Source organism: Rattus norvegicus, chromosome 9, assembly GCF_036323735.1.
Source record: "Rattus norvegicus strain BN/NHsdMcwi chromosome 9, GRCr8, whole genome shotgun sequence".
Classification (NCBI taxonomy): domain Eukaryota; kingdom Metazoa; phylum Chordata; class Mammalia; order Rodentia; family Muridae; genus Rattus; species Rattus norvegicus.
In genome coordinates, this window is record NC_086027.1 from 59,108,836 (window position 1) to 59,253,014 (window position 144,179).

Below are 144,179 nucleotides of genomic sequence, written 5' to 3' on the forward strand. Positions count from 1 at the left end.
AGGAGTCAGCACATGTTGGCAAAAATGTGGAAAAAGAGAATCACTCCTCCATTGCCGCTGGAATTGTAAACTGGGAAAACCACCTTGGAAATCAATCTGGAAGTTTCTCAGAAAATAGGAAATATATCTACCTGAACACTCCACTCTACCACCCAAAAGATGCCCCACTATGCTATAAGGACAAATGTTCCACTATGTTCATAGAAGCCTTATTTGTGATTGCCACTTTCATGAGGCCCTTGTATCAACTGATCCTTTGGATTTCTGTTCAGGGAATTCTCCTCTGTGCCAGTAAAGTTCAAGGCTCTTTCCTACTTTATTTTATATTCAAATCAGTGTATCTGGTTTTATGTTGAGGTCCTTGATACACTTGAACTTCAGCTTTGTGCAAGATGATAACTATGGATCCATTTTGACTTTTCTACATACAAACTGACAGACCAGCATTATTTTTGAAGATAATTTCTTTTATCCATGTATGATTTTTGGCTTCTTTATCAATGATCAAGGATCCATAAGTGTGTGGATTTAATTCTCGGTCTTCAACTCTATATTCCATTGATTGACCCATCTGTCTTTGTACTAATACCAGGTGATTTTTATCACTATTGCTCTGTAGTATACTTTGAGGTCAGGGAGGGTGCTTTCAATAGAAGTTATTTTATTTTTGAGAATTGTTTTCACTATCCTGAGCTTTGGTTTTCCCATATGAAATTGAAAATTGCTCTTTCCATGTTTGTGAAGAGTTGAGTTGTAATTTTGAAGGAGATTGCATTGAATCTGTAGATTGCTTTTGATAAGATTTCCTTTTTACTGTGTTAATCCTAGCAATTCGGGAGTATGGGGAATCTTTCCATATTTTCCAGTCTTCTCTAATTTCTTTCTTTAGAGTCTAGAAGTTCTTGTCATACAGATCGCTTGCTTTTTTGGTTAGAGCTACACCAAGATATATTATTTGTGTCTATTGGGAAGGGTGTTTTTTCCTTATTTTCTTTCTCAGGCCATTTAACATTTATAAAAAAGAAAGCTATTTTTTTGACTTAATTCTATATTCAGCCACTTTGTAGTTGTTTATAAGCTGTAGAAGTTCTCTCATAGAATTATTTGGGTTCACTTAGGTATATAATCATATTATTCACAAATAGTGATATCTTGATTTCTTCCTTGCCAATTTGTAAACCCCTAATCTCCTTTTGTTGTCTTATTTTTCTAGCTAGAACATCAAGGACTATATTGAGTAGTTCTTAACAGAGTGGACAGCCTTCTCTTGTTCCTATTGTTTCACAGAGCTCTCTATTTAATTTGGTATTTGCTACTGGTTTGCTGTATATTGCTTTTATTGCATTTAGGTATGGGGCTGATTTACTCAATAATTTAACATGAAGGGGTCTTTTATTTAGTCAAATGCATTTTCAGTATCTAATGTGATCATTATGTGATTTTTTTTTAGTTTGTCTATGTAGTGTGTTTGGAAGAATTTTCTTGTGTAGTTTTGCATTGATATTTATAAACAAAACTGTCCTCTTTCTTTTTGGGGGCTCTGTGTGATTTAAGTATCACAGTAACAGTGACTTCATACAATCAATTAGGTAGTGCTCTTTCTATTTGTATTTTATGGAATAGTTTGAGGAGTATTGGTTTTATCTCTTCATTGATTGTCTGGTAGAATTCAACACTAAAGCCATCTGACCCTTGGTCTATTTTAGAAGGATTTTAAAGGCTGATTCTATTTCCTTAGGAGTTATGGGACTGTTTAGATAGTTTACCTGCTCTTGACTTAATGTTGGTACCTGGTATCTGTCAAGAAAATCAACCATTTCATCTAGAGTTTCCAGTTTTGTTAGTAAAATCTGATTTTTTTAATTTTCTCAATTCCTGTTATGTCTCTGTTTTCGTTTCTGATTTTGTTAATTTGGATGCTATCTCCATGTATTTCAGTTAGTTTTCTTAAGGGATTATCTATACTGTTGATTTTCTCAAAGAACCAGCTTTTGATTTCATTCATTCTCTGTATAGTTCTCTTTGTTTCTAATTGGTTGATTTCCACCCTTAATTTGATTTTTTTCCTGCCATCTACTCATGGGTATGTTTGCTTCTTTTTGTTCTAGAGCTAGTTATGCTGTTAAGTTGGTAGTGAAGGATCTCTAAGATTTCTTTATGAGGGCACTTACTGCTGTGAAAATTTCCTCTTAACATTGTTTTCATTATGTCTCATTAATTTGGGTATGCTGTGCCTTCTATTTCAATGAATTCTAGAAATTTTTAATTTATTTATTTCTTCCCTGACAACTTTATCATCCAGTACAGAGTTGTACTGTTTCCATGGGTATGCATCACTATATCTCTGTTTCAATGAACCATCTATTGGTGAGCGCTATGTGTTGACATCTATCCCTATTATTGTGTGTGGTTCAGATGTGCTTTGAGCTTTAGTAAAGTTTCTTTTATGAATGTGGATGCCCTTACACTTGGAGCATAGATATTCAAAATTGAGACTTCCTACTGGTGGATTTTTCTTTTGATGTATGAAGTGTCCTCCATCTCTTTTAATAACATTTAATTGAAAGTTTATTTATTGAACATTAGAGTGGCTATTCCAACTTGTTTCTTGGCACCATTTCTTTCAACAATGCTTTCCAGCCTTTTATTCTGAGGTCTATTTTGTCACTGAATTGTATTTCTTGTATGCAGCAAAATGTTGGATCCTGCTTGCATATCCACCCTGTTAGCTTATGTCTTTTTACTTGGAAATTGAATCCATTGATATTGATAGATATTAAACACAGGTAATTGTCAGCTAATGTTATGTTTTTTGTTTGAGGTGGAATTATGTGTGTGATTCTCTCCTTTTGGGTTTGCTGTGAGATGTTTATTCCCTTGCTTTTTCTTTGGTATATATACCCTCCTTATGTTGGAGTTTTCCTTCTAGAATTCTCTGTAGTGCTTGATTGGTAAATAGATACTGTTTAAATTTAGTTTTGTCATGGAATATTTAATTTTTACCATGTATGATGATTGAGAATTTTGCAGTGTATCATAGCCTGGGCCGGCGTTTGTGTGCTCTTAGGGTCTGCATGACATCTGCCCAGGAACTTCTGGCTTTTAAGTTTTCTGTTGAGAAGTTGGGTATAATTCTGGTAGGTTTGAGATTATATATTATTTGACTTTTTACCTTACCACTTTTAAAATGCTTTCTTTTTTCTGTGCACTTAGTTTTTTGATTATTATGTGAATGGAGTATTTTCTTTTCTAGTCCAATCTGTTTGGTGTTCTATAGGGTCATTGTGCATTTATGGCTATCTCTTTCTTTAGTTTTGGGAAGTTTTCTTCTATGATTTTGTTGAACATGTTTTCTGGTCCTCTAGGTTGGGAATCTTTTCTCTGTTTAATTACTATTTTTCTTAGGTTCGGACTTTTCATCATGTCCTGATTTCCTGGATGTTTTGAGGTAGGAGATTTTTATGCTTTGCATTTTCTTTAACTGTTTTGTCAAAATCATCTATGGTATCTTATAAGCCTGTGATTCTGTCTTTTATCTCTTGTATTCTTTTAATGATGCTTGTATCTGTAGTTCCTGATTTATTTGCTAGGTTTTCTATTTTCAGGTTTGCCTCCATTTGTGATTTCTTTATTGTTTCTACTTCAATTTTTAGGTCTTGAACCATTTTTGTTCAGTTCCTTTACCTGTGCATCTGTGTTTTCCAGTATATCTTTAAGTGAGATATTTATATTCTCCTTAAAGTTCTTTATTACCTTCATGATATGGGATTTTAGATCAGGTTTTCAGGTGTGTTGGGGGTATTCAGGGATGGCTGTGGTGAGAGAACTGGATTCTCATAGGACTAAAACATATTGGTTTCTGTTGTCGATGTTCTTGTACTTGCCTCTTGCCATAGAGCTGTCTCTGGTGTTCATTGGCCTGGATGTCTCTTTCTGGAGCCTGGCTCCTGTGTTCCTGGTTGGCAGCAATATTAATAATAAGATTTCTAGGAAAAGAGACATGCCTAATGAATACATTGGGGCAGAATTATATAATAACAGCTGTATCTCTGGGCCATTGTTTCTTGGGAAATGGCATGTTTCAAAGAGGGTGTGCAAGTCAAATAAGAAAATGTGAATACACAGTGCTCATGCTATAGTTTCAATTACGGAAAGCTTGAGAGGATATCAATTCATGGTGTCCTTCAGAAATTTGATTTTGCTTAAAGTAACTGCCTCATACTTATTTGTCATTTCAGGCAAAGCCTTCAGAATCAAGTCATTCATAGCAAGAGAGAGACATGCTATTGATGGACAGGCATAAGCTAGGGGTTCCTGTAGAGGGCCGCAATACGTTCACCACCACTAGATGGCGCTGTCTTCCACTGCGCCCCACGTGGTAGGTCAGGATAGACTCCGCCATTACAAGATGGCACCAACCTTTGCTGCGCCAGCCGGCCCCCCCTTTCAGGTAGTTAACTGTGCGCATGTGCAAGAGTGCCTTCGTGCCAGGTCTTTGCCCACTCTGGGGCGTGCCTTATGAGATCATGGGTAACAACCAATCAGGTGTGGGTGCGCTGCACGAGGGTTTTATAAGCGCACCATGTTGGCGCGGCGTGGCTTTTCCTCTTCTAAGATTAATAAAGTGGTCACAGCAAGGATTTCTAATGTCCTCGTGCTCCTTGCCGGCGAAAAGTCGCGCGCGGGACATTTGGTGCCGAGAATCCGGGACACAGAAAGCTACATCATCGCCGGTGCCAAGAGGAAGCCTCCGTTTCACGGAAGAAATCCAGAAGCTGTGGAATACAGGTAAAAAGAACTCTGAGAGACAATGTTTAGCCCTGATCTGCTCCAGCTCAGTCCCCTGCTGGACGCGGCAGGTGCCGCTATGGTTGCTCTGGCAACCCTCGAGTTGTTTCTATTGACCTTTGAGTTTCTAGCTACCGCCAAACGGCGTCAGAGGTCGCGTGGGAACTGCCCAACTGTAAAACCAAAGCGGAGAGTGTTGGGGGAAGGGCGAAAATCGTCAGAAACAGAGGATAGTGAAAAGTTGCAACGAACTGATCGATCTCAAGCACCAGGCCCCCCTGTGGTCTTACCACCGCCAGGGGTGAAAAATTGGGGAAAGAATGCCCCGAGTGAGAAGGGAGGAGGTAAAAACAGTATTTTGGGAGAAAAACTTTGTCTTAGTGCTTATGAAAGGTGTCATTAAGCTCCCGCGCCGGCTCTGGGGACGCCGTGGCGTCCGGGCGCTGATGAGACAGCTTTACAGAGTCATACTGATCAGATTTGATAGAGGCAGACCGCCTGAAAATTTATTCAGGAGAATCAAACAAAAGGACATCTCAGTGCCCGTGCACAGCCTGATAGAGTTAATGTAATTGGGTTGTGAGTAAAAAACTCAGGGCTGTGTTTCACTTCCATACCATTGGCGAATGTCGATCGTACTGCTCAGATAATATCTCTCAGTATCTTACAGAAATTGGGTTTCAACACGTTGGTGGACTAGGCCAGGAATTGAGACAATCCATCGCCCATATCAGCTCCACTCGAGTGGATAGTCGCCGTGAACACCATCTGGCTTTTTCCCCTCTTTGTCTATTGTTTGTCTCTGGTGCACCAGGATGTCCCCATCTCTGTCAGTGTATGTCTGTGGTTTTTGTTTCTCGTTGTCTAAAAGTTTTATGTTTCATGTTCAAAAGAAAAAATGGTAAAAACTTTATCTGCCGGTCGTGCACACCTTGACTTGGTTTTAACTCGTTTCAAAAAGGAACAAATGAATAATTGTGCGTCCAAATGTAAGAATTGACAGTCAAACTATGTAACATAATAGATAGACCTGGGGTGCCTTGGAGAATAGATTGTTTGTTGGAGGTTGAGTTTTGCTTTCCAAAGTTGTGGCTTGCCCTGAAGTTATCTGTATTCTAATGCTAATTTCCACTGCCCAGAGAACAGCTGCCTAGTCACTTACTCAGAATTCAGGTGACCTCGTGGCTGTGTTCTGGTGTTACAAAGAGAACTTAAAGATTGTGATCTAGGATTGCCAGTGTTACATTGACTAACTCAAACTTATTTTTAATTAAGGAAAAATCAAACAGGTAGAGATTGTTACAGGATTTATAAAGGATTGATGAGGTTTTAGAACTCGTGAGAGCATTACAGCCAGTTTCCTTACTCCAACTGCCATTTCAAGACAGATTTAGAGGATTGATTTTATACAATTTGTTTTCATCATAACAATTGTGAATTTTCATTTCGTGAGCTTGCTTATAATTTTTGAGAGCCCATAAAGTGATATCATTAAAATTTTTACTAAAGAATGGCTAATAGCCTTATATTATGTAATTTTGTCGCTTCTTCAATGTAAGAAGTTAGAACTTTAATCTTTAAGTGTATATGAAAATTTTTACTACAAACCTTTGCTCTCAAAATGAGCTTTATTTTAATATTTGGGGAGTAGCTGTTACACTACTCCAGAAAAGAATATTTGAAGCTAATTTTAAGCTTCTAAGGATATGTTAATTGACTAAATATCTCACCTTACCAGAGGACTTAAGCCTTCCTTTGTTATCCTCATTGGAGATAAAGCTTCAGTTGTGTTAATACAGAATTATAGACTAGAGTCATGGAAGTATTTTAAAAAAGAAACCTGGTAAAACATATCTTATTCAACAACAATTAAATTGGTTATTACAAAATACTGATATTTGGCCTATCACATATACAAATCTCAGACAAAATTGATAATTTTACTCTTTGCATGCTTTTGTAGTTCCTATAAATTTGTGCATGCAACCCATAGGAAATGAGCTTACTATATTTATAGGTGGTTCATCTAATGAAAAGGCTACATATGATTGGATCACTTGTTTATTCTCTTCAGTTTCCCCTGCTTTAGCACAGATTATTAAATTACGTGCTGTAGCCACTGTTTAAAAAAAAAAAAAAAACAAGCTTTTAAGTCATATACTGATAGCCAATGTATGGCTTATGGTTTACAGTTGATTAAAAAGTTTCCCTTTTTAGATACTACTAGCCCTCAAATTATACAATTACTTAATGCTATATTAGAGGCAGGTTTTCTACTTAAAATCAGAGTGATTTCAGTGTGAATTGTCTGACAACTCACTGTCCTTTCAGTGCTCTGGCTCAGACAACCAAACAAAACCATAGACCCAGCTCTTTGAAAATGGTAATGGAGTTGATAACACACCCTCACGAAAAGAGGAAGACTCCATTTGTTTACTTTCAACTCCCAGCCTCACCCTGCCAGCTCAGAGATTTCTAGTAAGACTGAATCTGGACAATATTTACAAGATTTGACATTTCTAATTAATGCTTATGTTTAGGTAAATAAAGTTTGTGAGGTGCTAGAAAAAAGGCTTAGTGGTTAAGAGCACTATATACTGTTCCTTTATAGGACATTTAAAAACTCAAACTGGATTGCCTGGGCTCCTTAACAAGGGAGGACAAGATTCCAGAGAGATTATAGGCCTTACATAAGAACAATTAGTGAAAAAAAAATCTCATTCTTTATATATTCAATACAATTATGCTAGAGACAATAATTTGGTATACAAGTCAATTTATAAATACAAGTGCTCAGTGTCCTCAACTTAATCCTCGAGGACTTACCTTAATAAATAATATCTTTACTATATCTTAATAAATAAAAAGGGGGAGTTATCCCTGTATGCTAAATAATGCTCCTTTTATTTCAATTTTAAAATTATGGATGCCAAAGTTTATGGCACCCTACAACTAGGCATACTCCTGCCTAGGTGAAATAGAGAGATCCACTTATTGACATGTTCCTGTCCAGATATTTTATATGGGGAAGAGGGAATGTTTGTTTTTTTTCTACAGGATGCTGCAGGAGTGTGCCAGCTGCCTGAGTGTCTGGTGAGACATGCTGATCCTGGGAGCATGAAGATTCAGCTCTCGTGGTTCGGGTCCCTGGAGTCATTCCTCTGCCCTGAGAGGAAGATAGAAGATGCCCCTTCATCCTTTGTCATCACAGAGATTTTGCCGTTGCTGCAGTCAGTGTTACCGCTGTGTGTGTTCCCGTCCCATTGTGGCCTACACTCAGACTCTGTACACTGCTGCTTCCTGGAGAAGACTGGACTCCAGCTGTTACCCCTGTCCTTTCATTTCCCTGGTGACTCTTGCTGCCTTAACTGGTAACTGGTGTTGTCATTTTACAGACTGTAGCTTCACAGAAAGCCACCTGTGTAAAGCTACAGTGACTGGAGAACTCTGTCCTGGTTATACAGATCTCAGAAATGGTTCCATTGTTTGCTGGTTGTTCCAGAGAAGAATGACTGATCCTGAACTGTCCTGGAAAAGACCTTGACACTTTCGCTGCTATTGTAGCAGCCATTACTGCTGCAGACATTGTGTCTGCAGTGTCTGGAGTTATTCTCCCCCAATCTATTGTTAGACAAGTACAGTGGGTGAACTTTCTGGAGTAGTTACTAACAATTGGGAATTCAAAATTTTATTATAAGAGCAGCTTGACCACGGTCCTTGGTGGTAACAGCTGAAGAGGACCATATGAGGTGCCCACTACTTATCGGGAGTGGCTCTGTTTGATGCAGCCCTATGCTGTGGATCAGTATTCAAACCATGGTTGGTTTACAAACTCAGATCTCAACAGTAACGTGACAAGGCCGTTATCACTCAAGCTCTTGTGGCCATTGTACAAAGGGCCTCACCTGGAATTTGGTTATCTTGTTCAGGATTTACTCTGTATCTGAGTTCCCTGCTCCTGCACCCCATGGATCTGTGGGTCCATTGCACTGGGAGGAGAGGGATACTCTCTGTATCTGAGTTCTCTGCTCCTGCACCCCATGGATCTGTGGATCCATTGCACTGGGATTGAGAGAGACTCAGTGTTCCTTTGATCAGCCCTTGCACATCGCTGAGGTTTCCTCATTGCATGCGATAGGGTGATCATTTCTGCTATAAAATTATATAAATTATAAGGGTGAGATGTAGAGGGCCACAATACGTTCACCACCACTAGATGGCGCTGTCTTCCACTGCGCCCCACGTGGTAGGTCAGGATAGACTCCGCCATTACAAGATGGCACCAACCTTCACCGCGCCAGCCGGCCCCCCCTTTCAGGTAGTTAACTGTGCGCATATGCAAGAGTGCCTTCGTACCAGGTCTTTGCCTACTCCGGGGCGTGCCTTATGAGATCATGGGTAACAACCAATCAGGTGTGGGTGCGCTGCACGAGGGTTTTATAAGCGCACCATGTTGGCGCGGCGTGGCTTTTCCTCTTCTAAGATTAATAAAGTGGTCACAGCAAGGATTTCTAATGTCCGCGTGCTCCTTGCCGGCGAAAAGTCGCGCGCGGGACAGGTTCCCACTTGTCTTACCCAAGAAACAGAAGCATTTACAGTCCTTAGACACCAGATGAGATTAAGTAACATACTGCCAAAAGAACTTAGTTTCCAATTGCCACATAGAGAAAACTGCATAAATATTTTTCTTTTCTCTTGCTTTTGATTCCATTTTTATTATATATTTTATTTTTTGAGATGATAGTATAAATACACAACCCGCTCACTCCATTTTATTCCTCCAAACCAACAAATACACTCCTCTTTCTCTTTCAAATTCATGAACTGTTTTTTTCATCCTATATAAAATTATTTTTGGGCATTAATTTGAAAAGTTACAAAAAATCCTGAATTTTCAATAAAAGAAAAAAAACAGGGTTAGTGAGACAAATATATCTACTCATATTAATGTAATTTTCTTAGCATGACTTTTTCTTGAAAGAAATCTTTATAAGTATGGTATCATAAAAGCTAATTAGGCAAAGAAACATTTAGCTAAATGGAAAAAAAATATTGACATGACAGCTGTGATAATCAATGAAGAAGACATTTACTAATACAGACACATATTTGAATGATTTTGTTCCTCTGTCCTCTTTCCTGAATATGTGTTTGTGTGCGTGTTTACTTATACATGTAAAAGTATGTATGTTTCAGTATATATGCGGAGGTCGGAGGACAATTTGTGTGAATTAGTTTTGTTCTTTCACTATGGGCATATAGACAATAGAACTAACAGATTATCAAGCTTAGCTCTAGTTGCATATTTGTTTATGTAACAGTCTCTAAAAACATTTTAAAATTTCAAAAATAAAACACTGCAAATACATTTATTTCATATTCAGTTTATTTATAAAGTGCATCTACCTATCTAAGTCTTTAGAAGCATCTTTTATTAAAGTTAAATTTCATTTTTTAGATATATGCTGGTATATTTCTTGAATGTAGGCATTTGTGTGGTGTATTCCTTCTACCGGTAAAGTTCAGAAGAGAGCATTGTAATTTAAAGAACTGGGTTTTAAGTTTTGTTGTTTAACACCATGGTGGTGCTGAGAAACAATTTTGGATATAGGACAAAATTAAAAGATATTGTAGAATCTAACCTGCAGACACAAATTTAAAATATAGAAATAATGGTCATTTGCTACTAAGGTCTCAGAAAAATATTAGAAGGTTTATGAAGCAGGAAAATTATAAATGTGAGCAAATAAGTCATTCTTATATTGTCTATGGAAGAGCAGCAATATTTAACTTCTGAAACATCTCTATAGCACTTCTAGAAAACTTTTGTGTACAATATTTGCCATGCCTCATCTATATCACAAAGTATTTATTTTCTTATTCTTTAAGTCTTTTTAATTTTATCATTCTTGGATATTTTATGTATTTACATTTCAAATGTTATCCTCTTTCCTCCTCTCATGCCCCATCCCACATCCCCCTGCTTCTATGTAGATTCTTCAATTCTCACCCACTCACACCAATGTCACCTTCCTGACATTACCCTACATAGTGTAAACAAGCCTTCCCAAGGACTTTTACTCCTGTTGATGATGGACAATGCCATCCTATTCTATATATGTAGCTGAGCCATGGTTCCCTTTATGGTTGGTGGTTTAGTCCCTGGGAGCTCTGGTGGGGTTTGGTTAGTTGATATTGTTGTTGTTACTATGATATTGCAAAGCCTTTTCAGGCGTTTCTTTAAGTCCTCCTTTGGGGTCCCTTTCTTCAGTCCAATGGTTAGCTGCAAACATACGCATCTGTATCAGCAGGGCTCTGGTAGAGCCTCTCAGGAGACACCTATTTCTGGTCAGCAAGCAATTCTTGGTGTCAGCAACAGAGAATGGGTTTGGTGGCAGCATATGAAATGGATATCCAAGTGGGGCAGTTTCTGGGTGCCCTTACTTCAGTCTCTGCTCCATTATTCATCCCTGTATTTCCTCCCACGAGTATTTTGTTCTCCCTTCTAAGAAAAAAATGAAAAATCCAGACTTTAGTCTTCCTTCATCTTGGAATTTATGTGATCTTTTAATTTTTTCATAGGTGTTCCAAGCTTTTGGATTAATATCCACTTATAAGTGAGTGCATACCGTGTGTATTCTTTTGTGACTGAGTTACCTCACTCAGGATGATAATTTCTTATTCCATCTACTTGCCAAAAATTTCATGTAGTCATTGTTTTTGTTAGCTGAGTAGTACTCCATTGTATAAATGTACCACAATTTCTGTATCCATTTCTTTTTGGAACAACATCTGGGTTCTTCGCAGCTTCAAACTATTATAAATATGAGTGCTATGGACATAATGGAGCATGTGTCCTTGTTATATATTGGAGCATTTTGGGGTGTATGCCCAGGGTGGTATAGCTGAGTCCTAGGTAGCAGTACTATGTCCAATTTTCTGAGGAATAGCCAGACTGATTTCCAGAGTAGTTGCTCAAGCTAGCACTCCAACCAACAATGGAGGAGTGTTCCTCTTTCTCCACATCCTTGCCAGCATCTGCTGTCACCTGAATTTTTGAAGTTAGTCATTCTGACAGGTTTGAGGTCACATCTCAGGGTTATTTTGATTTGCATTTCCTTGATGACTAAGGATGTTCAACATTTTTTAGGTGATTCTCAGCTATTCACACCTCAGTTGTGAATTCTTTGTTTAGTTCTGTACCACATTTTTAATAGGATTATTTAATTCTCTGGACTCTAACCTCTTGAGTTCTTTGTATATATTAGATATTAGCTCTCTATCAAATGTAGGATTTGTAAAGATCCTTTCCCAATCTGTTCTTTTGGTTGTCATTTGTCCTATTGACAGTGTCCTTTGCAAATTAATGAGATCCCATTTGTCTATCGATGAACTTAGAGCATAAGCCATCGGTGTTCTGTTCAAGAAAAATTCCCCTGTGCCCATGTGTTCGAGGTTATCCCCCATTTTTCCTCTATTAGTTTCAGTGTATCTGGTTTTATGTGAAGGCCCATGATCCACTTTGACTTGAGCTTTATACAATGTGATAAGAATGGGTCAATTTTCTTTCTTCTACCTGCCAGTTGAACCACCACCAGTTGTTGAAAATGCTGTCCTTTTTCCATTGTATACTTTTAGCACCTTTTTTTCAAAGACCAAGTGACCTTTGTTGTGTGGGTTCATTTCTGGGTCTTCCATTCTATTCCGTTGATCTACCTGTCTGTCTCTCTACCAATACCATGTGGTTTTTATCATGAATTGCTCTGCAACACAGATCGAGGTCAGGGTTGGTAATCCCCCACAACCCGAAGTTCTTATATAGTTGAGAATAGTTCCTATGTCTGGGTTTTTTGCTTTTCTAACTGTATCTGCAAATTGTTCTTTCTAATTCTAAGAAGAATTGAGTTAGAATTTTGATGGGGATTGCATTGAATCTGTAGATTGCTTTTGGTAAGATGGCCCTTTTTAACATATTAAACCTGCCAATCTTGAGCATGGAATATCTTTCCATCTTAGATTTTCTTCGATTTCTTTCTTCAAAGACTTGAAGATCTTGTCATACAGATATTTCACATGCTTGGTTAAAGTCACTCCAAGTATTTTATATTATTTGTTACTATTGCAGAGGGTGTCATTTCCCTAATTTCTTTCTCTGCTTGCTTATCTTTTGAGTAGAGGAGTGCTACTAATTTGTTTGATTTAATTTTATAACCATCCACTTTGTTAAAGTTGTTTATCAGCTGTAGAATGTTCTCTGTTTAAATTTTGTTCTTTGACCCGGTATGCACAAATTTTATTGAGTATTTTTGCATTGATATTAATAAGAGAAATTGGTCTGAAGTTCTCTTTCTTTGTAGGGCCTTTGTGTGGTTTAGATATAAGCATAATTGTGTCTGCAAAGAACAAATTGGGTAGTGTTCCTTCTTTTTCTATTTTGCAGAATAGTTTGAAGTGTATTAGTATTAGGTCTTCTTTGAAGGTCTAATAGAATTTTGCACTAAACCTATCTCATCCTGGGCTTTTTTTGGTTGGGAGACTTTTAATGATTGCTTCTATTTCTTTAAGGGTTATGGGACAATTTATATGGTTTATCTGATGCTGATTTAACCTTGGGTCCTGGAATCTTTCTAGAAACTTGTCCATTTTTCCAGATTTTCCAGTTTCATTGATTATAGTCATTTGAAGTAGTGTCTGATAATATTTTGAATTTCCTCTGTTTCTGTTGTTATTTCTTTCTTTTCAATTCTGATTTTGTTAATTCAGGTATTGTCTCTCTGTCCTCTGGTTAGGCTGTCTAAGGCTTTATCTATCTTGTTGATATTCTTAAAGAATCAGCTCCTGTTTTTGTTGGTTCTTTATGTAGTTCTTTTTCTTTCTACTTGGATGATTTCAGCTCTGAGATTATTTCTTGCTCTCTACTCCTCTTGGGTGAATTTGCTCCTTTTTACTCTAGAGCATTCAAGTGTTCTGTCATGCTGTTAGAGTATGCTCTCTCCAATTTCTTTTTGGAGGCACTCAGAGCTATGAGGTTTCCTCTTACCACTGCTTTCCTTGTATCTCATAGGTTTTCTTGTATTTTGTGCCTTGATTTTCATTAAATTTTAAAATAGTCTTTAATTATTAGCTCTTCCTTGACCAAGTTATCATTGAGTAGAACATTGTTAAGCTTCCATGTATATGTGGGCTCTCTACCTTTTTTTCTTTTTTGTGTTATTGAAGTTCAGCCTTAGTCCATGGTGATCTTATAGAAGACGTGGGATTATTTCAATTTTCTTGCAATTAGTAGGGCCTGTTTATTTATTTATTTATTTATTTATTTATTTATTTATTTATTGACCAATTATATGTTCAGTTTTTGAGAAGGTATCATGAGGTGCTGAGAAGATATATGTTTTTGTGTCAAGTTCAAATAATCTATAGGTGTGTGTTAAATCCATTTGGTTTGTAACTTTTGTTAGTTTTACTGTACTTATTTAGGTTCTCTTTCCACAATCTGTCCATTGATAAGAGTTGTGTGTTGAAGTACGATACTGTTATTGTTGTGTGGTACAAGGTGTGTTTTGAGGTCTAGTAAAGTTTCTTTTATGAATGTGGGTACCCTTGCATTTGGAGCCTACATGTTTTAATTGAGAGTTCAACTTGGTAGATTTTTTAATTTAATGAGTATAAGGTGTCCTTCCTTATCTTTTTTGAAAACATTTGGCTGAAAGTCTATTTTATTTGATATTAGAATGGCTACTCCATCTTGCTTTTTGATACCATTTACTTGGAATATTTTTTCCTAACCTTTTAGGCTTAGGCAGTATCTGTCTATGTCACTGAGGTATGTTTCATGTATGCAGCAAAATGTTGAGTTGTGTTTATGTATCCATTCTGTTAGTCTATTTTTTTGGGGGGGGGTAGTGAATCCACTGATGCTAAGAGATATTAAGGAATAGTGACTGTTTCCTGTTATTTTTGTTCTTAGAAGTAGAATTATTTTTGTGTGGCTATCTTCTATTGGGTATGTTGCAAGAAGATTCTTTGTTTCTTTTTCTATGGTGTACTTTTTCTCTTTATGTTGGAGTTTCCCCTCAATTCTTTTTAAGGTTGGATTTCTGGATAGATATTTTGTAAATTCTATTTTGTCATGGAATATCTTGGTTTCTTCTATGGTGATTTGTTTTGCTGGATATAGTAGCCTGGTCTAGCATGTGTGTTCTCTTAGGGTCTGTATGACATCTGTCCAGGATATGCTATATATGTTGAACCATCCCTGTATGTCTGGATGAAGCCTACTTGATCATGATGGCTGATCATTTTGATTTGTTCTTTGATTTGCTTTGCGGGAATTTTATTGAGTATTTTTGAGTTAATATTTATAAGGGAAGTTGGTCTGAAGTTCTCTTTTTTTTGTTGGATCCTTGTGTGATTTAGATATAAGCATAATTGTGGATTCATAAAAGAAATTGGGAAGTGTCCCTCCTCTTTCTATTTTGTGGAATAGTTTGGACAGTATTGGTATTACGTCTTCTATGAAGGTCAAACAGAATTTTCCACTAAGCCTTTCTGGTCCTGGGCTTTGTTAAATTGGGACAATTTAATAACTGCTTCTATTTCTTTAGGAGTTGTGGAGTTGTTTAGATGGTTTATCTGTTCCTGATTTAGCATTGGTACCTGGTATCTGTCTAGAAAATTGTCCATTTCACTCAGCTTTTCTAGTTTTGTTGAAAATATGTTTTTTAGGAGGATTTGATGATTTTTTAAAATTTCCTCATATACTATTGTTATGTCTCCCTTTTCATTTCTGGTTTTGTTAATTCAGATACTGTCTCTGTGTCCTCTGATTTGTTTGGTTAAGGTTTATCTATCTTGATTTTCTCAAAGAACCAGCTCCTTGTTTTGTTGATTCTTTGGATAGTTCTTTTTGTTTCTACTTGGTTAATTTCAACCCTGACTTTGATTATTTTCTGCCATCTACTACTCCTGGGTGTATTTGCCTTTTCTTGTTCTAGAGCTTTTAGTTGTGCTGTAAAGCTGCTACTGTATGCTCTCTCCAACTGATGTTAAGATATTATAAAATAATAAGCAAAAGTGATTGTTACTTTCTGTTATTTTTGTTGTTATAGGTGAAATTATGTTTGTGTGGCTATATTCTTTCAGCTCATTGAGAGAAGATTGCTTTCTTGCTTTTTTCTAGGGTGTAGTTTCCCTCTTTGTGCTGGAATTTTTCATCTATTGTCCTTTGTAGGACTGGATTTGTGGAAAAGTATTATGTAAATTTGGTTTTATCATAGAATATCTTGGTTTCACCATTTATGTTGAGAGTTTTCCTGGATATGATAGCCTGGGCTGGAGTTTGTGTTCTCTTAGGGTCTGAATGACATCAGCCCAAGATCTTCTGGCTTTCATAGTCTCTGAAGAGAAGTCTTGTGTAATTCTATTAGGTCTGCCCTTATATATTACTTGACATTTTTTCCTTACTGCTATCTGGTTATCTCTGATGTCTCTGACTGGAGCTTGTCCTTCTTTTTTTTTTTTATTTATTTATTAACTTGAGTATTTCTTATATACATTTCGAGTGTTATTCCCTTTCCCGGTTTCCGGGCAAACATCCCCCTCCCCCTCCCCTTTTTTATGGGTGTTCCCCTCCCCATCCTCCCCCCCCTGGTTGCCCTCCCCCCAACAATCTAGTTCACTGGGGGTTCAGTCTTAGCAGGACCCAGGGCTTCCCCTTCCACTGGTGCTCTTACTAGGATATTCATTGCTACCTATGAGGTCAGAGTCCAGGGTCAGTCCATGTATAGTCTTTAGGAGTGGCTTAGTCCCTGGAAGCTCTGGTTGCTTGGCATTGTTGTATATATAGGGTCTCGAGCCCCTTCAAGCTCTTCCAGTTCTTTCTCTGCTTGTCCTTCTCATGGGCCTATGAGCCTCAGAGACTGTGATCTTTGGAGTGAGAACATTCTTGGCAGACCAGCTTTCTGGCCTAAGCTTTTGTGTCTGAGAGCTGTGGGACAGTCCCTCTTCTGTGTGAAGATATAGACCAGAAATGTCCTATCCTTGGTCCCCTTGAGGTCCCCATGCCCTTTTGTGCTCTTCAGGTGCTGGGACAGTCAACGGGGAGTAAGGTTCTCACCTGTGGGCTGAGGGCTTATTAGTGAGAGTGGTCCTAGCAGACCAGCTTTCTGTGGACAGGCTTTTGTGTCTGAGGGCTGTATGAAAATCCTAGCTCTGGGTGCAAATGAAGACTGGAAGGGCCCTGACATGCAGTTCCTGAACTCCGTGCTCTTTCGGTGGATCTCTCTTTGGATAGTTAGTAGAGAGAAAGTGAGATCCTACCTGTGGGCTGTGGACTTAGGAGGGAGAGTGCTACTGGCAGACCTGATCTGCAGTCAGGTTTTGTGTCCAAGGGCTGTGAGAACATCCCCTAGCTCTGGGTGCAGATGCATCTATATATTTTTAATATAGTTAAAAATATTGTCTACTTAACAAAGTATGATAAAGTTATGTGATTTTATAGTGGATTGAGAAAACATTCCTTAGCCAGAATTGACTTCTTTTATTTTGTCCAGTATTTGGACAATAAAGTGAATGTAAGTTCTGTTTTGAAATATCATGATGGTTGTTTAAACTATCATGCAGTTTAGATATATGTTGAATACCAAAACATCCTACCACATACCCTTATGTTTACATTTGTTCTTTTACATTTGTTATGATGCACAGAAATAAAGATATTTATTCAAACAATGATACAATATTTGTCCAACATGGCAATTTGTATTTTGTTCATACTTGACATTATTAAACTTTGTTTTAATTGATTAAACTACTGTGCAAGGGCTTTAAAATAAAATTTTAAATGTAACAGCTTAGTCAAGATCAAATTTTATAAATTGAGTTCTACACTCAACAGTACTTAGCTGTTGTTTAACAACAACAAAGGGAAGTCTACCAAAGACAATCAATTATGAAGGTAAACCAATTTGAAAGAAAGTAAATTTCGAAATGTTTGTTTGTGCATACTGGCCATGTGTCATGGCTAACCTGAGGCAGTCCTGGGTTTTGCACACCGCTTATGTGTAATTTTTCAGTGTACTGTTTTATTTTCAAATGACCTTCTCTAGATGATAAATTATACAATCGTCTTAGCTACAGGATATAAGGACTTGCAAATGAGAAGAATCAGTCAAGAGCAACTCAGAGACTGGCAAGCAGAAGGGTCACAGCTGTCTAAAAAGAGAACAGTCTTTATTTTTTAGATTACAGCTCCAAAATATTTTTAAATATTATTTGAGAAGCTATTCATGAACCAAACTTCCTTTCAAAATGAGAAAGATTCAAAAAATATACCAAATAAAACTGAGGAATTTAGATTATATAATCATAACAATATTTCTAAAATAGTGTAAATAATTCAAATTATTTTTATATAGCATTGTTTAAAAAGTATTTCTTTCAACTCATTTTAACAAGAAGGTTCTATTAAAGGCTAAAAGAAGTACCATTGCTTGTTTTGTTTTACTTCTTTAGCTTTTGGAAACTGGATCTCACTATGTAGCTTTGAGTTGCCTGGAACTGTTCATATAGACAATGCTAATCTTGAAATTGAACAGCTTCTTTTTCCTGATTGTTGGGATTAAAGGAGGGAAACACTTAGCCTAGTAACAATTATTATTCTTATAAAGAAGAATACCATGTACTTTATTATCCAAGTCAGGATTCTTGAAAGGGAAAAAAGAGTGTATAAACTTGATTAACAATTAAGCCAAGAGAATGGTGTGGATGGAAATGAAGTGAGGTTAGAATGATGGGGGATTAAAACCATTCTACATAGAGAGGGTCCACATAAATCTCAGTTCATTGAGCTCGCTGCATATCCCCATCAAATCTGAGCATAATCCCCAAATCAATGCCTAAATCTTTGTGTTCTATTTAAAATATTTATGTCTGTTCCATACTCCCAAGCAGCATTGTATAAGACAATGGAATCTCAATCTTTTAGAAGGAGGCAGGAAAATAGGACAAGTTGGAATGCTAAGGTCTGGCACCCTGCCATCACTTGGCAATTTCCTATACAGGGTTAAAGTAAAATTGATTATATTTCAATAAAAATGCTTAATATGATATTTTTGCAAAATAAAAATGAATCAGTAAAGTAAATTAAGCTCACTAAGAAATTGATGGATAGAATTGAATTTCACTGTGGAGATGAATTTGTACCATGTGATGAATATAGATATAATAAAAGTATTTCTTAGTGTGATTTAGTGACAGTTTTGCTATTTTGGTATTTAATTATATGATAAACCTTTATGAAATATAAAAATTTCAGATTAAAAACTAAAATTGTCCAAGGATCGGTGAAAAGACTTGAAAGATGATAAAAATCAAAGTTTTTGTGAATTATGTGGTTTCATTAACTCAGGAATCTAACAGCACAGTTAATTTTAGTAAGGAAGCATAGTTTAAGCAATAGCAGATACTGACTTCCTTACTTATCTATTATTTCCATCTCAGCTAAGTAGCAATATGAATCTGATTACTGGACATTATTGTAGATCTGTTGCAAAAAACATTTGAGGTCACAACGCAATAGAAGAGAGAAAACCGAAAATGGGGACACAATAGTCCTTCTATATCTAGGATTCTTCTGCAGCATTTGATTATATGTGATGGGTTTTCAGCTAAAGAGACACATTTGTTCTTTTTATTGGATACTTTTAATTTACATTTCAAATGTTATCCCCTGTCACAGTTTCCCCTCCAGAAACCCACTATCTCCCCCAGCTTCTCTGAGGGTTCTCCCCAATCCACTCACCCATTTTCTCCCTTCTCCCCATCCTGACATTCTCCTACACTGGGGCATCAAACATTGAAAGGACAAAGGGCCTCTCCTTACACTGATGCCCAATAAGACCATCCTCTGCTGGAGGCTGTAGCCACAGGTTCATCTCTGTATATACTTGGGATGGTGGTTTAGCCCCAGGAAGTTCTGGGAAGATCTAGTGTATGGTTGGTTGATATTATTGTTCTTCCCTCAGTTGCCTCAGACCCTTCTCTAATTCCTCCATTGGGGAATTCAATCATTGGCTGCAAGCATCCACCTCTGTCCTCTAAGGAGACAGCTATATCAGGCTTCTGTCAGCATGCACTTCTTGGCATTATCATGCTTAAATTCTATTTGTATCTCTAGAACTATTATTTCTCTCTAGATGACAGACATGTCTTGCCCTGTGCCCATAATTTTTCATTGTATGCTTCCAGCAAGGATTCCTGCTTAAGTTGGAGAAAGAAATATTCAAATAGCTTTAGTATATTCTGGCATCCACTGGGTAGTGCCTTCCCGGTGAAGTGGTATGACCCTGGACTGCAAACCCTGATCCTGTCCCACATATAACAAAGTTGCAATCTCTCCCTGGATCTCTCTTTTTGTCTCTCTATTTCTCTCTGTTCCAACCACTTTCTTTTCAGTACCTCTTTTGGTTTTTCTACTCTCTCTCTCTGTCTTTGTGCCACGGAGTAGTAATAGTCTTCATCATATGCATTTGACAGCTTAGTTACTACATTCACATGCGGTCTCCCTCCCTCCACCTATAGTCTCTAAATAGTCATTTATTATCTATTTTTTATTATCTTATTTTGAGTATGCCATCTGTGTCTTATTTAGGCTTATGTAAATCTGGAGAATTAAATGACTATATTATGGGAAAGCCTCCTTTTTTTTCCTTTAAAGCATCCGTTTGTTCATATTGTTTTCTGCACTCTACTTCTGACTTACCTTTTGATAGATGAACACTTGGGATCCATTCTTACAAGACAGTGTTATAATCACATCCTTAGTGGTGGCATCCTGTCTAAAACAGAACAGTGTCATAAGTAGTGTATTCTCAAATAAAGACAACAATCTATAATCATTTGCATTCCATAGCTATAACACAAAAAATTTCTAGGACATAATGTTGAATTTTCCAATAATTAATTTTAGATAGGTTTGTTCACAAAGCCATATATACACCTAAGTTGCTTTTCTGATTATTTGAAAGATGTCTTAAGATGCCATATCTCTATTTTTTATTTTACATTTTAAATTTCATCCATTTCCTGTTTACCCTGTCCCATCTGCCTCTCCTTGCTTCTATGAGGATGTTGCCCCTCCAAACCACCCACTCCAATGTTAACATCCTGGAATTCCCCTAAACTAGGGAAACAAGTCTTCACAAGACCAAAGAGTTCTCCTCTTATTGAAGCCTGGCAATGCCATCCTCTGCTACATATGTTACTGGAGCCACAGATCCCCCTATGTGGTTTAGTCCCTGGGAGCTCTGGGGTGTTCTGGTTGATTGATATTGTTATTCTTCCTATGGGGTTGTAAACCCCTTCAGTTTGTTAAGTCTTTTCTCTAACTCCTCCATTGGGGTCCTGTGCTCAGTCTGATGATTACCTGCAAGCATCTTAATCTGTATCAGTAAAACTGTGGCAGATCCTCTCAGAAGACATCCATATCAGGCTCCTGTCAGCAAGCACTTCTTGGCATCAGCAATATTGACTGGGTTTGGCGGTTGCACATGGGATGAACCCCCAGGATGGTCTTTACTTCAGTTTCTGGTCCACTCTTTGTCTCTCTATTTCCTCTGCTAAGTATTTTGTTTCCCCCATAAGAAGGACTGACACATCCACATTTTGGTCTTCCTTCTTCTTGAGCTTCATTCATATGGTCTGTGAATTATGGGTATTCCGACGCTTTGGGTTACTATCCAATATCATTGAGAATATACCATATATGTTCTTTTGTGACTGGGTTACTTTACTCAAGATGATTTTTTCTAATTACATCCATTTGCCTAAGAATTTCATGAATTCACTGATTTTAATAGCTGAGTAGTACTCCATTGTGTAAATGTATCACATCTTCTGTATCCATTCCTCTGTTGAAGGACATCAGGGTTCTTTCCAGCTTCTGGCTATTATAAATAAGGCTGCTATGAACATAGTGGAGCAGGTGTCCTTGTCATATGTTGGGGCATCTTTTGGTTATATGCCCAAGAATAGTATATCTGTGTAATCAGCTAGCACTGTGTCCAATTTTTTGAGGAACCACTAGACTGATTTCCACAGTGGTTGTACCAGCTTACAATCCCACTAAAAATGGAGCAGTGTTCCTATTTCTCCACATCCTCACCAGCATCTGCTGTCACCTGAGTTTGATCTTAGCCATTCTGACTGGTGTGAGGTGGAACCTCAGGGTTGTTTTGATTTGCATTTCCCTGATGACTGTTCAACATTTCTTTAGGTGCTTCTCTGCCATTCAATATTCCTCAGTTGAGAATTATTTATTTAGCTCTGAACCCTATTTTTAATAGAATTATTTGGTTCTGTGGAGTCTTACTTCTTGAGTTCTTTGTATATATTAGATATATAATGCCCTCTATTGAATGTAGAATTGGTAAAGATCTTTCCCCAAATTGTTGGTTGCTGTTTTGGTCTAATGACAGTGTCCTTACAGAAGCTTTAAAAATTTATGAGGTCCCATTTGTCTATTGTTAATCTTAGAGCACAAGCCATTGATATTCTGTTCAAGAAAATTTGTCCTGTGTCTATGTATTCAAGGCTCTTCCCAACTTTCTCCTCCATTAATTTCAGTGTATCTGGTTATATGTGTAGGTTGTTGATCTACTTGGACTTGAGCTTTGTACAAGGACATAAGAATGGATCTATTTGCTTTCTTTTACATGGTGACTACTGGTTGAACCAGCATCATTCGTTGAAAATGCTGTCCTTTTTCCACTGGATGGTTTTAGTTTCTTTTTCAAATATCAAATGACCATAGGTGTGTGGGTTCATTTCTGTGTTTTCCATTCTATCCCACTGATCTACCTGCCTGTCTCTGTACCAATACCAGTTTTTATCACCATTGCTCTGTAATACAGCTTGAGGTTAGGGTTGGTTATTCCCCCAGAATTTCTTTATAGTTGAGAATAGTTTTCACTGTCCTGTTTTTGTTTTTTCTTAATCTAAATACATTTGCAAATTGCTCTTTATAACATTTGATGGGGGATTACATTGAATTTCTAGATTGCTTTTGGGAAGATGGCCATTTTTTTACTGTATTAATCCTGCCAACCCAAGAGCATGGGAGGTCTTTCCATCTTCTGAGACCTTTGATTTCTTTCTTCAGAGTCATGATGTTCTTGTCATACAGATCTTTCACTTATTTGGTTAGAGTCACAGCAAGGTATTTCATGCTATTTGTGACTATTGGGAAGGGTGTCATTTCCTTAATGTCTTTCTCAGCCTGCTTATCCTTTGAGTAGAGGAAGGTTGCTGATTTGTTTGAGTTAATTTTATATCCAGACACTCTGCTGAAGTTGTTTATCAGGTTTAGGGTTTCTCTGTTGGAATTTTTTGGGGTCATTTAAGTATAATATCATATGGTCTGCCAATAAGTTCAAGGAGAAGACAGAGCAGAGTGTGGATTCTTCAGTACTTCTTAGAAAGAGGAACAAAATACTCACAGGAGGAAATGCGGAGACAAAGTGTTGAGCAGAACTGAAAGAAAGGCCACCCAGAGACTGCCACACATGGGGATCCATCCCACATACATTCACCATACCCAGACATTATTGGGGATGCCAGAGGTACATACTGATAAGAACCTGATATAGCTGTCTCCACAGAGACACTGCCAGAGCCTCATAAATACTGAAGCAGATGTTCCCACTCAACCATTTGACTCAACAGTCATAGAATCAGGGAGAGGAGGAGTATGGGATAGGGAGTTTCCTGGGAAATGAGATAACATTTGAAATGCAGATAAAGAAAATATCCAATAAAAAATGAAAAAAATGAAAGGAATTGAGACCCTAGGCAAAGGGCAGCATTATTTTGACACAAAAATGAGCAAGCTACCTTTCAGGGGAAAAAAAAGACATGTAATAAACACAAAAATAACAAATGAATGCAAAGAAAACAAACTTATAAAAACCAAATTATCTCTTGTTTTATACAAATTTAATGTCTACTTTATTTTTATAGTACATATATTTAGGAAAAAAACTCACAAGGGAAGGATGCTGCATTATTCATGTGTCATAGTGAAATTGCTCCTGCAAGGGAAGCATTATTGAGATCATTCTCTAATATCATCCACAGAAACTTCGATGAAAGTTCATGACAGCACTGTAATGAAGTCAGCACCACTGCTCACACTCATGCAAAGTGCTGACTTTACTGAACTATTTAACACATTTGGAATGAGAGGTCATCTGTTCTATGATTTTAGGATCTGCTGTATATTAGCTACTCAGAATGGGAATGCATGCAGTTTGTGATCATAAGGTAATTTAGGCAACCTCCCCTTGAATGTAACCATGGCAACTATGATGTTGACAGATCAGCAGTATGTGGCACACTTGCTGAACCACCCATCCATTATTTTATTCTCCTTTCCTACTGCAAAATCCCAGAGACAAACATGGAAGGACAAACTTAGCATCCTTATTACTGTCCTGTTATTATTTGAACATCTTTGAGAACATGACAATTTTTAAAATAAAACTCTTCAGAAAAGTGACTATACATTATTAGTAAATTTTTAACTGTAATACAGAATTCTTCTGATCCTGTTCTTTCAAAACCACTGTGTGTTATTCAGGTTTCATAGCAGAAAAATCCTCTATTTTGAAGACATTATGGCAAAAACAATATTTCATTGAACATTTTATGTTTATATCTTATACAAAAATGAATAAAAATGACTAAAATTTGCAAAAAATCAATTGAACAAATATATTATCAATAAATGAATCCATATTTCAAGCATGTTGATTATTTTTCTTTTTAAAAGATACTATTAAAAACTCACTAATAACTAAGCTGGCTTCTAAAGCTAAATTTAGTATTCTATTTCTTGCAAATGTAGATTGTAGTCTCAGCTCAAGTGCCACAGAGACAACAGGTCGCCTCATAGTTACTAGCAAGCCAGTCCGATAAATTTGCTGAGTTCATGACAAGGGAGAGAAAATGTATTCAAAAAAATGTGGATGGTGCCTCAGGGATAACACCAAAGGCTGTACTTTGAGACCACATGCATGGACACACACCCATGTAGAAGTTACCCAAACACAGAGGAGCATATACATACACAACCACTTATGAACAAGCATACATATGCACACAAACACAGAGAATTAATCATTTTAATTGATCTTAAATAGTTGATGTATGTATGCTTCTACTGATGCCCACATAGGAGTAACTTTCAGATTAAGTACACTGAATTGTATAGTATGGGGAAGATAATGTTCCACTTTTCTTTTCTGGATTATACCTCGGTAGCGTTCATACTCACATACTCCTGAATGTGCATGGAATAAAATTCTTTTTTAAAAATCTCTGCAACTTTTAGAAAAGAAGACAAAAATTTTCCTTACACTGGAATAGAAAATGAATGGAAAGAAAATCATGTTAACCATAAAAAAGTGCAACTTGAGCTTCACGCCACCAGAATATTCTCTTCATATAACCATAGATTTCTGCATGAATATAGAAGATATAGTAGGTAAAACCACAAATATATGCGCACATATTTCCATAGCTTGGACTACAATAGTACAAAATGGCCATCCCTTGATATAAATCAGAACTATGTCCTCTTAAATCAAGTAATTTGATGTAAACATATTTTCTAGAGGGCACATTTGATTTGCAATGAAAATTTACAGTAAGGAAAGTAAAACCTGTGCCTTTCACGACATATGTTTTTAAATGTACTCCAAAGTAAAAATTTTAGGTAAGCTAAAAAATAAGCTTAACTTTAAAATACAAATAAAGCAGAATACTATTTTTAAAACCAAAGCTACTATTATAATGCTTTGTCTAATGAAAATGAAATATAGACAATACTTATTTTACATATGTTGTCAGTTAAGATTTATGTTTAGTTTTTCTATTCACACCTTTATGTATAATTAGCAAAGGATATCACCCTGTCTCTATTGCATATATAGTACAATCTTATAAAAATAGGCATGATTGCAAAAATGTGTATACTTCCTATAGAGTTCTGAATATAAATTATGTTTTATAAGCACATTCTACTCTATTTAATGGTCTTTATTAATATATCAGGTTTAGCATCAATCTGCAGATAGACATGTAGAATATTTTATCAAAATTTCTTTGCATAGGAGAGTAACTTATTTATATTATATTATTTATTTATTACTTCATTATTCTTAGTTCTATTATTTCATTATTATTTCAATATTAATATACCATTATTTTGTTAATGTTTGTTGGGTTTTTTATGTCTTATAAAGTGCCACATATTGTTACAAATATTTCTTGACATTGTTACTTTTCAATGCTACATTTATGTCATATTTCTCATTTTAGTGTCTATCACCGGAATGCAAAAATAAAATGTTTTCATAATGACAGGACATTGCAACACTGGATGTAGGAGGGAACTAATCATTGCTTTTAGGGCTTTATTTGCACTGCCATGAGTTTACCACCTGAGCTAGTTCCACTTTACAAGTGATGCATCCCTTTTGTACAATGCTTACTGGAATAAGTGGCAGAGGTTACATTGTTCTGAACCAATCATATCAATTAATATTCCATAGATCTTGGATTCTCTGTGTTATTAGCCATACATAGCAAATTATAAATTTTCCCAAGTTTCCAACTTTGATTTATTAAGAATTCAGTAGTCTATCACTTTTTTGCATCTATGAATATCATCATATGGTGGCTCCCAATTGAAGATATGAGAATATATTCCCACAAACAAAATGGTAACAAAAAGGATTTCTATACCTACAGATTATTATTTATTACAAACTTGCATTACACATTAAATTTATAAATAACACATATTTAATATTCTTAAGTATATCCTCAGTCATCCTAAGAATTGTGCAGTTTGTAGCAACTTCATTACTTAAAGAGGGTTGACCAGGTTACTTTGCATATTGTTGTGATAAGATAAATTGACAAGAAGAAATTAGGAAAGGGAGAGTTTATTTAGCTCATGGTTTATGGGTGACAGTACACGGGAGGTCTTTCCATCTTCTGAGATCTTCAATTTCTTTTATCCAAGAATTGAAGAAAGATCTTGTCGTACAGATCTTTACTTGCTTGGTTAGTATCACACCTATTTTATATTATTTGTGACTATTGTGAAGGGTGTCATTTCCCTAATTTCTTTCTGTGACTGTTTATCCTTTGAGTAGAGGAAGGCTTCTGATTTGCTTGAGTTAATTTTATATCCAGACACTTTGCTGAAGTTGTTTATCAGCTGTAGGAGCTCTCAGGTGGAAATTTTGGGGTCATTTCACTATACTATCATATCATCTCCAAATAGTGATATTTTGACTTTTTACTTTCCAATTTATATCCCTTTGACCTATTTTTGTTGTCTAATTGCTCTGGCTAGGTCTTCAAGTACTATATCGAATAGGTAGTGAAAGAGTGGGCAGCCTTGTCTAGTCCCTGATTTTGTGTGATTGCTTCAAGTTTCTCTCCATTTAGTTTGAAGTTGGCCTCTGTTTTCTGTATATTGCTTATACTATGTTTAGGTATGGGCCTTGAATTTCTGATCTTTCCAGGACTTTTAAATTGAAGGGGTGTTGAATTTTGTCAAATGCATTCTCAGCATCTAATGAGATGATCATGTGTTGTTTTTTTTTTGAGTTTGTTTACTTAGTGGTTTATGTAGATGTATTTCAATATATTTAATGATCTCTGCATCCCTGGGATGAAGCCTACTTGAGCATGATGGATGATTGTTTTGATGTGTTTTTGGACTCAGTGAGAATTTTATTGAATATTTTTGCGTCAATATTGACAAATTGGTCTCAAGTTTTCTTTCTTTGTTGGGTCTTTAATTTGTTTAGTTATAAGCATAATTATGGCTTCCTAGAAGGAAGTCGTGTTCCTTCTGTTTCTATTTTGTGGAATAGTTTGAACAGTATTGGCAATAGGTCTTCCATGAAGTTCTAATAGAATTCTGAATTAAATTTATGTGCTTCTCTAGGCTTTTTATGGTTGTGAGACTTTTAATAACTACTTTCACTTCTTTAGGAGTTATGGGACTGTCCAGAAGAATCCTGTTCCAGACTTCTCCTGGTTTTGTGTGTCCTGAGCTTCCAGGAAGGTCACTGAGAGCAGAAGAGTTGGTCTTACCTCTCCTCTCAGGTGTGTCAGCATTCCTGGTGACTAGGTTTCAGCTCTGGGCACAGGCAGAAACCAGAAGGGTTCTGCTCCTGATTGCTCCTAGGTTCCTGAATCCAGAGGACACTAGGCAGATTCTTCTTGGGCCAGGAATGTGAGCAGAAGTGGTAGTCTCCTCTGAGCTCTCGGGATTGTTCACAATTCTGCGAGTCCAGTTTTCTCCCCAACGGGATTTGTGTACAGAAAGCTATGGAACTGGTTCAGCTCTGGCTCAGGCAGAAACTGGAAGCAGCATTAACATTTTTTAATAATTTTGTGTCACATTATTAAAAGCTTCTTTGTATTTATACATGAAGCAAATTAAATCATGTTCATATTATTTTCAACACAGTAATATCAGACATGAAAACATTCAACAAAAATTTCTTCCTTTTTTACTTTTAGGAATACTTGTGTGTAATATATTTTCATATATTGTAAGGATGCTTTATTGACTAATGTTTTTGGTCATTGGTGAAGACAGATTCAACTAAAATTCTATACTCAAAATGTGCTTCTGTTGGCTCAGTTGAGTGTTTGTAATTGATTCCTCACTTACAGAGTGCAACATAAGCCAGAAACTTATTTTCAGTTTAAATATGTGGTTTGTGGATAAATTTAAGCAGATGTCCTGTGCAAAATTTGCACACCAGATTTTATGTTTACTTTTACTATGTCCTGTATCTACTTCAGAATATCTACCCTCATTTTACAGCCCTACTATAAAGACTATTGACTGTTCTCAGATAAGAGGCATTGAATCTGTGATTTGTTTCACCCTTTCTCTTTTCACCTATTTAAATACTGTCTAACCATTTGTATTTAGTTTTCTTTTATCATTCCACATTGTCTTCCTGTGGTTTATCACTCTATTTTTCTAAAAATGTAAGTTTTTTCACAGAGAAATTATTTTTATAGAATCTATGTCATGACTATATGAATTTTGTATGTATTTTGAATGAATTCTTTCCATATGGTACTTTGTAAACCTTATTCAATTAAGAAAAGGATTGAATGACCACACCAATTTACTCCAGATATATTTTATCATTCAGAATTTTTTCTCAATTACATATTATCTAGAAAAGGAAGTCATTTAAAATGATGAGGTTTCTTCTTCTGTTATATGTTCATTAAATTTAACCTAAGATTTGAATTTGCCTGTCTTCTTGCTTTCTTCCACCATCTGTTAATCTTAGCTTCCCAATTTCCTACTAAGTTATTACTTCCTCCCAGTTCAAATTAACAATTATTTTTGTTAAAGGGTTAACCAAATTCTATTTCAGAGATTTATAATTCAGGGGTTTCAAACTTAACATTTTGAATGTCTGTACTTATTCATGTTTCAATTTATTCATTAAGGTTAACACAAACTGTAATTTGTCATTTTAGTTAGTGTTTATGAAGACACTGATGGATAGAATCTAATTATCTCTTTCATTGTGATTAAGTCACCATTGTTAGTGCAAATGCATTCAGAAATGAAGCATGTAAATATAATTAATATCATTACATTCTTCAAACTAGCTACAAGAAACAGTGGAGGTTTTTTTTGCATTCCACATAAAATTTTTTAAGTAAGTTATTTTTGATATTTTCTGTTACGGAGTCAACCACTATTCTTTTAGTTTACTTTAACTATTCATTATAAATGGTTTCTCGCTCTTCTTCAAAGAAATGCCAAGAAACATTTTTTTATATTTTTTTGGCATGGATTTATACATTATGTAACATGTTTTCCTTTGTCAGCTTTCAACCTCATTCTGATTATACATCTAAAACCAAATCACCTTGTATTATTCTTGTATAGTATTGAAATCATTGAAATGTTGGCAGTTAATTTATGATTTTAATGCTTGAAGGAAATGAATTGTAAATGGTGTGAGACATTAGAATGTTAACACACTCGAATTTCACCTTTGCAATTATACACATACACAAACAGACACTCAAATGGGGAAAAGTGTGTGTATACACGGAGAAAGATGTAGAAAGACTTCTGAGAGTCAGCAATTTGATGAGTGCACTGGAAGTTTACCATATCAAACAGAAGTGAGCATCGACTAGTTGTGATGAACTTGTCCATCTTTTTAACAAAATCAGTAGGAATGAACTTTTTGATGTATGTAATTTTCAGTGGCTAAACTTTGTTCTCATTTGCTGAGGAACTATTGCTTTAAAAAATGGTTATTTGCCATGTGTCTCAAGTGATAATTTTTAGGATACATGGTATGAAAGCATTAATACTTCCTGAATAGATTGAATCAAGGGTGGTAGGAATTATTCTCAAGGTCTTATACATTCTCCAACACTTTTTACCTGTGAGATACAATTTAAGACCCATGTCTGTTGACATTTATTGAAACCTGAGACTAAACATAAGGCAGTAAACAAAGTGTATTTCCTTTCTTGTCACTGAAGGTGCCTCAGACTAGGAACAAAAAAAGAGATTTTATTTTCATCTGCAGGCACAAGTGAGGACTTCCTCTGGATCAGGCAAAGGTAGCAGCAGGTGCCTCTGTATAAGAAATTTTTAGTGAGTTAATGGGGAAATCTGTGTTAGGACTGGACATGTCAGTCAAATTAAAAATTTTGATTGCTGGACTTAGGTATTTTGATAGCTGTACTTGACAATCAGCCTCCCAAGTGTATCAAAATATGAAAGTGGTCAAAGAGGAAGGGGCCTAGCTTTATCAATGGAATCATGGGAAGGGCAAGACTTTCTGGAATCAATTTTGCCTCTCTGGTCAGCTGCAACCCTTCAGTCACTGACATAGGCTATTATGATTTTAAAGAACTATATTTTAAAAGTTAATAGACCATTAACTTACAAGTTGACCTGTGGAATGTATTTGATGTTTGAAAGACAAGGGCAACTGGAGATATTTTATGTATGTTTTGGAAAGAGAAAATAGAAAAAGACAAAGAAAAGATGTAGGGAGAAAGTATAAAAGGCATAGATACCGACACAAATACTTACACAGACATACATCTGACACAAACACATGCATATACCATATAAAAACACTATATATATATATATATATATGCAGAGTGAGAGAAAGCAAGACACACACACAGAAAGAGAGAGAGAGAGAGAGAGAGAGAGAGAGAGAGAGAACAGAGGAGACCAGTGTAGAGAGTTATGTAAGATCCCAGAATTATAGTAAATAATGTAAAAACATCTGTATATAGAATATTATATAAGCATCTGTATGTAGAATATTCTAAGCATCTGTATGTAGAATATTCTACATACAGAAATTTAAAAATTCTATTCTTAAATACAACTTCTGAAAATAATAAATGACTATTTCCATCAACCTAAAGGTTAAATGAAACCTTGTATATTTCTGTGAGATTAAAAGAAAAAATCTTGGTGACTTTAGTTTGTCAAGAATGACAATTTCGATATTACATATTCAACAGAAAGTATGAGAAAAGATTCAATTTCCTGAACTGCATTAAAATTAATGGGCCAGCTCTTTGATACACAATGTCAAGATAATGTAAGGTAAGTCAGGAAAGTACTTGCATAAAAACAAAATTAACAATAAAGTAACAATTTATTCATAGAAATAAGCTAAAGACTGAAAAAATGTTTACCGAAGAAAACATATAAACCACCACAAAAGGAAAGTTTATATAATATACTACTATAAAAACTGTGAATTGTTGTCTAAATAGCTGGTAGAATGACCAGATTTCAGGATAGACTTATCCTAAACACAGGATGATCGGATCCCAGATGACTCTTGGTTTCAGGTAAAAATAAAAATTGTTCAGCTACTTTTGAAAAATGTTGACAATATAAACATATTTTGAAATAGAAATTCATGCCCACACATCTTGGAATTTACATAAAGAAACTGACTTAAAGAAACAAAATGGACTGTTCAGCTTGGAATATTTTCACTGTAGCTTTTCTTTCACTGATTTAAGCAATTGAGATCTCATATTACTTGATCGAATTTCAATGTGTTTGTCAAAAGTTAGATTTAAGGATCTTGTTTCATTCTTATGATGTTTATTTCCAGTGTTTCAAACACCATCGTTTGAAGAGGTAGTCTCTTCTCAGATCTGTGCTTTTAACAACCTTGTAAAATTAATTCGCAACAGTTATTTCCTCTTTATATCTTCTGTAATTTTCTTGTCCTATAAAGACCTTAAATATAATATTAAATACTAATGGGAAGGAAGTTAAAGACATTTTTCTTCCTTCCTGCTTTTAAAGGGAAATGCACTCAGTTGTTGCCCACTCAGTGTTTCTTTGCCCAAGTGTGATGGAAGGATCTTTAAGATGTTGTTTGATAGTTAAAAGGCTCTTGAGGTTTCTATTGAAATGGTCATTTGACTTCTGTTCTTACATTTCTTTCTTTGTTATACTACATTTCTTTATTTGTGTATATTCTATCAGAGTTTTTATATCTGTTAATGTGTTCAGTGTGCATATAAGTAGATTATTATTATTTTTTGTTTTCTTAGTGTTTATTGTTGTCATTGTTTTATATATGTATATATATATATATATATATATATATATATATCTGGCTTCACTGTCAGAATAAGAAAGCTTCATAAGATAGGTTTGGTAAATTTACTGTATTTTCTCTGTTATTAAATTATTTAAAGAGTATTGGATTCATTATTAAAGGTCTGATGACTTTGTCACTGAATATTAAAAGTCCAAGTATATTTTATTTTTGTCAGTTATTGCAAATTTAATTATACTGCTGATTATAGATTTCTAAATTTTGTTTATATACTTTTGATAAATTTTAGTATATCTTGTGTTTTCACTTCATGGTAGCAATTTTGTTACACATCTGATTTTTATATCAATATAAACAATGTAAAAGCACTGAATGCTTCTATAACATTGCCACTGTGTGAGAACCTCTCTCTGTCCACATCATGTTTCCATATATCCAAATACCCACCCAAAACATTCCTATGGGTGTGTGTGTGTCTGTGCACACACACAAGCACAAGCACACACATGAGTGCTTTACTGAACTTTATTTAACTTTACTGTTGTTCTTTCTACTTTTATTTATTTGTTTATTTATTAATTTATTTATTTATTTATATTGAGATTTAATTTCCTCTCTAATCCATATTACCTCAAAGTTTTAATAACCCTTTTTGTGCATTCCAAGTGTTGTGAGCCTAATGCTTTATAAGAATATATTTTCTATGTAAAATTAAATTAATACTCATTAGAATATGAACTAATATAAGATAAAAATAATTTCAGTGACCACATTTTTTTGTCATGAAATACTATAATTAATGAAATATGTCATATTGGCATCTATTTTAATAACCTTGATTAACTATTTCTTTGTAAAACTTCTTAAACACAATGATGGGCACTTTTTAAGTAAAGATCCTTTTTTTTCTACATGTTCTCAACAACTCCATAATCACTAAAATTTTATAAATCCTTTTTATTATGCACTTATTTAAAATCATTCCATTACTGATATGTGTTTAAGGAGCTAATGTCTATAATAACTACCTACACTGAAAAACCAAATTGTTTGCCTTTATCAATACAGTTTATGCCACTATGTATTTGATATACATATGCGATGTATGCACTACAGTCGTAGAGGTCTGATAGTTATATCGACACATGTGATTATTTTATAAGTATCTTACAAATATTTATATAAAATTTATAATATCAAAATGGCATCATGCATTTACTCATATTAAACAACAGAGGAACTCTTTATGGAAAAAAGTTTATGACACCTTTCTAATTTTTGAACATTAAAAGAGTATATGGTCATTATGACCTTTCATTGTACTTCAAACACAGTGAGGAGACATTTCTTTATACCCCTTATCACATAAGGCATTCTCCTAACATATTCAGTTTTTTTTGGTTAATTTTTATCAATTTTATTTTAAACATTATTATTTTGAGGATTTTGTAAAAGCATATTATGCTACACCTTTCTCACTTCTTTGTCTCCTCCCTCCAACTTCTCCAGGACCAATCCTTTCCATCTCCAATACCTTGCTCTACTGATGAGTATCAAATTATCATATGGTAATAGCACCATTTTATTTTATATTTATAATCTTATGAAAATTTCACTGTAACCTCTGTTTTCTGATGAGTAAAGCTGGAATGAATAATTAACAGTCTTTCTTTTGACATGTAATGTTCATGTAACTTTGCAAATAGTGAAGAGTAATATTCTTCTAAAGGTTATAAATGTATTTTAACTACATGTGATTTAATTTGTATTCTACAAAATAATATGTTATTATGGGTAATTTAAAATCGTATGCCATAAAATCAAGCTACCTAAAGGTTGAAAAAAATGATGTCATGAAGAAATTAACTTTTTCTGTTACATCTCAGGTAGGAACTGGCCGACGAGGTATCCATTGGTATCTTTTATTTTCACTACCCATTGCAACCACATAGTGCTGACATGCACCAGCACATACTGGGATTAAATGTTTGTACTGAGGGACACATGCCTCTTTTTTTCTTTTAAATTTTTTATCTTTATTAATTGAGTATTTCTTTTTTTTGAAGGGTACTTTTTTTTTATTAACTTGAGTATTTCTTATATACATTTCGAGTGTTATTCCCTTTCCCGGTATCCGGGCAAACATCCCGCAATTGAGTATTTCTTATTTACATTTCGATTGTAATTCCCCTTCCCAGTTTCCTGAACAACATCCCCCAAATTCATCCCCCTACTCTTCAATACAGATGTTCCCCTCCCCACCCTCCCCCCATTACCGCACTCCCCCCAACAATCATGTTCACTGGGGTTTCAGTCTTGGCAGAACCAAGGGCTTCGCCTTCCACTGGTGCTCTTACTAGGCTATTCATTGCTACCTATGAGGTTGGAGCCCATGGTAGGTCCATGTATAGTCTTTGGCTAGTGGCTTAGTTCCTGGAAGCTCTTGTTGCTTGGCATTATTGTTCATATGGGGTCTCAACCCCTTCAAGCTCTTGTAGTCCTTTCTCTGATTCCTTCAAAGGGGGTCCCGTTCTCAGTTCAGTGATTTGCTGATGGCATTCCCCTATGTATTTGCTGTATTCTGGCTGTGTCTCTCAGGAGCGATCTACATCCGGCTCCTGTGGGTTTGCACTTCTTTGCTTCATCCATCTTGTCTAATTGGGTGGCTGTATATGTATGGGCCACATGTGGGGCAGGCTCTGAATGGGTGTTCCTTCAGTCTCTGTTTTAATCTTTGCCTCTCCCTTCCCTGCCAAGGGTATTCTTTTTCCTCATTTAAAGAAGGAGTGAAGCATTCACATTTTGATCATCCGTCTTGAGTTTCGTTTGTTCTAGGGATCTAGGGTAATTCAAGCATTTGGGCTAATAGCCACTTATCAATGAGTGCATACCATGTATGTCTTTCTGTGATTGGGTTAGCTCACTCAGGATGATATTTTCCAGTTCCAACCATTTGCCTACGAATTTCATAAACTCGTTGTTTTTGATAGCTGAGTAATATTCCATTGTGTAGATGTACCACATTTTCTGTATCCATTCCTCTGTTGAAGGGCATCTGGGTTCTTTCCACTTTCTGGCTATTATAAATAAGGCTGCGATGAACATAGTGGAGCACGTGTCTCTTTTATATGTTGAGGCATCTTTTGGGTATATGCCCAAGAGAGGTATAGCTGGATCCTCAGGCAGTTCAATGTCCAATTTTCTGAGGAACCTCCAGACTGATTTCCAGAATGGTTTTACCAGTCTGCAATCCCACCAACAATGGAGGAGTGTTCCTCTTTCTCCACATCCTCGCCAGCATCTGCTGTCACCTGAGTTTTTGATCTTAGCCAATCGCACTGGTGTGAGGTGAAATCTCAGGGTTGTTTTGATTTGCATTTCCCTTATGACTAAAGATGTTGAACATTTCTTTAGGTGTTTCTCAGCCATTCGGCATTCCTCAGCTGTGAATTATTTGTTTAGCTCTGAACCCCATTTTTTAATAGGGTTATTTGTTTCCCTGCGGTCTAACTTCTTGAGTTCTTTGTATATTTTGGATATAAGGCCTCTATCTGTTGTAGGATTGGTAAAGATCTTTTCCCAATCCGTTGGTTGCCGTTTTGTCCTAACCACCTTGTCCTTTGCCTTACAGAAGCTTTGTAGTTTTATGAGATCCCATTTGTCGATTCTTGATCTTAGAGCGTAAGCCATTGGTGTTTTGTTTAGGAAATTTTTTCCAGTGCCCATGTGTTCCAGATGCTTCCCTAGTTTTTCTTCTATTAGTTTGAGTGTTTCTGGTTTGATGTGGAGGTCCTTGATCCACTTGGACTTAAGCTTTGTACAGGGTGATAAGCATGGATCGATCTGCATTCTTCTACATGTTGCCCTCCAGTTGAAGCAGCACCATTTGCTGAAAATGCTATCTTTTTTCCATTTGATGGTTTTGGCTCCTTTGTCAAAATTCAAGTGACCATCGGTGTGGGTTCATTTCTGGGTCTTCACTTCTATTCCCCTGGTCTATCTGTCTGTCTCTGTACCATATCATGCAGTTTTTTATCACTATTGCTCTGTAATACTGCTTGAGTACAGGGATAGAGATCCCCCCCAAGAAGGTCTTTTATTGTTGAGGATAGTTTTAGCTTTCCTGGGTTTTTGTTATTCAAGATGAATTTTCAAATAGTTCTGTCTAATATTTAAAGAATTGGATTGGTATTTTGATGGGGATTGCATTGAATCTGTAAATTGCTTTTAGTAAAATGGCCATTTTTACTATATTAATCCTGCCAACCCATGAGCACGGCAGATCTTTCCATCTTCTGAGGTCTTCTTCAATTTCTTTCTTCAGAGGCTTCAAGGTCTTATTGTACAGATCTTTTACTTGCTTGGGTAAAGTCACACCAAAGTATTTTATATTATTTGGGTCTATTATGGAGGGTGTCGTTTTCCTAGTTTCTTTCTCGGCTTGTTTCTCTTTTGTGTATGGGAAGGCTACTGATTTATTTGAGTTAATTTTATACCCAGCCACTTTGCTGAAGGTGTTTATCAGCTTTAGTAGTTCTCTGGTGGAACTTTTGGGATCACTTGAATATGCTATCATATCATATGCAAATAGTTATATTTTGACTTCTTTTCCGATATGTATCACCTTGATCTCCTTTGTTGTCTGATTGCTCTGGCTAGAACTTCAAGAACTATATTGAATAAGTAGGGAGAGAGTGGGCAGCCTTGTCTAGTCCCTGATTTTAGTGGGATTCCTTCAAGTTTAATGTTAGTGACGGGTTTGCTGTATATGGCTTATACTATGTTTAGGTATGGGCCTTGAATACCTATTCTTTCCAGAACTTTTATCATGAAGGGGTGTTGAATTTTGTCAAATGCTTTCTCAGCATCTAATGAAATGATCATGTGGATTTGGTCTTTCAGTTTGTTTATATAATGGATCACGTTGATGGTTTTCCGTATATTAAACCATCCCTGCATGCCTGGGATGAAGCCTACTTGATCATAGTGGATGATTCTTTTGATGTGCTCTTGGATTCGGTTTGCCAGAATTTTATTGAGTATTTTTGCATCGATATTCATAAGAGAAATTTGTCTGAAGTTCTTTTTCTTTGTTGGGTCTTTGTGTGGTTTAGGTATAAGAGTAGTTGTGGCTTCATAGATGGAATTCAGTAGTGTTCCATCTGTTTCAATTTTGTGGAATAGTTTGGATAATATTGGTATGAGGTCTTCTATGAAGGTCTGATAGAATTCTGCACTAAACCCATCTGGACCTTGGCTCTTTTTGGTTGGGAGACCTTAAATCACTGCTTCTCTTTCATTAGGAGTTATGGGGTTGTTAAAATGGTTTATCTGTTCCTGGTTTAACTTCGGTGCCTGGTATCTATACAGGAAATTGTCCATTTCCTGCAGATTTTCAAGTTTTGTTGTATATAGGCTTTTTAGTAGGATCTGGTGATTTTTTGAATTTCATCTGATTCTGTAGTTATGTCTCCCTTTTAATTTCTTTTTTTTTTTTTATTAACTTGAGTATTTCTTATATACATTTCGAGTGTTATTCCCTTTCCCGGTTTCCGGGCAAACATCCCCCTCCCCATTCCCCTCCCCTTACTTATGGGTGTTCCCCTCCCAACCCTACCCCCATTGCCGCCCTCACCCCATACTCTAGTTCACTGGGGGTCCAGTCTTAGCAGGACCCAGGGCTTCCCCTTCCACTGGTGCTCTTACTAGGATATTCATTGCTACCTATGGGGTCAGAGTCCAGGGTCAGTCCATGTATAGTCTTTAGGTAGTGGCTTAGTCCCTGGAGGCTCTGGTTGCTTGACATTGTTGTATATATGGCTCTCGAGCCCCTTCAAGCTCTTCCAGTTCTTTCTCTGAATCCTTCAACGGGGGACCTATTCTCAGTTCAGTGGTTTGCTGCTGGCATTCGCCTCTGTATTTGCTGTATTCTGGCTGTGTCTCTCAGGAGCGATCTACATCTGGCTCCTGTCGGTCTGCACTTCTTTGCTTCATCCATCTTGTCTAATTGGGTGGCTGTATATATATGGGCCACATGTGGGACAGGCTCTGAATGGGTGTTCCTTCAGTCTCTGTTTTAATCTTTGCCTCTCCCTTCCCTGCCAAGGGTATTCTTTTTCCTCATTTAAAGAAGAAGTGAAGCATTCACATTTTGATCATCCGTCTTGAGTTTCGTTTGCTCTAGGGATCTAGGGTAATTCAAGCATTTGGGCTAATAGCCACTTATCAATGAGTGCATACCATGTATGTCATTTTGTGATTGGGTTAGATCACTCAGGATGATATTTTCCAGTTCCAACCATTTGCCTACGAATTTCATAAACTCGTTGTTTTTGATAGCTGAGTAATATTCCATTGTGTAGATGTACCACATTTTCTGTATCCATTCCTCTGTTGAAGGGCATCTGGGTTCTTTCCACTTTCTGGCTATTATAAATAAGGCTGCGATGAACATAGTGGAGCACATGTCTCTTTTGTATGTTGAGGCATCTTTTGGGTATATGCCCAAGAGAGGTATAGCTGGATCCTCAGGCAGTTCAATGTCCAATTTTCTGAGGAACCTCCAGACTGATTTCCAGAATGGTTGTACCAGTCTGCAATCCCACCAACAATGGAGGAGTGTTCCTCTTTCTCCACATCCTCGCCAACATCTGCTGTCACCTGAGTTTTTGATCTTAGCCATTCTCACTGATATGAGGTGAAATCTCAGGGTTGTTTTGATTTGCATTTCCCTTATGACTAAAGATGTTGAACATTTCTTTAGGTGTTTCTCAGCCATTCGGCATTCCTCAGCTGTGAATTCTTTGTTTAGCTCTGAACCCCATTTTTAATAGGGTTATTTGTTTCCCTGCTGTCTAACTTCTTGAGTTCTTTGTGTATTTTGGATATAAGGCCTCTATCTGTTGTAGGATTGGTAAAGATCTTTTCCCAATCTGTTGGTTGCCGTTTTGTCCTAACCACAGTGTCCTTTGCCTTACAGAAGCTTTGCAGTTTTATGAGATTCCATTTGTCGATTCTTGATCTTAGAGCGTAAGCCATTGGTGTTTTGTTCAGGAAATTTATTCCAGTGCCCATGTGTTCCAGATGCTTCCCTAGTTTATCTTCTATTAGTTTGAGTGTGTCTGGTTTGATGTGGAGGTCCTTGATCCACTTCGACTTAAGCTTTGTACAGGGTGATAAACATGGATCGATCTGCATTCTTCTACATGTTGACCTCCAGTTGAACCAGCACCATTTGCTGAAAATGCTATCTTTTTTCCATTGGATGGTTTTGGCTCCTTTGTCAAAAATCAAGTGACCATAGGTGTGTGGGTTCATTTCTGGATCTTCAATTCTATTCCATTGGTCTATCTGTCTGTCTCTGTACCAATACCATGCAGTTTTTATCACTATTGCTCTGTAATACTGCTTGAGTTCAGGGATAGTGATTCCCCCTGAAGTCCTTTTATTGTTGAGGATAGCTTTAGCTATCCAGGGTTTTTTGTTATTCCAGATGAATTTGCAAATTGTTCTGTCTAACTCTTTGAAGAATTGGATTGGTATTTTGATGGGGATTGCATTGAATCTGTAGATTGCTTTTGGTAAAATGGCAATTTTTACTATATTAATCCTGCCAATCCATGAGCATGGGAGATCTTTCCATCTTCTGAGGTCTTCTTCAATTTCTTTCCTCAGTGTCTTGAAGTTCTTATTGTACAGATCTTTTACTTGCTTGGTTAAAGTCACACCGAGGTACTTTATATTATTTGGGTCTATTATGAAGGGTGTCGTTTCCCTAATTTCTTTCTCGGCTTGTTTCTCTTTTGTATAGAGGAAGGCAACTGATTTATTTGAGTTAATTTTATACCCAGCCACTTTGCTGATTTTGATTATCAGCTTTAGTAGTTCTCTGGTGGAACTTTTGGGATCACTTGAATATACTATCATATCATCTGCAAATAGTGATATTTTGACCTCTTCTTTTCCGATATGTGTCCCCTTGATCTCCTTTTGTTGTCTGATTGCTCTGGCTAGAACTTCAAGAACTATATTGAATAAGTAGGGAGAGAGTGGGCAGCCTTGTCTAGTCCCTGATTTTAGTGGGATTGCTTCAAGTTTCTCTCCATTTAGTTTAATGTTAGCAACTGGTTTGCTGTATATGGCTTTTACTATGTTTAGGTATGGGCCTTGAATTCCTATTCTTTCCAGGACTTTTATCATGAAGGGGTGTTGAATTTTGTCAAATGCTTTCTCAGCATCTAACGAAATGATCATGTGGTTCTGTTCTTTCAGTTTGTTTCTATAATGGATCACGTTGATGGTTTTCCGTATATTAAACCATCCCTGCATGCCTGGGATGAAGCCTACTTGATCATGGTGGATGATTGTTTTGATGTGCTCTTGAATTCGGTTTGCCAGAATTTTGTTGAGTATTTTTGCGTCGATATTCATAAGGGAAATTGGTCTGAAGTTCTCTTTCTTTGTTGTGTCTTTGTGTGGTTTAGGTATAAGAGTAATTGTGGCTTCTTAGAAGGTATTCGGTAGTGATCCATCTGTTTCAATTTTGTGGAATAGTTTGGATAGTATTGTTATGGGGTCTTCTATAAAGGTTTGATAGAATTCTGCACTAAACCCGTCTGGATCTGGGCTCTTTTTGGTTGGGAGACCTTTAATGACTGCTTCTATTTCCTTAGGCGTTATGGGGTTGTTTTCTGGTTTATCTGTTCCTGATTTAACTTCGATACCTGGTATCTGTCTAGGAAATTGTCTATTTCCTGAAGATTCAAGTTTTGTTGAATATAGGTTTTTATAGTAAGATCTGATGATTTTTTGAATTTCCTCTGAATCTGTAGTTATGTCTCCCTTTTCATTTCTGATTTTGTTAATTTGGATGCACTCTCTGTGCCCTCTCGTTAGTCTGGCTAAGGGTTTATCTATCTTGTTGATTTTCTCAAAGAACCAACTTTTGGTTCTGTTGATTCTTTCTATGGTCCTTTTTGTTTCTACTTGGTTGATTTCAGCTCTGTGTTTGATTATTTCTTGCCTTCTACTCCTCCTGGGTGTATTTGCTTCTTTTGTTCTAGAGCTTTTAGGTGTGCTGTCAAGCTGGTGACATATGTTCTTTCCTGTTTCTTTCTGCAGGCACTCAGAGCTATGAGTTTTCTTCTTAGCACAGCTTTCATTGTGTCCCATAAGTTTGGGTATGTTGTACCTTCACTTTCATTAAATTCTAAGAAGTCTTTAATTTCTTTCTTTATTTCTTCCTTGACCAGGTTATCATTGAGTAGAGAATTGTTCAACTTCCATGTATATTTGGGCGTTCTTTTCTTATTGTTGTTGAAGACTGGCTTTAGCCCGTGGTGGTCTGATAGGATGCATGGGATTATTCCTATCCTTCTGTATCTGTTGAGGCCTGTTTTATGACCAATTATATGGTCAATTTTGGAGAAAGTACCATTAGGTTGTGAGAAGAATGTATATCCTTTTGCTTTAGGATAGAATGTTCTATAAATATCTGTTAAGTCCTTTTGGTTCATAACTTCTCTTAGTCTGTCTATGTCTCTGTTTAATTTCTGTGTTCATGATCTTTCCATTGATGAGAGTGGGGTGTTGAAATCTCCTACTAATATTGTGTGAGGTGCAATGTGTGCTTTGAGCTTTAGTAAGGTTACTTTTATGTATGTAGGTGCCCTTGTATTTGGAGCATAGATATTTAGGATTGAGAGTCATCTTGGTGGATTTTTCCGTTGATGAATATGAAGTGTCCTTCCTTATCTTTTTTGATGACTTTTCGTTGAAAATTGATTTTATTTGATAGTAGAATGGTTCCTCCAGTTTGTTTCTTTAGACCATTTGCCTGAAAAGTTGTTTTCCAGCCTTTTACTCTGAGGTTGTTAGTGTCTGTCTTTGTCCTGAGGTGTGTTTCCTGTGGGCAGCAGAATGCAGGGTTCATTGCGTATCCAGTTTGTTAATCTATGTCTTTTTATTGGAGAGTTGAGACCATTGATGTTGAGAGATATTAAGGAATAGTGATTATTGCTTCCTGTTATATTCATATTTGGATGTGAGGTTATGTTTGTGTGCTTTTCTTTCTTTGTTTTGTTGCCAAGAAGATTAGTTTCTTGCTTTTTCTAGGGTCTAGCTTGCCTCCTTATGTTGGGCTTTACCATTTATTATTCTTTTCAGCGCTGGATTTGTAGAAAGATATTGTGTAAATTTAATTTTGTCATGGAATATCTTGGTTTCTTAACTTAACATAAATAGCATGAAACTCTTTATCTGGTAAGGCAAAACAACTTTATAATAGTCTTTCCAGTTTTTGTGTCTCATCATGACATTTTACAATAAGATTTCTGATTAATGTATTATTTTTGTTTCATATAGCTCAGGAATGTCTTGAAGATTTTATATAGCTGGTAATGTCCTCAAATTGTATTGGTCTCTTTGTTTCTATTTTGTTGATTTCAGTCCTTAGTTTGACCATTTCCTGCCTTCTTCTCCTCTTGGCTAAGTTTGCTTCTTTTTGTCCTAGAGCTTTCAGGTGTGATGTTAAGTTGCTAGCGTAAGTTATCTCAAGTTTCTTTACAAGGGCACTAGTGCTATGAATTTTCCTCTTAGCAACTGCATACATTGTGTACCATAAATTTTGTATGATATGTCAAAATTTTCATTAAATCCAAGGAAGTCTTTAATTTCTTTTTCAATTTCATCCCTGACCAAATTTTCCTTGAGGAGAATGTTGTACGGTTTCCACCTGTATGTTTGCTTTATGTTGTTTTTGCTCCTATTTAAGAACAGACTTAGGTAATAGTGGTCTGACAGGATGCAGGAATTACTTCAACCTTCATATATCATACTAGGGGTGTTCTGTGACCAATGCTATGGTTGATTTTGGAGAAGGTACCATGAGTTGCTGAGAATAACATGAATTCTTTTGTTTTAGTGTGAAATGTTCTGTAGATATATGTTAAATCCATGTGGTTCATAATCTTTATGAGTTTCACTGTGTCTCTGTTTTGATTCTGTTTCAATGACCTGTCTATTGGTGAGAGTGGGGTGTTGAAGTCTCCCAATATTATTTTGAGGAGTTTAATATGTGTTTTGAGCTTTAGTAAAGTTTCTTTTATGAATGTGGGTGCCCTTGCATGGGTGTTCAGAATTGAGACTTTCTCTTGGTGGATTTTCCCTTTGATGAATATGAAGTATCCTTCCTCATCACACTTGATAACTTTTGAATGAATGTTTATTTTATTGGATATTATAATGGCAACTTCAGCTTGTTTCTTGGGACCATTTGCTTGGAAGAACTTTGTATGCAACAACATGCTGGATCTTGTTCGTGTGTCCAGTCTGTTAAGTTATGTCTTTTTATAGCTGAGATTAGTCCAGTAATATTGAGGGATATTAAAGCTAGATGACTGTTGGTTCCTGTTATATTTGTTTTTTGTAGGTGGTTTTATGTGCTAATGGTTCTCCTCTTTTGGCTTTTTTTGAGATGCTTAATTTCTTGTCTTTTCTTTGGTGTAGGTACCTTCCTTGTGTTGGAGTTTTCCTTCTAGGATCCTCTGTAGGGCTGCATTGGTAGATGGATACTGTTTAATTTGGGTTTGTCAAGGAATATTTTGGTTTCTATGTTTACTGAGAGTTTGAGTATAGTAGTCTGGGCTGGCATTTGTGTTCTCTTATAGTCTGCAGTAATTAAATTTAGAAAGGAGTAACTTTTCTAAAATTAATGTTTTAGGTAATTCTTTTTTATCATTTTTATTTTGTAGCAAGTATATCCAAGGCCTTGTTCCTATTACCAAATTATATTACTGAAAATTACATGCTCCAAGAAATATTTTACCTGGCAAAAATCAAAAGATAAAATTTGACAAACATATCAGCTTACTGTTTTCTTACATCCTGGTTTTAAAATCAGTATTTTATTGATAAATGTAAATATAAAGACACATAAAATGCAAAGTTAAATGATGATTTCTGCAAGGTATATATTTACAAAATAAAGTGAAGGGAAGTCTCATTACTTTGGGGAAAAGAACAAGACTGAGTGACCTCTGGATATGAGCTATACCTCAGTGTGTGAAAAGCCTTTCTTTGTCTCCTTGATGGTGAAAATACTTAATCATAATGAATAATGGGGAGAAAGAATCAATTTATATTTCTGAAACAGATCTATGAATGTATTAGGTAAGACTTAACAGGGCAGGCAGTTGTGGATTGAATGCAGGAGAATGGAGTTTCTAATGTATTCTTGACTGAAGTAATATCACACATGTTGTTTGTCAGGGTAGATTGACTCTGAATGTGTGATGTAAATTTCTACGCCCAATCAGATTAGTAACTTATACCTCTCCATGTCCTTGTATGTATCAGGAGGTGATAATGTATCTTACTGGATGGTTTGAAGTATATGGCTGAGTACATATGAAACAGTATTATTCCCAAAGCATAGTAGGTACCTTTCTTCTATCCCATTTCCTATTTGCTGTGTCTTTAGTGCCATCACTGCCATAGCAGACATTACTCTGATAGACTTTCTTTTGACCATTTATTTTACCTAACTGGAAAGATCATCTAAATTATTCTCATTTCCCTTAGTTCCAACAGACTGAATTTGCTGGGTCAAAAGTAGAGTGTTTAAGAAATAGATTAGTGAGTTATTTCATATCATGTGCAGATATGAAAGAGTTTTCATACCATTTGGACATGTATTTACTAATATATTTCAGTCTTTCAGATACCTTAATAAGGACACACCCTATTAGAGATAGGATGTTGCTACATGCTGGTAAACAAGACAAAATTAAGGAGTTTTATTATAATGTATGATTTTCAATTGTGACATATTTTCCTTACTGTTTACCATTACATGAACCTAATTGTAAAGAACTATTTTTCTTATATTTGAAAAGGATTAAGTCTATCAATTTTACTTTAAAACAATTTTCATTATACTCTTTTTATTCTCTTATTCTATATCTATTTTTCTGTAACTGTAACTATATATATATGCATGTATATGTATGTATTTGAATTGTCTTCAACTCAAATTAAGGATAGTGTTCATATTATTATTTTTAAATAGCTATACCTTTCATTTTACTATTTCATATGTATGTATTATGTTTTATATCTTAAAAAGTAAGATTTTAATCATGACCTTGCTTTTTTCTCAAAGTAGACTTCTAAGCCACTCTCATTTTTAATACATTTTCATTATTTTTATAATTTGTCCTTTCTACTAAAATAATTATTACTTTCCCTCTTTTAAATTGGTGATAAGTAAAAATTCAAATAGGCACTTAAAAAGTATGTCCCTTGGTTGCATTAAAGAGCCCTACTTCCTTTTGAAAATACTGTTTTTAGTAAATGTCTTAGCTAGGTACTACATAGGGTATCATGTCAAACAGGTTGCTCCAAAGTAAATTTTCTAATCATACTACTGCTGTGTCTTAAAATTTCTGTGAATTCTTATCTCAAATATGAATGTAGCAAATAGTGTGGAAATGTATTGTTTTTGTTCCTTATGAATTTCTTTCTACCTCCTTTGATAGTTTTCTCTTCATATTTTCAACAGTTCCTTCTTATTTTATCTAAGACTGCTCAAACTTCATTTGCATGTTATGCTTTTTGGCTAAACACATGTCTGTTGGCTTATGAAGAACTGCTACTTAACAAAATTATACATATCCATGGGATTGAATAATCAGAGTGTTGGTCCCTTTAAAAAAGATGTCCTTTTGCTACCAGCAATTCATTGCTTGTAATTATTCTTCTCTGGGCCAGGCCAGTTGATTTCTTCCTCAAGTATGATGGCACATAAGAATATGTTGTCAGTTTTCAAGGCTAGTTTAGGTACTGAAGTTTTTGAGATTTAATTGGTACAACTTTTTGCATGTGTAGAAGAGATTATTTCACAACAGACATCCTGGACCTCTGGCCCTTTTAGTTGTTCCCTTATGGCTTCAGAATGCTCACTGAACATTCGAGATAAAGATTGAGTTGTAGATCAGCCACATTCCTTTATTCTGTAAAATTTTGACCAGTAGTAGGTTTCTATAACAATGTCTGTCTGTTTATAAACTATTCAAACAAGAAATATATATGGTAAATTATGCAGAATGAATAGCAAAAGTACAGAAAATGACTTTAAATAGAAATGTGGTATAAAATAATTATCAATATTGTTAATTAACTATGTCAAGGAAAAATTTTAAGATGAGTGACTAAAAGACTATTATATAGAAAATGTTATGATCATGATTAGTATGTAGTTTAAGCCTGGATATAACATATCACTAATAAAAAATTGTCAAGAGAGAATTTAATTTGCTCATATATGATAGGAACAATCATATTTTTCTCAAAGCAAAGAATAACAACAAAAATGTCTATATGTTTTTCAATAAACCGAAATTAAATGGGTAGATGGCAGTAGGAAGAGTCTTTGCACTCTGTTAGACAATTATTCTTCTACAGCCATACAACGGGCTACTTATAAAACATTCAAATCAAATCACTTCAGGCAAATGCTTGTAACAGATTAACTAGTTCATGATATAATCAAGCCTTAGAATAATATTATAAATGCCAAACAAGAGTTTGAAACAGCAACATTAAAACACTTTGCCAGCTAAATCCATTAGTGCAGAGAAAAATCCTTCAGGCAATGTTAGGTCAGTGATTATAACAATTTTTTTTCTCATTAGCTTATAACTACATGACCTCTTTTATGAAATTACACTTCAGAATTTATATACACAAAATCTTGCTTATGGAATCATTTTATTTCTTTCATTCAAAAATGTAGATATAATTTAATAAAAGTAGTTACTCTGTAGGATTCTATTTTGAAATGCTGACCAATTGGCTTTTATACTTGGAATTTTTTTAAGATAGTAATGTTCATTACAATAAAAAATTAGAGTCAAATGGACTATATTTTAGGTTATGGTGATAGCAATGAGCATGTTATATTTAGAACATTCAAATTGATACAAAATTGCACAGTTAATAACTTAAAATTATAGAGACTGATAATGGAACCATAGAGTAACAAGAAATCCTCTAATATTAATATTTGAATATTCCCAAAGAATGAAAATTAATAAAACAAATCATTTTAATTCTTCTAATATTAGTGTAAGCCTGATATTTAGAGGAAAGAAATATTAAAATTACTCTAAATCATATTAATTTTTATCTATAGGAAACCTAAACTAAGTTTTTAATTCAAGAGTTTATAAATCAGTTTCATTTGACTCAAACTAAATTTAAAAAATGTATAAACACAAGCAAAAGGATCTCCACATCAAACCAGATACACTCAAACTAATAGAAGAAAAAGTGGGGAAGCATCACGAACACATGGGCACCAGAGAAAATTTCCTGAACAAAACACCAATGGCTTATGCTCTAAGATCAATAATCAACAAATGAGACCTCATAAAAGTGCAAAGCTTCTGTAAGGCAAAGGACACTGTTATTAGGACAAAACAACAACCAACTGATTGGGAAAAGATCTTTACCAATCCTACAACTGTCAGAGGGCTTATATCCAAAATATACAAAGAACTCAAGAAGTTAGACCTCAGGGAGACAAATAACCCTATTAAAAGATAGGATTCACTGAACTGGGAACAGGACCCCCGTTGAAGGAATCAGAGAAAGAACTGGAAAGCTTGAAGGGGCTCAAGACCCCATATGAACAACAATGCCAAGCAACCAGAGCTTCCAGGGACTAAGCCACTACCTAAAGACTATACATGGACTGACCCTGGACTCTGATCTCATAGGTAGCATTGAATATCCTAGTAAGATCTCCAGTGTAAGGGGAAACCCCCAGTGAACGTGATTGTTGGGGGGAGGGTGTCGTGGGGGGAGGATGGGGAGGGGAACACCCATAAAGAAGGGGAGGGGGAGGGGTTAGGGGGATGTTAGCCTGGAAACCGGGAAAGGGAATAACACTCGAAATGTAAATAAGAAATACTCAAGTTAATAAAAAGAAAAAAAGAATATGGGCTGCTTATGGTCCACTAACAAAGAAAAACAAACAAACAAACAAACAAAAAAGATGGGGTTCATAGCTAAACAAGGAATTCACAGCTGAGGAATGCAGAATGGCTGAGAAACACCTAAAGAAATATTCAACATCTTTAGACATAAGGGAAATGCAAATCAAAACAACCCTGAGATTTCACCTCATATCAGTGAGAATGGCTAAGATCAAAAACTCACGGGACAACAAATGCTGGCTAGGATGTGGAGAAAGAGGAACATTCCTCCATTGTTGGTGGGATTGCAGACTGGTACAACCATTCTGGAAATCAGTCTGGAGGTTTCTCAGAAAATTGGACATTGAACTACCTGAGGACCCAGCTATACCTTTCTTGGGCATATACCCAAAAGATGTCCCAACATATAACAAAGACACATGCTCCACTATGTTCATAGCAGCCTTATTTATAATAGCCAGAAGGTGGAAAGAATCCAGATGCCCTTCAACAGAGGAATGGATACAGAAAATGTGGTACATCTACACAATTGAATATTACTCAGCTATCAGAAACAATGACTTTATAAAATTCATAGGCAAATGGATGGAACTGGAAAATATTATCCTGGTGAGGTAACCCAATCACAGAAAAACACACATGGTATACACTCATTGATAAGTGGCTATTAGCTCAAATGGTTGAATTACCCTAGATGCACAGAACACGTGAAACGCAAGCAGGATGACCAAATTGTGAACGCTTCACTCCTTCTTTTTTTTTTTTTTTCATTTTTTTTATTAACTTGAGTATTTCTTATATACATTTCGAGTGTTATTCCCTTTCCCGGTTTCCGGGCAAACGTCCCCCTCCCCCCTCCCCTTCCTTATGGGTGTTCCCCTCCCAACACTCCCCCCATTGCCGCCCTCCCCCCATAGAATAGTTCACTGGGGGTTCAGTCTTAGCAGGACCCAGGGCTTCCTCTTCCACTGGTGCTCTTACTAGGATATTCATTGCTACCTATGGGGTCAGAGTCCAGGGTCAGTCCATGTATAGTCTTTAGGTAGTGGCTTAGTCCCTGGAAGCTCTGGTTGCTTGGCATTGTTGTACTTTTGGGGTCTCGAGCCCCTTCAAGCTCTTCCAGTTCTTTCTCTGATTCCTTCTTTAAAAGGGGAACAAGAATACCCTTCGGAGGGAATAGAGAGGCAAAGTTTAGAAAAGAGGCAGAAGGAACACCCATTCAGAGCCTGCCCCACATGTGGCCCATACATATACAGCCACCCAATTAGATAAGACAGATGAAGCCAAGAAGTGCAGGCCGACAGGAACCGGATGTAGATCTCTCCTGAGAGACACACCAAGAATACAGCAAATAAATAGGCTAATGCCAGCAGCAAACCGCTGATCTGAGAATGGGACCCCATTGAAGGAATCTTAGAAAGGACTGAAATAGCTTGAAGGGGCTTGAGATCCCATATGAACAACAATGCCAAGCAACCAGAGCTTCCAGGGACTAAGCCACTACCTAAAGACTATACATGGACTGACCCTGGACTCTGACCTCATAGGTAGCAATGAATAGCCTAGTAAGAGCACTAGTGGAAGGCGAAGCCCTTGGTCCTGCCAAGACTGAACCCCCAGGGTAAGTGATTGTTGGGGGGGAGGGTGGTAATGGGGGTTGGAGGGGGAGGGGAACACCCATACCGAATGGGAGGGGGAGGGGTTATTGGGATGTTGGCCTGGAAACTGGGAAGAGGAATAACAATTGAAATGTAAATAAGAAATACTCAAGTTAATAAAGATGGAAAAAAATCTTCACAAATCTAGACAAAAATAAATAAATAAACACAAGCAAAATCATCAGATGCAAACTATTTCTTAACATTTCTTCCATGTTGACATTATTATAACCCTTTAAGTAATAAGTTTCCTTTGTATTTGAAACCATCAACACATTTTCATAAATGAATCAGCTCATTTTCTCTTTCACTCTTATTTTCTTTTTCACACACACACACACACACAACCACACACACACACACACACACACACAAACACACACACACACACACACACACACACACAGAGCTGGCCTTGGATGATATATAGAAGATTAAAGGACCTTTTCAAAAAAGTTATTATTAGTCTAGTGTGAAAAATTCAGAAATAAAGTAGTCTCTGTCTGTATCATCTACAATTTGCCTGAAGTTTTGTTCCTGGAAAAAATGTTAAAGAACGGTTTTGGGGTCAGAGACTCACTATGTTAATACAGGGAATGATAGTGCCTTTTAAAAGCCTTTCAAAAATTGTGGGTAGGTTCCCAAATTACCAGAATAAAATATATAAGCCTAAAGTCCTTTTGAAACAGAAGTTTGAGATAAAAATTAATGACTTTTATAATAGGTGATTTGTCAGATTCTAAAAATCTGCTTGATTTTTAAGAACAAGATCTCAAAATCTGCAGTAATATTCATTCTAGAAGCTGCTTAATTTTAAATTCAAGATGTATTTATAGTAGATACAAATATTAGAAATCATGTGCTTATCAAAACTAATAATAATATCCACAATTTTGTCTAAAAATAGGAGTTCTAAATCTGAGTGACATTTTATCAGTCATGTTCCTATCTTCTCTATCCATGATGTCACCTTTCTAAATTAAGAGAATTTTCTCACCTGTTAATGTGCTGCAATATTTTAAGTGGACCAAATCTTATGATATGTTATTGAAAACCATCCTCCATATAACGTCATGTTAGTAATAATGATTCTTGTTCATTTTAATAAGAAAAGCTAATGTGACTAAATTGTGTATTTTGAATTTGTAAAGCTCAGAGGCATATGATTATAGCACATTGGTTTATTTAAAGTAAATGTGAGAATAAAAATGATGAAAACATTAGATTAATTATTTAATAATCAGAAAAATAATTAGGTCCTATTCCCAAATTTGTCACTTACTTTTTAAAAATATTATATTGATTGTGCTGTTTGATAATAATAATTGAAAAGCAACTCAGTCCCTGCAGTCCTCGTTCTATTGAAAACCTTACAAATTATATAGACATTGTTTAGCTGCATGTAGCTATAATTTGTGGATGATTTCAAATCTGTTTTTATGCACTAAAAGAAAAAAGTAACATGTATAAAGTAACATGTATAAAAGATAATCTTTGGTTTAGGTAATTTCCCTCTTTTCTTTTCTCAAAAGTTTTTTGAGAATTTGCAGAATGTGTTTTAACCATGCTCATCCTCTCCCTCATAGCCTCCATTTTGTATGCACCCAACAATATTTATCCTTTTGTCTTTTACCCTTTTTTATCATGAAAGGGGCTTTTTTATCCAATTTTATTTCCATGCTGAAATTAGGCTATGAACCATTTCATCCAGTAGAAGACCCCAAAGTCCAAAAAACAAGAGAACTAAATTCCCTTCTTGAAAATTAACTTAAAGTTAGCCAGATGAATGAGAGATATCCTGTCTCAGGATAGGCCATCAGTTCTGGGCAACCCATCCTCTTTTTAATCATTCCTGACACAGGATGCAGCCCACATGGGGCATCCCATCTCACATCGATGAGATCTTATATTCCCTAACCTAACAATATAATAATAAAATAATTACCCATCTAAGTGTAAGTCACTTTGCTACCGCAATTGACCTGCTTGCTGCCTGTCTGGGTTGTTCTGAGTGTAGATACTGAAGTTGCCAATTTAGCACCTCATAGTAAAACAGGGGCTGAGGGGAACATTGCTTTCATTCTAACTCTGCAGAAATTCAGAAGCTCCAAGTTGAAGTCAAAGGGAAGTAAAAGGGGGGGGGGGGAGACCTGTCTCTGCTCTTTGTTTCCAACACTTGTGCCTCTTTCCGGGTCCATGACCCCTTGGTAGAAAGTTCACTGCATCAGGTTATGAATTGAATAGCCAAGAATATCTACATCTATATTCCCTAAGAGTAATTATCTTGCTAAATATCAATCATTTCTCACTAGCTTTTAGGTTCATAGAGAGTTAAGGACCATAACTAAGTTATTCTTGAAGTTTTGTATAAATAAACTCAGTCAATATCTTATCTTCTATCCTTGAATCTACATTGTAAATCTTTAGCTCCTTTTTTTAAGACATTTGGTTAATACTATTGCAACAGCTTAGAATCAGCTCTAGGTTTTTTTTTTTTTTTTTTTTTTTTCAGCTCTAGGTTTTAGATACCTGTTTGCTATACCAGATACAACTGATGACACCTGGGGACTGGCATAGTTCTCACCACAGTTTTAACATAAGAAATGATGTAAAAAGTGGTCCCAGTGTAAAAAAGGCTCTAGTGTCTCTGAGTTTCCATTCTGAAGTGGTAATGACCCGTGCATGATGGTTGTTTCTGCAGAATAAATACTCTATTTTTACATACTATTTGAGTCTAGGGTCTTACTTTAGTGATTCTCAAATGTTAATGGTCATGTATTTGCTACCGATATTTTCATGGATATAAAGCCTTCTAATGTAACTTGATCAAGGTACACCTGGCAAAACTTTTAAAAAAATAAAATTTTCAGCAAGTATGTATGCCTAGAAAGGACACTAGAGTCCCTGAAATTGGAGTTACAGGTCATTGTTTGTTGCCATATGGATGCTGTAAAATGAACTGAGGATCTCTGTAAAAGCATTATGTTCTGTCAAACACTGAACCATCTCTAATGCAATAATTCATGGCACTTATTTTCCCATTAATTTAATTACTTACATCCAGGACACAGACCCTCTCCTCCCAAATATTATAGCTATTACAGCTCCTCCCCCAACTCCCTTTCTTTCTTCTTTAAGATGAGAGAAGTCACACTAATCCATCACTACAAAGTATACTAGGAGAAAAACTCTAACACAAACAGGGTAACTTTACCGAAGAAAACATAAAACGTAAGAAATAAGTAATTTCTCACCAGTAAAATGAAAAAGAAGAGAATCACACATGCACAAAGACACACACACACACACACACACAACGTACCACCACCAACATGAAAATAACAGAAATTAATAATCTTTGATTGCTAAAATCTCTCAACATCAATGGACTCAATCCCTCAATAAAAATGAAAGGTAACTGCATGCTCAAACTGTATCCATCATTCTGCTGTATACAGGAATCACACCTCAGCAAGAAAGGGAAACGTTAACTAAAATTATAATGCTGGAAAAAAAAGATTTTTCAAGCAAATGGACCTAAATAAAATGCCTGTCTAATATCTAATAAATTAGGCTTTCAATCAAAATTAATAAGTATGAGTTAAGAAAAATATTTTCAGAGTCCATTGACATAAGTAAACTAGAATAAGAAGGATAACTAATTAATAATATTTAAAACACTACACATTGACAAGAATTGATAGTTACATATTATTTATAGTGATTAATTTTTCATACTCTATAATATATATGAATATACATACACTATTATTTGTCAATTAAACATTTTAAATGATATATAAGCATGGAAATTTTAAAAAGCTTGAAATTTTTAGAATTTTAGACATTTTGTCGAAGATTTCTAAAGTTATAAGATAGTCAACATTTTTGTTATTTTTGGGTTCCTTGGGTTTTTGATGTTCTATTTTGTAAATCTATTTTTATCCACTTACTTGCAACGTTCATTATTTCATTCTTTTATCTCTGAATAGTTTTCCTTAATATATTTGCACCATATTTTAGTTAAATATTTGTCAAAAAGTTCTGTAAATTTTTACATTTCTAAATATCATCAATAGAGGAACAATGGGCTTATTTGAGCAAGTACCTGTAGATTAGAATGTCCGGTTCTTTAGGCCACATAATGCTAAACCTTCTTCATATGGTACATTTATTTTTAGTATTTTATAATTCTCCACATTATTTTTTATAGTAGCTACACAGGTTTGTAATCATTACAACAATGAAAAAGTTTCTGACCCCAGAGTGACTTAAGTATTGTTGTTTTATTCCTTAATAGAAAGTTGGTCAGCCACATTGTTAAATTCATTTATCTTTCTTTAAAATTCTGTGGTAGTATTTTTTGGATTTCTTACATGAAGTCTCACATCATTTGCAATTCTATTTCTATTTTCATGTCTTTTACTGCCTTTTTCACCAAATATTAATACAGTAAAAGAAATGAGCTGTAATTTTTTAAAAAATGAATAGGGCAAGAACAACATAAATACAATAAAAGTTCATTTTAAGTACAAAAGTTAATACATTCACTTAGATAATTGCAGCTTCACTTTCTTTAACAGATGAGTCTTTAGGTTTGTGTGAAGTAGAGCCATCTAAAGACAGTTTAAGAGAAAGGCCTGGAGAGACTTGAAAAGAGTCAGATCCTGCCATTCCCACAGTTTTGACAATGTCTGATTGTTTTCTGGGGACATTTTATTATCTTACATGTTTCCATCCTTTACTTCTAAGGTTTTGCTTTCTTTATAGGTCAGGTATACCCAAAAAAGTTCTCTTAGTTTAAGGGAAAATAAAATCTTACTGAAAACAACAACAACAACAACAACAACAACAACAACAACAACAACACCCCAAAACAAGCAACACCACCACCAACAACAATGAAACCAAAACCAAAACCAAAAATCAAACAAACAAACAAACAAACAAAAACCCTAAAGAAGCACTTGTGAAATCATTCAGTCAGTTTGTGTCTGTTGCTTGGAGAAATGAGACTATTACTACTTAGGTTATACTTGCAATATAGGTCGTTATTGTTGTCATTGTGTGGTGAGTTATGATGATAATGATGTTGGTGTGTGTGAGTGTGTGTGTGTGTGTGTGTGTGTGTGTGTGTGTGTGTGCATGTGTGCTTGTTTTTCTTTTGGTATTTGGTATTTTGGTACCATGCTTCATATTGTTTATTTTCTTATGGTTTGGTTCCCTGGATATAATTATTTCAGTCTATTTATATCACAGCAAGATTTTTTTTCCCTTCGACTCTGGCATCTAACATTACTGGGCATATCAGTCTAGCTGGCCATTGTTACCTTTTGGTATGGCTTGCTCCAGGCTCTTCTAGCTTTCTGAGTTGCCACAGGAAATAAAATTCTACTGTGATGGATTTTCCTTGATATTTTCCCTCTTGCAACATTCAGTACACTTTATATATTTAGTGTTTCAACTATGATATGTCATGGAGATTTTGTTTTATGGTCTTATACGTTTGGTATTCTGTATGCCTTTCTATTAATTTGTATATAGCACTTCTCTGTGGAAAGCCGGGATAGCATTCACCATCACAAGATGGCGCTGGGTTCTGCTGCGCCCCACGTGGAAAGCCAGGATAGCATTCGCCATTACAAGATGGCGCTGGCTTCCACCACGCCAGCCTGACTTCCTTTCAGGAAACTAGCTGTGCAAGACTGTGTTCGCGCCAAGTCTTTGCCCATCCCAGGGTGTGCCAATGAGATCATGGGTAAGCGACCAATCAGGTATGGACGCGCCGCGCTAGGGTGTATATAAGCAGCGCCTTTCTGGGCCCCGGGTCTCTCCTCTTCAAGATTCAATAAACGCTTTGCTGCAGAAGGATACTGGTGTCCGCGCGTGTTCTTGCTGACGGGACGATAGCGCGGGACACTTCTCTGTTTAGGGAAGCCTTTTGTCCTTCCTACTTTGTTGAATAGCTTCTTTATACCACTTAATTAGGATTCTTTGCCCTCACTCATACCGATAATTCAAAATTTGTTTTTCGTTTACTTGTATCCCATGTTTTCTGTTTGCTGCACTCACATGTGACTTTCTTTTTTCTTCATATTGCTTGGTTATTGTGGTATGTTGGTCTACACCCTCTATTTTGTCTTCATCTCTAACTATTCTATATTCTCTTTAATCTTTTCTAATTGAAAGATTTCTTTTGAATTTGTTAGATTGTTTATTGTGTTGTTCAATTTCATCTTCATGTTTGAAAGTTTTTTCACAGTTTCTATTAAATTTCATTCTGTGGTCCTGTCATATATATATGAGTATCATGACTTTCCTACTGTTATATTTATTTGTCTGATCCTCAGCCATTTGTTCTCATTAATTTAATTGAGCTTTCCTTTGTTTCTTTTTTAAACTCTTGAAACCTTTGATGAAGTTTATGATTGTTCTTTTAAAGTCTGTGTCCTGGCTTCAGAGAAGTGATTCTCATTGACAAACATTTCTACTACACTTGTAGAGTTGGATGAGGACATACTGCCTGATCTTTTCATATTGTTTATTTGTTTGTGATGAGACCTAGGCATGTGTTAATTCTATCTTTGATATGGACAAAGAAGTTTAGAGCAGAGAGGACATGCAAGCAAATTGAGCCTACAGTTGGGAATGGCTTTGGTGGAATGAAGTCAAGGAGACAGAGGAGAGTATGTTGGTTTATAGGATATGCTTCTTGATAAATCCCTACAGTGTGGGATGTATACGGATGAGTGTAGATGTTAGATGTAACATAGGAGAGCCATATGCATGGGTCATAGATATGGTAGGTCCTGGCTGAGGTATAGATGTCAAATTGTGTACAAGCAGATTTGCCAGAATAGGCCAAAGCATTTGCTGTTTATTCTAAGCAGAATCTCCAATGTTGGAGAGAATTATGGAAGGAAAGATGAGACAGATTAACAGGCCTAGACCCAGGAGCTAAATATACTGTATTTGGCTGGCTGGGAGATTAGACATGCTATTATAAAAGACATGTAGGTTGGTGGCAAGTAGGGAACATTCTGGAAGAATGTGATGTTAAAGTGTTTTACATATAAGTCATTATTAATATATTGTTAGTACCATGTAGTTTCATGACTCAGTAGCTATTCTCATTCTTATGTTCATTATCATGTGTTGTGTTTACTGGATGTTATGCTGCTAAGGAGACCAATGACATTGCATATGGATGTTATTCATGATTAACTTTTAAATTTCCTTTATTTTACAATAGAATACATTAAAATGTAATATGATTACTAAACCAACTTCTGCAAGTAATTGCAAAACAAATGATATATATGTATTAAATGAAATTTTTTGTTACAGAATTTTAAATAGTTTCTTCTCACAAAATCTATACATAGTATCTCATTGCTGTATATATGCTTTCACTGTGTCACAAGCTGATTTGGTTTAGCTCCATGTTTTGACTTAAATGAAATGTGGTTTGGAAGATGAGATCTAATATATGGAACATATGTCTGAGGTAAATTTACCAACGTAGTAAAAAAAATTCACAGAATATATAAATTTGCTCAGCGTTCTAGAATGTCGTGTTAGAGCTGACAATACACTGTACAGTGTGCCCATCCTATCTTTATTATGCTCATCTGTATTCTAGAGATTCCCTTGAGATTGCCTTTTCTTGCTTATGGAATTTTGCTGACACATTAGATGTCAACATGTAAAAAATTGATGAAGCGGAACAGAAGGGTGTTTTCTTCTTAAAGTTTTATGTCCCCAGGTTTTCATTTCTTGATGTGGCAACTGGGATTATCTTTGAATCTCACACTGGGGCCTTTGCTAGAAAATATTTCAAGAATAAATGGAATAAAGGGGATAGATATGAAAGTTTGAAATGAAAACAAATGTCCATGTGTTTAACTTTAAAGGTATTTTATTTAGATGGGTCTAAGTAAGATCAAGATAAATTTTTAGGATTAATTAGTATAGACATTTTACATAATTTTACATAGTTAATTAACTTGACTCTCTCCAGATATATATATATATATATATATATATATATATATATATATTAAGCTGTGACTTGATGTTGATCTTCTTTCACACAGTTTTATAGAGATATAGAGATAATCAATTCTATTTTATCTAAGGTACACAGTAGACACTTCTCATCCTGTACTTTAACTCAGAATATACAGCTCTTACCCTTCATTCTCTTTACACTTGTGAATCTCCTGTGTTTTAAAGGTATCAAAATTAATAGCACCAAACCCCAAACTCATTTCTCCATTTCACTAAATGATTGATCCATTGGAAGGATATTAATGCTTGGCCACAGACTGCTATATAGTACTTGGACTCATTCCCTTAAAGCTATATGTGTCATAATTGAACACAATGTAAGACATATATAATCAATGTGTTTTAAATACTGTAAAAAATGGTAATAGATGGTAACCTGTCATATTCAAATGTTTCTCTGAAATATTTTCTAATATAGCAAATATATGCCACACATATATTAATATATTATAAACTATCAGAATTTAAGAAAAATGTGATTCATATAGTTATGTATTATCTTAATACAAGAAATGACCAGGGGTATCAAAAACAGCTTATTGTCATCTATCAGAAATCTATGTGAACCTTTATAGTTTGATTCTGAGCACATGTCAACCGCTATTGTATATAGAAGGGTAAACAATAGAAAGGAGCCTAGAATACCTTTTGAAAGATAGTATTTCTTCTTCCTAAAACATTTAGCTATATTAATAGGCACAGGAAGGCTTTAGGCCTAGGTTTTGTTTATCACATCCTATAGTAAAAATGCAATGAAGCTTTATTGAAAACCTGGAATTTAAACCTTATTTTGATACTATTATTTTACATAGAACGTATGTAATTCAAAAAAATGTGTTGAGCTTTACAAATAAAACTTAAGGAAAAAATAATAGCAGAACAGAAATTTTAAAAAGAAAAATACACAAAGAGAAGGATTGAAAAGAGTGTGGTGTGTGTGTGTGTGTGTGTGTGTGTGTATGTGTGTGTGTGTGTGTGTGTGTAATGCACCCAGTAACTACTGGCACTCTTACAGAGCCAATAACCAACAGCTCTCTAATTGGGCACACAAAACAGTAAGGAAACAATGCCTATTACTTACTGTAAACCTAGCTAGTTGCTCATTGCTTGTGAAATTATGATTATTAGAGGTAAATCTACACCAATAATTTACCAACCACCATAATCCCAGTCGCTAAAAAGAGCCAGAACCATTTGCCATTCTACACATAGATGAAGAAAACCTTTACTCATCATCAAGATACCTGGCCTTTGATATAGATGGAGATCATAACAACAAACCACTGTGAAGTTTTGGAGTCCAGTCTTTATGGATTCATTTGCAAAATACTGTCTGAAAGCTCAGAGAATGTAATTAAAAAGGGGAAAGAAATATTCTAAATGCCAGCCAAGTTTGTTGTGATATTGTTGTCTCCCACTAATATTAAAATCTGCACCCATAAAGTCTCACAAACATGATGGCCTGTACATGAGCTTGATAAAAGTTGACAATACTAATGAACATGCTGAAGTGGATGGAAAAAACAAACAAACAAAAACAAAACAAAACAAGACCAAAACCACAAGAAGTCATCTCAATCCTACTCAAGGAATTATAGGTGAGAGGAAATCTGGGAACAGGAGAGGTAGTCTTCCCCAGAGAAGAACATAGCAATTAGTTGTAAAATGACAAATATCCTGGCAACATTATACAGACTAAGAAATTTATATATCATAATATGTGTGTATATATAATATACATACACGTGTCTAATAATAATTAGTGAAAATATGCTCAGAAATTTGAAGAAAAGTAGGAATGGTTATATGGGATGGTTAGGAGAGTTAGGAAAGATTAAAAAATTAATTATATTGTAATCTCAAGCTTAAAAACAATTGAAAGGAACACTAATACATACATACTATTGTTTTACAACTGAAACTAATGTTCAATATTTACATCAATGACAAAATTAATACTGAAACTGATTTTACTAGTGTATTGAAAGGGAACATTTCAAGATGCTTCCTGTATGAGGAGAACTCAGTAAAAACATAAACAAATTATTTCTCATAGTCTTTTATTTGATCATCATCCTGAGGGGGATATATGATGTATCAATAAGGAAGGGTAAAAAGACATTGATTTCAAAACTTATTTTTTTTTAGTTAATGTCAAAATGCCCTTCAATATTGAGGAACAGTTTCAACTTTTTTTAATCTTCTTGTTATCTGGGCAGCATCTACTTGTTATTAATAGTTTTTTCATTGGAAAGGGCTTTTTCAAGTCTGCATACACTGCCAATAAGATGAATTTGTTTTTAATGCTGTTTTGCCTTGAGTCTGTAAATCAATACACTGATACCACACAATTGTTTATATAATGGAATACATATATATTATATCTGATAATATAATATTATATATATATATATATATATCTTTAAACTTTATTTGTTTTTATACTCCAGATTTTATTCCCCTCCCGGTCTACCCTGGGACAGTTCCATATCCCATACCTCCTCCCTGCTGGCCACCCCCATTTCATCTCCACGAGGATGTCCCCACCCTCCACTGGTCCCTTTTTGTGAGCACTCCATAGCATCAGTAATGGTGCCATTCCTTGGCACCTCCCCATGAGCTGGATCCCACTTTGGGCCTATCACTGAACCATCTTATCCCCAAGCTTGTCTCCATTTCCATTCCTGCAGTTCTTTCAGACAGGAACAATTATCAGAGATTTGACTGTGGGATAGCAAACACATGATGCCCGGGCTTTCTGGGGGACATGAGCTCTATAAGTTCTTTCTCTCCACCATAGGGAATTTCATATAGGGTCTCTCCCTTTGAGTCCTGAGATTCTCTCAACTCCCAGGCTTCTGGTTCATTCTGGAGGGTCCTCTCATCCTCCTTCTTCCTGAGGTTGCCTGTTTCCATTCTTTCTGCTGGCCCTCAGGGTTTCAGTCTTTTTTCCCCACCCAATAGCAGATCATGTTCTCCTCTCCCCTCACCCCCATCCCCTTTCCCTCCTCTGTCTCTCACTCCCTCCCCACGGTGGTTGCTTTCTTCTCCTTCCCAAGAGGGACTGAAGCATCCTCCTCTCTTGAGCCCTTAGGCTTGTTGATCTTTTTGAGTTCTGTACCATGGGTATTCTGTACATTTTTTGGCTAATATCCACTTATTAGTGAGGTCATATCATGCATGTCCTTTTGCGTCTGTGTTACCTTATTCAGGATAATATTTTCTAGTTCTATCCATTTAGAAAGCCTCAAGGAGATAAAATCTGGAAGATCTCTAAAGTCTGGCCTTAATGATCAAAGTGTATATGTACATATACACATATCCACAGATTCTCAAGTTTCTAATGTGAGGACTAGTATTCACATATGGCTTCCACATATTTTTGAGATTACTGAACTACTTGTAATATATAGTGCACTATAAAGGTTGTACAATATAGTTTAATGTATTATATATGAGGAAATTAATCAAAATAATCTGAGTGTGTTCAATACATAAACCATTTAATTTCATGTAATTAAAGTCAAGAGTTAGGTGAAGATTCAGATTCAAAGACTTTTGAATCAGGCAAGTGTATTTGAAAACTGGATTTCTTGAATTCAGTTGTACTGGTGACATTCAGTCAGCTATATTTCCTTATTGTAATCATCTCTATGGACTATGTAGCGATTTAATTAATTTTTAGAAGGCAGGTAATACCTGAAAACATCTTTCTCATTTTAAAATGCTTTGCACAGTTCCTTGGTGCTCTTCTATCCTTTGCCAGTTGGATAGAAACACTGAAGAGGGTTTGGTAACTAAGGACTTAAATTAGTATTTGTTGATTCATATTTTTTGTAACTATTCATCCCTAATTCAGTATTCACTTTTGTAGGACAATGTCATTAGGCAGCAGTGCAGGTCCAGGATAAGGCGAATCCTATGGTTAGATGAGAAGAAAGGGTAGGTGGGAAAAATCTAGGAATGAAAGAGGAGGAGACAGGAGAAATCAAGATGGAGATGATAGAGCGGGAGTATCTAGATCCAGGTGGACTAGGTCAATTTTATTTTGTTTAGGTGGGAGGTTTATGTCTTTATTAATTGGCAGTGAATTTATTGTGTAGATGTTTTGTGGATTGAGAAATTAGCATGTAAGTTTAATTGCTAAATTACAAGTTTCTGCAACTTGGACTCTACTAAAGAGGACAGTGTGTGAAAGAAATGGGTGAGAGGCAGTTGGAACATGCAGATCTGGTTCTGCTACCAGCATGGAGTGAGAACGTGCAAAGGCCCACCAGGAATAGCAACTACAGTCTAGGAGGACCATTGTGGACAGGACAGCTAAAAGGAGACAGCCAGGAGAGGGAGGCTTGTGGACTGCATGATAGAGTAGCAGCCAGAGTGAGCAGATGTAGCTCATGGGTACTGATAGAAAACGATCCTTTCTAATTTTTACCACAAGAAACTTTCAATCCACTGTGGGTGGGGTTTAATCCACAGGACCATTTTGTTATTATTAGAGAAGTTACAATTAATACATTTAACAATTAAGCATTCCTATCCTTACTTGGTTAACAACTTCCAGCAACACCAAGCCAATGAGAGAAGATGCTTTGCACTGTACAACCTCACTTAGAACTCTGTAAATTGTGATGGGTAATCAATACCTAGAAACAAAAGTGGCACTGAAAGCAGGTCACATTATACTCACTGTTACCAAATTTTGATTAAATTTGTATATACACAAATGCACACGCACACACACACACACACACACACACACACAAACACACTATTTTCTCAGGGTCTATGCACTTAATAATTACACAAATATTTTCAATTAATTGTGTAGTGTCACATAACAAATAAAAGTAAGAACTGGCGTTTGAACCATATAAATAAATATTTAAGATCAGCTTCTTCAATATGCTGTTTCTTTAAATTTGTATTACAAAATATTATATCATAATCATTTACTAAGGCATGTGATCCTTTATAATGGTTTTGCACAGACTGATCCTTTGGATCTTAGTTATTGTAACTAAATCTTTTCCTAAAACAATTGGGATAGCAAATGGTCCAGAGGGGATGCTTGAGTTGCAGACAAGAAAGATGAAAAGCCTTGAAAATAACCAAAGATACTCATGACTCCAACTCTTGAGATTAGGTTACTATTCTTTCTTAATGGACCTTTCTTCACATTTAATAAAGACTACTTTTTGTTGGAGCTATGGTATATAATTTCTCCTTGTTAATGACTAATCATTTTTTACATTTGGGGTTAGAACTATATTCTTAGTTTCACTGATTAAAATGCTTAAACAGGAAGAAAAAGTTGTAAAAGTGAAACAGGAAATTTAAGGAGAAAGGCAAAGAAAAGAAGGAAAGAAGGAAGGAAGGAAGGAAGGAAGAAAGCAAGCAAGCAAGCAAGCAAGCAAGCAAGCTTACTGAAATTTGATTATAGTAAGTGAACACAAATGCCAGAAGAATAACTGGGGTCATATTAGCATACAAATTATAGAAATTATAATAAAAATTTGGAGAATATATACTGTTTGTACATATTTGAATAGTTCCATAAATACTAATATTGGGAGCTCAAGAAATACTGTATAAAATCTGTAGAATATTACTCAAAATATTTGGGTCACACTAGGCATATACATACATGTACATATATTTGTGCGATATTTTACTTTTCAAAAGTTTTTGTACTTTGTATATGCATTATGAGAAACTGAAACCATACTAGACATGATATCTTAACTGAAAATTCTCACAGAGCTTTATCTCCATGTACAAGACTTCTGTTACTTCATGAATTAAACGAATCTTTAGCATTAGTACATGTGAAAGCAAATGAAAGCTGTAGAAGGATGTTCTTGTTCACATCATTGGCATTTGAATTGAAAGCACTTTTCTCACACAGTATATTTTACATAACAGACTATAACTCACATAGTACAGCATGATTTCTATTGCGCCCTACCTTCCTGCTTTATACCTAATGAGTGAGTTATCAATATTGTCATTTGATGTATTTCCCTAATCCAAACATCTTTCTGATGTTTAAAAGAAAATTTTCAGGAGAAAGAACTATTTAGTGAGTTATACTATTCTCTACTAATCAGTCCTTCAAAATAAACAAGGTTTGTTTAATAAACTTATCATAACCAAATTTTGTTCATAAATTCACAACTCATTTATTCAGCCCTTTCAAATATCTATACAGTACTTAGGTGGTAACTTTTGTTTGACTTTATGATCATGAACATTTAACAATAAAGAAAACATTAATGTCTTTGTATATGCTGGGTATATTAGATGAAATGCATACAAAATATTTCAATAATATCATAAATGTATTTTGTATTTGATGTGTCATATAAATAACTGAAAAGTCCATCAACGTAACTACTAACTCTATATCTTGAACTTCTTTAAGGCAACCTGTACAAAAGCCAAGATAATTATCACCTCCTCTTAATTTACTATGCACTAACTTGTAATACCAACACGTGTACAGGGCATATTGTGAAAGAGCTTATAAAAGTAAAACCAATTAACTTTGTTTACATAGAAGTATAAAAAGAAAATGAATTTATGTTTTCTTGATTTTTTTTGCTGTCGCCACATGTGTAGGAGAATGTTATATAGGAAGTTAAAGTACATTGTTTTATGCAGTAAATTAATGATAAATATAAATTCTAAAGTACATCATAGATATCTTGCTACTCTGGTTCTGGATTCAGAAAAGAGAGGTTTCTTCCTCAAATAATTTACTGAAACTTTGCAAACTTCATATAAAAAAACCATAAAATAACAGTGTATGATTAGGGATGGTGTAAGGAATATGCATATGCATGAATGGTACCTGGCCAATCGTGAATGTGAAGGTTTAATGTCTCCATCTGTCTCTCACTTAATTTGGAGTAATTAGAGTTCTCTACCTTTCTGTGTTAAATGTGATTGTAATTCACAGATCCAGCCCTTATGGATGTGTGGATCCCAAGCAGACAGACAACTGTTTTAATGAAAAGTTATAAAGATTGCATTCTACCTCTTTAAGAAAATATTAGTCCCTATTTGCTCAGTGGACAGTTACTTATAACATTCAGCATCAAGGAAGTAGGTGTAGAAAAGAGACAGAAACCAGTACACATGACACACACATAATTATGGTTATTTTATTAAACAAGTTTAAATAAATCGAACCCTTTCATTAGTTTGCTTGAATTTGATTTTCATAAACTATTGAATAGATTAGCATATGTTTACATAAAACAGTGATTATTTAATGGTCTATATATTTTACATTTCTGCGTGCTGTTATAATTTTTTATATTTACCTAAAGAGCAATCTTCATTTCAAAATTAATTCTGGGAATATGAGTTTGCATAATATCCTAAGAAGCTACTCTTAAACTATGCTTTAAAAGAAGTGTTTGAGTAGCACAAATAAGAATTAAAAAATGCAAAGCTCTGTAGCTAGAGTGATATCACATGAGTCAGGAAAGGTTTTTAGGAGGCAAAAGAAGTTCTAAATGTAAGACTGCACTCTGTGAGGCTGGGGAAGCCTCCTGCAGACATCAAAGCAAAGGGTGAACACAAAGTTCCTGACCTGACATCTGAAATGCAGACTCTATTGATCCCAAAGTGTGTGAGATGTTTGCCATGTTAGATTTTTAGTATCAAGGGATTCATGCTAGCAGAGCTAAACCCTTCAGATAAATTCTAATTCAGACATATAAAAGAGGCCCAAGAAGAAAATTTAACCTTTGCCAATGCACACAAAATGTTTCTTAAATATTACCTTTAAAATCTTGCAATTAGATCTTAATTTAAAAGAATATAATAATAATTGGGTTTGTAATAATAAATAATAAATAAATAATAATTGGGTTCAAGAGAATCTGGATGTATATGACTACTCAGTTTATTTTCAGACAAATACATGATAATAATAGTCAGATAATACATATTATTCACATAGTGACTATTTCCTCTCAAGGTATTAATAAACACCCTGTATTCAAATGTGTCTGTCAATAATCCTGAATGTATTGTATATTTCATATATAATTGTCCTTAATGGATTCATATGATAATGAATAAGATGACTAACTGAAAACTTGCATTTCCTTTACATAGGTACAATTCTGGGTTAAAATTTTTGAGATAGATGGTTGGCCCCATCTGTTATCTGGTGGCCATGCCTGTGTACTAGAAATAGTCTCTACAGGTTCTATCTTCCCAGCTTTGAGTATTTCTACTAATGTAATCCCTGTTAGTGCCTGGGAATCTATGTTTCCCCTGGAATCTGGAACTTTATTAGTGGCTACCCCTAGTTCCCCATCCCTCACTACTACATATTTCTGTTCGATTTCCTGACCCCTCTGTACTTCTTTCCTGGCTCTTTTCATACCTGATCCTGCCTGTCCCCTTTTTCCCCCCCTCTCCTTCTATTGCCTCCCAGGTTCCTCCCTCCTTTATTTTCCACGACTTTTTTGTTTCCCCTTCTACGTAGGATTCCTTTTTTGGTTCTTTTTTTTTTTTTTTTTTTCGGAGCTGGGGACCGAACCCAGGGCCTTGCGCTTCCTAGGTAAGCGCTCTACCACTGAGCTAAATCCCCAGCCCCTCTACGTAGGATTCCTAACGAAAGGAAATGCAAAAACCAAAAACGGAGTATAGACTAAAGGAAAGGCCAGCCATACACTGCCTGTCGTATGGATCCATCCCACCTACACACAACAAACCCCAACACTATTGCTGATACCAAGACGTGCTTGCTAATGAGAGGCTGGTATAGCTGTACAGAGAGACTCTGCTAGCACCTGACCAATACGGATGCAGATATTCACAGCCACCTACCATCGGACTGAGCTAGGAGAAGCCAGTGGAAGAGTTAGGGGAAGGACTGAAGGAGCTAAAGCGGATTGCAACCCAATGAGAAGAAAAACAATATTAACTAACCTAACAACCCAGAGTCCCTAGGGACTAAACCACCAACCAAAGAGAATATGTGGAGGGTGGAGGGACCTTTGACTCTATGTAACAGAGGATGGTCTTATATGTCATCAATGGACGGGGATGCCCTTGGTTCCGTGGAAACTAGATGCCCTGGGATTCTAGTTAGAGTGGTGAGCCAGAGGGAGTGGGTGGGTGGGGGAGAACCCTCATAGAGGCAAAGGGGAGGAGGTATGTGACTGGGCATTTGCGGAGAGAAAATTGGGAAGACGGACAACATCTGAAATGTAAATAAATAATATAATATATATATATCACTTTTAAAAGACTTGCAATTGTAACTTATATGTAGATATTATGTGTTTATATTCATTATTTAAAGAAGGATGATCATCTTGGGATTTTTCTAACTTCACCTCCCATATTGTGGGATTTCAGGTATATGATACAATGTCTTGTTTCTGTTATGGTGCAAATCGAATATAGAATTTCTTGCATGAGACTCATACATTCCTTCAGCTAAGCTATATCACCAACCTAATTTTTGTTTTGTGTTTTGTTTGTTTGTTTTATGGGTCATCTGGGATAATTTCATTTAGTTTTTAAAACCTATTTGACTATTGTCAAATCAATTTGGTTTGGTAAAAAAAATAATTCACAGTTTTGAATCTTTTTTTCTTCTTTCATTCTATCTTTTTCATTCATTCTTTCTTTCTTTTTTATTCAATGTAGAAATTTCAAATAGTTTTTTAAGTTAAACAGCAAGATGAGGTATCTTATTTCTCAATTCTCTCCGCTCTTCTAGGTAAAGATTGTTCTGTACATTCTTAGTTAAAGAAATAAGATTTGAGAAACAAAAGAAATAGAGGCATATTGAAAAAGGAGTCAAAGGAGCTTTCATTTTCATATCAAACACCCAATACTACTTAAAAAATTTAGACTTGATAAATACTGTGAGCAATGTAGCAAGATATAAGTAGTACAAAAAATTGTAGCCTTTTTGTATATCATAAACAAACATCGTAAAAAATGTTTAAATGATTACATTTTAACACACACACACACACGCACACACACACACACACACACACACACACACACACACCACATCCCCTATGGTGAACACTTTAAGACACTGGAGAAAGAAATTGAGCAAGACAACCAAGATGGAAAGACGTCTGATACTGACAGGATTCATATTGTATAAATACTAATTGTAAAACTAACCATATTATCAAATCAACACATAATCAATAAAATCAAAATCAAACACCAGGACATTACTTCACAGAAATAAAAGTGACATTCTCAAAATTTGTGTGAAACCTCTAAAACCAAGAACAACAAAAGGAATCCAAAACAAACAAAACATTCTTTAGTGTAACATACCTGATTGTAAATTAGAGTACAGAGTCATAATGATAAGCAAAAACATGACATGGCACAAAACAAAATGAACCAATCAATGTAATAAAAAATGACTCAGCTCTACTTCTGCAAAACTATGCAACTGTAGCTATTTGGCCTTTGACTAAGAAACAAAAATATTCATTGAAGAAATGACAGCATCTTCAATCAATAATACCAAGGAAAGCTGAATTTCAATGTGAAGAAAAAAATGAACTAGTTTGTTACCTGTCACTTAATACAATGTTCAATGCCAAATGGATCATGGATGTCAACATAAGTTTCTGACCTCAAAACTTCTAAGAAAACAATAAATACACAGACAAGAACATTCTAAGTAGGACTCTAGCAACTCCTTAACTAAGGCCAACCATTTATAAATTGGAAATCATAAAAACAAAACTGTGTTCAGCAAAGATTATGGTCATTAGAATAAAGAATTATCCCAGAGATTAGAGAACACGATTCCCTCTCTCCATCTGTCAGAAATAAGTGGATCATATATGCAATGAACTTTAAAAATTAAACAGCAATTAAACAAAAAAATCAAATTAAAAAATGGAAAATGAGTTGTGTGGCTAAACAGAAAATTCTCAAAAGAGAAATGCAAATTGCTAGTTTTTTTTTTAGTTGTTGTTATTGTTGTTACTTTTTTAGCTATCATGAAAAAAACAAATTAGAACATTAAGGGTCTGTGTCACCCACCAATTAAAATAGTCATGTTCCTGAATACGGATGGCAACTAGAGAGATCCTGGAAGTGCAGAAAGGGAAACTATCATATGCTACTTAAGTTAATGAGAACCATGCAAGCACTCTGCAAATCAGTCTTTGTTTTTATTAAAAACTAGAAATAGAGCTGCGTCTGACCCATCTTTACCACTCTTAGGCACAAAGCAAAGGACATTAAGTCTTTTACACAGATACTCAACACTCATGTTTATTGCCTCACTACTTACAATAGTTAAGTAGAATCAATCTAGGTGAGCATGACTTAACTAATGGAAATATGCATCTACATCATGGGATGCTATCAAGCCACAACAGAAAGAGATGAAGTGACCAAATTTGTAGTCAAATAGAACTGAAAATATTAAAGAGTATAAGATGGACCAAGACCAAATGATAAACACTGCATGTTCTCTTTCATATGAGCTACACATCTTTTGCTTTGTGTGCTAAACCCAGAGAAAATGTGGAAGCTAGGAAACTATGATTGGACAGCTGTTGGCAGAAATATATTTGGTAGGCTAGACAGAAGCATATGGGTAAAATTAAAGTAGACACTAGAAGTACTGCAGGCAGAAGGGTTCAAAAAGTGTTCCCGATCAGAAGGTTGGGGAAATGAGATGCTAGCGCAATGTGTAAACAAAATAAAGTGTATGTGATGACACTATTTAGTAACCTATAATCGTGCAATCTAAGTAAAATATATATTATAAAAAATGGTACAATGTAAGGGAACATGGGAAAAATAATTGTGCTAAAGGCTTATGCATGGATTGGAGCAGCAACTTTGTTGAAATGAAGGTAGGGTGTTGATTAACTACATTAAGGAAAGATGAAGAAATCTCATGAAATCTCTAGTCTTCAATAAATTGAAAAGTACCCCTAAAATGAGGAATGACATTCCCAGCGTACAGAGATTGTTAAGCGAAAATATCAATGTCAGGCATGTAATACTTTCCTTGATTATAACCCACAGAAGACCCAGAGACACAGAAAATATACAAGTTCTTGCCATTGCTTCCGGTTGCCCATAATACCTAGGTGGTAACGCTGTATTGTTGAAAATACCACAAATTTTGGTTGCAGGAAATCTTTCCCTAATGAGGAAACTCTCTTGATACCAAGATTTCACTGTGATGGAAAATATTATGGAGGCTACTTCAGTAGAAAAGTCATCAGTTGTCTTATCCAATGTTACACATTATGCATTGCAATACCTTCCTGCAAGGAATGATAAGTGTACTATTGTAGTCATATCAAACTGTTTATGGTGGTCATTGGTCACTTTGTTGATGGACTTAAGGTCCATCCCATGGGAGATTATTTATATCTGATGCTGTAAATATGATTATAATCTTTTGCTGGGGATGTCAATGACTCTATAGGATTTGTTAATACTGCTTTTCTTCTAAATGTTCATGTTATCAGCCTGTCTGCTATATACTTATCTTTCCATACAAAGTTTCTGTTTCTTTCACCCTGGTTAGAAAAGCTTCTTAGTGCGATAGATTGTGGTTACTGGAGAGATGTGATAGCATTTAGCCAGAAGCTGGAAAGAACCCAGATGTCCTTCAACAGAGGATTGGAAACAGAAAATGTGATACATTTACACAATGGAGTACTATTCAGCTATTAAAAACAATGAATTCATGAAATTCATAGGCAAATGGATGGAACTAGAAAATAACATCCTGAGTGAGGTAACCCAATCACAAAGAAACACACATGGTGTGCACTCACTGATAAGTGGATATTAGCCCAAATGCTCAAATTGCCCAAGATAGAATCCACAGACCACATGAAGCTCAAAAAGGACAACCGAAGTGCAGATGCTTCAGTCCTTCTTAAAAGGAGGAACAAAAATATTCATAGGAAGGGATATGGAGACAAAGTTTGGAGCAAAGACTGAAGGAATGGCCATTCAGAGCCTTCCCCAACTGTATCCAACTGTGTGTGTGTGTGTGTGTGTATGTGTGTGTGTGGGGGGGGGGGGGGAGAGAGGGAGAGAGAGAGAGAGAGAGAGAGAGAGAGAGACCAAAACTAGACAATATTGATGAAGCCAGGAAGTGCATGCTGACAGGAGCCTGATACAGCTTTCTCCTGGGAGGCTCATCCAGAGCATGACAAATACAGAGGTGAATGCTAGCAGCAAACCACTAGTGACAATGGAGTCCCCACTAGAGGTGTTAGAGAAAGGATTGAAAGAGCTAAAGGGTCTTGCAATCCCATAAGAACAACATTACCAACCAACCAGAGCTCCCAGGAACTAAAGCACTACCCGTAGGGTATACATGGACAGACCCATGGCTCCAGCAGCATATGTAGAAGAGGTTGGCCTTGTTGGACACTAGTGGGAGGGGAAGCCCTTTGTCCTGCCAAGACTGGACACCCCAGTGTGGGGGAATGTAAGGGTGGCAAGGTGGGAAGGAGGAGTGGTTAGGGAGGAGGAACACCCTTATGGTAGAAGGGGAAAGGGAATGAGATAGGGGGTTTGTGGATAGCAAACCGGGAAAGGGAATAGCATTTAAAGTGTAAATAAAAAATAACCAATAAAAAATGTAAAAAGAAAAAATGTATGAGGAATAAGCTGTTCAGGATGCTCAGACACAAATACAGAATCTGACTCACCACTACCATACACCTACTCTCTGGAACATCACAAAATGGGAAGCAGAGAGTATGTGGGATCTGAAGAAAAGGGGGTGGGTATACTGTGAGTTTCTCTTCTCTGTATATGACACGGTTATTACATACATGAAGTCACTGAAGATGAGGCTCCAACACAAGTTCTGCACTATGTCAATCACGGCAAGTTGCAGAAGATGCAGGGGATCATGAGGCTCCTGGAGGGTGATAAGTTTTTATTTTTTAAAAGCATGGACACAATAAGTTTCTAAAGCCCACAGAATGACCCGGTGTCCAGAACATATGGTATTATGTAAGTGAACTCAGTGACTTCTTAAAAATTACTTTTAATTATGAAATGATGTTATGAACTTTGGAAGGAGATATAGTAGAGGGTCCCGGGAGTATATAGTGGAGAAAGTGAAGGAGAGACATGAATCTGATAAACTGTATAAATATAGGCATGGTAGTTTCAAAGCTTAAATCATAAAATATATAAGTAATAAAGGAATGTCTATTAAAAGCTGAAAAGTAAATATTTCCATCCCAATGATAATAGCTACTAATAAAATGATAATAATACCAGACTGCAAATTCTGTCAAGAATTAGGAAATAAGAGGTTTTTTTTTTTTACTTTCTCACTTTTCTTTTTTTTTTTTAATTAACTTGAGTATTTCTTATATACATTTCGAGTGTTATTCCCTTTCCCGGTTTCCGGGCAAACATCCCCCTCCCCCCTCCCCTTCCTTATGGGTGTTCCCCTCCCAACCCTCCCCCCATTGCCGCCCTCCCCCCAACAGTCTAGTTCACTGGGAGTTCAGTCTTAGCAGGACCCAGGGCTTCCCCTTCCACTGGTGCTCTTACTAGGATATTCATTGCTACCTATGAGGTCAGAGTCCAGGGTCAGTCCATGTATAGCCTTTAGGTAGTGGCTTAGTCCCTGGAAGCTCTGGTTGCTTGGCATTGTTGTACATATGGGGTCTCGAGCCCCTTCAAGCTCTTCCAGTTCTTTCTCTCATTCCTTCAACGGGGGTCCTATTCTCAGTTCAGTGGTTCGCTGCTGGCATTGGCCTCTGTATTTGCTGTATTCTGGCTGTGTCTCTCAGGAGCGATCTACATCCGGCTCCTGTCGGTCTGCACTTCTTTGCTTCATCCATCTTGTCTAATTGGGTGGCTGAATATGTATGGGCCACATGTGGGGCAGGCTCTGAATGGGTGTTCCTTCAGTCTCTGTTTTAATCTTTGCCTCTCTCTTCCCTGCCAAGGGAATTCTTGTTCCCCTTTTAAAGAAGGCATGAAACATTCACATTTTGATCATCCGTCTTGAGTTTCATTTGTTCTAGGCATCTAGGGTAATTCAAGCATTTGGGCTAATAGCCACTTATCAATGAGTGCATACCATGTATGTCTTTCTGTGATTGGGTTAGCTCACTCAGGATGATATTTTCCAGTTCCAACCATTTGCCTACGAATTTCATAAAGTCGTTGTTTTTGATAGCTGAGTAATATTCCATTGTGTAGATGTACCACATTTTCTGTATCCATTCCTCTGTAGAAGGGCATCTGGGTTCTTTCCAGCTTCTGGCTATTATAAATAAGGCTGCAATGAACATAGTGGAGCACGTGTCTTTTTTATATGTTGGGGCATCTTTTGGGTATATGCCCAAGAGAGGTATAGCTGGAACCTCAGGCAGTTCAATGTCCAATTTTCTGAGGAACCTCCAGACTGATTTCCAGAATGGTTGTACCAGTCTGCAATCCCACCAAAAATGGAGGAGTGTTCCTCTTTCTCCGCATCCTCGCCAGCATCTGCTGTCACCTGAGTAGTTGATCTTAGCAATTCTCACTGGTGTGAGATGAAATCTCAGGGTTGTTTTGATTTGCATTTCCCTTATGACTAAAGATGTTGAACATTTCTTTAGGTGTTTCTCAGCCATTCGGCATTCCTCAGCTGTTAATTGTTTGTTTAGCACTGAACCCCATTTTTAATAGGGTTATTTGTCTCCCTGCAGTCTAACTTCTTGAGTTCTTTGTATATTTTGGATATAAGACCTCTATCTGTTGTAGGCTTGGTAAAGATCTTTTCCCAATCTGTTGGTTGCCGTTTTGTCCTAACCACAGTGTCCTTTACCTTACAGAAGCTTTGCAGTTTTATGAGATCCCATTTGTCAATTCTTGATCTTAGAGCATAAGCCATTGGTGTTTTGTTCAGGAAATTTTTTTCCAGTGCCCATGTGTTCCAGATGCTTCCCTAGTTTTTCTTCTATTAGTTTGAGTGTGTCCGGTTTGATGTGGAGGTCCTTGATCCACTTGGACTTAAGCTTTGTACACGGTGATAAGCATGGATTGATCTGCATTCTTCTACATGTTGCCCTCCAGTTGAACCAGCACCATTTGCTGAAAATGCTATCTTTTTTCCATTGGATGGTTTTGGCTCCTTTGTCAAAAATCAAGTGACCATAGGTGTGTGCGTTCATTTCTGGGTCTTCAATTCTATTCCATTGGTCTATCTGTCTGTCTCTGTACCAATACCATGCAGTTTTTATCACTATTGCTCTGTAATACTCCTTGAGTTCAGGGATAGTGATTCCCCCTGAAGTCCTTTTATTGTTGAGGATAGCTTTAGCTATCCTGGGTTTTTTGTTATTCCAGATGAATTTGCAAATTGTTCTGTCTAACTCTTTGAAGAATTGGATTGGTATTTTGATGGGGATTGCATTGAATCTGTAGATTGCTTTCGGTAAAATGGCCATTTTTACTATATTAATCCTGCCAATCCATGAGCATGGGAGATCTTTCCATCTTCTGAGGTCTTCTTCAATTTCTTTCCTCAGTGTCTTGAAGTTCTTATTGTACAGATCTTTTACTTGCTTGGTTAAAGTCACACCGAGGTACTTTATATTATTTGGGTCTATTATGAAGGGTGTCGTTTCCCTAATTTCTTTCTCGGCTTGTTTCTCTTTTGTATAGAGGAAGGCAACTGATTTATTTGAGTTAATTTTATACCCAACCACTTTTCTGAAGTTGTTTATCAGCTTTAGTAGTTCTCTGGTGGAACTTTTGTGATCACTTAAATAAACTATCATATCTGCAAATAGTGATATTTTGACTTCTTCTTTTCCGCTCTGTATCCCCTTGACCTCCTTTTGTTGTCTGATTGCTCTGGCTAGAACTTCAAGAACTATATTGAATAAGTAGAGAGAGAGTGGGCAGCCTTGTCTAGTCCCCGATTTCAGTAAGATTGCTTCAAGTTTCTCTCCATTTAGTTTAATGTTAGCAACTGGTTTGTTGTATATGGCTTTTACTATGTTTAGGTATGGGCCTTGAATTCCTATTCTTTCCAGGACTTTTATCCTGAAGGGTGTTGAATTTTGTTGAATACTTTCTCAGCATCTAATGAAATGATCATGTGGTTTTGTTCTTTCAGTTTGTTTATATAATGGATCACATTGATGGTTTTCCGTATATTAAACCATCCCTGCATGCGTGTGATGAAGCCTACTTTATCATGGTGGATGATTGTTTTGATGTGCTCTTGGATTCGGTTTGCCAGAATTTTATTGAGTATTGTTGTGTCGATATTCATAAGGGAAATTGGTCTGAAGTTCTCTTTCTTTGTTGTGTCTTTGTGTGGTTTAGGTTTAAGAGTAATTGTGGCTTCATACAAGGAATTTGGTAGTGCTCCATCTGTTTCAATTTTGTGGAATAGTTTGGATAATATTGGTATGAGGTCTTCTATGAAGGTTTGATAGAATTCTGCACTAAACCTGTCTGGACCTGGGCTCTTTCTGGTTGGGAGACCTTTAATGACTGCTTCTATTTCCTTAGGAGTTATGGGGTTGTTTAACTGGTTTATCTGTTCCTGATTTAACTTTGGTACCTGGTATCTGTCTAGGAAATTGTCCATTTCCTGCAGATTTTCAAGTTTTGTTGAATATAGGCTTTTAAAGTGAGATCTGATGATTTTTTGAATTTCCTCTGAATCTGTAGTTATGTCTCCCTTTTCATTTCTGATTTTGTTAATTTGGACGCACTCTCTGTGTCCTCTCATTAGTCTGGCTAAGGGTTTATCTATCTTGTTGATTTTCTCAAAGAACCAACTTTTGGTTCTGTTGATTCTTTCTATGGTCCTTTTTGTTTCTACTTGGTTGATTTCAGCTCTGAGTTTGATTATTTCCTGCCTTCTATTCCTCCTGGCTGTATTTGCTTCTTTTTGTTCTAGAGCTTTTAGGTGTGCTGTCAAGCTGCTGACATATTCTCTTTCCTGTTTCTTTCTGTAGGCACTCAGCGCTATGAGTTTTCCTCTTAGCACAGCTTTCATTGTGTCCCATAAGTTTGGGTATGTTGTAACTTCATTTTCATTAAATTCTAAAAAGTTTTTAATTTCTTTCTTTATTTCTTCCTTGACCAGGTTATTATTGAGTAGAGCATTGTTCAATTTCCACGTATATGTGGGCATTCTTCCCTTATTGTTATTTAAGACCAGTTTTAGGCCGTGGTGGTCCGATAGCATGCATGGGATTATTTCTATCTTTCTGTACCTGTTGAGGCCTGTTTTTTGACAAATTATATGGTCAATTTTGGAGAAAGTACCATGAGGAGCTGAGAAGAAGGTATATCCTTTTGCTTTAGGATAGAATGTTCTACAAATATCCGTTAAGTCCATTTGGCTCATTACTTGTCTTAGTCTGTCTACGTCTCTGTTTAATTTCTGTTTCCATGATCTGTCCATTGATGAGAGTGAGGTGTTGAAATCTCCCACTATTAATGTGTGAGGTGCAATGTGTGTTTTGTGCTTTAGTAAGGTTTCTTTTACATATGTAGGTGCCCTTGTATTTGGGGCATAAATATTTTGGATTGAGAGTTCATCTTGGTGGATTTTTCCTTTGATGAATATGAAGTGTCCTTCCTTATCCTTTTTGATGACTTTTAGTTGAAAATTGATTTTATTTGATATTAGAATGGCTACTCCAGCTTACTTCTTCTGACCATTTGCTTGGAAATTTGTTTTCCAGCCTTTCACTCTGAGGTAGTGTCTGTCTTTGTCTCTGAGGTGTGTTTCTGTAGGCAGCAGAATGCAGAGTTCGTTGCCTATCCAGTTTGTTAATCTATGTGTTTTTATTGGGGAGTTGAGGCCATTGATGTTGAGAGATATTAAGGAATAGTGATTATTGCTTCCTGTTATATTCGTATTTGGATGTGAGGTTATGTTTGTGTGCTTTCATTCTCTTTGTTTTGTTGCCAAGACGATTAGCTTCTTGCTTCTTCTAGGGTATAGCTTGCCTCCTTTGTTGGGCTTTACCATTTGTTATCCTTTGTAGTGCTGGATTTGTAGAAAGATATTGTGTAAATTTGGTTTTGTCATGGAATATCTTGGTTTCTCCATCAATGTTAATTGAGGGTTTTGCAGTATACAGTAACCTGGGCTGGGATTTGTGTTCTCTTAGGGTCTGTTTGACATCAGTCCATGATCTTCTGGCCTTCATAGTTTCTGGCGAAAAACTGGTGTTATTCTGATAGGTCTGCCTTTATATGTTACTTGACCTTTTTCCCTTACTGCTTTTAATATTCTTTCTTTATTTTGTGCATTTGTAGTTTTGACTATTATGTCACGGGAGGTGTTTCTTTTCCGGTCCAATCTATTTGGAGTTCTGTAGGTTCTTGTATGTCTATGGGTATCTCTTTTTTTAGGTTAGGGAAGTTTTCTTCTATGATTTTGTTGAAGATATTTACTGGTCCTTTGAGCTGGGAGTCTTCACTCTCTTCTATACCTATTATCCTTAGGTTATCTTCTCATTGAGTCCTGGATTTCCTGTATGTTTTGGACCAGTAGCTTTTCCCGCTTTACATTATGGTTGACAGTTGAGTCAATGATTTCTATGGAATCTTCTGCTCCTGAGATTCTCTCTTCCATCTATTGTATTCTGTTGGTGAAGCTTGTATCTACAGCTCCTTGTCTCTTCTTTTGGTTTTCTATATCCAGGGTTGTTTCCATGTGTTCTTTCTTGATTGCTTCTATTTCCATTTTTAATTCCTTCAACTGTTTCATTGTGTTTTCCTGGAATTCTTTCAGGGATTTTTGCGATTCCTCTCTGTAGGCTTCTACTCGTTTATTAATGTTTTCCTGTGTTTCTCTAAGGGAGTTCTTCACGTCTTTCTTGAAGTCCTCCAGCATCATGATCAAATATGATTTTGAAACTAGATCTTGCTTTTCTGGTGTGTTTGGATATTCCATGTTTGTTTTGGTGGGAGAATTGGGCTCCGATGATGCCATGTAGTCTTGGTTTCTGTTGCTTGGGTTCCTGCGCTTGCCTCTCGCCATCAGATTATCTCTAGTATTACTTTGTTCTGCTATTTCTGACAGTGGCTAGACTATCCTATAAGCCTGTGTGTCAGGAGTGCTGTAGACCTGTTTTCCTGTTTTCTTTCAGCCAGTTATGGGGACAGAGTGTTCTGCTTTCCGGCGTGTAGTTTTTCCTCTCTACAGGTCTTCAGCTGTTCCTGTGGGCCTGTGTCTGGAGTTCACCAGGCAGGTCACTTGCAGCAGAAAAGTTGGTCTTACCTTTCCGGGAGCTTCCCTGCACCAGGGTTCCAGATGGCGTTTGGTGTTTTCCTCTGGCGTCCGAGATGTGTGCAGAGTGCAGTTTCTTCTGGTTTCCCAGGCATGTCTTCCTCTCTGAAGGTTTAGCTCTCCCTCCCACAGGATTTGGGTGCAGAGAACTGTTTATCCGGTCTGTTTCCTTCAGGTTCCGGTGGTGTATCAGGCGCAGGGGTCCTGCTGCTCCTGGGCCCTCCCCCACTCGAACCCAGAGGCCTTATACAGTTTCCTCTTGGGCCAGGGATGTGGGCAGGGGTGGGCAGTGTTGGTGGTCTCTTCCGCTCTGCAGCCTCAGGAGTGCCCACCTGACCAAGCGGTGAGGTCTCTCTCCCACGGGGTCTGGGGGCAGAGAGCTGCTGCGGGCCGGGATCCGCGGGTGTGAGACTCCCGGTAAACACAGGACATGCCCGGTCCTAGAGGAATTCTGCCTCTGTGTGTCCCGAGTTCACCAGGCAGGTCTCTTGCAGCAGAAAAGTTGGTCTTACCTGTGGTCCCGAGGTTCAAGTTCGCTCGCGGGGTGCTGCCCACGAGCTCTCTGCGGTGGCCGGAAATAAGAGTTTTAATATGGATTACAGCAGTGATTTACAAATCATACAGCTACTACAAAAATAATTATGAAGTTTTATTTTGGGTTTATTTTAAAATTCCATGCTAGAGGTTTTATTGTATAAGGCATTTATCTTTGAATTTATGATTCTCAGAAACCTCTGGATCTGAGGAGTCAATAGATAAATGTCCTGAATTCCACTGGCTCTCTAGAAGGTCAGCTGATACTTACTGGTTGAATTAGTGTGTAAAAAGTCTTTTGAATCTGGCTTCTTTTTCATCTTTGACTTTCTGAATATATGAACTTTAAAAATGTCTGTGTTTATCTGACCTGGGTGTCACTAAACTACCTGGGTATGTAGATTAGTGATATGTAGTGTTTTTAAATTAAATTGAAGTAGCTTGTGGTCACTTATTCAAAATTTATTTTATTATTTCCTTTTTTCCAAAAGGTTTATTGCATATAATTAAAATCTCGCATTCCTTGAAAGTACTGGTGGTCGTCATGCTTTTCATCTTTTAGGCTTACATGCTTTCTATCAATCTTTAAATTAGCATATTCTCTTTTTCCATTTAAAATCTACCAATTCCCTTTCCTGATAATTTTTTCAATAAAAATATTTTACAGTATCATAAGTTCCATAATGTCATTTTAGGAAAATTTATCTCTGTAATAGTATTCTTAATTTTAATTTTTATAATGCTACTATTTCTTTTTCATAAAGGATTTAAATTCTAAGGAGATATTAATAAAGACTATTGCTAAATCTGCCTTTAAATTCTCTAAAACATACATCCTTATTTTTCTACAGATTCTTAGTGATTGCAAACTAAACCATAATCTACTATGTCAGTATTGAAGACTTTAAAGTTCATATCTCCTGTGTCTACCTCTTGTATGTTGGGATTACATACATAAATTCACATGTACATCCGTTCCTCACTACTCCTCGTGTAGCGCTCAGGTGCCTAGACACTGAGCTTTATTTGCAATCATCCCTACATTATTCATATTGATTTCATTTTATTTACATATAATTACAAGGCAGAAATAACTGTCATTTTATAATAAAATTATACCAACGTCCCTTAAGTTTAAGGTTATTCCAAACAAACACGTCCTCCAAACAAAACAATCTGAGACACAAACAATACTGCAAAAATATCATTGAATTTTTATTTTCTGTAGACCATTTCCTGTGCAGAGCCTTTGCCTGTGAGCTCATATATGTGTCAGTACTGTTTTGTTTAGAAGACACTGTTTCCTTAGAGTCATTTATTATCTCTGGCTCCTATAATCTTTCTGTCTCTTTTTCTGAAGAGTTCCCAGAACCTTAGGGGAAGTGTTTTGATTAAGACATCTCATTTAGTATTGGATGTTCTAAAATTTCTTATTCCCTGCATATTTTCCAGTTATGGGTCCTGTGTTAGTTTCCATCTCCCACTAGAGGAAGATTTTTAATGAGATCTGAAGGAGTTGATTATACATGAAATAGCAGTATGTCAGTATGAGTCATTACATTGCTATGTTCCTTATGCAAAACATAGCACTTAGTTCTGACTTATGTCAATGACCTATCAAGTCTCAGGTTATTGACAATCCAAGTAGTGTCAAATATGGTATTCCTTATGTGGACAGAGCCGTCAATCCAATCAGAGTGGTTGGTAGCTTCCTCAACTCTTTTAGCACTTTTCTCCAACGTATGTTGCATGCAGGTCATCATTGTAGATCACAGATTTGACATCAGGATTGTTGTTTATATCTCTCCCATGATAGAGTATCTTTTATAACTATGAAAACTACTCACTATGAGTAAAAGCTCTAGTTGGTTACCAGCTTGACTTCTCAATGTTTAATGAGATATGATGTTATAATTATCTTCACTGAAAATTATCATCAGTTTATGCAGATCATCAATACTCTGGGATGTATGGAGGTTTCTAAGGGTCCCTTTGGCAAACAACTCAACTAGATATAATTCATTTCTGGCTCTGACAGTTTGCGTTTTCTACCCCCATATTTGGTGACTTCTTTTCATGTTAATTTATGTGCCTAAATATTTTATGAAGCTTCCACAGTACAATATTATAATATTTTCACTATAATGACTCTTGGTATTATTTGTCTTTCATCATATTCTCTTTTTGATGCCTCTATTTTTATTCTAAATGTCTATCTACTTACTAACTACCAAAGCATTTTTTTCTTATATATTATTATTCAGGAAGATATTTATCCAATCACCAGAATTGACAATCATCAACAAGACGCTGTCTCTTATAATAGGCTGATAATAAGGTATTCTAGATAGTTTCTCTAATGTGTTCAAATCTTTAGTGCATGCATTGGTATCAATTTATTCAATCAAATTTTAGATATTTTAACAAATGTGTAAGCTACCTGCCTGCTATCTTTTTTTTTTCTGAACACAAGTGCAATTCATGTACGTTTCTTTCATGGATTGCTGGCTTTCAATTTAATTTGGTTTGTGGCTTTCTAAATTTCTTTCATTACATTAAGAGGATTATTCAACAATATATTCTTTCACAGATGTTAAGTAAATCAATTGTTTAAACAAGAGATTAGATGAAAAAGAAATTCTAACTCTATAGAAGTTTGTTAAGATATTTAGACTGCTTAAGTTTCCTGCATAATGATTTTATAACAAAGTTTTAAAAATAAAAAGGGCAAAGATTAGGAGTTATTCACATTTGCTTTATGACTTATTCAATGTTTCCTTAGTACTATGGGGGACCTGGTATCTGAGATTAAAGTAAGTAAAGTGGTTATATTTTATCTGAGGTAAATCATTGATGTTAAAGGCAGTAGTTGTTGGATAGACTACACTTTTTTTTTACATGGCATGAAGCTCCAGTCTCAGGGTAGAGAGGAGTGATTGGTAGCATATTAACTCAATAAGACAGGGTCACCCAGAGGTCTTCCAAACTAATTATTGAACCCCCGCATGAGCAGAAGGCATTTGCAACTCATAGGAAGAACAATATCAACCAACCAGAACCCCCAGATCTCCCAAGGACTAAACCACCAACCAAAGAATACACATGGAGTAACCTATGGCTTCAGCTGTATATGTAGCATAGGATGTTCTTGGTAGATGTTAATTGGAGGAGAGGCCCTTGGTTCTGAGAAGGCTTGATGTCCCAGAGCAGGAGAAAGCCAGGGTGGAGATGCAGGAGTAGGTGGGTGGGTAGTACCCTCCTAGAATCAGCGGGAGGGAAGATGGGATTGGGGGTTTACAGAGGGGAAACCAGAAAAGGGCATGACTTTTGAAATGTAAATAAATAATATATCCAATTAAGCATACCAAGGAAACAATATATTAAAAGTTAATAGGAGAAAGAATAAAAATAAGAAGGAAGATAATGAGGAGAAAATGGTAGGCTGGTATTCTGATGAATTAGATTCGTACTTTCTCAGCAAAATATTAGCAAAGGATGTCTAACAGAACATCAAAGAATCAGATCACTGGCATAATGTTAGACATGCTCCCAAATGTAAGGGTGTTTTAACATTTAAAATTCAGTAGATACAATATATCACATTGATCAAAATATAAACAATGCCGCTCAGGAACATTGCAATAGATGCAGAAGAAAAAGACTCTGGTGTACTTTTCTTCATGATAGAAACTCTGTAAAGATTAGACATTGCAAAACTGGAGTATAACACAGTCAAATTAATATGTAACACACTGTGTCATTAAAATACTGATTATATAAAAACTGAAAATAATTTCTTTTTTTAAAAAAAAGACGGTTGCCGCTGCAGAGAGCCTGGGCTGCCGCTGCAGAGAGCCCGGGCTGCTGCTGCAGAGAGCCCGTGGGCAGCACCCCACGAGCGAACTTGAGCCCCGGGACCACAGGTAACACCAACTTTTCTGCTGCAAGAAAGCTGCCTGGTGAGCTTGGGACACAGGGAAGCAGAATTCCTCTAGGACCGGGCACGTTCTGTGTTTACTGGAAGTCCCACACCCGCGGATGCCGGCCCGCAGCAGCTCTCTGCCCCCAGACCCTGTGAGAGAGAGACCCAACCGCCTGGTCAGGTGGGCACTCCTGAGGCTGCAGAGCAGAAGAGACCACCAACACTGCTCACCCCTGCCCACATCCCTGGCCCAAGAGGAAACTGTATAAGGCCTCTGGGCTCCTGTGGGGGAGGGCCCAGGAGCAGCAGGACCCCTGCCTGAGACACCGCCTGAACCTGATAGAAACAGACCGGATAAACAGTTCTCTGCACCCAAATCCCGTGGGAGGGAGAGCTGAACCTTCAGAGAGGCAGACAAGCCTGGGAAACCAGAAGAGACTGCTCTCTGCACACACATCTCGGACGCCAGAGGAAAAAGCCAAAGACCATCTGGAACCCTGGTGCACTGAAGCTCCCGGAAGGGGCAGCACAGGTCTTCCTGGTTGCTGCCACTGCAGAGAGCCCGTGAGCAGCACCCCACGAGCGAACTTGAGCCTCGGGACCACAGGTAAGACCAAATTTTCTGCTGCAAGAAAGCTGCCTGGTGAACTCAAGACACAGGCCCACAGGAACAGCTGAAGACCTGTAGAGAGGAAAAACTACACGCCGGAAAGCAGAACACTCTGTCCCCATAACTGACTGAAAGAGAGGAAAACAGGTCTACAGCACTCCTGACACACAGGCTTATAGGACAGTCTAGCCACTGTCAGAAATAGCAGAACAAAGTAACACTAGAGATAATCTGATGGCGAGAGGCAAGCTCAGGAACCCAAGCAACAGAAACCAAGACTATATGGCACCATCGGAGCCCAATTCTCCCATCAAAACAAACATGGAATATCCAAACACACCAGAAAAGCAAGATATAGTTTCAAAATCATTTTTGATCATGATGCTGGAGGACTTCAAGAAAGACGTGAAGAACTCCCTTAGAGAACAAGTAGAAGCCTACAGAGAGGAATCGCAAAAATGCCTGAAAGAATCGAAAAAATCCCTGAAAGAATTCCAGGAAAACATAAATAAACAAGTAGAAGCCCATAGAGAGGAGACACAAAAATCCCTGAAAGAATTCCAGGAAAACACAATGAAACAGTTGAAGGAATTAAAAATGGAAATAGAAGCAATCAAGAAAGAACACATGGAAACAACCCTGGATATAGAAAACCAAAAGAAGAGACAAGGAGCTGTAGATACAAGCTTCACCAACAGAATACAAGAGATGGAAGAGAGAATCTCAGGAGCAGAAGATTCCATAGAAATCATTGACTCAACTGTCAAAGATAATGTAAAGCAGAAAAAGCTACTGGTCCAAAATATACAGGAAATCCAGGAATCAATGAGAAGATCAAACCTAAGGATAATAGGTATAGAAGAGAGTGAAGACTCCCAGCTCAAAGGACCAGTAAATATCTTCAACAAAATCATAGAAGAAAACTTCCCTAACCTAAAAAAAGAGATACCCATAGACATACAAGAAGCCTACAGAAGTCCAAATAGATTGGACCAGAAAAGAAACACCTCCCGTCACATAATTGTCAAAACACCAAACACACAAAATAAAGAAAGAATATTAAATCAGTAAGGGAAAAAGGTCAAGTAACATATAAAGGGAGACCTATCAGAATCACACCAGACTTCTCGCCAGAAACTATGAAGGCCAGAAGATCCTGGACTGATGTCATACAGACCCTAAGAGAACACAAATGCCAGCACAGGTTACTGTATACTGCAAAACCCTCAATTAAAATTGATGGAGAAACCAAGATATTCCATGACAAAACCAAATTTACACAATATCTTTCTACAAATCCAGCACTACAAAGGATAATAAATGGTAAAGCCCAACATAAGGAGGCAAGCTATACCCTAGAAGAAGCAAGAAACTAATCGTCTTGGCAACAAAACAAAGAGAATGAAAGCACACAAACATAACCTCACATCCAAATATGAATATAACGGGAAGCAATAATCACTATTCCTTAATATCTCTCAATATCAATGGCCTCAACTCCCCGATAAAAAGACATAGATTAACAAACTGGATATGCAACGAGAACCCTGCATTCTGCTGCCTACAGGAAACACACCTCAGAGACAAAGACAGACACGATCTCAGAGTGAAAGGCTGGAAAACAACTTTCCAAGCAAATGGTCAGAAGAAGCAAGCTGGAGTAGCCATTCTAATATCAAATAAAATCAATTTTCAATTAAAGTCATCAAAAAAGATAAGGAAGGACACTTCATATTCATCAAAGGAAAAATCCACCAAGATGAACTCTCAATCCTAAATATCTATGCCCCAAATACAAGGGCACCTACATACGTAAAAGAAACCTTACTAAAGCTCAAAACACACATTGCACCTCACACAATATTAGTGGGAGATTTCAACACCCCACTCTCATCAATGGACAGATCATGGAAACAGAAATTAAACAGTGATGTCAACAGACTAAGAGAAGTCATGAGCCAAATGGACTTAACGGATATTTATAGAACATTCTATCCTAAAGCAAAAGGATATACCTTCTTCTCAGCTCCGCATGGTACTTTCTCCAAAATTGACCATATAATTGGTCAAAAAACGGGCCTCAACAGGTACAGAAAGATAGAAATAATCCCATGCGTGCTATCGGACCACCACGGCCTAAAACTGGTCTTCAATAACAATAAGGGAAGAATGCCCACATATACTTGGAAATTGAACAATGCTCTACTCAATGATAACCTGGTCAAGGAAGAAATAAAGAAAGAAATTAAAAACTTTTTAGAATTTAATGAAAATGAAGATACAACATACCCAAATTTATGGGACACAATGAAAGCTGTGCTAAGAGGAAAACTCATAGCGCTGAGTGCCTGCAGAAAGAAACAGGAAAGAGCATATGTCAGCAGCTTGACAGCACACCTAAAAGCTCTAGAACAAAAAGAAGCAAATACACCCAGGAGGACTAGAAGGCAGGAAATAATCAAACTCAGAGCTGAAATCAACCAAGTAGAAACAAAAAGGACCATAGAAAGAATCAACAGAACCAAAAATTGGTTCTTTGAGAAAATCAACAAGATAGATAAACCCTTAGCCAGACTAACGAGAGGACACAGAGAGTGCGTCCAAATTAACAAAATCAGAAATGAAAAGGGAGACATAACTACAGATTCAGAGGAAATTCAAAAAATCATCAGATCTTACTATAAAAACCTATATTCAACAAAACTTGAAAATCTTCAGGAAATGGACAATTTCCTAGACAGATACCAGGTATCGAAGTTAAATCAGGAACAGATAAACCAGTTAAACAACCCCATAACTCCTAAGGAAATAGAAGCATTCATTAAAGGTCTCCCAACCAAAAAGAGCCCAGGTCCAGATGGGTTTAGTGCAGAATTCTATCAAACCTTCATAGAAGACCCCATCCCAATATTATCCAAACTATTCCACAAAATTGAAATAGATGGAGCACTACCGAATTCCTTCTATGAAGCCACAATTACTCTTATACCTAAACCACACAAAGACACAACAAAGAAAGAGAACTTCAGACCAATTTCCCTTATGAATATCGACGCAAAAATACTCAATAAAATTCTGGCAAACCGAATCCAAGAGCACATCAAAACAATCATCCACCATGATCAAGTAGGCTTCATCCCAGTCATGCAGGGATGGTTTAATATAAGGAAAACCATCAACGTGATCCATTATATAAACAAACTGAAAGAACAGAACCACATGATCATTTCATTAGACGCTTAGAAAGCATTTGACAAAATTCAACACCCCTTCATGATAAAAGTCCTGGAAAGAATAGGAATTCAAGGCCCATACCTAAACATTGTAAAAGCCATATACAGCAAACCAGTTGCTAACATTAAACTAAATGGAGAGAAACTTGAAGCAATCCCACTAAAATCAGGGACTAGACAAGGCTGCCCACTCTCTCCCTACTTATTCAATATAGTTCTTGAAGTTCTAGCCAGAGCAATCAGACAACAAATGGAGATCAAGGGGATACAGATCGGAAAAGGAGAAGTCAAAATATCACTATTTGCAGATGACATGATAGTATATTCTAGTGATCCCAAAAGTTCCACCAGAGAACTACTAAAGCTGATAAACAACTTCAGCAAAGTGGCTGGGTATAAAATTAACTCAAGTAAATCAGTTGCCTTCCTCTATACAAAAGAGAAACTAGCCGAGAAAGAAATTAGGGAAACGACACCCTTCATAATAGACCCAAATAATATAAAGTACCTCGGTGTGACTTTAACCAAGCAAGTAAAAGATCTGTACAATAAGAACTTCAAGACACTGAGGAAAGAAATTGAAGAAGACCTCAGAAGATGGAAAGATCTCCCATACTCATGGATTGGCAGGATTAATATAGTAAAAATGGCCATTTTACCAAAAGCAATCTACAGATTCAATGCAATCCCCATCAAAATACCAATCCAATTCTTCAAAGAGTTAGACAGAACAATTTGCAAATTCATCTGGAATGACAAAAAACCCAGGATAGCTAAAGCTATCCTCAACAATAAAAGGACTTCAGGGGGAATCACTATCCCTGAACTCAAGCAGTATTACAGAGCAATAGTGATAAAAACTACATGGTATTGGTACAGAGACAGACAGATAGACCAATGGAATAGAATTGAAGACCCAGAAATGAACCCACACACCTATGGCCACTTGATTTTTGACAAAGGAGCCAAAACCATCCAATGGAAAAAAGATAGCATTTTCAGCAAATGGTGCTGGTTCAACTGGAGGGCAACATGTAGAAGAATGCAGATCGATCCATCCTTATCACCCTGTACAAAGCTTAAGTCCAAGTGGATCAAGGACCTCCACATCAAACCAGACACACTCAAACTAATAGAAGAAAAACTAGGGAAGCATCTGGAACACATGGGCACTGGAAAAAATTTCCTGAACAAAACACCAATGGCTTATGCTCTAAGATCAAGAATCGACAAATGGGATCTCATAAAACTGCAAAGCTTCTGTAAGGCAAAGGACACGGTCGTTAGGACAAAACGGCAACCAACATATTGGGAAAAGACATTTAACAGTCCTACAACAGATAGAGGCCTTATATCCAAAATATACAAAGAACTCAAGAAGTTAGACCGCAGGGAAACAAATAACCCTATTAAAAAATGGGGTTCAGAGCTAAACAAAGAATTCACAGCTGAGGAATGCCGAATGGCTGAGAAACACCTAAAGAAATGTTCAACATCTTTAGTCATAAGGGAAATGCAAATCAAAACAACCCTGAGATTTCACCTCACACCAGTGAGAATGGCTAAGATCAAAAACTCAGGTGACAGCAGATGCTGGCGAGGATGTGGAGAAAGAGGAACACTCCTCCATTGTTGGTGGGATTGCAGACTGGTAAAACCATTCTGCAAATCAGTCTGGAGGTTCCTCAGAAAATTGGACATTGAACTGCCTGAGGATCCAGCTATACCTCTCTTGGGCATATACCCAAAAATGCCTCAACATATAAAAGAGACATGTGCTCCACTATGTTCATCGCAGCCTTATTTATTATAGCCAGAAACTGGAAAGAACCCAGATCCCCTTCAACAGAGGAATGGATACAGAAAATGTGGTACATCTACACAATGGAATATTACTCAGCTATCAAAAACAACGAGTTTATGAAATTCGTAGGCAAATGGTTGGAACTGGAAAATATCATCCTGAGTGAGCTAACCCAATCACAGAAAGACATATATGGTATGCACTCATTGATAAGTGGCTTTTAGCCCAAATGCTTGAATTACTCTAGATCCCTAGAACAAACGAAACTCAAGACGGATGATCAAAATGTGAATGCTTCACTCCTTCTTTAAATGAGGAAAAAGAATACCCTTGGCAGGGAAGGGAGAGGCAAAGATTAAAACAGAGACTGAAGGAAAACCCATTCAGAGCCAGCCCCACATGTGGCCCATACATATACAGCCACCCAATTAGACAAGATGGATGAAGCAAAGAAGTGCAGACCGACAGGAGCTGGATGTAGATCGCTCCTGAGAGACACAGCCAGAATACAGCAAATACAGAGGCGAATGCCAGCAGCAAACCACTGAACTGAGAATAGGACCCCCGTTGAAGGAATCAGAGAAAGAACTGGAAGAGCTTGAAGGGGCTCGAGACCCCAAAAGTACAACAATGTCAAGCAACCAGAGCTTCCAGGGACTAAGCCACTACCTAAATACTATACATGGACTGACCCTGGACTCTGACCCCATAGGTAGCAAGGAATATCCTAGTAAGAGCACCAGTGGAAGGGGAAGACCTGGGTCCTGCTAAGACTGAACCCCCAGTGAACTAAACTATAGGTGGAGGGCGGCAATGGGGGGAGGGTTGGGAGGGGAACACCGATAAGGAAGGGGAGGGGGGAGGGGGATGTTTGCCCGGAAACCGGGTAAGGGAATAACACTTGAAATGTATATAAGAAATACTCAAGTTAATTAAAAAAAAAAACTTAAAAAAATGACAAGTATATTCATTCTAAACATCTTATTTACCATAGTACTGGGAATTTTAGCAAGACAAAAAAAGCAGAGGAAAATTACACAGGGATAAAGGAAAGAAGTTGAGTCATATTTTCAAATGACTGATATATATATATATATATATATATGTATTTGACATGCAAATGTTACCTCATAGAACAATGAGCTTACAGAGAAAGACAGCCTAAAAGCATTCCCATTCACAATGATAACAATTAAATGCACAGGACACTGAGATTTGATCAAGAACATGGCCTTCTCCACAATGAAAATAACAAAACGAAAAGCAAGTGATTAAAACAGGATAATGTGAAAGACATCATGTGTAAGTTTTGCTGAAATGTGCATAAAACTCAAAGTAACAAAGATTTGATGCAATTTCCAGGGAAATTCAAGTTATAATCTTCCCTGGTAGGAGAAAAGTCTTAAAATTCCCATGGACCAAAAACCACTGACTAGTCAAAGAAATCATGGGACTGGAGACAAAAACTGTCACAATGTTTGATATCTCAGACTGCGGAGCTGTACTAGCCAGCACCATACTCTTGCAAATACTACCAGTCCACTGAAACAAGATCGAGCTTTGAGAAAACTTCCGTACGGTAATAGCAAGCTTCTCCTTGACAGAGGCAACAAATCATACCTTAAAGAAAGATCTCAAAAACATGGCATGAAATAATGGCATAACTGCTATTTTCAACATTTTTTGAAAAGGTCACAGTGGATTACCAATCTTAACATAGACCTGAGGTCATTAAATTACACAAACAAAGCAAAGGGGAAACACAATAAAATAACACATGCAATTATATTTCAGACGCAATGCTAAAACACACGCAATCACAGCTAGAATGAGATTGCAAATGAATAAGAAAACACAGGTGGAGCAAATATGATATGCTCGTCTATAGGATAGTTAGATAATTAGTTCATAGAATATATCCAATGTTTAGAGTTAATAAAATTTAAGAATGCATAACAATTACAACAGACTATCTCCCTTTCTTTAGAGGCAGTTGGAGGTATGATGAATCTATCTCTGCCAAACATGCTGTATCTCTTAGAGTCACCAAAAGAGGAGATATATTCTCCAATGGGATTACTACATAATGCTCTAAAAGCCTTATACTTGAGTACTGAAGGCTGGATCCATTTTCTGATACACTGTAGGCTGCCTCAGTGATCTGGGAGGAGCAAAGTTTCTAACAATGTAGACTCCATGCTTCATGCTAATTTCATACACTTCTTTATTAACCATTTACTTATTTTTCTCCTCTTAGGAACATATACAGTCTTGTTTGCTTGTTTGTTTTGTTTTTCCCTGGTTTCACTGCAGAAATGAACTAACTTCATTCACAGTGGACGTACAGATAAATTGGTTATATATGCCTCAAAGGCTGCATTTTACATGACTATTATGGTTCCATTCTTTGTTTACTACATCATTTTTATCTATAATGAATAAGTTTTATAACTGAATATCATAAATATTTCTTATACCATTTTTTAGTTTTTATTTTATCTTCCTTTTTCTTTATTTTTTATAATACAATATGTCCCTACTGTAGCCTCCTGTCCTCACCTCGTCTCATTTTCCTCTACCTCCCCTCTCCACCAGATTGACTGTTCCTCTCTTTATGTCGATAAAAAAGCAGTCCTTCCAGTTATATCAACCAAACACAGTAAAATATATAGTGGTAAATATTTTTTTAAAAAATCTCTACCATCCTGCAGTATAGCCAGCTCCATTAGGCCACATGGCATCCGTGGGGTACATTCATCTCAGCAGTAGCCAGTTCTAGGGTACCACACCGTGCTACATCTAGCTATTCTCTGGTTCCAGTGGTGGCCAACCTCCTGGCTCGTTGATACTGAACTCTGCTCACATTCACCCCTGCGGTTAAAGTCACGACTCCAAGCAACCTGTTAAAATCAAACCTCAATAGGCTTTTAACTTAACAATCATATTTATCTCAGTAATTTATTTCAGCAAATTTACACTCCATAAAACATGCATACAATAAACTCAGAGCCAATTAATATGATATAATTTACCCACCTAGACAAGACAAACTGTCCTATAATAATCCATCCCTTATATGATATTCATAGCTACCTGTGGCTAATTAAAATTACATGGAGAATGATCCTCCTTATCCTCCTCCATATTCCTTTCTTTATTTTTCTTTTTCTCTTTTTCTCTCTCCTCTTCAAAACTCTGTGCTCCCCTTCCTTTTTCACTGCCCAATCACAGGCCTTGCCTTAACTTCTGGCAGTCCTCCCCGCATAAAGACAACAATCCATTCTTCACCCTTTCTGTCTAATTTAAAAAGGAACTTTTCTCCCAAATATAAGATGAGCACAATTATTATCATTTTGTAATTTATAAAATATAAAATATACCTAAACAGTCCATTATTTTTGTCAATAAAATAAAACATTTTTTATCTATCCTAGCTTAAGAAAGGCTTAAAATGTATATGTTACATCTTGGCTGACTTGTATACTATCTCATAACTATCCAATTAAACATGTTCTCTCAAAGTTAAACAGTCTGTGTAGCCTATGAAACTATACTTAGTCTTCAATCCTGTCAGAAATCTGAGAACGACCAATACTATCTGTAAATATAGGAAGCCTAACACACTTTTCAGAACTGAGACAGGTTGTAGAGACAATTGCCTACCTGCACAGGTCTGCATTAGCAACACAAAAGAACATCAGTCTTCAGCCTTCTGGCCTAGGATCATCTGACAGACTTTTGGAACACAGAATTTTGAAAGGCTGATTATTCTGAATTGGCAGACATTATCAGTCAAGTATTCTGCACAGTGTGTCTTTTTCTGGACAGTATTTTGTTTGCAGATGAAATAGACAATTCCTGCCTAGTAGCTACCTAGCCAAAATGTATTACTTCACCTTAAGGTGGAGACACTCTTTGAATCCACCAAAGGGATATCTCAACAAATGATAAATAACATTAAATGTCACATTTTGTGGATTTCTAATGTTTTTGAAAACCATCTATCTATGCAAAGTAATCTGGACTGTTGTCTGTTAACTATTCTTAAAAAATTGTTTTGTAAACACTCTAGCAATAAATTCAGAGACATGAAATTTTTATCTGGCCCTTCATTCCTATGTTTAGTTATGTCAGATTAGTTTTTAATAGAAGTTAAAGGACTGTGTCTAAGCCTGGTATTCCAAAATGTGTTGTATAGGGAAAATGCCTATATGCAAGTAAAATATTAATATTAATATCAATATTAATCTCAATTTTAACTAAATAAGAAATTCATGCCAATGAAAATCTTTAACTTGTATGAAATAAATTTTGTACCAATGTACTTCAGTTTATAGCAAATATAAGGATTTCTACCAAATAAAATTATGGCTGTACAATCAATTTTTTCTAATTCCTCCATTATGACCATTTCTAACGTGTTCAGAAAGATGACTTAGAATAACAAACTCCAGCCTCTCAAATTTCAAGGTATAGGGGTGATAAGTCTTCAATGACTTCTTCAAGCTGTACATGGGCATTAAGATATCTTGATGGGTAGGGGGCATGATTTAATGGAAAATGAGGAAACTGGCCAGGCCTTAAGAAGGCCACATCAACAATTCTTGTAGTCTCTGCTGTGTCTTGACTGGTTTGTTGCTGTTGTTGTTATTGGTAGTGGTGGTGGTGGTGGTGGTGGTGGTGGTGGTGGTGGTGGTGGTGGTGGTGGTGGTATATTCTCTTGAATCTAGTTCTCTGGGAGGTCTGCCTTTATCAAATCTGATCGATATAACTATGGAAGTTGTCCTTAGCCTAATCACCCTTTTTAATTGCACAAAGATAAAATATTTCTCCCAAAGAGCATGCCCTTTAGTCAGCAACCAGAAAAGCTCTTTCCCAGAGAAATAATATAACCACAAAACTGAAAATCATGCCCATTTTGAAAAATTTAAACAATCGAAAACAAATCAAGTAAACTAAAGCATTCTTTGAGCCTCTCTTAGGCCTCTTTAATCTGTCATGTCAAGAAATAAACCCAAAGTTCCTTTGGAGTCCACGTAGAAAGAATATGAGTATTCTGCAGACTTTAATATACCATCCTTAAAGTAAAGTTTACTAATATCTGCCTATAGGAAGTAGGCAGCTTTTATCTCTTATGCTCTCTGTTTGGAGTGTCAGACTTCCACTCACTAATAACTTCTATAACTCGTGTATGTTATGCACTCTGCTTGGTGCTACAGATTTCTACTGACTAATGACTTCTATAATGTACATCTGTTATGCACTCTGCCTGCTGCTAGAGACTTTTATTTGTCTGTGTACTAGTTCTGAACCATGGGTGAAATTCCCCATATAATTTGGACAAACTCTGTTTTTAAATCTATCCTAAAAGCAAATAAACCAGCCTTTTAAATAAATCATACTCTAATCAATATCTGTTAAGGAAGCAGGCAGCTTCTGTTCCCCAGCTCTCTGTGCATAGGAACAGCCTGTACTTTTCACAGCAGGGGACCTAGAGCCTGGAGCAGAGACTCTTCTGTGTTTCTTTTGGTTAAGCTTTCCTTGCTTGGGCCACCATGTGACTGAAAATGGATCCACTCCTCTCTTACTTAGAAAATAAAACTCAACTCTAACTCTTAGGCTGATAATCTTAAATTTTTAGTGGATCCTTGCCTAATTCATTGGTTTGCCACCTGTAGTGATAAATATTAAAAATAGCCATGATATACTGTCTAGGCCTAAACCTATATTAAGGTGGGATGAGGCTGCCTAGTTGGAGGAAAAGGGTCCCAAAGGAAAGAAAAAGCATGAGAAACAATCCCATTCCTAATCCCACAGGTAGGAGCCCAACAAGTTGAAAGATTTTAAGGTATTCTACAATGCAGACTGACTCCTAAGTGAAAATTTCAGTTACTTAGAGAAACATTTACAATAAACTCAGGTTCAGTAAATTATAACAGGTTAAATGTGGTTCTTCTTTTCTCTTATAGGATAAACATCATATGACGTAGTATATATACATTCCCTGAATATTTCAAAAAATGACAGGTTGTACCATGAAATATCATAAAAATTAAATATTGCTTTAGGTAGAAATTATCAGACACAAACACACAGATTTTGCTTAATCTAAGCGTCTTGGAGTCTTTATTGATGCTGTTTCATAAAATCTCAAGCCTAGGTCTACAAATAATATTGTTAGTTCATAGTTCATTTGTAAGGAATGACCAAGATGGACGACAAAATGTATTAGAAATACAAATTAGATCCAAAGTCAATTTATATACCTCTTTAGATACATATTAATTTTATTTTACCTCTTTCCAAAGACAGATGGTTATTAGCTAGGCATCAGAATGAAGCCTGTATACTATCCAAGCAAAAAGCCAATGCCCACGTCTATACTGACAAAATTTAACAGCAGCAATTTTTGAGCAAAGCAGTTTGTGAAATTAATGATCTCTGCACGCACAACTTCTAAATATGTACTACAATTACTGTGAGAATTGTGCTGATCTTAAGTAGTCAATAGCACAAAGTAAGTCCTTGTATAATTACCGTGTAAAATAAGGGTATTATCAAATCAAGAGTTAAGAACACTTTAAAGTGACTCATTTTCTACTAGGAGGATTTTAGTTACAATAATTTTCATACAGCTTTCTGTACTCATAATAACTTGAGAAATGTTTCCCATGACAAATTAAAACAAGATTTGCACGTATCAGCATTATGCATATATTTTACCACTTTGCATAGTTGCATAGCTTGAATATCGAAAAATACTCAAAATATAGCATGAACTTCTTCTAGATACTATGATACTAAGATACTATGTCTTAAGTTATATATCAACTAATTTGAAGGAATTTACAAACACAATTTAATTAATCCTCCATCATATTTTTATATAACCTGTTATCAAAACTATTCTAGCTGAAAAATGATAATGTATGTATTTGCTTTTTAGTAGATTACCTAATATTGTGGAGCTCAGAATATTGTCGAACTGTGAGAATCCTGGTGTCAAAATTAACAAGTGTTTCTTGAAAAGCCGATAACAGACTACTACCATCATTCAAATGACATAACAGCCTACTCTATCCAGACTCATTTGTTATGATAGATTAATAAGACTCCTAATATTTGTGTTCTTTTCCAACTTTCTGCAGCAGAATTGAAGCAGCACCTTAAACTATATTCTAAAGGTTTGATAGAATGATCCTATAAATTTGGGGGCTTGTTGTGAAATAACATCTTACTTATAGTTCTCAGACAAGACACTCTCAGAAATCCACAGTGAAAAACACTGCATAATTGAAAGTCAAATTAGGTTTAGAAGAGATAAAGAATGGGTATAAAACTAGCTTTAAAAACATATATCAAGAGACAGAAGATAATAATATTAGAAAACTGCTGGTAATATTTTTAAATCACTAATAATAATTTGAAAACCATGGTTATTATTTGGTAATATAAGAACTATGCAGTTGTTAATTAAAATCTATTTTGTATTTATTGAAAACTGTCATTGAGCTAACATAAGTTTGTTCCATAATAATGCACAGATACAATATAAACTTAATATACTATCTATTATATAGTGAGTACATGTACTTTGAATGTTATGGTTAACTTTGCTACTGAAATATAAGTGCATTAGGTGGTACAAGGAAGAGTCATGAGATTAGTTTTGAACTCTTGGTATATTTCTGCTACTGAAAGAAAGAATAGTACGAAGGAATGTTGAAGGAATACCACGCTTAATACTCTGTCTTCAAACAAAGTGAATCAATACAAGGTAAAAAAAAGGAGAAAAGGCATGAAGCAAGAACAACATTAGTGAAAAATTAAAGAACGTTACTGCACCACCATAGAAAAACTTAAGAATGAAAGCGATAGAACCAGAGAGTTTTTTAAACAACAGTTAGAATGGAATGTATAGAGTTCATGATCAAATGTTTTCATTATTCTTATCATTTCTCTCTCTCCCCTCTCTCTCTTATACTCTCTTGCTGTTTCTCTGTCTCCCCCCTCTCCCCCAATGTGTGTGTGTGTTTCTATGTGTGTGTGTGTGTGTGTGTGTGTGTGTGTGTGTGTGTAGGCTTATACATGCCCAGGTACCATATTGAGAACAGAAGAAGATAGGGTTCTTCTCTGTTGCATCATGGATTCCAGGGACACCGGTCCTTGGCTCTGTTTGAGCATCTTTACCAGCTTAAGTTATCTTCAGAGCACCATATTGATGTTTGATAAAGGAGTAGGAATCTGCTAAGAAGATGGCATGATTGCATGACAGTCTCTGTATTGACAGTCCCTGGGACAGGTGTGTTTCTGTGACTTTGCAGATTGAAAGAATATGATGCATTTCAAGTTATTGTAAATTATAAAAATATATTAGCCACTTGAGAGCTGAAGACACTCTTTTTATTGAGAAACAAATCTAAAAAAGATGATTAATGCTATTATATGATGATACATGGTTACAAAGAAGTTTTATACAATATAAATACACAAAATTATAGTTTATTTGGAAGGTGACAAATTATGAAAAAGTAATAATAGTCCAAATTGTGAGCCTTGCATATGAGTTTTTCCTTTATTTCTTAAAAACATCATCTACTTTTAGAGAAAATAAATTCATTTTTAGATCTGCTTTTGTATTTTACTTGCCATCACATATTTTAATATTTTAGCACATCTTATTATCACAGTAACTTTATTCACAAAGTGCAAAGAAATGTAGGCAGTACGTATGAATGTGTATATCATCATAATACTATGTAAAGAAAAGATTTAATTGTTTTTTTCTCCATCTTTATTAACATGGGTATTTCTTTTTTACATTTCAATTGTTATTACCTTTCCTGGATTCTGGGCCAACATCCCCCTAGCCCCTCCAACTCCCCTTCTATATGGGTGTTCCCCTCCCCATCCTCTCCCCATTAACTGCCCTCCCCGCAAAAATCACGTTCACTGGGGGTTCAGTCTTGGCAGGACCAAGGGCTTCCCCTTCTACTGGTGCTCTTACTAGGCTATTCATTGCTACCTATGAGGTCAGAGTCCAGGGTCAGTCCATGTATAGTCTTTGGGTAGTGGCTTAGTCCCTGGAAGCTCTGGTTGGTTGGCATTGTTGTTTATATGGGATCTCAAGTCCCTTCAGCTCTTTCAGTCCTTTCTCTGATTCCTTCAATGGGGGTCCTGTTCTCAGTTCAGTGGTTTGCTGCTGGCATTCGCCTATGTATTTGCGGTATTCTGGCTGTGTCTCTCAGGAGAGATTTGCATCCGGTTCCTGTCGGCCTGCACTTCTTTGCTTCATCCATCTTATCTAGTTTGGTGGCTGTATATGTATGGGTCACATGTGGGGCAGACTCTGAATGGGTGTTCCTTCTGCCTCTGTTGTAAACTTTGCCTCCCTATTCCCTGCCAAGGGAATTCTTGTTCCCCGTTTAAAGAAGGAGTGAAACATTCACATTTTGGTCATCCTTCTTGCATTTCATGTGTTCTGTGCGTCTAAGGTAATTCGAGCATTTGGGCTAATAGCCACTTATCAATGAGTGCATACCATGTGTGTTTTTCTGTGATTGGGTTATGTCACTCAGGATGATATTTTACAGTTCCATCCATTTGCCTATGAATTTCATAAAGTCATTGTTTTTGATAGCTGAGTAAAAATCTACTTCTAGATATATTTATTACAGTAATATAACTCTTTATACTTTTAATTTTCTACTTTTTTGTATATTGGTGGAGAGACTATGTTATATTGACATCCTTTAAAAGAAAAATCTGAAACCAATTGCATGACTAAGTATTAAGTCTAATTTTGAGGACATGATAAAGACAAAAATTAAAAACAGCAGAAATATTCTTGGACAAAATGAGGAGCTGTCTAGCCAGTACTAATATCATAATAAGGGTTTAAGATAACTCCAGGAAGCCAGACTCATTCTGTAACCTCCTTCATTGCATACCTTAAGGGCAATGTTTTCTGAATGCTGCTCTTATTTGCATTTAAGTAAAGAAGGTCATGGAAGAAATTGCCAAAATCCAAGAAATGTATCTGGACACCTCTTACATCCTGTCGGAACACAATTGGCTAATAGAGTCATGTAGGATTTCTGTGTGATTATTCCTCTGTGGACATATTATAGGCTCTTATGACTATTCTTAAGGGATAGATGAGTACAGGATTTTGTGTTGTCTTGATGGGCAAATTATATCTTATCAATTGGATCAGAGGATATTGTGTGATGTGTTCTTTCATGTGGCAACTTAATTGAGTTCAAGAAAGTGTATGGTGGCCAGATGCACCAGACCTGCCATGAAATTGGGATTTGTATGCTTGGTGTGGTGGAAACAATCCAGGAGAGCTGTGAGTGAGGGCAGGGCACCTTGACAGGGTACCATGTTGCAGTGGCTCATGAATGGGTCAGAAAGTGGATAAGGGCATCATGGAGCCTCTGAGATAAATAAGCGCTAGTTCCAATCCCGCCAGAGTCAGAACTAGCAAGTGAGCGTGACCGCCAGAGTACGCATGCTGGAACCAATCAGCTCGGTTTATTTTTACTGCAACAGTATGCAAACACAAGGAGAGTTTATTCTACAGAAACATCCAGTATGCAGAAATCAATCACTTTTTAAAATAGTGACTACAGACAAAGGTGCACAGGCCTTCTCATCAGGAGCTAGGGAAAATCTCCAGAAGGATTAGGTAATCTAAAATTTCATTGGTGGGTGCTAGGGCATCACAGGTGGTCAGTGTTCTGCCTTCTTGTGTCATGAAAATTTAATCAAAGGATGAGATAAGGCTGCTCAAGACAGATGACCCATTTTATGATAAGGTATTTCCCCATTTCTGTGGTTATCCCCAGACTGTTCTTCGTGTGGATTTCTATGACCTTGTTTCTGGATTTTTTTGGTTTGTTCCTAGAGCTAGTAGCATTATGGCTTTATCGTTACTAAGAAGAAAAAATAAGACGATAATGTTCTTGTAGGTGAGCATTCTTGAATCACAAGGCAGGCCAGTATGCATAATATCTCCTTGGCCCCACTGCCTAAAGCATTGATAGACTTGATGGGTTTACAATAGAACAAAAGAGTTCAAAGCTTTCTAACTATTGTACAATTAATGAACTTTATATGCCTAAATGCATTTGGACTCAATTATTTCTTAACAGCTGAATTCATGAAGATAGGACAAGTATCTATGAAATAAGCTGATGTTCCAAACTAATGTTCCCAGATGAAAGTTTCAACTGAACGTTCTACAGTGCTGATTAACCAAGGAGTACTTGAGGATTGTAGAGAATTTTTTAGTATTACACATCCAGAGGCAAATGATCTCTGTCCATGTTTAGCCTTCAGTGACCACTTATTTTCCTTCTCTGTATCTGGTCTACCAGCTGTTGTGAATATTAGATAAATCATTTGGAATATAATATCCTAACAATGATTTTCATTTGATTTGTATTCACGTGGCATTCCTCTAGCTTCTACCAGTGCAGAATCTAAGAGTGCTATCAGGCAAAAGCTGAGGTGGATGACAAGCTGAGGTAGATGGCAAGCTGAGGTAGATGGCAGAGCTTTTCCAACCTGTCTAATATTTAGACAAGTGTCTTAAAGAGTAATACATTTGAGTTAGTTTTCCATTTTGTATATTTTGTAAACTTTATAAACTGCTTCTACATTAAAATATAAAATTGCATTTACATATCTATTGTTGGGACAAAGGTTTCTCATATTTTGTTCTAGAATAAATTATCTGTAATCTTTAAAGTGAGAACTCTCAGTTTTGTTTTTCATTGTGTATGTACACCAGCACTACACAGAAACTGTTTCACATCTGGCTTAGATAAGAAAAAAATAGTGAAGGAGAAAAACATGCACAATAGTTATCATTTTTGGAGGTATTCCACAACCAATCATCATACATTTGATTTAAAAAAATAGTTAATGAGCCACATAAAATTTCAAGAGAATCTGAAGATTTTACCTGTTATCTCTGTGAGTAGTGCAATTATCATCTGTTTTCTTATGTTAGAAGGTAAATTGATAGTATAAGTGAGCTCCACATGGTTCTGTTTGAGTAATTATGCTCAAAGGAATAATAGAAGATTCAGAGCAAAATAAAGCACTGTAAAAATGCTATCATAATGTGTATTCTTGCATGACATCTAAATGGCAGAAGTTAGAGAGCCAACATGAAAGACCTATTATGCATATTATGTCACTTTATTTTAAGAGAACATTTAGCTACTTAGTGAGAATGGACGGTAACAAGTAATCTGTAATGAGATAGAAAAGAATCGACTTGCAACCTATGTGTCCTCATAGCAATGCATTAGAGACAGGGACAAAGAGCACTATGAGAACAGGCATGGGAGAATGTCAAATTTCTTAATATTCTGAAGGCAGTGAAAAATTGCTTTGAGAATTTCATTCCTGATTTCAATCCAATTGATGGGTATTGAATTCTAAAGAAAAGTGAAATTAGATATCTCGATGATGGGAAATAAATAAGAGTCCTGCAGAGTGACTTTTTCTCTAGGAGGTCATTTTCATGATAAATCTGCCATTCAAGAAGAAAACAAAGCAGGGAGAGACACCTCTTAGCTCATTGTGAGGAACATTTAACTACTCTAGGCAATGTCTCAGTCCATTTAGAAGAGGAAGCAAAATAAGCACTAAAACTGCCAAGTGCCAGATTTAGACCTTTGGTGGTAGCAATTCTGTTTTATTTTCTGTAATTAAACCTGTTTACTCATTTTCTCGAATTTTGCAGCAGGTATAAAAGCACTTTAAAAAAATTTAAGTGTACTGAATAAAGTTAGAAGGATGAGATTTTGTTATTAATTGTCATTCATTTGTTTTATTTGCATATCATGATGGTCTTATCTATTTTCCAATTAGTTTTTGTTCCTTTTAGATGTCAAGTGATCCCAAAAAGAAGTCCCCATGTATTTTATGATGGGTTTGGTAAAAGGGCCTGATCTAGCAGATAATTACACATTCCAAGACAATTTTATAGCCTTTTATTTCATAGCCCATGAAGTTCAATATTTTGAGAATTTTATAGTCCATGAAATAAGAGCTGGTATAGCAAGAAGTTAAGCCATTTAGGCTTCAAAATGAATGTTAATTCTGAGATGCATTATGCTATAGGCTAATTGCCTGGTGAATTTTGGAGTAATGTCATTGCTATATATTTAGAGCAGTTTCTATCACATAAACACATTTTTATTTGAGAAAAAGTCTGAGGCCAAATAAGTCTGGGGAAACGCAGGATGGATTTCAATTGTAATGCACACAGACACCTGTCTCTGTGGCATCCACAATTCATGTTAGACCTTAATAACACTGGTGAGATCTGCCAGAAACCCTGAACTGCTGCCACACTAACCCTTTCAAGAGGAAAGAGAATAAAAAGGCACATATATTTAAGTCTGTAAAATCACCAATAATGTATTCATAGAGTGAATTTTATGCTAAACGGAGATTACATGTTCCCTGTGTGCGGTCACTCTGTTTCTGTAAAAAGTTCTCTTAACTTTGAAATTGGAAAGTCAGCACATAACATTGAACACTCTTCAATGTGTATTCCATAAACTCTTTGTGATTGATTAAAACAGAGTCTATGAGAACCACACTGTGAAAAAGATCCCAATCAACTGGTATAATTGTGGATCTGGATTTACTGAGAACTGTTAATCGGTCTATAGGAGAAGAATCTAAGGGGCAGCAGACATTAGGCAATTTTCACAGCCTAATTCACCATAGAACACACTTTAAAATGTATTTTATTCTGTTCTTTTGCCTGAATGTATATCTATACACCACATGGTTCCTGTTGCCTGTGCATCCTGAAAGAGGGCATCAAATATCTTGGAACTGAAGTTAGCAACAGTTGTAAAAAACCATATGAAGGGTACAAAGTGAACTGGGTGGTCAGTGCTCTTAACCCTGATCAATTTCTAAATCTGTGCCTGTTTTAAAATTAGAACCACTTTACACTCTTTAAAGGGAACTGATTATTTTTTAAAATTCGTAGATATGAGAGAGACAAGGATAGGCATTTCCTTACCTTTACCTGTAAAAGTCCTTATTTTCCATGATTTCAGGTGGTCTTTTGAGGAATAGTGCTGGTTCAAGACACGTTTTCACTGCTAAAGAAATAAAACAATTAAGCCAAGTTTTAAAAAGGCAGATTTACTTGGTAATGCACTCCCTGGTGAGTTCACCAGTCACAGGGGAGGAAACCTGAAGAAAAAAAAGTCTGAGGAAGATTAAGGCATTGGAGATTTTATAGACTGGGGAGAGGGTGAGAGGTGTGTGGGTGAGTGGGACTGGGTTATTGGTGAATTCAGGTGTGTGGGCCGAGTTGATTTTCCTGTCAAGAATGTCACAGGAATGCAGGACGGGGCTTTTTGGATCCTTTTCTGTTCAGCAGCTTTCAGAGTGGGAATTGGGTGGTGTTGGATTAAGAGGGAGGAATGGAATTTGCTAGATCATGTTTGAGAGGAGGGCAAGCTGGGAATTCCAATGTAAAAGTTCATATTAACTGTTAACAACAACACATTTCTTTGTTCATTTTTCTTGTTACAAGGACATCTAGTCAGGCGGTTATTGTACCATAATGCTATTGAGAAATGGGAAGTGGACCAGCCGCTCAGGGCACGAAACAAGGTAGCAGCAGTCACAGGAATGTTCTTGGCTACAGAATTTCCTATATTTACCTAAATGAGCACACTCACATGAAGTTTGGCACCCTGGAGTTTGCCACTGAATGTTACCAGCTCTAGGATCATTCCATAAAACCCAGAACAAGATCATACAAACCTCTCCCAAAGTACACTCTGGGGATACACACAAAAGTGGGGAAGTATCTCAAGATGGACCAGATGTACCAGGCAACCTATCTCCTCCTGTGGTTAGACATTCATGACACAGGAATGCAGACCACTGACCGCCTGTGACCCCCTAGCACCCACCAATAAAATTTTAGATGACGAAATCTTTCTAGAGAGTTTCCCCAGTTCCCAATAAGAAGTCCTGTATGCCTTTGTCTGGAGTCACCATTTCAAAAAATGGTTGACCCCTGCCTGTTGGTTGTGTCTACAAAATAAACACTTTGTCTTTCTACCTATCTGAGACTGGGCTTTTCCTTCAGTGATTTTTTTAGACCCTTATAATTTAGCCCTTACCCTTGGTAAAGGCTATGTTGAAGTCTACAGATGGGAAGTCTGGTCAAAACAATACACTTTATCTCTGTCCTTGGTGGAGATGCAAAATTTCAGACTAACCAGAACAGAGCAGTGAAACCAGAGACTCCAATATATCCCCTGACCAAGGGACTCCACCATAGGAAGACATAATCTCCAAAACTATGCTAAGGATATGAAAGGAATCCTTACCAATTTAATGAGCTACAGTCTTCCGAAAATACTACTTTCTATGCCATATACAGTGGAGAAGCCACCAGGTGACTGAAATGAGAATGCTATGAATTTCTCAAGTAATTTCCATTTTCTTCTTCCTTTTTCTTTCAGATACTGGCCGTAGCCTGGGTATACCTTCTAGACACTCTGGCTTACCTTCGTGAAATTTTTCTTTTAGACTCTAGTAAAATTGTCTTCAAATTTCTTTCCTACTCTGTCTTTAAATTATTTTTTTAACAAGGTTAAGAAACTTTATAAGGACCCCGGATCTCCATTATATTTCAGGTGGCACCCCTCAAAAGTTCTGGTAGCACTAAGTCAAGTATTGGAAACTATGTCAAGGCCTTATGTTTCATAAATTGGGCTTCTGTTTGCAATGAGTGATAATATGGATGTTTTTATATTAAGGTTTAAAATAATTAGAGCATTACACAAACAGAGCTATTTTGAGAAGCAGTGAACAATGTGTACTACCTAAAATATAGGATATATATGTGTGTGTGCATATATACATATACATATATAAATGCAACTTTGAGTTTTCTGAGCATGGTCCCAGACCTGGCAATCTTCATTTTGGGAGCACTCTCAGGGTCTAGGTGAATTGATACTGCTGGTCCTCCTTCAGGGTCACCCTCCTCCTTAGCTTCTTCCAGCTTTTCCCTAATTCAACCACAGGGGTCAGCAGCTTCTGTTCATTGGTTGGGTATAAATATCTGCCTCTGACTTTTTCAGCTTCTTGTTGGGTATTTTGATGGAGAGTATTGATAATTTTTTTTAAATCAAAGATATATGGTATATATTTCAAAATATTTTCAAAACGTATAATTAATTGAATATATATTGTTTTGGAGATTATGTCTGATATGAGGTATTTTATGTTAAACATTTTGTGTATTATAACCAAATTTTTATAAGATCCATGTTAAATTTAAGTTATGTTGCAAAGATATAGTAAAATTACTCTAATTTCTTAAAAACTTCACAAAAGAAACATTTCTGAACTAAGTTATACACATAGCTTTGTCAACTAAAATTAGAAATTCAGTTACTCAAGTGAGGGTGAAACAAAACACGCTATTTTCTCATTAAATTCTTGAACAGATTGTTGCCCTAGTAACAAACAGACCTATCAGGGGGAAATCATTCAAGTATATATTTTTACAGGTGACTCCCACATGCACATCTCCCTTTCAGCCAGTTTCATAACTAATTATATGAACTTAAAAAATATTGTTGAAAAAAGTCATTCACTGGAAATGAATTGTTTGTCAGATAGAGTAAAGCTCTTAGCTTGTATACAGCCTGTGTATTGATGGTCATTTGGAATAAAATGCTAGTATCTGTCAGTCACCTAGAAGGGAATGTTACTCTTGTTTTTTTTCTACTTTCCCTTATCTCAGAGTCATCTGCTCATCTTCATACTTTATAGAAGCTTAGTTGGAGTGTGTATAAGGAGCAGCTAATGAAACCAGATCCAGGCTAAGGGTATAGCTATGTAGAAGTGGGTGTCCATAGTAAGAATATCTTGAGCTTGAATTGCAAATATCAAATTATATATCTAGAAGACCAAGTTTTGGTTAGATCATCTTTTAAAATAATTTTCATTTGATGGACAAATAAAAAATTTCTTTGAAGAAAACTTTAGAATTTCCTTCATACCAAGTGAAGTAAGTTATTACCAATTAAAATATACTGACACAAAGTTATACATGTTAAGATCTCTGTAATTAGAAATTGTATTCTTATTTCTTGATCATCATATAGCCTCAATGATATTTAATGAATTGACACATCGTACATATAGGAATTAGTGTAGCTAGAATACCAAAAGTTGAGTTTTTCATATTGTTTGATAGTTTCCTAAGGTTCTTTTCTTATTCCTGTGGATTCACATACAAATATGGGCAGAGCCAACTTACATTAGATAGAACTTGCATACAGGCTTGAGCAATTTTTGTGTTTAGCTGACCTTGGAATGCACTTGACAGTTGTCATAGTATATTCCTAAACCCTCAGAAAAAGTATTTATTATATTATGAGATTTCTTTCTTATTTAAGGTCTAGTTATACTGTATGTTTTATATATATTTATATATAGACACACACACATATATATATATATGTATATATATAAAATGCATATATATGCTCATTAATAGCTTCTTTCTTTGGAGTTCTTATATATAGAATATATCTTTCATTCACATTATAACTTTTAAGAAACTATCATTGGTGTAACTAATCTTGTATTCTAATTAGTAACAAATAAAAATGCCTAAACAATAATATTTTACAAAACAAAATATATTAAAATAAACGTGAGGTTGAAAAATGAATGAACAGTCCCATTGAGACCAAAGCTAACAATGGAATGCTATGTATTCCCTCAGTTTACATCATGCTAAATATAATAGGACAGACTAGTATAAATAACAGTGCTTCTTAGCTGTGGGATTAACAAGGAATGGAAATTACTTAACTCTCCACTTATTTGCAATTTTATACTGGAAATCATTTAAAATATAACCATTTTTTTCTGGAAAAAGTACAAGACTTGAGCACTCATGGAAAATATGCAGCTGTTTCTTCTTTCTCAGGATAATGAAGACACACTTGTGAAAATACAAGTTTAATGTCTTCTCTGAAACTGGAGGCCACACATAACAATGAAGTTCACATGTTTACAGTCTCAAGTTAAATTACTAGATTACATTCATGTAATTAATGTATTACTTTTGTCATCAATGCTCATTGTATTACTGTTTATTAGCTATTTTAATTGCCGGAAACTCAGTAATCATTAAGTATTCAATTGATATCAAAAAGAAAATATTATTACTTTATAATTGAATTACAATCTGTGCATTAACAGGATCAAGAGAGAAGCTGAGAGACCTGCTACAGATAAATCTGCCATGGGGCATGCTCATTCTGGGGATTACATGAGAGGAGCAAGGCAAAGCTGAAGATAATTAGAACTATATTTAAGATTCATTATCTCCTCTCACAAAATTCACCTGCTTTGAGGCAGTGCAACCAGATGCCTCTTGGTTGTAAGATCTCAATTACTAGAATACTTTTGTTCCATTTTATTGCTACAAGAAAGATCAAAGAGTATTGTCTCACAATAACTATTTCCTATGATCCTCTTAGCACTGATATTGCAATGTCTACTTTTTTTTCAGAATGGTTTGTATTCAAAGCTTACTGGTATCTACATAACTTGAATTTTAATACATAAAATACCTAAATTCAGTGAGTACCATTGTCCATAGAATTCATATTCTGGTCATTGTGAGGCATAATGACAATTTCGGTGACAGGATATCTGATTTCTTCTGTTGTTCTTCAGTGCTCATACTAATAAAACATCTCTTGAATTATATGGATGAAAGCTGCCTTCATTTTTAGTGATGTGGCCAGGGTTCAGTTTAAATGTGTCTCCTACATTTTATATGTTATGAGCTAGATGTCCAGTGTAGTGATGTGTAGTGCTTTATGAGGTGGGGCCTAGTGGGAGATTATTAGGTTACTAGTGACACAACTGCAATGTGATAAATTAGTACTCAGGGGACTCTGAGTTGGCTCAGAAGTTTTTGTTTCTGCCTCTCCTCTGTTATCTGTCTTGTCATGAGAAATGAGAACTTTTTAAATTTGATACATCCTTGATTGCATCATCAGACAGGAGCAGGCTTTTATATGAGTCAAGCTGCTGGGAGGTGGGTGCTTTTCCCATAGTCTTCCAAACACGTGAACTCAATCAATCATTGTGGTTACTCAGATACTCAGACTTAGGGATTGTGTCATATTTAACCCAGAACATAATATTTGTAATTTTTATATTATAATAAAGGGCCTCAACTCAGTTTATTTATAAATTTACTTTGGAAAACATTGATTGTATCTTTGATAATTTTAGGAATAGATGTTTGTGAATTCTATGCAAAATCTTCATGATTTAGACATTACAGTCATATTCAGAGTAGTTTTTCAAAGGCTGAAGATTGGCATGCTTCCTTACCTTCTGCTTATTTGTTTTCAATTTATCGAATGTATTTTCTGTGGAAATATCCTTCAAATGCTTTTCTACTTAATATTACTTTAGGAGAATATATGGTAAGTGTTGATTTTGTCTCCAAAGTCAGTGAATACTTCTTTTTTAGAATTTGACTTTTTTCATAAATATCTTGATGAGATATTAATGTTCTTTAGAGTACAAGTAGTATAATGAGATGAATATTTAATTTTCAATTCAAATCTTATCTTATACTATTGTGCCATTCAGGATCATGAACCTCAAAAGTCCATAAAGGAGCCAATTCAGATGCATTTGCACTAGGGCCCTTTTACTCAAGCTCCAGCTTGGACTTACCACTGACCCTACTACAGCATGATCAGAGGGTAAATCACCAGCCCCTCAGAGAGATCAGGCTTTAAGGGAAAAAGCAAGCAAGCCAGGGGTTTTCAAGCCTGGCAAGCACATAATTCGAACAACTGACAGGTGGGTACTCTGAAATAAACCATGAACAATCACTGTCTGAAAGTATATTTGGAACTATCAGACCCACCTTGATTGGCTGCTGCTAGGAGGTAACTGCAGAGCAACTCTGGGCTGTGTATCAGAGATAAACCTGGAACTTGGATGCAGCTTGGGTTCAGCTGCAAGTCAAGTTCTCAGGCTCTTTTTCTTTAAAATGAATGCCAATCCCAAGTTGGAGTAGGTTTGGCCTTTCTTTTTGCCTTTTTTCTGGCATCTAGAAGGCCACTCATGGGACTTCCTGAAACTCTTAGGCTTCCTTATGGAGGGACTGGCAGTGACTTTTAATTACCAAAAGCTGAAATATTGTAAGTCTTTCTTTCATAAACTGGACTAATTTGTTTAAAATGCAAGGCCTGAGAGTGAGGAGCAGAAGTTAAATGAGCAAGGTGTCCAGTAGGGTAGATATCAGGTTAGTCAACCAGGTAGAGCTGTTAAAAGCATGATTTGAACCAACATTTTGCTTGTTCTCTTCCTTTTTCTCTTGGCCAGGCCTTCCCTAGCTTTGGCCATCAACATTTTGACCACTCTTGATTGGTCAAAACGGAAGTAGCCTTATTCTTTGAAACCTGCATACTCCTCCTTGTTACTTAAACGGGAGATCTAACCCCCTCCAATTTTGGAGTACTGCCTCTGCCAGAGAGCCCAGAGAATTTTGGAGGTGAGAGATTCCTTTTTCTAATCTCTCTATATCAACATCTATGGACTCTTTCTGTAACGCAAGGAAAACTACCCAGTTCCAGTGCCAGCCATGCCCAATCCTATGAGAAACACCAGGGTTACAGCTAGGGTTCTTGCTTGTTTCTTCTGGGGACTATATCCATGGTTCCATCTAGAAAGTCTAGGACTTTGTAGTCTGTGTGATAGATGATCCTGGGTAGTAACTGGACAAGTATACAGAATTCCATATCCGGGCATAGTGTAGTCCATGCATGCCTGGAGTAAGCCCTGCTAGCATGCCCAACAGGCATTGGTGAGCGGTAATAGATACTTAATCACTGTTTATCTACCTGGTCATTCTGCATATCTGGTTACAAAGGTAGCTCTAGGACTCAGGACTGTCCTAAACAAGTGACTTTATCTTCAATGAACTATAATATCAGCCTACCCTCACCTTATTGTCATCTGCACTCACTGGATCTCTCAGTTTCAGTAAAGTTCCTAATTAGGACTACGTCTTCAAAGTAAGGTGGTATTATCTCATAGGCTAGTCATGACTCAGCTAACTTGGGTCTGGATTCATTGGTGACCTGAAAATACTGGATCATCATGTTCCAGAGGGTGTCGTGGCTCTCATTACTCAGTCTTTGTGTTGTCCTTGTGACATGGGTTAGGGCCTTGTTAGGGGAAGATGGGCCTTGTTGTTGGATTGGTGAAGGTGAGGGTTTAGCTAGCAGAATGTTGGTGCTGAGAGCAATGGGGTTGGGGTATCTAAACATAGAGTCCAACAGTGAACAGGACTTTATGATCTTTACCAGTAATTTAATTCTCAGTCCGCAAGTCTTACCAGTTTTCTAGTCAGCCTTCTTGGCTTCATTTACAAATCTGATAACACGAGGATTACATCTCTCTCCACAGAACCTAATCATTGTAATGAAGTACTTATTGGAGGACTTCCAGTTTATCCATCCAGTAGATGCATCCCCAGGGTACACAGAAGAAGGCCTCAGGGCCTTGACATTTATTACATTGGTCACAACTCTAGAAATGTCCCAGGCAGACATAAAGAGTTTGGTGCTGGGTCTGCCATCACAACAAATGAATTCTGGAGTCATGATCTGGCAAGCACTGTGAAAGGTTATTCTAGAGATGGCGTAGTTCCAAGCTTTACCTCTCAGATCACAGAGGAGACATGGAAACTGGGGAACCAGGTATGCTGGGGATGCAACCCAGAAGTGGAGTTGACAGTCTTCCCCGTGGCCATATAGATGATGACCCAGATAAGGGTAATGGTTTGGTGGGGATTGGGTTTGTAGTATACATAGTAAAGAGGATAGTCAGGATCACTGTAACTTGAGCTTGAGAGGGTTGGAAGGGTGTTTGGTAGCCTTTGTCTCCTCTGCTCTAGGTCATTCTCAACTGCAAACAGTTCTGCAATTGGGGCATGAATATTGTGGATACATATTGCAGTCTTGTCAAGCTGTGGGGTTGGTAAGAATGATAATATAGTGTCCTTTCCAACAAGGTTCTAGTGTTGTCTCTTGATTAGGATGCTGACTCCAGGCTGAAACTGAAGAGGATTTAGAGGTGGACCTTTTTCATACTGGGCATGAATTTTAGACCAGATTATGCTTGGGGACCAATTGTACACCCTCAAGGTCTTCCAGTAGTGGTCATCTCACCTGGTAATGACTTTTATCTGAGGGTTAGGAATAATGGGACAGGGAGAAATGAACATGATCTCAAAGGGGTTGAGTCCCATCTGGTATCAGGAGTTCCATACTCTATAAAGAGAGAAGAGGAGGAAAGCCATCTCCTTACTTCCAGTCTCTATGGTAAGTTTAGTTAAGGTTTATTTTAGAGTCCTGTTATCCTTTCTACCTGTCCTGTGCTCTGGGTTCTATATTTACAATGATGTTTCCAATCAAACCCCAGAATGATTGCTAATCCCTGATTTACCTGAGACAGAAAGTGAGGTCCTTAATATGATCCTATATATTGAGGGAAACCATACCTTGGAAGAATTTCTTCTAAGAGTTTCTTCATCACTGTTTGAGTGGTGTCATGTTTGGTGGAAAAGGCCTCAGTCCATCCTGAAAATGTATTTATAAACATCATTAAATACCTACATACAAATTTCCCTTGTTTGACCTCCATGAAGTGTGTCTCCCAGTAGGCTCCGGGCTTTGTGCATCTCATCCTATCACTGGGTTCCTCTCAAGCCAGTGAATTAGTTAGCAGGTAGGTGTTACAGTTCTCGACAATTTCAGCTACCTTCAAGTTGGCATTCCCTAATCTTGATATTAGTATGCCATACCAAATCCTGCATTCTCTGGAGGCCCATATGAGAAGAGTTGTGCATCTTCTGAAATATGTGTAGTTCCATTTTTCGGGCACAATGTGTTTGCAATCTGCTGATCTCCATCATCTTTTATGATACTAAGACCTGGCAAATTCCTAGCCTAGGTTATGTCATCTTTTGTATACTTAGGATGGTCAGGGAACATAGGATCTCGTGGATTCAAGGAAGTCAGTAAAGGCATAACAGCTATTTATGTAAATATTAAATCTCTTCACTTTTCCCAGCTCCAACTCCGTGGTTAAAGCTATCAGTTCACCTTTCTGGACTGACGTTCCTAACAGGAGTGGCTGTGCCCAAATCTTATCTGCGTTTTACACCACTGCTGCCTCAGCATAACTCTGACTTAAATGAAGTTGCTGTTATTGGCGAACCATGTTAACTCTACATTCATCAAGATGGTATCCTGAAGATGGTATCTGGTCTGATCCCATTGATGTGGGTCAGAATGTCCAAGAAATCATGCCTGTTGAGGTCTAGGTCAGGCAACAAGGTAGAGTGGGGCTCAGTGCATTTGGGGCCTAGAAGGTTATTCGAGGGTGATTTAATAGGAGAGACTGGTAATGAGTAATTCTTGCATTGGCAAGTCATCGATTGGGGAGCCGTTTAAGTACCCTTTGATAGCAAGAGGCATCCTGCTGGTAAGGCTTTAGCCCAGTGACAGTTTTTTTAGCATCCTTGAGCAGGAGAACTATTGGTTATTACACAAAAATCAAGGGGGCTAACATCTGGCTACTGGTTATAATTTCTATGATAGGACAGTGGTCAACACCAGGGCCCAAGAATCTGAATCATTAACCCTTTTGCTATCCCAGATCTCTTGTCCATGAAGAGAGGGAATGGCTTAGTTACATCTGGCAACCCCAAGGATGGTGCAAAAATTAAGGGCTTCTTTTAATTGATGAAGGTTTTCTTTCTTTTTTATTAGATATTTTATGTATTTACATTTCAAATATTATTGCATTTTAACTCTCTCTCTCTCTCATTCTTCCTCTCCTTTCCTCTGATTCAATGGCGATGCTCCCACTACCACCCACCCACACCACCTCACCAATCTGGGATTTCCCTATACTGGGGAATCGAGCCTTCTCTTATTGATGCCAGACAATGCTATGTTCTATTACATATGCAGAAGAAGTCATGGATCCCTCCATGTGTACTCTTTGGTTGGTGGTTTACTCCCAGGGAGTTCTGGGGGGTCTGGATGGTTGATGTTGTTCTTCCTATGGGTTGAAAACCCCTCCTGCTCCTTCAGTTCTTTCTCTAGCTCCTCCACTGGGGTCACCGTGCTCAGTCCTATGGTTAGCTGCAAGCATCCCCATCTGTATTGGTAAGGCTCTGCCAGAGCCTATCAGGAGGCATCCGTATCAGGCTCCTGTCAGCAAGCACTCCCTGGCTTCAGCAATAGTGACTAGGCTTGGAGGCTGCATATGGGATGAATCCCCAATTGGGGCAGGCTCTGGATGACCTTTCCTTCAGTCTCTGCTCCACTCTTTGCCCCTGTATGTCCCAAAAGGAGCAATTCTGGGCTAAAATTTTGAGGAGGTTGAGTGGCCCTAACCTCCAACCGGGTGCTTTGTCTAACATCTGGATATGGTCTCTACAGGTTCTCCCTCCCCTTTGTTTGGCTTTTCTGCTAATCTCACCCCTGTCAGGTCCTGGGATATGCTTGCTTTCCTGACGTGAGGGACTTGCTGGTGGCTACCTCCAGTTCCACATCCACCATTGCTGCATACCTTTGTTCAATTTCCTGACCCTCTGTATATCATGTGTCTCCTCTCATAGCTGGTCCTGCTGCCCTTTGACCCCTCCCCTTCCTCTCTTCCTCCCAAGTTCCTCCCACCTACTTCTTGTGCTTATTTTGTTCCACCTTCTAAGATGGACTGAAGCATCCACATTTCGTCTTCCTTCTTCTTGAGCTTCATATGGTCGGTGAATAGTTTCTTGGGTAGTCTGAACTTTTGGGCTAATATGCACTTATCAGTGAGTCCATACCATGTGTATTCTTTTGTGATTACATTACCTAACTTAGGATGACATTTGCTACTTCCATCCATTTGGCTAAGAATATCATGAAGTCATTGTTTTTAATAGCTGAGTAGTCCTCCATTGTGTAAGTGTACCACAATTTTCTGTATCATTTCTCTGTTGAGGGACATTTGGGTTGTGTCCAGATCCTGGCTATTCTAAATAAGGCTGCTATGAACATAGTGGAGCATGTGTCCCTGTTATATTTTAGACCATCTTTTGGGAATATGCTCAGGGTGATATAGCTGAGTATTCGGGTACTATTATGTCTACCTGAGGAACCAACAGACCGATTTCCAGAGTGGGTACTACCAACTTTCAATGTCACAAACAAAGGAGGAGTGTTCTTTCTCTACATTCTCACCATCATCTGTTGTCACCTGAGTTTTTGCCATGCCGTTCTTACTGGTGTGAGACAGAATCTCGAAGTTGTTTTGATTTGCATTTCCCTGATGACTAGGGGTGTTTAACATTTCTTTAGTTGTTTCGTGGCCATTTGATATTCCACAGTTGAGGATTCATTGTTTAGCTCTGTACCCATTTTTTAAAAATTTTATTTACATTTCAAATGTTATCCCCTTTCCTGGTTTCCCAACCATAAATCCCCTATCCTAACCTGCTTACCCCTTCTTCATTAAGGGTGTTTCCCCACTCATCCAACCACCCCTTCCTGCCTACCCGCCCTGACATTCCCTTATACTCTATCCTTGGCCAGACCAAGAATTTTCCCTACCATTGGTGCCCAACAAGGCCATCAATTGCTACATATGCAATTAGAGCCACGGGTCTGTCAATGTGTACACTTTGGATGGTGATTTAGTCCTTGGGAGCCCTGGCTGGTTAGTATTGCTGTTATTATGGGGTTGCAAACTCCTTGATCTCTATCAATTCTTCCTCTAACTCCTCCCATCGGGCTTCTCAATTCAATGGTTGTCTGGAAGAGTTAGCCTCTGTATTTGTCATGCTCTGGGAGAGCCACTCAGGAGACAGCTGTGTCAGGCTCCTGTCAGCATGTACTTCTTGGCATCAGTAATATTGTCTGGGTAAGAATTTGGTGGCTGTATGTATATGGGTTGAATCCCCAGGTGTGGCAGTCTCAGAATGACCATTCTTTCAGTTTCTGCTCCAAACTTTGTCTCCATATCTCCTCCTATGAATATTTTTGTTCACCCTTCTAAGAAGGACTGAAGCCCTGCACTTAGGTTGCCCTTCTTCTTAAACTTCATGTGGTTTGTGGACTGTATCTTGGGTAATTTGAGGTTTTGGGCTAATATCCACTTATCAGTGAGTGCATACCATGCGTGTTATTTTGTGATTGAGTCACTTCACTCAGGTTATTTTCAAGTTTCATTCATTTGCTTAAGAATTTCATGATGTCATTGTTTTTAATAACTGAATACTACTCCATTATGCAAATGTACCACATTTTCTGTATCCATTTCTCTGTTGAGGAACACCTGGGTTCTTTCCAGTTTCTGGCTATTATAAATGAGGCTGCTATGAACATAGTGGAGCATGTGTCCTTGTTATGTGTTGGACAATATTTTGGGTATATGCCCAAGAGTGGTATAGGTGGGTCCTCATGTAGTACTATGTCCAATTTTCTGATGAACCTCAAGATTGATTTCAAGAGTGGTTATACTAGCTTGTAATCCCACCAACAATGGAGGATGTTCCTCTTTCTCCACTTCTTCGCTAAATCTGTTGTCACCTGAATTTTTTATCTTAGCCATTCTCACTGGTGAGAGGTGGAATCTCAGGGTTGTTTTGATTTACACTGCCCTGATTTGATGACTAAGGATGTCGAACATTTCTTTAGGTAGCTCTCAGTCATTTGATTTTCCTCAGTTGAGAATTCTTTTTTTTTTAGCTCTGTACCCCAGTTTTTAATTGGGTCATTTGGTTCTCTAGAGTCTAACTTCTAGAGTTCTTTGTATATATTGAATATTGGATGTAGGATTGGTAAAGATCTTTTCCCAATCTGTTGGTCGTCTTTTTATCCTAATGGTAGTGTTCTTGCCTTATAGAAGCTTTGCGATTTTATGAAGCTCCATTTGTCAATTCTTGATTTTAGAGCATAAGCCATTGGTATTCTGTTCAGGAAACTTTTGTCAGTGCCCATGTGTTCAATGTTCTTTCCCACTTTTTCTTCTAATAGTTTGAATATACCTGGTTTTATATGGAGGACCTTCATGCATCTGAACTTGAGTGTTGTACAGACTGATGAGAATGAATCAATTTGTATTCCTCTGTATGCTCACCAACAGTTAAGCCAGCACCGTTTGTTGAAAATTCTTTCTTTTTTCCACTGGATGGTTTTAGAACTTTTGTTGAAGATAAAATGACCATAGGTGTGTGGGTTCATAGTTGGGTCTTCAATTATATTCCATTGATCTATTTGCCTGTCTCTGTCACAATACCTTACATTTTATATCACTATTTCCCTGTAATACAACTTGAAGTCAAAGGTAGTATTTCCATCATAATTCTTATATTTTTAAGGATAGTTTTCAATATCCTGGGTTTTTAATTATTCCAAATAAATTTGCTTATTTCTCTGTCTAACTCTATGACATGTTGAGTGAGAATTTTGATGGGGAATGCATTGAATCTTTAAATTGGTGTTGACAATGGCCATTTTTACAATATTAATCCTGCCAATTCATGGGCATGTGAGATTCTTCTGAAATCTTCTTCAATTTCTTTTTCATGGGCATGTGAGATTCTTCTGAAATCTTCTTCAATTTCTTTTTTCAGAGACTTGAAGTTCTGGTCATACAGATCATTTGGCTAGATCGCACTGAGTAATTTTATATTATTTATGAATATTGTGAAGGGTTTCACTTTCCTAATTTCTTTCTCAGCCCATTTAAGTAGAAGAAGGCTACTGATTTGTTTAAGTTAATTTTATATCCAGCCATTTTGCTGAAGTTGGTTATCAGGCTTAGTTGTTCTCTGGTGGAACTTTTGGAGTCAATTAAGTGTACTGTCATATCATATGCAAATAGTGATATTATGACTTCTTTCTTTCCAATTTGTATCCCTTTGACCTCCTATTGTTGCTCTGTCTAGGAATTCCAGTACTATATTGAATAGGTAGGGAGACAGTGGGCAGCCTTTTCTAATTCCTAATTTTAGTAGGATTGCTCCAAGTTTCTCCCCATTTAGTTTGATGTTGGCTACTGTTTTGCTGTATATTGCTTTTACTATGTTTAGGTATAGGTCTTGAAATACTGATCTTTCCAAGACATTTTACAAGAAGGTGTGTTGTATTTTGTCAAATGCCTTTTCAGCATTTAATGAGAAGAGCTTGTGGCTTTTTTCTTTGAGATTGTTTATATAGCGGATTACTTTGATGGATTTCCGGATGTGAAACCTTCCCTGCAATCCCTGGGATGAAGCCTACTTGACCATGGTGCATATTCATTTCGATGTGACCTTGGATCCAGTTTGCAAGAATTTTTAATATTTTTGCATGGATATTCATAAGGGAAATTGGTCTGAAGTTATCTTTTTTGTTGGATTTTTGTGTGGTTTACATATAAAGAAATTGTAGTTTCATAGAAAAAATTGGTTAGTGTTGCTTCTGTTTCTACTTTGTGGAATACTTTGGACAATATTGCTATTAGGTATTTTACAAAGTCTTGAGAGAATTCTATATTAAATCCATCTGACCTGAGCTTTTTTTGGTTGCTAGACTTTTAATGGCTTCTTCTCTTTCATTTTAGGAGTTATGGGAGTGTTTAGATGATTTATCTGATCCTGATTTAAATTTGGTACCTTGTAACTGTCTATAAAATTGGCCATTTCATCCAGATTTTCCAGTTTTCTTGAATATAGGCTTTTTATTAAATTTTATTAAATTTCCTTAGTTTTTGTTATTATGTCTCCCTTTTCATTTCTCACTTTGTTAATTTGGATACTCTTTCTGTGCCCTGTGTTTTGTCTGGCCAAGGGTTTCTTTGTCCTGTTGAGTTTTTCAAAGAACCAGCTCTTGGATTTGTTGATTTTTTGGTATACTTCTTTTTGTTTCTACTTAGTTGATTTCAGCCCTGAGTTTGATTATTCCCTGCTGCATGCTCCTTTTGGGTATATTCTTTTTGTTCTAATGCTTTTAGGTGTGTTGTCAAGCTGCTAGTGTATACTCACTCCATTTTCTTTATGAAGGCATTCAGAGCTATGAACTTTCTTCTTAGAACTAATTCCATTGTATCCCATAAGTTTGGGTATGCTGATTCTTCATTTTCATTAAATTCTAAAAGTCTTTAATTTCTTTCTTTATCTCTTCCTTGATCAACTTATCCTTGAGTAGCATTTGTTTAGCTTCCATGTGTATGTGGGCTTTCTGTCTTTTTTGTTGTTATGGAAGACCAGCCTTAGTCTCTGGTGATCTGACAGGATGCATGGGATTATTTTAATGTTCTTGTATCTGTTGAGGCCTGTTTTGTGACTGGTTATATAGTCGGTTTTGAAGAAGGTACCCTGAGGTGCTGAGAAAAAGGCATATTCTTTTGATTTAGGATGAAATATTCTATAGATATGTTAAATCCATTTGGTTCATAACTTCTGTTAGTTTATCTGTGTCTCTGTTTAGTTTCAGTTTCCATGATCAATCCACTGATGAGAGTGGGGTGTTGAAATCTTCCACTCTTATTTTATGAGTTGCGATGTGAACTTTGAGCTTGGGAAGGTTTCTTTTCTGAATGTAGAATGCTTGGGGAAGATACATATTCAGAACTGAGAGTTCATATTGATGAATTTTACTTTGATGAATAAGGAAGTGTCCTTTCTTATCTTTTTTGATAACCTTTGTTTGAAAGTCGATTTTATTCTTTATTAGAATGGCTACTCCAGCTTGTTACTTGGGACCATTTGTTTGGAAAGTTTTTCCAGCTTTCTCCTCCTAGGTAATGTCTGTCTTTTCCACTAAGGTGTGTTTCCTGTATGCAGCCAAATACTGGATCCTCTTTATGTATCCAGTCTGTTAGTCTATGTCTTTTTATGGGGGAATTGATTTCATTGATGTTGAGAGATATTAGGGAGCAATGATTGTTGTTTCCTGTTATTTTTATTGTTAGAGATGGATTTATGTTTGTGTGGCCATCTCCTTTTGTATTAGTTGAAATTAGTTTACTTTCTTGCTTATTCCAGGGTATAGTTTCCTTCCTTGGTTTGGAGTTTTACATCTCTTCTGCCTTGTAGAACTGGGTATGTGGGAAGATATTGTATAATTTTAATTTTGTCATTGAATATCTTGCTTTCTCCATTTATGCTAATTGAGAGTTTTGCTGGATATAGTAGACTAGGCTGGCATTTGCATTCTCTGTACAACATCTGCCCAGTATCTCCCGGCTTTCATAGTCTCTGGTGAGAAATCTGGTATAATTTTGATATATCTGCCTTTATATGTTACTTGAGTAGTCTCTATTGCTGCTTATAATATTTTTCTTTGTTTTGTGCATTTGGTATTTTGACTATTATGTGACAGGAGGATGTTATTTTCTGGTCCAATCTATTTGGAGTTCTGTAGACTTCTTGTATGTTTATTGGCACCTCTTTCTTTAGGTTATTGAAGTTTTCTTCTGTAATTTTGTTGAAGATATTTACTGGCCCTTTAAGTTGGGAATCTTTGTTCTCTTCTATAGCTAGTATCCTTAGGTTTGATCTTCTCTCTGTGTCCTGGATTTCCTGGATGTTTAAGGTTAGGAGCTTTTTGCATTTTGCATTTTCTTTGAAGGTTTTGTTAATGTTTTCTTGCTATCTTCAGCCACTGAGATTCTCTCTTCTATCTTGAGAGTTCTGAGATCTTAGCTAGGTTTGCTATCTTCAGGGTTGTCTCCCTTTGTGATTTCTTTATTGTTTGTATTTCCAGTTTTAGGTTTAGATGAATGATTTTGATCAATTCCTTCACCTCTTTGTGCTTTCCTTTAATTATTTAAGGGATTTTTTCATCTTTAAGGACTTTACCTGTTTCCCTGTGTTGTCCTGTATTTCTTTATGAAAGTTGTTTATATCTTTCTTAAAGACCTCTAACATCATCATGAGTTGTGATTTTAAATAAAAATCTTTCTTTTCCAGTGTGTTGGGTATCCACGGCTTGCTGTGGTGGGGAAACTGGGTTCTGATGATGCAACGTGTCCTTGGTTTCTATTGGTTAGGTTCTTTCCCTTGCCTCTCATCATCTGCTTAGCTCTCATGTTAGCTGGTCTTGCTGTCTTGACCAACCCTCCTGTAAGCCTGAGTGTCAATACTCCTGGACCCTAGTCTTCTCCCAGCAGGATCTGGGTATTGATAGCTCTGTCACAGCATCTGCTGAAGGCACATGCAAAAACTTGAAGGCTCCTGATTCTGACTGCTTCTCAGTTCCTGTGTCCTGAAGGTTCTAGGCTGGTTCATCTTGGGCCAGGAATGTGAGCAGTAATGGTGGTCTCATCTGTGCTGTCAGGCTTGTTCACATTACTGAGAATCCAGCACTCTATCTACAGGATCTGGGTACAGAGAGCTGTGTGCCAGGATCAGCACCTAGGAAAGGCAGAGTCTAACTTCTTGAGTTATTCATATATATCAGATATAAGCGCTTTATCAGATATAGGATTGCAGTTGGTATGTTGCTGTTCAAAGCTGAAGTCAAAGTGGATCAAGGACCTCCACAACAAACCAGATACACTGAAACTAATAGAAGAAAAAGTAGAAAAAAAGCCTCGAACTCATGGGCACTGGGGAAATTTTCCTGAACAAACAAAACAGGTTTTTGCTCTAATATCAAGAATTGAAAAATGGGACCTCATAAAACTGCAAAACTTCTGTAAAGCAAAGGACACTGTCATTAAGACAAAACAGGAACCAACAGATTGGCAAAAGTTCTTTACCAATCCTACATCTGATAGAGGGCTAATATATAAAATATACAAGGAACCGAAGAAGTTAGACTCCAGAGAGCAAATAATCCTAATAAAAATGGCATACAGAGCTAAAAAAAGAATTCTCAGATGAGAGATATCAAATGACTGAGAAGTACCTAAAGAAATGTTTGACATACTTAATCGTCAGGGAAATCGAACCAAAGCAACCCTGAGATTCTACCTCATACCAGTCAGAATGGAGAAGACCAAAAACTCAAGCGACAGCAGATGCAAGATCATGAAGAAGATCAAGAAGAAGGATAACCAAAGTGCAGATGCTTCAATCCTTCATTAAAGGGGTAACAAAAATATTCATATGAGTGGATATGAAGACTTGAGCAGAGACTGAAAGACAAACACTCCACCATTGTCGGTAGGATTGCAAACTGGTACAACCTCTCTGGAAATCAGGCTAGAGGTTCCTCAGAAAATTGGATACTGCACTACCTGAGTACCAAGCTATACCTCTCCTGGGCACACAGCCAAATGATACTCTTTAACATACAACAAGGACACATGCCCCACTATGTTCATTGCAGCCTTATTTCTAATAGCCAAAAGCTGGAATGACCAAGATGACCTTCAACAGAGAAATGGATATAGAAAATGTGACATCTGCACAATGAAGAACTATTCAACTATCAAAAACAATGACTTCATGAAATTCATTGGCAAATGGATGGAACTAGAAAATGTCATACTGAGTGAGGTAACCTAATTCTAATAAAAAAAGAAAGGTATGTACTCACTGGTAAGTGAATATTAGCTCAAAACATGAATTACCCAAGACACAATCCACAGACCACAAGAAGCTCAAGAAGAAGGATAACCAAAGTGCAGATGCTTCAATCCTTCATTAAAGGGGTAACAAAAATATTCATAGGAATGGATATGAAGACAAAGTTTGAGCAGAGACCGAAAGAATGGCCATTCAGAGCTTACCCTCTTGAATATACAGCATATATATATATATATATATATATATATATATATACATGTTCAGCAGTATGTGTGTGTGTGTGTGTGTGTGTGTGTGTGTGTGTGTGTGTGTGTGTATCTCCACCAAAACTAGATAATATTGATGAATCTGACAGGAGCCTGATAAAGCTTTTTCCTGAGAGGCTCAGCCAGACCATGTCAAATACATGAGTGAAAGCTAGCAGCAAACCACTGAACTGATGATGGGGTCCATGTTGGAGGAATTAGAGAAAGGATTGAAGGATCTGAAGGGGCTTGCAACCCCATAAGAACAATACTAAACAACCAGAGCTCCCAGGGACTAAACTACTAACTAAACTCAACACATGGATAGACCCATGGCTTCTGCTACATATGTAGCAGAGGATGGCCTAGTTGAGCACCTATGGTCCTGTCAAGGCTGGACCCCCCAAGTGTAGGAAAATGTCAGTGTGGGGAGGCGAGAAGGGGGTTATTTGGAGAGGGGGAACACACTTACAAAAGGCAGGGAGGAGGGATGGGATGAGGGGCTTATGTCCTAGAAACTGGGAAAGGGAATAACATTTGAAATGTACATCAAAAAATCCAAGAAAAATAAAATAGAAAAAATTAAGAGTTCTTGAACATATACATACAGAGGAAAACTTGTTGAACAGAACAAAATGGCTTATGCTCTAAGATCAACAGTCTACAAAATGGGATCTCATAAAATTGCAAAGCTTGTATAAGGCAAAGGATACTTTCAATAAGATAAAAAAGCAACCAATAGATTTTTTTTTAGTTCTGTATGCCATTTTTATTAGGATTATTTGCTCTCTGGAGTCTAACTTTTTCGGTTCCTTATATATTTTATATATTAGCCCTCTATCAGATGTAGGATTGGTAAAGAACTTTTGCCAATCTGTTGGTTCCTGTTTTGTCTTAATGACAGTGTCCTTTGCTTTACAGAAGCTTTGCAATTTTATGAGGTCCCATTTTTCAATTCTTGATATTAGAGCAAAAACCTTTGTTGTTTTGTTCAGGAAAATTTCCCCAGTGCCCATGAGTTCGAGGCTTTTTTTCTACTTTTTCTTCTATTAGTTTCAGTGTATCTGGTTTGTTGTGGAGGTCCTTGATCCACTTTGACTTCAGCTTTGTACAGGAAAATACCAATGGGTCAATTTGCATTCTTCTATACGCTGACCTCCAGTTGAACCAGCATCAATTTTAGAAAATGTTACTTTCCCCCTGGATGGTTTTAACTCCTTTATCAATGATTAAATGACCACAGGTATGTGGGTTCATTTCTGGGTATCCAATTCTATTCCACTTATCTACCCGCCTGTCTCTGCACCAATACCATACTGTTTTTTATCACCATTCTTCTGGAATACCGATTGAGATCAGGGATGGTGATTCCCCCCAGAAGTTCTTTTATTGTTGTGGATAGTTTTTGTTATCCTGGCTTTATTTTTATTCCAAGTGAATATGCGAACCGATCTATCTAACTATCAGAATAATTGATTTATAATTTGATGGGGATTTCATTGAATTTATAGTTTGCTTTTGGCAAAATGGCCCTGTTACCATGTTAGTCCTGCCAATCCCTGAGCATGTAAGGTCTTTCCATCTTCTATAATCTTCAATTTCTTTCTTGGGAGACTCGATGTTCTTGTCATATAGATCATTCTCTTGCTTGGGTAGAGTCACACAGAGGTATTTATGTTATTTTGTGACTATTGTGAAGGGCGTCATTTCCCTAATTTCTTCTCAGACTGTTTATCCTTTGAGTATAGGAAGGCTACAGATTTGTTTGAATTAATTTTATACCCAGTCACTTTGCTCACCCAAGAGGAGTAGAAGGCAGGAAATAATCAAACTCAGGGCTGAAATTAACCAAGTATAAACAAAAAGGACTATATAAAGAATCAAAAAAAAATACCAGGCCCTGGTTCTTTGAGAAAATCAATAAGAAAATAAACTCTTAGCCAGACTAACTAGAGAGCATAGAGAGAGAATCCAAAAAACAAACTCAATAAGGAGAAGAGAGATATAACAACATAATCTGAGGAAATTCAAGAAATCATCAGATGTTACTAGAAAAGCTTGTATTCAACAAAACTGGAAAATCTGGATGAAATGGACAATTTTCTAGACAGATACCAGGTACCGAAGTTAAATAAGGACCAGATGAACCATCTAAACAATGCTGTAACTCCTAAAAAATAAAAAAGAAGCAGTTATTAAAAGTCTCTCAACCAAAAAACAAAACAAAACAATACAAAAACCAATCAAACAAACAAACAAACAAAAAAACCGAGCAAAAGACCAGATGGGTTTAGTGCAGAATTCTATCAGATATTCATAAAAGACCTCATACCTATAGTTTCCAAACTACTCCTCGAAATAGAAACAGAAGGAGACCTACCCATTTCCTTCTATGAAACCACAATTACGCTTATACCTAGACCCCACAAAGACCCAACAAGGAAAGAGAACTTCAGAGCAATTTCCCTTATGAATATCAATGTAAAAAAAAAACTGAACAATAGTCTCACAAACCAAATCTAAGAACTCATCAAAATGATCATCCATTATGATTAAGTATGCTTCATCCCAGGGATCCAGGTTGGTCCAATACATGGAACTCCATCAATGTAATCCACTATGTAAAAAGAGCTTTAAAAAAACCACATGATGATTTTATTAGATGATGAGAAAGTATTTGACAAAATTCAACACCCCTTCATGAGAAAAGTCTTGGAAAGATCAGGAATTCAAGGCTCATACCTAAACATAGTAAAAGCAATATACAGCAAAAACAGTAGCCAACATTAAATTAAATGAAGGGAAACTTGAGCAATTCCACTAAAATTAGGGACTAGAGAAGGCTACCCACTGTCTTCAAACTTATCCAATATAGTACTCTAAGTCCTAGCCAGAGAAATCAGACAACAAAAGAAGGTCAAAGTGATATAAATTGGAAAGGAAGAAGTCAAAATACCACTATTTGCAGATGATATGATAGTAGTTAACTGACCCCAAAAGTTCCTCCAGAGAACTTATTTCTTTTCTAATTAATTTAATGTATGTAGTTTTATGTAGAATTCTTTGGTCCACTTTGACTTGAGCTTTGTACAAGAAGATAAGAATTGATCAATTTGCATTCTTCTACATGTTGACTGCCAGATGAAGCAGTATCATTTGTTGAAAATTCTGTCTTTTTTTCACAGGATGGTTTTAGCTCTTTTTCAAAGCTCAAGTGACCATAGATCTACAGGTTCATTTCTTGGTCTTCAATTCTCTTCCATTGATCTACATGCCCATCTCCATACCAATACCATGCAGTTTTTATCATGTTTGCTTTGTAATGCAGCTTGTTGAGGTCAGGGATAGTGATTCACACAGAAGTTCTTTTATTGTTGAGAATAATTTTTGCTATCCTGGGGAAGGCTTTCTAATGTCCTTTTGTCTAGACAAAGCTCTCAGGAGGCCCTTTGGTGACCTCCTATAGTGGCTTATTTATTTCTGCAAAGCTTGGAATTCTTACTCTGCAAAATCCTGTAGACCTCAAGAATTCCCTTTCATAGAGAGGAGTCTTGTGTGTTGGAAGTCACAGGGCAGTTTATTTCCTGGCTTTACAATCCATCTCTCACCTTCCTTTAATATGCATCCTGTATAGGTCAACTGTGGTGGGCAGAGTTGGGCTTTCTTAGCAGGTAAGCTCAGTAGTCCATATTCTTGAGGGCCTCTAAGAGGTGCTATGTTTCCTTCAATATTCTTGTTGGTCTTTGCTGTCACAATCAAGTCATCTACATACTGCAAAAGAGTCAGATTGGGGTATTGGCTTCTGTACTCACTCAAGTCTTCATGGAGTGCCTCATCAATGATGGTAGGCAAGTTTTTAAATTCTTGAGGCAGATGGATCCAAGTCAGCTCTCCACTAATCCTGAGTCTGAATCATGCCATTCAAAGGCAAAATGTTCTTGGCTCTTGGGTGTCATTGGTAAGCTGAAGAAAGCAAACTTTAAATCAAGCACGGTAATGGTAATTGGTGCTCAGGAGGACTAGCATTCTAGAGGTTGTAGAGAATATTGACTGATGGGTAGATAACCATAACCCATTTGTTTACCTCTTTTAAGTTTTTACTGGTCTATAATCATTAGTTCTGGAGTTCTTGATTGGTAGGGGATGTGTTCCAGGCAGATTGGTATGGTCTCAGTATCCCTACCTTTAATAGCCTCCTTATGTGGTTGTCATCCCTCCTCTGGAGATCAAGGGCATTGGGCTACTGAAAGAACTGTACAAGCTCTGGCCCCAGCTTGAGCTCAGTCCAATTTAGGGTCCAATATGTAGCTATTCCCACTGCCTCTGTCTCTGCCAAAATATTGAAGAAGGGAATTATATACATAGTAATTTCATCCTTGGGGTCAGGGAGGCCCAAATACTTGGTACCCTTCAACTAGGGTAATGGTCAGGCCATGAATAGGCTTCCCCTCAGAATTAATAGTTTGGTTCTTTCTGGGAAGAAAGGCAGTTGTACCCTCATTTTTTGTCAACAAATCTCTCCTCAAGATGGGATATGGGCATTCAGATACAACAAGGAATTAGTGAGATAGCCTACCAACTCCCAAGTCCACTTTTCTCAAGGTAGCCCTTGAGTAATGTTTACTTCCTGTTACCTCTTGGATCCAAGATTTCTTTAAAGAAATTTATCTTCAAGCTTCAGCAAGACAAAATGTTGAGCTCCACTATCTACAAGAAAGATGGTGAGCATCTCCTCCACTTACAGAGTTACCCTGTACTCAGGGAAGGGGTCCAAACCTTTCCCTCCCATATTCAGTGTCTCTAGTTACATCTTCTAAGGCCATGGTTTGAAAAGGCTTCTTTTTCTTGGGGCACTTCCTTGAACAGTAGCCCTCTTCCTTACAATAAGCACACTGGTTTTTTTTCCACGCAGGGGTATTTTCAATCCTTGAGGCCCTCCTTACCTATTTCCCCTGAAGCTACCTGTTTTATTTGTCTCCTATGGTCCTCTGGTTCAACTGTGGCTGTCAACATGATTCTTGCCAAATGGTGAATCTGTCCCTTCCACTATTTCATAAGTCTTTCCTTCATTTCTCTGCCTTTGTCTGTTTCTCCTCTGTACTCTTTCTTCCATTAAGTATTTTCTCTGACACTACCACTAAATCCCTTAGAATCTTTTCCTATCCTTTCAACACCCTTGAGCTTTATCTTGATATTTAGTGCTGCATAGTTAATAAAGTCTGGAGGTACTACTGTTTTGGCTTCTGGGGATTCAGATCCATAGGGGAGTGTTTTCAGAATGCCTCCATGATCCCTTTTAAGAAAACTGTGAGGCTCTCATTTCTGCCCTGACTAATATCATATAATTTCACCAGATTAGTGGGCCATCATACAATCACCTTGAGATCTGCCAACAGAGCCTGGTGGTAGACCAAGTGTCTCCTATTACTTTTAATGGTATCAAAATCCCAAACTTAGTGGGTTAATGGAAAGCCAGCATCAATAGTTGCTTGGTAATTGGTGGGTTCCCCTGAGGGATAGGAATCAGTTTCCTGGCCTCTGCCTGGATGCTCTCATTTTCTTCTGTGGTAAGGAGAACCTGCAAAAGCTTGTGGCAGTCTTCCCAAGTGGGTTTGTAGGTGAAGAGTATTGTTTCTTAGAACCTAATTACATATGGGATTTTCTGAAAAGGAAGAGTTCTTAGTTCTCCAGTTATAATGGTCACCAGTGGCAATAGCCAATAGTGGTAGAGTTGTTTCCCTTGATCACTGGCAGGCCAGACTGTGCACAAGGGCAGAACAACAGACTCAGGCTACCTATCATCTCTCTATCATCTATATCTGTCATCTATCTCTATATCCCTCTATCGTCCACCTATCATTTATCTGTCTTTATCATCATAGTTTAAGTGATCTTTCTATATTTATGTTTTAATTAATTTTTTATTACAGCAAACTATATACTACACAGATATAAACTTATGAAGCAGAAAGAATTAGTCATAACTAAAACATTTTGGGGAGGGTCCGAGAGACAGTTATAACATAAACTACATAATTTTGAAGCTTTATGATTATTTCCTTAATGATTTTTTTTGTGATAAAAGATCTATGCCAACACTAAACATTATTATTTTGATGAATTAATATACTTAATTTGTTATTAATACTTTTAGGTATCTTTGTTACATTTATATACTTGCAAATGATGCTAAACATGTTGCAACATTTTATTTTGAAAATATTTATGTTGTACCAAATGTGCTTGCTATAATGGGCATCATGGTTGTACACAAAAAAAAAGAAATGATGAAAAAGGAGAGATGAGGGAGAGAGAGAGGAAGAGAGGGAGAGAAAAACAGAAAGAAGGAACAAAGCTATGATATTGTCTCTCATTTAACAAGGGTATGCTTTATAACAGAAGCAGAAGAAATGCTGGCATTAGAATCTCAAAGGATCACTACAAGTAAGGAAAACACATTCATATTGAAGACATTTATATAATTTTCAGACAGCTGCAAGGGCTCTAGATATTTTGCTTTATTGGGAGACAGTAGATTTGTGACCATTACTACATCAATAAAATGGAGGCTGTCTTTTATACTTCTTCGCTTTACGATAAGTTCATGAACTTTCCATAATTTGATCTAAACCATTTGTGAGTAAATTAATTAATCATAATAGAACAGATAGAAAATGAAAGAGATATTTTGTCATGGGCAAAAACATGTAGTAGAGGGTTCATTTTAGAAGTAGTCTTAAGTAGAAATGAATGGCACTCAAAATAAATTTTCCTATCTATACACAGCTTATCTGCTAAAACTATAATTTCAATTGATATAAAAAGATGCTTTGAGGGTCACACAATAAAAATTTGACATAAGAAATAAAATCAAAAGATTAAATTTGGCTCACAGTGGGAATATACACATACTGCTTCATAAATGTTGTTGCATCCTAATCATATGAGGTGGCAAAGGATACATAGGAAAGTGGTAAAACTTAGTCAATTTAATTTATTTTTATATGAATAATTTTGATTTTTACATAATTGTGACACATAATATTCACATGATGTAAATGTCTGGAAATAATAAAGAACCTAGTCCATGGCAGGACATATTAATGAAATATACTGATGTTAAATTGATTCATCTACTGATGAAGCTTCTCCAGGGAAGTTGCATGAATTTGTGTATATGTATTGTGTGTTGTGTGTTGTATGTTGTATATTGTATGTGTGTGTATGTCTGTGTGTGTGTGTCTGTGTGTGTGTGTCTGTGTGTGTATGTATATGAGAGAGAGAGATTCCTAATGCATTCAAAGATGATTTTATGTTTTTTTTACATATTAGTTTCCCATTATTAGTACATTGTTTTAGTTTCTAAATTCCGCATCCAGTATTCACTATCATATATGAGGAAGATATTGTGTATCTTTTTAATGTAAATTCATAAATTCAAAGATTGTTATATTAAACAGAAAATGAATCTTAATTATGTAATATATTTAGTTACTAAGTACATAGTTATAAATACTTTAATTTTCTAAATTACTCTACATAAAGGAATAGTTTCCCGTGAGTGTATCAACCACTTCCTTCAAAGGGAATAGTGTTTGGACATGTTAATGGATAATTGCATGAAAGTCATTCACTATTTCAACAATATCCAACTGTATATTTTTGAAAGCCATATAATTATAATACTATTTACAGCTAATTAAGTCATTTTATGCTTTGATAATTTATGAACAAAATTTATCTCTACATATATAACCTAATCTGAAAAGAATTTGCTAACATAACAATGACCTATTTTTATGAGGATATATTTGCCAATTAAGACAATAAAAGAAAAGAAATCAATACATTTTCTAAGGAGAAGTGTGGGGAATATTTTGAAAGATTTGCAAAAGGAAAACTGTATAATTTTTTAAAAGGGGAAAATGAATTCTCAGAGCAATGAAATTAAAAATAAATTAAAAATTAAAAATAAATATGTGTCATCGTTAAAATTTTACAAATACTTTGTAAAAAAACTAATATATATTAGTATAAAATTTCAAACAATATTTATATGGAAATATTTACTTCGCCTATAGAAACCAAACAAAAATAGTAGAAATAGTGAAATACATCATGAAAGCAAAAGAGGATAAACAAAATAACTTATGTGGGTATGGGATGATTTAGCAGCAATTGCATTTGCCTGGTTGCACTAAATGAGTATTAGTAAGGGATAACAAAATTTAAACATATCTACATGCTATTCATGTATACAACAGAAGACTAGATTAATAATGTCACTTGGTTCATATGTGTTTAAATTTGTCTCCTGTCTTCTTGGCACTTCCTGCTTTTTTGACTTGCTGTTGAGATCTTGATTTAGTCATTTCTCAAAAGCATTTATGTACTTGTACCTTGTCTGCAAAGGTTGTAACACACACAAATGTATTGAATAACACTGTTTTGAAGAGATAATAAACACTTAAAACAAATGTGGAACTTTTACTAAGCCAAGGCTGCCAGTGTGAAGAGTATATTATAATTTCAATATACTTATTCATGATATTGTAAAATGTCTTCTAAATTAACATTTTGTATCAATCAATAGAGCATGTCTCTGTGTGTCTCATTCTACTTTGAATCAATTTGTTTTCTCAAACTCATTAAAGTACCTCAAAGCATTGACATGGATTCCATTCTTGCATTAATTTTTTAAATTTCTTGAAATCTTTAAAATTAAAGTATAATTATACAACAAAGTAATTTTCTATACTTTTACAGTTTTTCAAATTCATAATACAATATACACTTTCATGTTGAAGATCCTCCAAACCTCTCCGCACATTGGTAAGTTTTGGGTTTTTGCATTTGGGCACATCTATGGAAGAAGGAGACATCTCTCTACTGATTATAAGTACAGAAATATTTCAGTAGAAGTCATCTCATTGTTATGTCCATTTCAGCACAATAGTAATAGTTTTGCCCTAGGAATCACAACCTCTTTACCTTGAGGTTTTTGGTCTTTTTTTTTTTTTTTATTAACTTGAGTATTTCTTATATACATTTCGAGTGTTATTCCCTTTCCCGGTTTCCGGGCAAACATCCCCCTCTCCCCTCCCCTTTCTTATCGGTGTTCCCCTCCCAATCCTCCCTCCCTTGCCGCCCTCCCCCCAACAATCTAGTTCACTGGGGGTTCAGTCTTAGCAGGACCCAGGGCTTCCCCTTCCACTGGTGCTCTTACTAGGATATTCATTGCTACCTATGAGGTCAGAGTCCAGGGTCAGTCCATGTATAGTCTTTAGGTAGTGGCTTAGTCCCTGGAAGCTCTGGTTGCTTGGCATTGTTGTACATATGGGGTCTCGAGCCCCTTCAAGCTCTTCCAGTTCTTTCTCTGATTCCTTCAATGGGGGTCCTATTCTCAGTTCAGTGAAGTTTGCTGCTGGCAATTGCCTCTGTATTTGCTGTATTCTGGCTGTGTCTCTCAGGAGCGATCTACATCCGGCTCCTGTCGGCCTGCACTTCTTTGCTTCATCCATCTTGTCTAATTGGATGGCTATATATGTATGGGCCACATGTGGGGCAGGCTCTGAATGGGTGTTCCTTCTGTGTCTGTTTTAATCTTTGCCTCTCTATTCCCTGCCAAGGAGGTTTTTGGTCTTACTCATTAACTGTGTCAGTTATGGTTTTTTAAAAAAGTGTTGGTTACTCCCATGATATTTGTACCACTATTACACTAGTATATCCTAAGAGCAGGTCACTATTGTTGGTTACAGGGCTGATATCAGGGCAAGATTGATGAAATAATTCTATAAAGACTTCTAGGATACTGTAATTTGCATTCAAAATAAAAAGGGAAATATTGTGGACAACACTTTCAATTTAAAGGAATATAGAAATAAAGAGGTTCTTAATATCATGTCTAGATTCTAAACCTGAAATATTTAAGACACTGAGCTCTCTAGGTACGATCTGTAATATATGCTCAATATTTATTGAAGTACAGTTTTGAGGTAAAATAGTCCTGCATTTCAATATATTCTATTGAAAGCAACAAAGATATATTTCTTCATTTAGTTTGCTTTTTATTGATATTTGGGGAGCCTAATTGCTCAGTGTATTTCAGTACTGAGTAATATTTATGCTACATATATTTTCCCTATTAGTAAGGACACTGGTGAAATTGTAAAACAATACTTTTGAAATTCTGAACAAATATAAAAGTACATAATGTTTTAATCTTTGCCTCTCTCTTCCCTGCCAAGGGTATTCTTGTTCCCCTTTTAAAGAAGGAGTGAACCATTCACATTTTGATCATCTGTCTTGAGTTTCATTTGTTCTAGGCATTTAGGGTAATTCAAGCATTTGGGCTAATAGCCACTTATCAGTGAGTGCATACCATGTATGTCTTTCTGTGTTTGGGTTAGCTCACTCAGGATGATATTTTCCAGTTCCAGCCATTTGCCTACGAATTTCATAAAGCCGTTGTTTTTGATAGCTGAGTAATAGTCCATTGTGTAGATGTACCACATTTTCTGTATCCATTCTTCTGTTGAAGGGCATCTGGGTTCTTTCCAGCTTCTGGCTATTATAAATAAGGCTGCAATGAACATAGTGGAGCACGTGTCTTTTTTATATGTTGGCGCATCTTTTGGGTATATGCCCAAGAGAGGTATAGCTGGATCCTCAGGCAGTTCAATGTTCAATTTTCTGAGGATCCTCCAGACTGATTTCCAGAATGGTTGTACCAGTTTGCAATCCCACCAACAATGGAGGAGTGTTCCTCTTTCTCCACATCCTCGCCAGCATCTGTTGTCCCCTGAGTTTTTGATCTTAGCCATTCTCACTGGTGTGAGGTGAAATCTCAGGGTTGTTTTGATTTGCATTTCCCTTATGACTAAAGATGTTGAACATTTCTTTAGGTGTTTCTCCGCCATTCGGCATTCCTCAGCTGTGATTTCTTTGTTTAGCTCTGAGCCCCATTTTTTAATAGGGTTATTTGTTTCCCTGCGGTCTAACTTCTTGAGTTCTTTGTATATTTTGGATATAAGGCCTCTATCTGTTGTAGGATTGGTAAAGATCTTTTCCCAATCTGTTGGTTGCCGTTTTGCCCTAACCACAGTGTCCTTTGCCTTACAGAAGCTTTGCAGTTTTATGAGATCCCATTTGTCAATTCTTGATCTTAGAGTGTAAGCCATTGGTGTTTTGTTCAGGAAATTTTTTCCAGTGCCCATGTGTTCCAGATGCTTCCCTAGTTTTTCTTCTATTAGTTTGAGTGTGTCTGCTTTGATGTGGAGGTCCTTGATCCACTTGGACTTAAGGTTTGTACAGGGTGATAAGCATGGATCGATCTGCATTCTTCTACATGTTGACCTCCAGTTGAACCAGCACCATTTGCTGAAAATGCTATCTTTTTTCCATTGGATGGTTTTGGCTCCTTTGTCAAAAATCAAGTGACCATATGTGTGTGGGTTCATTTCTGGGTCTTCAATTCTATTCCATTGGTCTATCTGTCTGTCTCTGTACCAATACCATGCAGTTTTTTCACTATTGCTCTGTAATACTGCTTGAGTTCAGGGATAGTGATTCCCCCTGAAGTCCTTTCATTGTTGAGGCACCCATTCAGAGTCTGCCCCACATGTGGCCCATGCATATACAGCATCCAATTAGACAAAATGGATGAAGCAAAGAAGTGCAGACCGACAGCAGCCGGATGTAGATCGCTCCTGAGAGACACAGCCAGAATACAGCAAATACAGAGGCGAATACCAGCAGCAAACCACTGAACTGAGAATAGGACCCCCGTTGAAGGAATCAGAGAAAGAACTGGAAGAGCTTGAAGGGGCTCGAGACCCCATATGTACAACAATGCCAAGCAACCAGAGCTTCCAAGGACTAAGCCACTACCTAAAGACTATACATGGACTGACCCTGGACTCTGACCTCATAGGTAGCAATGAATATCCTAGTAAGAGCACCAGTGGAAGGGGAAGCCCTGGGTCCTCCTAAGACTGAACCCCCAGTGAACTAGACTGTTGGGGGGAGGGGGACAATGGGGGGAGGGTGGGGAGGGGAACACCGATAAGAAAGGGGAGGGGGGAGGGGGATGTTTGCCCGGAAACTGGGAAAGGGAATAACACTCGAAATGTATATAAGAAATACTCAAGTTAATAACAAAGATTGACTCAGAAAAAAAAAAGAAAGAAGATATTTTTACTTTTTTCCAAACATACACATCAATTTCTTACCCACATTCTTCCTGCTTACATAATAAAATTTTGATAGAAAGTAAAAAAAAAAAAAAGTACATAATGATGAGGATAAATTTCGAGAAATGTATTCTAGGTTTTTCTGGCAATATAATAACAGTTTTGTTAAGTATTCAGAATTTCTTTGTTTCCAGGAAAGATAAAATATAAAAGATTACACTTAACCTATGTCAGCAGCATATTCAGGAGTTGTAAATTACTTTTTAAACTACTTTTATCTTCTAATTGAAGATATCAAGATCTTTTGTTAATGTTATTCACCACAGACAAGAAAAATGTACTTAGTTTATGGTAATTATTCTGTAAAAAATTTAGCTTAGCTATGACCTAAGAAATCTGTTGAGGATACTCATAAAGCTCAGGAAATACTGCATCACATGATCAGCTCCCTGTCCAGGAAGTTTAAAGGAGGCAGGATTTCCAGTTTCAGCCTCTCTGACCAGTGATCATCAACACTGCCACCATGTGGTGTGTGTGTCTGTGGTAGGTACACTGTAGCTTGCTAGGCACCTCTTGAGTAAGTATATCATTTTAATATGTAATGGTTAATGTGGTCTTTCAGTTTCTTCTAGCCTTTTGGTATTATTTTCATTTGCATAAGATTGATTATTTTTCATTAAAATAAAAATAGCTATGTACACCAATGAAGAAGATGCAGTTAGACGCAGAAGATTAGCATAAACAGTTTGACTCATTTTTATGTGCATAATAGGAAGAACACTTTTCCCCATCCAAAGTTATTTTTTTCTTTAGTTTTTTTTACTATCAATAAACCTTATGTTATAGTAATTTTTGACACTCATATTTAGGCATGATTTGGAAGTTGAAACCCCTCAATGAGTACAAAAACATATATATTTAAAGATATAAACATAAGTACATTTTACACATAAGAAAATCTCCAGTGTTTGTATATGGTTATCAGCATAGGACATATTTGTCAATTATCAAGTATTTTGATTTGATGCACAATATCCACAATATCTTATGAAATGTAACTATATTCATACCACTTCTTTATCATGATTGCCAAAACATCCTGAAATGAATCTTTTGCTCCTCAAAAGAGGTATAAAAGTAGTGTTTTAGTACCTAACACTTCATAATTGCCTTCTGATCCTCTCAACCTCCGGTTTGCAAAAGCAGCATCTTGGTCTGATTTAAAAACATATTTTAAAGAATAAACCTAATTATTTTAAGACATATTTCATCAAGATGGTATTAAATTGATTATAGATCCTTACGTATGGGAAAAATAGTAATTATATAACTGATAGCTAGAAATAAATGTTTATCTTTATTTTATTGAAAAATAATATATATTGTAAATTCATAATAATTTATAATAATCGGTATCAGCTTTATAAATTAGTTGAAGAATTTAGTTGAAAATAAGAAATTATTTGTCGTTGATGAAAACTAAAGCTTATGTGCTCTTTAGTGACATTGAGTTTCAGCTGTATACATATTTCATATGCAACCTGCTTTTCTCCGTTAAAATTAAATAAAAGCTTTAAAACCTTTAATTAATTTATTTTCTTTTAGGAAAAAGAATCTCTAGATGGCATTGAACTCCTTGTGTGGACCAAGTTAGACTCAAACTCATGGACATTCCCCTGCCTATGATTCATAAATGCTGGATTAAAGGCATGATTTAAAGACTGTAAAGAATTGTATTTTTTATGAATTTTAAATGTGCATCAAATTAAAAGTTAATAGTATTTAAATATGATTTTCTTGTTATTCATTATTTAAATAAAGTGGGCAAAATGTTTGTCTAGTGAAATAAAAGTACTTGTCCAATAGTTTTATTTTTATTATCATTTTAAAAGCTCTCATGCAATATATTTCGTTTATAAATAATATAAAAGATCTTGGTGGGACTCTAACCAAGCAAGCAAAAGATATATATAAAAAGCACTTCAAGTCTCTGAAGAAAGAAATTAAAGACTTCAGAAGATGGAAGGATCTCCCATGCTCATGGATCGGCAAGATTAACATCGTAAAAATGACCATTTTATCAGAAACAATCTGCAGATACAATGAAATTCCCATCAAAATTCCAACTCAATTCTTCACAGAAATAGAAAGCATGATTCTCAAATTTATTTGGAACAACTGAAAACACAGGATAGGGAAAACTATTCTCAACAAAAAGAGAATTTCTGGGGGAATCACCATCCTTGACCTCAAGCTCTACTACAGAGCAATACTTATAAAAACCCCATGGTATTAGAACAGAGACAGGCAGGTAGATCACGGGAATAGAATGGAAGATCCAGAAATGAACCCACACACCTATGGTCACTTGATCTTTGACAAAGAACCTAAAACCATCCAGTGGAAAAAAGACAGTTTATTCAACAAATGGTGCTGGATTTAGTGGTACTTGACTTGTAGAATAAGGCAAATTGACCCATTCTTATCTCCTTGTACAAAGGTCAAATCCAAGTGGATCAAAGACCTCCACATAAAACCAGATACATTAATCTCTTAAAAGAGAAATTGGGACAGATCATTGGCACAGGGGAAGAATTTCTAAACTGAACATTAATGACCCAGGCTCTAAGATCAACTATAGACAAACGGAATCTCACAAAATTGAAAAGCTTCTGTCAGGCAAGGGACACTGTCATCAGGACAAAATGGCAACCAACAGATTGGGAGAAAGATCTTTTTCAACCCTACATCTGATAGAAGGCTAATATTTACTATATACAAAGAACCCAAGAAGTTAGACTTCAGAGGATCAAATAACCCTATTCAAATTTATGTACAGAGCTAAACAAAGAATTCTCAACTGAGGAACCTCAAATGGCCTAGGACACACCTAAAGAGATGTTAAACACCCTTAGTTATCAGGAAAATGCAAATGAAAACAACTGGAGATTCCACTACACATCAATCAAAACTGCTAAAATCAAAGACTCAGGTGACAGCAGTTGACTTCTGGTGAGAATGTGGAGAAAGAGGAGCACTCCTCCATTGTTGGTGGGATTGCAAGCTGCTACAACCATTGTGGAAATCTTTCTGGTGGTTCTTCAGAAAATTGGACATAGTTCTACCTGAAGAACCATCTATAGCACTTCAGGCATATTCCTTGAAGATGTTCTAACATACAGCTCCATTATGTTCATCACAGCCTTATTTAGAATAGCCAGAATCTGGAAACAACCCAGGTATCCCTCATCAGAGGAAAGAATACAGAAAATCGTGGTACATTTAAACAATGGAGAACTACTCAGCTATTAAAAACAATGACTTCATGAAATTCAGATCCAAAAGATGGAGCTAGCAAATATCTGGCAACCAAGTCGCAAAAGAACACACGTGGTATCTACTCACTGATAAGTGGATATTAGGAAAAGAGCTGGGAATACCCACAATAAAACTCACAGATTGTATGATCTCAAGAAGAAGGAAAACCGAAGTGTATATGGTTCAATCCTATATAGAAAGGGGAACAATATAATCACAGGAGCTAGAGGGAGGGAGGAAGGTAGAAGGAGGGAGGAACGTTGGGAGGGAGGGAGGGACCATGGAGGGAGAGGAGGGGAGGGAAAAATGGGGGGCATGTGGGAGGAGACGGGGAAGGGATTTATAGAGCATCAGGAAATTGAACAGAGGTGTATAGCAGTGGAGGAATATCTGGAGGAATTTCCTGATGCTCTGTAAATCCCTTCCCCTTGAAAGGGAATAACATTTGAAATATAAATAAATACAATAACCAATAAAAAATAAAATAATTGGTTAAAGGAACAAAAAATGTTGAAAAAAGGAGATGCTTTTCTGATTAGTTTTGTATGTTGTTCTGTTTCATAGATATATCAATATATCATATATCATTATAAGTAACCATAGTGCTATATTCAATTAGCAGAATGGTAAAAAAATATTCTCAGTAGGGCTCACAACATATTTTTCCTCGGCTTTCTGTTCTCATTAGACCTGTATTTCATATCAGTAAGGGGACCTTAAAATCAACTTTTTAAAAGTGGTTGATTACTTCCATAACTTCCATACCATTATGGAAGAATATATCTTGTAGACAGGATACTGCAGTAGGTCACAGCATTTGATCTGGGTAATATATGATTGCTTTTCTCCTCATGTAAATATTGTAATACATTCTAGTACTGTAAAAGCTGCTATGTAGATGTATAGTTTCTAGTTGGACTCTAGCTCAATTTCTCATTCTTGATGACATAAATTAATTTTATCTTCAGTAATGTGGCTTTATTCTCAGATTGTAAACATCAGTCAATAGCATTGGCAATAGCCTGTAAGGATCGCAGAGTAGGGAATATGGGAGAACACACACACACACACACACACACACACACACACACACAAATTGAAAGGATAAGGAGAAACATGCATAAATACAGAAACGTGTATATTCTCATACACAGGAATCCCATAAAAATATAAGACTGGAAATCATAATATATACAATAAACTTATAAAATTAAAAGTAAAGCAATAATATTAAATTTCATTAAATCGCTGAAGAACCATTTTGAACAAAGAAACTCTAAAGACTGCATTGAGTTTGTTTTGTTTTGACTGTTTTTTGTTAGTCCTGTTGGTCTACCCTTAAGACTGTTTTTCTAGTCTTTCAGAGACACTTCATTGGAGAAAATTAATTTTCCATTTGCAAGTGGTTATCAGTTGTAGATAGATTCTGGGTAAGTGATGGTGGCTTGTGTCTACTTCTCTTGGCACTGACACACAATATAGCTTTAACCCATTCAGCCTCTGTGCATACTGCCATGTTCTCTGTGAGTGCATATATAAAACAGTCCTGTTGTATCTAAAAGACTTTGTTTTGTTGATGTTCTACAAAATCTCTGACTCTTATGATCTTTATGCCCCTTCTTCTTAAGGATTTCCTGTGCCTTGAAGTGGGGTAGATTAATCGAGATATCATATTCAATGCTGAATATTCCAAGATTTCTTGCTCTTTGCATGTTGTCTGGCTGTGAATTTTGTATTTGTCCTCATTTGCTGCAGAAGTAAGATTTCCTTTCAATTCCTTGCATATATGCTATATTTTAAAGAAGACTTTATAGTAGTAAGATTTCATTTGACTTTTACAAGGCTGTTCTCCCTCCATATTCTCTATGTTACTCTACCATCCAATTCCTTTCTTGGCTTGATCTTCGTGTTCTAGTTTCATTGTTCTGTGCTTGTAATATTGCAAGCTTTTCTCCCTTTGCTGAAAGATAATATTCTCCCACCTATTCTCTTATTAGTTAAGCTCTACGAATATTGCAATTGAAACACTCATATCTACAGTTTTCATGCTCATAACCATATATATGAGAACAAATAATGTTTCTCTTCCCAAGTGATTAGATCTTCATCCATTTAGAAAAGTATTTTAAGTTTATATTTCTTAAGAGCTGAATAACATTCTAATTTGTGAAAGTGCTACATTTTTTCTATCTATTTATAAGTGTTATACTCTCATTTAACATCTACTTTTAGTTTTTTGAGGAACTTTTACACCGTTTTTCACAAAGTGTCTATGAAACTGCACTCTCACCAGCAATGGATAAATGGTTCCCTTTTCCTAGGTCCATGCTAGTATCTTCTATCTTTTTTTCATTTACTCTTCAACCAATGTGTCTTAAATACAAAATTAATGATAGACAGATTAGGTTAAACATTTATTAACATTATTCTGGTATAATTTCTGATGAAAATAAAATCCTAAAAAGTATGATCTCCCTCAGTTAGTGCTGTATTCTGCCTTTTGGAATCATTTCAAGTCTTCTATTTAATTAAGCAGCCTTCTTTGGAGGAATTAAAGGTCGTGAGTAACCATCAAATATTAGTGAGGAGAAAACAGGAGAAAACAAATTTACAGACCTGCAGTCATCAGTAAGTCCAATTACAATAAGTATAATTACAAATCATACAAACAAATTTATTAAAAGTATTAAATCATAAAAATTAAAGTTAAGGTACTATTAAAAATTCATATGTATGTCTGTACACGTGTGTGTAGCTTAATTATTTGAAAAAATAATTCATAGTAATATCTATTGTTTTTTGAAATCCTAATTAATTATTTCTCCAGAGGTATCAGTTGTGACTGATCTAATAATATAATTTGATAAGTTTAACTTTTTAGCATACAAGCTATTGCAATTCAGTGATAGATGACTTATTTTCCTCATTACCACTTCAGCTTACAACAAATTTTTACACATGATTTTTGACAAATACCCTTTGTTAAATAAACGATTACAGAAGATGGCGAGCAGCCCATCACTGTACTCATGTTTACAAGAACAACTGCAATGTGGCCAATCCCACTATCAGATCCCTCTAGCACTGTCGTGAATGAAGTAACTCAGACTAATTGGGCAGATTATTTTTCTTCCAACAGAAGTTATGAGCTAAGACTATGAGCTAAGACTAAAATTGCTTCGGGCCAGAGTACTAGTCTCTTAAGCAGTTTTAGTGAAGGAAGCTACACATATTGATTACATTGGATTGTAATTGGAGTTTTTGTGTCGTTGCTATCAGTTACCCTACTTGTCAGTCAGCTGGCCCCACAGCATTCCCTACTTGCTCTTTATTTTGATTTATCATTCTCCCACTTGAATACAAGTAACATTTTTTTAAAAAAATATTTACTCTATTTTTTTTAACACTCCAGATTTTATCCCCCTCCGGGTCCACCCTTTGACTGTTCCACATCGCATACCTCCTCCCCACAGCCGTCTCAACGAGTCTGTTCCCACTCCCCTCCATTCCGCACTGGAACAGAACTCTAAACTCCCTGGGGCAACCAATCTCCTGAGGGTTAGGTGCATCTTCTCTGACTGAACCCAGACTAGGGAGTCCTCTGCTGTATATGTGTGGGCCTCATATCAGCTAGTGTATGCTGCCTAGTTAGTGTTCCAGTGTCCGAGAGATTTTGGGTATCCAGGTTAATTGAGACTACTGGTCCTCCTACAGGGATGCCCTTCTCCTCAGCTTCTTCTAGTTTTTCCCTAGTTAATCACAGGGGTCATCAGCTTCTTTCCATTGGTTGGGTGCAAATATCTACATCTGACTTTTTAGCTGCTTGTTGGTTCTTTCAGGGGTAGTCATGATAGGTCCCTTTTTGTGAGCACTCCATAGCCTCAGTAATAGTGTCAGACCTTGTGGCCTCCCCTTGAGCTGGATCGCACTTTGGGCCTATCACTGAAACTCCTTTTTCCTCAGTCTCCTCTCCAGTATGATATTTTCTAGTTCCATCCATTTGCCTACAAAACGGAGGATGTCCTCCTTCTTAATAGCTGAATAGTTTACTTTTACTGTTGAGACTTGATGTTGCTATTCTAGGTTTTAATTATTCTAGATGAATTTGAGAATTGCTCTTTCTATCTCTATGAAGAATCAAGTAGGAAAATAGATGAGGATTGCATTGAATCTGTTGAAAGCTTTTGGTAAGATGGTCATTTTTACTGCTGATCCAAGAGCATGGGTGATCTATTTTCTCAGGTCTTCTTTGTTTTCTTTCTTCAAAGACTTGAAGTTCTTGTAATGCAGGTCTTTCACTTGCTTGGTTAGAGTCAGACCAAGAAGGTTTATATTATTTATGACTATTGTGAAGGGTGCTGTTTCCCAAATTTCTTCCTCGGTCGTTTTCTCCTTTGTATAGACAAAGGCTACTGATTTGTTTCCATTAATTTTTTTTTCTTTTTTACGGAGCTGGGGACCGAACCCAGGGCCTTATGCTCGCTAGGCAAGCACTCTACCACTGAGCTAAATCCCCAACCCTCCATTAAATTTATATCCAGCCACTTTGCTGAAGTTGTTTATCAGCTGAAGGACTTCTCTGGTGGAATTTTTGAAATCACTTAAGTATATTATCATAACATATGCAAATAGTGATATCTTGAATTCTTCCTTTTCAAATTGTATCCCTTTGACCTCCTTTTGTTTTCTAATTGCTCTGGCTAGAACTTCGAGTACTGTATTCAATAGTTTGGGGGAGAGTGGGCATCCTTGTCTTGCACTGATTTTAGTGGAATTGCTTCAATTTTGTATCCATTTAATTTGATGTAGGCTATTGCTGTTCTCTATATTGCTTTTATTATGTTTAATTATGTGCTTGAATTCTTGATCTTTCTAAGACTTTTCACATGAAGGGATGTTGTATTTTCTCAAAAGGTTTTTCAGCATCTAATAAGATGATCATGTTTTTTTCCCTTTGATTTGTTTATTTAGTGGATTATGTTGATGGGTTTCCATACATTGAACCATCCCTGCATCCATGGCAGAAAGTCTACTTGATCATAATGAATGATCATTTTGAATTGTTCTTAGATTTGGTTTGGAAAAATTTTATTGAGTATTTTCACATCAATATTCACAAGCAAAATTGTTCTAACATTCTCTTTTTTGGGGGAGGTCTTTGTGTGGTTTAGGTATCAGCATAACTGTGGCTTCTTAGAAAAAACTAGGTAGTGTTCCTTCTGTTTATACTTTGTGGAACAGTTTGAGAAGTATTGGTATTAGGTCTTCTTTGGAGGTCTGATAGATAGCTAATATCCGAAATGTATAAACAACTCAAGAAACTAACCTCAAAAAACAAAAGTACCCAACAAAAATGTGCTGCTTAAACTAAACAGATAATTCACAACAGAGGAATCTCGAATGGCTAAGAAACACCTAAAGAAATTCTCAAAGTCCTTAGTGATCAGAGAAATGCAAATCAAATCAAAAGGACATTGAGGTCCCACCTTAGAATAATCAGAATGGCTAAGATCTAAACCTCAGTTGACAGCATATGCTGATGACATTGTGGAGGAAGAGGAACACTACTCCATTTCTGTGGGACAGCAAACTGGTACAATCACTCTGGAAATCAATTTGGAGGTTCTGCAAAAATTGGAAAAAAGTTGCTGAGGACCCAGCAATAACACTTATGAATATACCCAAAAAATGCGCCACAATGCCACAGGGGCACATGTTCCACTATGTTCATATCAACCTTGTTTGTGATAGCCAGAAGCTGGAAACAGCCCAGTTGTCCCACAACAGAAGAATGAATACAGGAAATGTGGTTCATTTACATAATGGAATACTACTCAGCTATTAAGAATGAAAACATCCTGAGTTCTGCAAGTAAATGGATAGCAAGAGAAAATATCATCCTGAGTGAGATAAAACAGATACAAAAGGACACATGGAGTGTGTACTCACTGATAAGTGAATGTTAGCCCCAAAGCTAGAGTGCCCATGATACAACTCACAGACCATATGAAGCTTAACAAGAAGAAAGACCGAATTGTGGATATTTTCATCCTCCTCAGAAGCAGTACCAAAATAATCACAGGAGGTTGATGGAGAGAGGAACCTGTGTGAGAGGGGGCAGGGAAGAATCTGGAGCAGGATCAGATATGGGAAGAGACAGGGAAAAATGCAGAGGGTTAAGAAAATGAATAGAAATATATGACAGTCAGAGGTGGGGAACAGGGTGTAGCCACTAGCAAATCTCAGATGCCAGTCAGTGAAGTGAGAAGTTCCCAGGACTTAAAGGAAATGGCATTAGCTGGAATATCCAAGCGTAGGGAAATAGAGCCTGAAGAGACCACCTCCTATAGATAGTGATGGTCCTCAGTTGAGGGATTGAGCCACCCACTCATCTCAAAAATCTTAACCCAGAATTGCTGCTGTCTGAAGGAAACACCGGGACAAAAATAGGAGCAGAGACTGAAGGAAAGGCCATCCAGATACTGATACCTACGGAACCATTCTATCTGCAGACACCAAACCCTGGCACTATTGCTAATGTCAAGAAGTGTTTTCTGACAGAAGCCTGGTACAGCTCTTCCCTGAGTGCCTCTGTCAGCACCTGACTAATACAAATGCAAATATTCAGCCAACCATAGGCCTGATCCCAGGGACCCTATGAAAAAGTTGGGGGAAGGACTGAAAGAGCTGAAGGAGATTGTAACCCCATAGGAAGAATCACAATATGAACTAACTAGACTCCAATAGCTCCCAGACACTAAACCCCCGTTCAAATAGTATACATGGAGGGGTCCTTGGCTCCAGCTACATAACTACATAGATGGCCTTATCTGGCATCAAGGAGAGAGGAGGCTCTTGGTACTGTGGAGGCCTGACGTTCCAGAGGAGGGGGATGTTAGAGAAGATAGACTGGAATAGGAGTGTGGGTAGAGGAACAACCTTTGAGAGACAAACTGAGGTGGTATGGTATGGGTGGCTTGTGGAGGGAAGACCAGGAAGGGTGACAACATTTGAAATGTAAATAAATAAAATAAGAAATAAAAAATAAAATAAGGGGTTGGGCATTTGACTCAGTGGTAGAGCGCTTGCCTAGCAAAAGCAAGGCCCTGGGTTCGGTCCCCAGCTCCGAAAAAATAAAATAAAATAAAATAACTTCCCAGTGGAGTATGAAGTCCTCAAGATTGTCAAGTTTTGGCTGGCCTT

The 144,179-nt window shown here is 36.6% G+C and overlaps 1 long non-coding RNA gene across 1 annotated transcript; it reads right to left on the minus strand.

The window, feature by feature from the left end:
- Positions 1 to 6,541: 6,541 nt before the first annotated feature.
- LOC134480370 (uncharacterized) lies at positions 6,542 to 102,839 on the minus strand. Its single transcript, XR_010054784.1, has 3 exons — positions 102,641 to 102,839; positions 20,549 to 20,624; positions 6,542 to 11,293 (listed from the first exon to the last, which is right to left on the minus strand). It is a non-coding gene; the product is annotated as an uncharacterized LOC134480370 (long non-coding RNA).
- Between the last annotated feature and the right edge of the window lie 41,340 nt (positions 102,840 to 144,179).